General features: G+C 48.2%; 3 protein-coding genes across 3 annotated transcripts; 2 read left to right on the top strand and 1 right to left on the bottom strand.

Moving 5' to 3' along the window:
* Nucleotides 1-15,428: 15,428 nt before the first annotated feature.
* RHPN2 (rhophilin Rho GTPase binding protein 2) lies at nucleotides 15,429-70,445 on the top strand. The gene is made up of 15 exons (XM_080908936.1): nucleotides 15,429-15,503; nucleotides 34,034-34,149; nucleotides 39,264-39,392; nucleotides 42,108-42,183; nucleotides 48,731-48,808; nucleotides 49,121-49,245; nucleotides 50,107-50,273; nucleotides 53,874-54,061; nucleotides 54,502-54,658; nucleotides 57,201-57,320; nucleotides 59,517-59,711; nucleotides 61,903-61,979; nucleotides 62,925-63,071; nucleotides 63,461-63,616; nucleotides 69,040-70,445. The coding sequence occupies exons 1-15, from the start codon at nucleotides 15,435-15,437 to the stop codon at nucleotides 69,298-69,300; spliced, it is 2,061 nt and encodes a 686-aa protein (XP_080765062.1). The 5' UTR covers nucleotides 15,429-15,434; the 3' UTR covers nucleotides 69,301-70,445.
* Nucleotides 70,446-70,668: 223 nt separating this feature from the next.
* Nucleotides 70,669-74,455, bottom strand: FAAP24 (FA core complex associated protein 24). Its single transcript, XM_080908941.1, has 4 exons — nucleotides 74,067-74,455; nucleotides 73,047-73,186; nucleotides 72,787-72,939; nucleotides 70,669-71,368 (listed from the first exon to the last, which is right to left on the bottom strand). The coding sequence occupies exons 1-4, from the start codon at nucleotides 74,170-74,172 to the stop codon at nucleotides 71,102-71,104; spliced, it is 666 nt and encodes a 221-aa protein (XP_080765067.1). The 5' UTR covers nucleotides 74,173-74,455; the 3' UTR covers nucleotides 70,669-71,101.
* A 426-nt stretch (nucleotides 74,456-74,881) lies between these two features.
* On the top strand, nucleotides 74,882-118,472 carry CEP89 (centrosomal protein 89). Its single transcript, XM_080908933.1, has 19 exons — nucleotides 74,882-75,026; nucleotides 78,360-78,466; nucleotides 82,941-83,099; nucleotides 85,195-85,375; nucleotides 88,527-88,629; nucleotides 90,902-90,930; nucleotides 93,402-93,441; nucleotides 95,424-95,642; nucleotides 95,968-96,110; nucleotides 98,393-98,443; nucleotides 99,011-99,094; nucleotides 101,595-101,698; nucleotides 103,276-103,391; nucleotides 106,746-106,926; nucleotides 107,463-107,630; nucleotides 108,922-109,063; nucleotides 112,204-112,293; nucleotides 114,824-114,993; nucleotides 118,135-118,472. The coding sequence occupies exons 1-19, from the start codon at nucleotides 74,988-74,990 to the stop codon at nucleotides 118,373-118,375; spliced, it is 2,367 nt and encodes a 788-aa protein (XP_080765059.1). The 5' UTR covers nucleotides 74,882-74,987; the 3' UTR covers nucleotides 118,376-118,472.
* The last annotated feature ends 6,120 nt before the right edge of the window (nucleotides 118,473-124,592 follow it).

Below are 124,592 nucleotides of genomic sequence, written 5' to 3'. Positions count from 1 at the left end.
CTGGTGATCATAGTTTCTCCCAAAGAACCCTTTCTTGTCCCCCTTGTTGGCTTACAGACAACTCTGCTAGGTCCCTCCCGACAGAGACCTAACAATAGTTTGTGTCATCATCTGCCACCATTACTCCCTGTGCTGCAGCCAAAGTCCTACCCTACCCCAACCCCTCCCTCCCTCTCTCTTTACCCCGCCCCCTCTCCCATCCCTGTTTCTTACTCCTCCCCATCCCCCACTCTCTCTGTTCCCACGAGTTCCTGGCCGACCTCTCTGTCCTCTATCCCCGCTTTCTCTGTCCTTGTGGCTTGTCTGTCTCTACCCCTACTCCAGGTCCCTGCTCCCTTCTCTCCCCTAACAATAAGCCTTCCTTATATTATATTAGGTCTGTGATTTCTCAGGGGGAACACCTTGACCTGGGCCTGCCGGTACCTCCTTATCCCCACCACCGAATTTATTTCATAACACCCTTCCCAGTCCTGCTGACATCCTTCTGAATCAATCCCTCTCCTACTTTCACATGCATGTGTGTGTGTGTGTGTGTGTGTGTGTGTTGCACAGCCAGCCACAGCTGCTGTGTGTTCCTGTGTTTGTGACCGCAATGACCCTGTCCTAACCAGCAGACAGCGTTTCTTGACACTCCTCTCCATTTCTCAGGCTCTCCCCATCTTTCTGTCCTCTCTTCCAAAGTGTCAGCTGAAGCCTCAGAGGGGAGCAATCTAAACACCAGTTCAAGATTGAGCATTCAACAGTTGCTTTCATCACCTTGAATATGAATGAGCCAGTGATTTAACCACAGCCCACTACAAAAGAGAATTCCTCTGAACCTGGGCACAGTGGTGCACACCTTTATTCCCAGTAGTTGGAAGGCAGTAGCAGGTGGATCTCTATAAGTTCAGGGTCAGCCTGGTCTTCATAGTGAGTTCCAGGTCAGCCAAGATTTCATAGTAAGACCCTGTCTCAAAAACAAACGTCCCCCCCAACAAAGAAGACTGTTTGAACAACGTGAAGAACAATGTTGACCTGGCTATAAGCATAAATATTCAGAAGGCAGTTTGACTACATGACCGCGTAAAAATCACTAGTAGTAAATTACCCATGAGAATCTTTGACCTCCCCGATTTGAACAGATTTACAATAACAAGACATGTATTTTCTCTCATAAAGCGAACTTCAAATCCAATTAGAAAGTAAGTGGTTGGTTACCCCCAAAACTGTCACGTCACTATGACAACAGTGGGCATACCTTGCCTGGTAGGTCCCTATTATAGCACAGAGGATCATGTCTGGGTAAGATCACTGATAACTTTTCTCCTTCAGAGGCCTATATAGCACCTTCCAGCATTGTAAACTGTTCATCAGAGAGGAGGCTTCTAGCTCAATTCAGTTTAATCCCTGTGTCCCATGATATTTATCCTCAATGTATTGTATCTTCAGCAATAAGATTCATTTTCTTTCTTTCTTTCTTTCTTTTTTTCTTTCTTCTTCTTCTTCTTCTTCTTCTTCTTCTTCTTCTTCTTCTTCTTCTTCTTCTTCCTCCTCCTCCTCTCCCCTTCCTCTCCTCTTCCTCCTCCTTTTTCTGTGGGGGAAGGCTTCTTGAGGCAGGGTTTCTTTATGTATCTCTGTTTTTGTCCTAGAACTCACTCTGTAGACCAGGCTGGCCTCGAACTCACAGAAATCTGTGTGCCTGCCTCCTGAGTGTTGGGATTAAAGACATGCACCACCACTACCACCAGACTATTTTTTGTTTGCTAGTGATTTGTGTGTGTGTGTTTTGTTTCATATAGGTAGGGGGGTTGATGAAAGGGTCTCACTATATACCCCTAGTTAGCCTATAACTATGTAGACCAGGCTAGCCTAGAATTCACAAAGATCTGCCTGCAGGTAATTGTGTACACCGCCACTCTGTGATTGGGTCTACCATCTAGTTCTAGGTGAGTGAAGGAAGAGAAGGAGCAGGGGGAGGAGGAGGAGGAGGAAAGGAAAGGACATGACTGCTCCTAGGTGTGGTGGAGGAGAAAGTTTATTGTAGATAAAAGGGACAGAAGAGCCAGAGGTACATCTGGGAGAGTCCAGAGTGGATTTGCCCCTCAGACAGGTAAGGATATGGGGAAAAGAAGGAAGAAGAAAGAGAGAGAACCAGGTGCAGCATCCAAGAAAGAGAGCAACAAAGTAAAAGGGGGCAGGCTACCCAAATGGCTGGATTATACAGGGAAAGGCCTAGGTGGGCAGGCAGCCCAGCTCCTGGGCTGGAGATTTCAGGAGGAAAATGGGGGTGTGCCAGCCATCCTGTGTTGATCTGACAGATAGGAACTTGAAAGATTCTGGGAGAACTGACCAATCTGCTTTGATGTGTTAACTAGGAACCTCAGCCATTTGTCCCAGGGATGAAGAATAAACAGTGGGTAGCCACAGGCAAGACAATCTCTCTGTATTGTTTTGGAGCCGAGGCTGAGTAGTCCTGAACAAAGACCCAGAGAAGAGGCACCCATCACTAAGCCCAGGTTTTTAAAGGGACGGTTAAAAGACAGAAGACTTGCTGTGCTGGTGCTAAAAGACTCCTCCACTTTCTGCTCCTGCTCACAGGCAACCCAGCCCCTTTCTGCAATGGGGACAACTCCCTGAGCACACTTGTGGTTTTCTCTGTTGGAGGGGGTTTCTCCCCATATCATGACTCCCTGCCCCTTCCCCTTCATGTCTATGCTGTAAAGGTTACTTTGTCTGAGAAGCCTTCTTTAACCTTATCGAAAAGACAATATTCTGGGCTCGGGGTGCAGAGAGGGAGCATATACACTACCCACTCAACATAAAACTCCAGGCTTTATGTTTCCTGAAATAAAAGTAAAGCACAAAGCCATCTCTATATTCTCAGTCCCTTCTCTCACACTGACAGCATTTGTCACCATCTAACATGCTACATAATTTATTCATGTCACTCTTCTTGATTTTCCAAAAAACATATTATTTTTATTTTATCTACAGGAGTGTTGGCCTGCGTGTGTGTACCATATGTGTGTACCACGTGTGTGTCTGGTGTTCATGGAGGCAAACAGGGTCAGAGACTCTGGAGCTGAAGTCACAAGGAGCAGGGAGCTGCTGTGTGGGTTCTGGGAACAGAACCCAGGTCCTTTGCAAGAGCAGCAAATGCTCTTAACCACAGAAGCATCTCTTCAGCTTGAATCTATTTAGTATTCAGTTGTTATTTTTATTGTCAGTCTCTCTCCTATGATACGTGAGAACTCAGAACTAACAACAGTAGCCTGTTATCCTCCCTCCCTCCCTCCCCCCCTCTCTCTCTCGTGTGTGTGTGTGTGTGTGTGTGTGTGTGAGAGAGAGAGAGAGAGAGAGAGAGAGAGAGAGAGAGAGAGAGAGAGAGTGAGACATGGAGACAGAGAGAGAGCAGTGTGGTGGCACTTGTTTGTAACGCCAGAGGTAGAAGGATACAAATTTCAAGCCAACCTAGTCTTTTTCAAAAATGTGTGTGTGTCATTTCATATTATAGTGTTTTAATGGAATACATCATATTCATTTTCCCATTTATTGCTAGTTTCCCCCACTATAATAATAATGTCGTCTAAAATATTTTTATGTTTTACCCCCCAAAAAAAGTGTGTGTGTGTGTGTGTGTGTGTGTGTGTGTGTACACTGTAGCTGGCTGTCTTCAGACACACAGAAGAGGACATCAGATCTCATTACAGATGGTTGTTGTGAGCCACCATGTAGTTGCTGGGATTTGAACTCAGGACCTCTGGATCAGTACTCTTAACCACTGAGCCATCTCTCTAACCCCCAACCTAGTCTTTATAGCAAAACCTAATAAAGGATGAAACTGAGCAGCCATGGTGACTTGCACCTGTAATCCCAGCACTGGGGAGAGGGAAGGAGTAGAAGCAGAAAGATCAGGAATTCTAGGTGGCCCGTGGTTATATTACAAGTTCAACATCAGTCTAGGCTCCATGATTCCCTATCTTAAAATATATGCACAGATGGGGCTGGAGAAATAGCTCTGTTTTTAAGAGTAATTGCTGCTGCTGCTGCTGAAAACTCTGGTTTAGTTCAATACCACATGGTGACTCACACTGTCTCTAGTTCCAGAGGATCCAATAGCTTTTTTTGGCTTCCCTAGGCAACAGGCATCCCGTGGTGCACTTACATATATGCAGGCAAATGTTGATACATATAAAACAAGGGTAAACAGATGTTAAACACACACACAACTGAATGAATAAATATTTCTTTTTTAAACTGATACATAAGACCCTTAAAACACACACACACACACACACACACACACACATACACACACACAAAAATCTGGAGAGATAGCTCAGTGGTTAATAGCACTGACTGCTCTTCCAAAGGTCCTAAGTTCAATTCCCAGAAACTACATGGTGGCTCACAACCATCTGTAATGGGATCTGATGCCATCTTGTGATGTGTCTGAAGACAGTGACAGTATACTCTCCATACAATAAATAAACAAACAAAATATTTTTTAAAAACCCACAAGTTAATGTGGTACCATGAAAATTTTTATTGGATATTCTCTGTATTTACATTTCAAATGCTATCCCCCCTCCCCCTCCACTTGCTTCCATGAAGGTGCTCCCTCTCCCAATCACCCTCTCTACCTCAGTGTCTTGGCATTCCCCTACACTGGGAAAAACGCTCCTTCACTGGACCAAAGGCCTCTCCTCTCACTGATGCCAGACAATGCCATCCTCTGCTGCCTGTGCAACTGGAGCCATGGGTCTCTCCATGTGTGCTCAATGGTTGGTGTTTTAGTCCCTGGGAGCTCTGGAGGGTTTGGTTGGTTGATAATGTTGTTCTTCCCATGGAGACCCCTTTCAGCTCCTTCAGTTCTTTCTCTAGCTTTTTCATTGGGGTCCCCGTGTTCAGACCGATGGTTAGCTGCAAGCATCCTCAACTGTATCTGTATGACTCTGGCAGAGCCTCTGGTGAGGCAGGTACCATGTAATTTTTAAAGGATGTATTTATTTATTGTGTGTATCTGTATGCCTTTGTGTTTGTGAGACACCAAATGTGTGCCCTCTGGAAGAGCAACAAGCACTCTTAACTTCTGAGCCCTCTTTCCAGCTCCAGCCCAACCTCCATGCTGTAATTATACATGGGTACATTATATTTTCTGTGTCTTCAGTTTATTTAAAGCGTATCTAGTAAGCTGTATGAGCTCATGAATTCAATCCGTTGTTACATTGTATCAGTTTATTTAAAGCGCATCTAGTAAGCTGTATGAGCTCATGAATTCGGTCCGTTGTTACATTGTATCATTTATAAACCAGTACAGATGCATCTGTCTTCTCAAACATCATTCGTTGTTTGGTTGGTTTAGATTTGACACAGGGTCTTATGTAGATCAGGCTAGCCTGGAGCTTTCTATGTAGCTATGACTGACTTTGAACTTTTTGTTTTGTTTCATGTTGGTTTTGGAGACAAGGTTTTTCTCTGTGGCCCTGGCTATCCTGGAACTCTGTAGACCAGGCTGGCCTCAACCTCACAGAGCTCTGCCTGCCTCTCCACTCCCCACCCCCAGTGCTGGAGTCAAGGTGTATGCCACCACCAAACATTGTTTTGGTGTTTACTGTAATTACCTGTATGAATGTGTGTGCCCTATGTGTGTGTCTTGTATCTGTGAAGCCAGAAGAAGACGTTGAAACTAGAGTTAAGGACAGTTATGAGCACCATACAGATGCTGAGATTCAAACGTTGGTTCTCTGGAAGAGCAGCCAGTGGCTTTCAAATGTAGAGCCACCTCTCCAACCCTTGAGTCTGAACTTTTCATCTTACGTCTCCTATCACAGGCAAGTGGTATAACATTCTAATTATTCCTTTAAGGTGAAAACTTCCAAACTCTTTTTTCCCCCTAGCTCTTTGAAATGAAGTATATTATTGACGTCTTTAGCCCCCTGCAGTGCTACTGTGTGGGGTATCCAGCAGAGAAGACTGCTTCGACTTGGGCTCAAGCCAACAGAAAGTCTTTATTAGCTGGCCCTAACTACGCTGGCTGTTTGGGATCCCGGTGTAGACCTGAGTTTTTCTCAGGATGAACTGGAGCTCAAAAGTCCCGTTCTAGGTTGACATACTTCAGTTAACAAGAACAGTTAGCCAGAGGCGACACTACAAAAGCCAAAAAGCAAGTTTTGTACATTTAGACATTTTCCCAGAGGTGTAGACACGAATGGATTAGATCTTTGTTTTCCTTTTGAATGGTGGTACTGTCTACACGCTTAGTTTTACAGAGTGAATATGTGTACCTTAGTACCGACCATCCCCCATCACCTCCTGTCTTAGTCAGGGTTTCTATTCCTGCACAAAATATCATGACCAAGAAGCAAGCTGGGGAGGAAAGGGTTTATTCAGCTTACACTTCCACATTGCTGTTCATCACCAGAGGAAGTCAGGACTGGAACTCAAGCAGGTCAAGAAGCAGGAGCTGATGCAGAGGCCGTGGAGGAATGTCACTTACTGGCTTGCTTCCCCTGGCTTGCTCAACCTGCTTTCTTATAGAACCCAGGTCTACCAGCCCAGGGATGGCTCCACCACAATGGGCTGGGCCAGGGATGGCTCCACCCACAATGAGCTCAACCCTCCCCCCTTGATCACTAGTTGAGAAAGTGCCTTACAGCTGGATCTCATGGAGGCATTTCCCCAACTGAGGCTCCTTTCTCTGTGATAACTCCAGCCTGTGTCAAGTTGACACAAAACCAGCCAGTACACCTCGTCTCATCTCTTCCTTCCCCAGCCTCTAGTAACAGCTCTTTCTCTTTCGTTCTGATGAGACCAACTGTTAGGGTTCCACATGTCAGTAGATCTTGAGCTACTGTGTATGCTTGGCTTATTTTATTCAACAAAATGCTTCCTGGTTCTTCTGTCTATACCGTTGAAAATGTCAGGATTTTTCATTCGTTTGTTTGTTTTTGAGTCAAGTTCTCATATAGCCCAGGCTGTCTTTGAACTTATTATGTTGCTAAGAATGACCTTGAACTCGGGATCCCCCTGCCCCTACCTCCTAAGAGGTGCTGCAGGATTTCAGGATTTCAATATTTTTCTTTTTCTTTTCCCCTTCCTTCCTTCCTACCTTCCTTCGTATCTTTCTTTCTTCCTTCCTTCCTTTCTTCTTTCCTTCCTACCTTTTTCCTTTCTTTCTTCCTTCCTTGCTACCTTTCTCTTCCTTCCTTCCTTCCTTCCTTCCTACCTTCCTTGCTTGCTGTTTTAAGGACAAGGCCTTATGTGCGGTTTGAATGATAGTATTCTTCATAGACTCAGATGTTTGAATACTTGGTGATGCTGTTGAGGAAGGTTTAGGAGGTGTGGCCTTGCTGGAGCAAGCATGTCACCCAGAAGTATCTTACTTTTGTTTTGAAAGCCATGTGCAATCCCCAGTTTGCTCACTCTGCTTCCTGCTTCCCCTTAGCTGCTTGGGGCAGTGCACACCTGGAATCCCAGCACTTGGGAGGCAGAGGCAGGAAGGAAGACCCCCGAGTTCCAGGCCCACTTGAGGACAGCCAGAGAACTATACAGAGAAATTCCTATCTCGACAAAACATCTGAACTGCACATGTTTGTGGTCCACAAACGTGTATGCAGACAGAGCATTCATACACATAAAATAAACAAAATAAAAATCGGAAGGTGTGAACTCTTAGCTCTGCTTTATCATCATCATCATCATCAGCGACTCTTAGCGCTCTGGAACCATGAGCCACAGTAACCTTTGTTTTTAATCTCTTGGTTGCCTTGGTAACATGGAACTTTATCATAGCAACAGAGAAGTACACATCTCATTGTGTTCCTGGCTGGCCTGTAACTCACGGTGTAAAGCAAGCTGCTGGCCTCAACTGCGCAGAGATCTGACTGCCTCTTCATCCAGAGGGCTAGCCTGTGCCACCAGGGCTGGAGGGATCTCATTCTTTTCTGTGTCAGGTTGGCATCCTGCATATCTGTATCACATTCTCTTCCCCGACCCCATGAGTCTACTGACGGAAATATCAATGGCTTCCCCTTCCTGCCCAAGGTGAACAGTGCAGCCGTGAACACTGGGGTCAGGTGTTTCTGACGTCCACATCATTTCCTTTGTTTCTGGACTCGGACGTAGGATCGCCATATCATAGGTAGCTTTAAAATGTTAGTCTCTTTGTTTGCCAGAGCAGGGCATATGTCACAGATGCCACATCATCCATGTGAATAACCCTATGGAGTAAGTTCTTTCTTTGTACTTCCAAGGAGGTTCCAGGAATTGACCTCTAGTCACCAGGCTTTGTGGTAATGGCTTTTACCTACTGAAGTACCTTGGTGGCCCTCATATAGTATGTCACGTCTGGTTTCCTTTGTTCAGCGGATGCCAGTGTGAGATCCCTTGTGACTCTGTACATAAAAGCGAGGTTTGCTCCATTGTCTGTAACTTTCCATCCTGTGAGGCTCACCCATCTATTTACCACGAATGGGCTGTTAGGTCATTTGTTGTTAGAGAACCGGAGAGCATCTATCTCAGATCGTTCAGTCAGAAATAATCTTTTCTTTCTTTTTGGTGAGTGTCTATGCACATGTGGTACATGAACACGTGACTGGTGTGTGTGTGTGTGTGTGTGTGTGTGTGTGTGCATGATGTGTAGACCAGAGAGGCTAAGCTGTGTGTTGATATGTAGACCAGAAGCTAAGGCTGTGCTCCTTGTAAATTCTCATTTTGTCTTTGGAAGCCTGGGCTGACACTGAACTCACTGTCTACCTAAGAACGACACTGAACTGATTCATTTGCTTCTAATTCCCAAGTGTTAAGATTTCAGGTATGTGGGCTGGAGACATGACAGCTCTTCCAGAGGTCCTGAGTTCAATTCCCAGCAACCACATGGTGGTTCAATGGGATCTGATTCCCCTTCTGGTGCGTCAGAAGCCAGAGACAATGTACTTATATACATTAAATGCATACATACATACATACATACATCTTTTTTAAGAAAGATTTCAGGTATATACCACTGTTTTATATGCAGCTTGGGATGGGACACAGGCCTGACTGTAAGTTCTCTGCCAAATGAATACATTTTCTAGTCCCCACTTTGTTTTGTTTTTTGCTTTTAAAGATTTATTTGTTTATTTGTTTATTTATTTATTTATTTATTATAAGTACACTGTAGCTGTCTTCAGACACACCAGAAGAGGGCATCAGATCTCATTACAGATGGTCGTGAGCCACCATGTGGTTGCTGGGAATTGAACTCAGGACCTCTGGAGGAACAGTTAGTGCTTTTAACTACTGAGCCATCTCTCCAGCCCCCTACTTTAGTTTTTAAGATAGGGTTTCTCTCTACTTCCTGGGACTCACTGATAAGCCAGTGAGCCCCAGGGATCTTCCTGTCTCTGCCTCCCCTCCCTGTGCTGGGATCACAATGTGCTCCAACATTTTTTTTTTCTACAGATATAAAACAGGCCCTTGTGAATTCAGCTGTCTCTCCACATCCACCTGCCTCTACCTCCCAGCCCTGGATTTGAACTCCTGATACTCTTGCTTCAGTTCCCTTGAGTAGGGGGATCATATGTCCCACCATACACAGGTGAATGCCATTTTTTTTTTTTTTTTTTGGTTTGTCTGTTTCATAGCAGTTGAGACCAGTAAGGCTGATGATGTGTCCCTATTGGGTTAGCAGTAACAGGTCTCATTTCCTGTTATGAGATCAATGAGATCAGAGTTAACGTAGAAGGACGCACAGTGGGGAGTGAGTCATGAGGCTGTCTGAAGGTAACTGATCTTGAACACACCTAAGGAGTAAAGTTCACATAGTCCATGTATCCTGGGGATAGATGCTGGCTGGACCTCTGAAGACACATTGGAAGGAGCTAGTTTTAGATGGGCTGGTTCACCTTTAGTGACAAGCTTCCCTTTCTTTCTCTTTTTTGTCTATTCTGTGCTAGGTGTTGAACACAGAACATCATATATGTAAGCACCCTACCACTGAGCTACATCCCCACACACTCACTCTTCTGTAACAAACAAGGCAGCTAGAAGAGGCAATGATAGAGTAGATCAAATAATAGACTTTGGTTTTTATTGTATGTACTTTTTACAAGCCTCTCTCTATAGGGCAAAGTACAGTTGGGTTTTCTCTTGCGGTGATGACATATTTGCCTTTAAAAATAGACATTGAGTCAGTCACAATGGCTCATGACTATAATTCAAGCAAATGGGAGGCTGAGACAGATGGCATTGAGGCCTTACACAGTGAGTTTCAGGACAGCCTAAATCGTAGAATGAAAATTTGTCTCCAAAAATTTGTCTAAAGATCTTAAAAAAAAAAAAAAAACCTATAAATGGGGGCTGGAAAGATGGCTAATCTTCCAGACGTCATGAGTTCAATTCCCAGCAACAACTACATGGTGGCTCATAGCCATCTATAATGTGATCTGGTAGACCCTATTCTGGTCTACAGGCCTATAAGTAGGCATATATATATGTGTGTGTGTGTGTGTGTGTGTGTGTGTGTGTGTGTGTGATAAATAAATCTAAAAAAAAAAAAAACTATAAAGAGCCTAGAAAGATAGATCACTGGTTAATGTGCTTAATGCTCTTTCAGGGAAGAATTGGTTCCCGGCACCTAGGAAGGGTGGCTCACAATCACCACATTAGTTAAGCTGGTCTATATGTGTAATAAACTGTAAAGGCAATTCGAGCTAGGCTTGGTTAGGAACACCTGCCATCTTAGCACTTGGGAAGAGGAGGCAGGAGGAGCTGGGGCTGCAGACTACTGTGGGCTGTACATGATATGTCAGTATTTTGAAACACAAATGGCAACTTGAACTTCAGTGTATTAGGAGATGAGACTACACTGAAGTGGACAGGGAGAGAGGAGGCAGGGAGCCTGGGGTCAGTGAGACACTAGTGGGAGGTGTGCCCTTGGCCGCTCCTGTCTTCAGAGCCTAGGTCTTTCCCCCTCGGGAGTGAAGACCCTTTGAGTTCTTTTATAGGTGCAGGGTGCCGAAACTCATGAAACTCACGTTCTGGTTAGAGCTGAGGTCATATGATTGATACGTTGACGAGGTTTACGAGTATTAACACAGTTATATTGACCTACTTATTATTCTAAGAGCTTAAATCAAAATGGCTGTGTTTAACCCTCAGCCTCAGGCCAATACATTTCCAGGGCAATGACTTAAAGGGAGCCTGTGTCAAATTGATTTGTGATACTAGATTGACTTAGGAAGGAAGAAAAGTGTCCCCCCTCCCCCCATCGGGCTCTTTCCAAAAACACTAGTCCCAGAGTCCTGCTGGTTAGGAAAGACTCTGTAGGTTTCTTTTCTTTCTTTTCTTCCTATCTGTTTGTCTTCTTTGGGATATGAACTCAGGGTCTTTCCACTGAGCCCCATTAAGGGACTCTAATTGAGAAAATGCCTCCATAAGATTGGTCCATAGGCAAGTCTCTGGAGCATTTCTTGATTGATGATTGATGTGGGAGGGCCCAGCCCACTGTGGGTGGTCCTAACCCTCTACAGCTGTTTAGGGAAGCAGGCAGTGGGACTGGAGAAATGGCTCAGATTGAGAGCACTGACTGACAACTCTCACTATCTCCAATTCCAGGAGATCTGATGCCCTTACATGACCTCCATGGACACATGCATATGGTGCGGAGACATGCATGCAGGCAAAACAACCATACACGTAAAGTAATAATCATTAAAAAAGAAAAGCAGGTTCTGCAAGCCATGGGGAGAAAGACAGTAAGCAGTGTTCTTCCAGGTCTCTGCGTCCTTTTCTGACTCCAGGTTCTAGCCTTGAGTTCCCGAACTGGCTTCCTTCAGCGATGTGAGGTATATGTACGTAAGGCACAAATCAAATAAAGCCTTTCCTCTGCCAAGTTCCTTCTGGCTAGGCTCTTTATCACAGCAGTGTAAAGCAAACCAAGACATCAGGCTAGCGTCAAACTCAACAATAGTGCTGTTTCAGCTTCCTGTAAGGCCTGGAGATCACAGTGTGCCAGCCATCGAATCCTTTGGCAGGACCTTTCTTAGACTTAAGTCGCCCCTCCCCCTTTTTAACATTTTTTAAAATTTCTTTGTAAGTAAAGCCACTGTTATTTTATTTATTTTTTTTTTAAGATTTATTTATTATATATAAGTACACTGTTAGCTGTCTTCAGACACACCAGAGGAGGGCATCTGATCCCATAACAGATAGTTGAGAGCCACCATGTGGTTGCAGGGATTTGAACTCAGGACCTCTGGAAGATCAGTCATTGCTCTTAACCATCTCTCCAGCCCCACTGTTTTTTTTTTTTTTTTTTTTTTAAAAGATTAATGTATTTTATTTATATAAGTACACTGTCGCTGTCTTCAGATGCACCAGAAGAGGGCATCAGATCCCATTGCAGATGGTTGTGAGCCACCATGTGGATGCTGGGAATTGAACTCAGTACCTCAGGAAGAGCAGTTGGTGCTCTTACCCGCTGAGCCACCTCTCCAGCCCAAGTAGCCCTTTTTTTCTAGAACAAGTGGATTTAAATTTCTTTACTTATTAGCAAAAGTTAAGCTGTTGCATTTGTCTATCTCAAATACCTATTTTTAAAACTCTCAGAATGAACTTTAAATATCTATTTACTTTAAATACGTTTTTATATTTATGTTGTGTGTATGGTGGGGGGCATAGGGCATGCATGTGTCATAAGCCCATGTGTAAGGCCAGAGAATTTGTGTAAGTTGGGTTTTGTTCCCTTTACCTTATGGGTCCCAGGGGTGGAACTCAACTTGTCAGGCTGAGTGTCAAGCACCTCTATCTTCTGAGCCAACTCTCCAGCCATATTAACGTGCCAACAACCTTTTTGTTGTTGTTGGTTTGTTTTTCCGAGACTGGAATGCTCTGTGTAGCCATGGCTCTGAGCCCCCCGCCTGCCTCTGCCTCCTGAGACCTGGCCCTAAAACGCTTTTTAAAGCGTTTGGAAACGGTTGGTTAGTTTTAAAAGCTGGACCTAGGGTTTACACTGCAACCCACAGACTGCCAAAGGCAACAGATAAAGGTGTTCTTTGGTAATGGTGGGGGGCGGGGTTGGGGGGCAGGGAAGGAGTCTGCGGGCTGGGGGCTCTAGGCTCCTGCATCTGGATTGTTTCCAGCTTCCAACTACTATAAATAAGGCTGCTATGAACATAGTGGAGCATGTGCCCTTGTTAGATGTTGGAGCATCTTTTGGGTATATGTCCAGAAGTGGTATAGCTGGGCCCTCAGGTAGAACTATTTCCAATTTTCTCAGGAACAACCAGACTGATTTCCAAAGTGGTTTTACCAGCTTGCAGTCCCACCAGCAATGGAGGAGTGTTCCTCTTTCTCTACATCCTGGCCAACATCTGCTGTGGCTGTCGCCTGCTTTTTTGATCTTAGCCATTCTGACTGGTGTGAGATGGAATCTCAGGGTGGGTTTGATTTGCATTTCCCTGATGACTAAGGATAGTGAACAATTCTTTAGGTGTTTCTTAGCCATTTGAGATTCCTCGGTTGAGAATTCTCTATTTAGCTCTGTACCCCACTTTTAATAGGGTATTTGATTCTCTGGAGTCTACCTTCTTGAGTTCTTTGTATATTTTGGATACTAACCCTCTATCATATGTAGGGTTGGTAAATATCTTTTTCCAATCTGTGGGTTGCTGTTTTGTCCTATTGACAGTGTCCTTTGCTTTACAGAAGGTTTTCAGTTTTATAAGGTCCCATTTGCCGATTGTTGCTCTTAAATCATAAGCCATTGGTCTGTTCAGGAAGATTTTCCCTGTGCCCAAGTGTTTGAGGTTCTTCCCCCACTTTCTCTTCTATTAGATTCAGTGTATCTGGTTTTATGTGGAGGTCCTTGATCCGCTTGAGCTTTGTACAAGGAGACAAAAATGGATTAATTAACCCAGAAATATTCCTGTCCAAAGAAAGAACAGGGACAAAAAAAAAAAAAAAAAAAAGGAACAGAGACTGAAGGAAGAGCCAACCAGGGACTGCCCTGCCTGGGGAATCAGTCGCTTCTGCAGAAACCAAACCCAAAACTGTTGCTTTGGTCAAGAGGCACTTGCTGACAGGAACCTAGTGTGGCTGGTCCTGAGGAAGTCAGGCCAGCAACTAACCAATGCAGATGTGGATGCGTGAAGCCAACCTTCACACTGAGCTCAGGGAACTTGGTCGGGGAGCTGGCGGAAGGACTGGAGGAGCTGAGGGGGATTGCAACCCCATTGGCCTGACCACCCAGTTCTCCCAGAGTCTAACAGAGGATGGCCTTTTCTGACAGCAACGGGAGGGGAGCCCTTGGTCCGGGTGAGGTTTGATGCTTCAGCATAAGGGGATGCTGGAGCGGTGGGGCAGGAGATTGTTGGTGGGTGGAGCACTCTCATACAGGCAAAGGGGAGGGGGGAGGCCGGATGTGGGATTGGGGTTTCGTGGAGGGGTAACCGAGAAGTGGGGTATCATGGGAGGGGGTTTGGTAGAGGGAGTACCCGGGAAGTGGGATATCATTTGAGATGTAAACGAATGGAAAGATTAAAAAAGAAAAAAGAAAAAAGAAGCATCCTTAAAGACACCCTCAGAATTCCTGTGCTCAATGCCTGCTCAGTAGGCGGCCTCCTCTCCCGAGGACTTCGGCTACCCAAGCGCTCAGAGGCTTCCTCTCCTGCAAACAGCTTTCCTGACTTCCCTGGCCAGAGCCAAAAGCTTCTGAGCAGCGACTGAACTGGTCACGAATGTCCGCGTTCCTGGGTGGGAAAGCAACCGAATATTAAGTGCTCTCTGCATCTACGATTCCCAGGGCTCCAGAGTGAATTTGGATTTTGTCACGGTCGCTGAAACCTCTATACCTAGGTGGCTGTGCTCATGAGGTAGAGAGCTATTAACCACACGCAGATCAAGATCGGAGGCTCAACCAGAGCACCATTCTAGATTCAAGGCAGGTAGGTACTTAACACTAGCATGGGGCAGGGGCGTGGTCTATAAATTAAGGGCAGGGCTTCAGGGCTCTGGTTTCAGCCTCAGGCGGGGCTGGAGGAGGGCCGTGTGTGTTATGGGCGTGACCTGAGTTTAGCGGGGCGAGGCTACAGAGAGTTAGGTAGGACTGGAAGGTGGAGGGGGTGGGGCCTAGGCGAGATGGGGCGTGGCTCCAAAGAGCGGGGTGGGGCTCACTCGGGGATACGGGAGGACTGCAAAGGCCGGGAGCCGAACTCCAGGTCTCGGGATTCGCCTCTTGCGAGGCTGGAGGCGGGGTCTAGATGGCAGAGCCGAGTTCCAGGCTCGGGATCCGCCTATGGCCAGGTCTTGCTGGGAGGGGCGGAGCTCCAGATATCTGGCGCTCTAGGGCTCGGGCGGGGCCGCAGAGACTTCGGCCTTTCGGGGGCGGGAGCGGGGGCGGGTCCCGGCTCCTCCTGGGGCCCTTGGTAGCCACTGCACCTCAGTTCACCCTGGACTCCCGCGCTGCCAGCATGACCGACGCGCTGCTCCCCGCGGCCCCCCAGCCGCTGGAGAAAGAAAATGACGACTACTTTCGAAAGGTGAGGAGCAAGTCAGCAAACTCTCTCGGTCCCCGCAGACTGCGGAGCGCGCTGAAGGGACCTGCGGCTGGGGTCGGCCTGGACCGGAGGGGGAGGGGAAGGGAAAGGGAGAGGACCCGCAGGGTTGGTGCCGGCCGAACGGCGAAGAAGAGGGTGGAGGGGTGTCGAAAGGGGATTGCGCGGGGCTTGGAACCCGGAGCAGATGGCAGCCGGGTTGGGGCACGCAGGTGCACAGGCGAGCCACGCGCAGGTGGGAACCTGGGGAGGTGATCCGGATGGCCCTGCCAGCCTTCTCGCGCTGGTGGGGAAAGGACCAGCCCCTGGCCACGCTGGCGAGCTCGGTCGGTCCCCCTAAGCTGATACCGCAGCCCAGTTTCCACACGAGCGCGTAGCCAGGGTGCAAGTGGAGGGGGAGTTTTGCTCGTTTGCCTCCCAAATGCTATCAGCGTTCGCCCCCTTTGACTCCTAAGGGAGGGTGAATGCTTGCAAGGGGACCTCGGGCGTGCCTCCCTCGTTTGTCCTCGCGTTGTCCAAGAGAAACAGAGAACCGGAGTCTCACTCCTCCAAAGTGGGTTTATCTGTATTTGGTTGTCCGAGAGACCGGGCGAGCGAGACTGGACTCTGCGCGCTTGGCAAGTCGTGGCGCTCCTGGGCCACTTACGCGACTGCCTATCGCCCTAGAGCTCAGTTCCTCAAAAGCGACCCCATTAAGGCGCCCACAGCGGTGCTGGGTTTGCCCAGCTAGCTACTGCGTGAACTGACTTACAAAGACGCTTTGGAGGTGTGAATCACGGTGACAGACTCCTCACCTTCCACTCTGGTCCCTAGTGAGTCTAAAAATAGCCTTTGGACTTTGGCCAAGGATCACCTGGTGGGTTGAGATTGCCGTGGATATTTTTCTAACTGATACGATCGGAGGCACGCCGAATAGTCATGAATAGGGAAGTGAAACTGCTTCCCACAGAGCAATCAATTCTTAATTGTTCCAAGGCCACTTCGTAAATGGGCTTGGCAGCTTCCTTCTCCCGCGGGACACTGGCGACTTTTTAAAGAGCTTTTGCTCACGCGTGAGGTAGTAATATAAAGGAGGGGACTCTGGAGGCAAGTAGGGACAGTGGGCACTTTTTTAAACTTCCTTTTGGCATTTAAAAAAGTTTTAAAGTATATTTAAGTTGAGAGATGTCATCATGGAATTACAGGATTATAACTTCTAATTATGTGTGGCATTTGGGCCAGAGGATCCCACAGGCCAGCGTTGCAGGAGGTTTGCTTGGCCTGGGAATCTCAAGACATCCAACCTAAAGCCCTAGGGCCTGGCTGCCACCCCCACAAAATTGCTTTACAGCCTCCAGCAAGTTGCTGTCTCCTTGTGGGATCTATCAGTCCTTGCTAGACTGTTTGTCTTTTGAACAGATGGTGGACCCGTGGCAGCTTCTAGGGGGAGAAGACAGGAAGGCAGGGAGGATGAAGTATATACTCTAGAGGGTATCAAGCTTTTCAGAACAAGTTCTCCTGTGGTACCCACCCAGGGCTGTGGAACTCAGGGGAGGACGTGGGTGGGGAAGGGAAAGGATTCGCGTCTGAATGTTTTTTAAACACATGCACTCGCACTCGTGAGGTCAGAAGAGAGCAAGCACCAAATACCGCAGGACTGAAATTACAGGTAGCTGCAAACATCCACTTGACGTGAGTGCTAGGAACCAAACTAAGGTCCTCTGCAGGACCAGCAAGCAAGCCTAACCACTGAGCCATTTCTCCCGGCTTTTTGTTTGTTTTTGGTATTTCTCAGGTGTAGTCTCTGTGATGCGGGCTGAGTGCTGTAGAGGATGATGAGATTTACAGTTAGCATCTGTGCCAAAGCAAAACCTTGTCACGGGATCGGGCTGTGTCTGAGCGAATTCACGCCGGGCCTGCAGAGTGCTGTCCTTTGTGTCAGGAAAATAAACGGGTTGGGAGTCTTTTTTTTTTTTTCTTTCTCATCTGTGCCCTGAGCCAATTTGATGTAAGTCATATGATAGAGGAACCAACTGTGGAGCTTAGACAGGTGACGGAGATGGGGGAGGGGCCCTGCGTGCGGAGGGAACAGCCTGGGCAAAGGCACAGAGGTATGGGAACCCAGCAGTTTCAGATTACATATCCGAAGGAACTAGAGAACTCTGGAAATCCATGGAAACCTGGCAGGTGGGATTTGTATCAGAACTTTTTTTTTTTTTAACTGCAGTGGTGGAGAAACAGTGAAACTAGGCAGGAAGAAGTTATGTTGCTTTAGACCAGTGGTTCTCAACCTTCCTGATGCTGTGACCCTTTAATACAGCTCCTCATGGTGTGGTGACTTCCCCCCATAACCATAAAAATCATTACTGTAATTTTGCTCATACTCAAAGACCTGTCTGCCTCTGCCTCCCGGAGTGTTGGGATCAAAGGCGTGCACCACCACTGCCCAGCTTGAATGTCAATTTTCAAAAAGATCTTTATGGTGCTGGGGCTGGAATTGGGGAACCTCTAGTGTACCTCACATATACTCTACTACTGACCCCCTTTCCCAAATGCTTGTTCAAAAATGGGCAAGTCTAGAGAACTTGATTTTTGGGTTTTCTTTTTTTTTTTTTTTTTTTTCTTTTTCCTCCTTCTGGTGTTGCTATTTGAGGAGAGAGAGGAGTTTGATTTCTCTGTTCTCCTGTCTTTACCTCCCAAGTGCTTGGTTTACAAGTATAAACTGCCATACCCTGTTTGGGTCTTCCTAAAATCTTGTTTTTACGTATACAGCCCCAGGGCTAGTGCCTGCTTGGTGAGCACTCTATCTCGCACTTTAGAATGAAATCAAAGAGCGGGTAGAACACAAAGCAAATTTGCTGCCCCCAGGCTCTGCAGGCCCCGCCCCAAGGCTCTGCAGGCCCCGCCCCCAGGCTCTGCAGGCCCCTCCTTCTGGAGGGTGGACTGAGTTTTGATTTCTAAGATAAACCTGGATTAGTTGCTCACCTGACTAAACCAAAGGAAACCGCGGGGAGATTCGATCGATGGCACACACCCGAGCTTCTGGTAATCAGGACTCAGAGAGGCCGGTGGACCTGCCTGGTCTTCATGTACAGCGAGTTCCTGGCCAGCTTGGGCTAGTAAAACTCTGTTGATGGATGCCAAGTAACAGAGGAAGTCAGGTGTAGGGCTGCTTGAGACTCAGGAAAAGGTGAAGCTGGGGAGACACTCGGGGCTGATGGGAGGGAGGTGAGAATGGGCACCCCAAAACTGGAAATGTAGTCATGACCTTATTCAACAGCCTTCAGGGCAGGCTCCTCATTTGCTTGCTGAATTGGATCCTTATCTGCCCAAGACAAATTTAAATTCTTATCAGTTCTGTCTTCCCTTCCGCATGTGTTTCAAATGCCATTCTGATCCTCGGCCTGAGGAAGGCTGAGCTGGCTAGGGCTTCGGCTGACCCTAGCTCAGGGACAGATTGTTGGACACTGATTCTCCCACTCCGCTGCCCCCTGAGAAATAGAACCTAGAGTCTCGAGAGGGTTAGGCAAGTGCAGGCCCCTGGGCCCTGCTGCTTAAGGCAGATCTCATTTCCTTGGCTGCTGAGCCAAGCTGTGGTCCAAGGTTTTGTCTGCAAAGTCCAGGCCATGCTTGAAAAGGAATTGAGCCTTTTTGCTGTTGTTCAGAGAGGGTGAGGGGGTGGCTCACTGGCCAGGGTTAGCTGCGTCTTGTGTGACTTGTACACAAAACCGAAACCTAATTGCTCACAAGTCCCTATGCAAGTGGGTTGTGGATCCAAAGTGTGCAAAAATGACTGGGAAGGGACCCTGGTAAACCAGAGGCTCTTGGGCAGTGTTGGGGGAGGGGTGGTCTCGTACAGTTTGAGGACACCTAACCCCAGCCGGAACATCCTCAGGACAAACTCTGTCCTCTGGGTCAGCTTGGAGATGTCTTTAAAAAGAACAAAAGGAGAACTGGCTGGCTGTCAGGGTGCCATCTTCCTCTGGCTTCTCACTGGGCTGTCTTCTTCTTCCTAAATTTTGTGATGCCTACATCAAAACGGATTTTGTAAAATTACAATAAATTCCTTTTCTGGCATGTTTGCGTTTCTATATCTAGAAGTCTTTCTTAAAAGAGGGTTTGAGAGTAGACCCTCCCCCTTCTCTGGGGACCACCTCTTCCCTGGGGCCTCCTCCCCGCTGGGGGCGGTAATTTTAAAATCCCCCAAAAGACCTGTTTCAGCTGGGAAGAAGAGAAAAGAAAACTACAGAAAATCTTACTGTAGAACGTTAGAGAGGCTCAGAGTGGGAGGCAGTGGCCCTGTGTGGCACTGTCACTCGATGTCCACCCCCCCTTCTTCCCCAGGGAACACTGGCCATTGTTTTTATTCAAGCGCTGTAGGAGCCCTGATTGTTTGTTCTCTAAACCTGCTGGCTGGATTGGGCCCCAAGGTCCACTGTGTCCTGGTTTATGGCCCCTGTTTACTCTCTGGGCTTCCTGGAGGCTCCAACTGGGAAGGAAGAAGATCCTTACTTTTCTTACTTGATTTAGTTTTATTAGATATTTTATGTATTTACATTTCAAATGTTATCCCCTTTCCTTTCTCCCTCCCCCCTCCCCCCTCTTCTGTGAAGATGTTCCCACTCCCACCTCAACACCCTGGCATTCTCCTACACTGGGGAAACAAGCCTTCACAGGACCAAGGGCCTCTCCTCCTATTGATGGCAGACAATGCCACCCTCTGGGGGTGGGAGTCTGGTTGGTTGATGTTCTTCCTACGGGGTTGAGACAAGGTCATACTGTGTAGCTCTGACTGGCTTGGAACCCACTATATAGGCCAGGCTGGCCTTGAACTCACGGAGATCTTCTGCTTCCCTCTGCCTCCAGAATGCTGGGATCAAAGGCATGTGCCCCATCCTGGTTGGTCTCTTTTCTTTGTCCTCTGCATCCTAAGGCATATGGGGAAGTCTTGTTTCATTTATTTCTGTCGATGCTGGGCTTTGGTGTTGTAAGCAAGCGCTCACCACTGTGCTACTCTTTTGTCTTCTATTTATTCCTTTTTGTTTTTTTAAGGAAAACACTTTGCAGTCTGTGTCCTTTCTTTCCTTCCTTTTTCCTTCCTTCCTTTCTTTCTTGCTCTCTCTTAAATAAATCATTTATTTTATGTATGTGAGTACACTGTAGCTGTCTTCAGACACACCAGAAGAGGGCATCGGATCCCATTACAGATGGTTGTGAACCACCATGTGGTTGCAGGGATTTGAACTCAGGACCTCTGGAAGAGCAGCCAGCGTTCTTAAACGCTGAGCCATCTCTCCAGCCCCCTATTTCTTTTTGTACATTAGACCATGAATTCATAAGGAACGGGCTCCAGCAGCTCAGGCTCTCTCCTGTTAGTCCTCACAGAGTGCGCTTCTCTGGGTGGCGCAGGCTGGCGCTTCAGCTGAGCCAGGTGCCCTTCTCTGGTTTCCTTTTCCTTCTGGTCGTTCTTCTTCACCCACTTCAGGAAGCCGTCTCTGTTCTTCGAGTGCTTGATGTGTTCAATCCGCACATTGATCCTCTTGGCCAGAATCTTGCCCTTAACTTGCTTGTTTACGATGATGCCCACAGCATGCTGGGTAACACTGTAGATTCTTCCGGTTTTGCCGAGGTAACACTTCCGGGGCATTCCTTTTTGAACAGTGCCCATTCCTTTGATGTCTACAACATCACCCTTCTTGTCGATTAGTCTGTATGTGGCCAAAGGAACAACTCCACGTTTCCTAAAAGGCCTGGGGAACATATAGCGAGTGCCTCTCCTCTTTCCCTCTGTGTTTGGCATGTTGGCGAGTTAACAGGAAGATGGCTGCCGCCGCCAAAAGTTCTATTTACTTCTTACTTTGAAGCAAAGTCTCCCTGATTTTTCCACATTGGCTTTACAACTCTATCTCTGGTTGTCCATGAACTTTTGATCCTCCTGCCTCAGCTTGGCTTTATGGATCATAGAGAATCAAGAGCTCTAGTCCTATGGGCTAAAGATGTTCACCCTGCTGTTGGGTCCATTCCCTTTTTCCCAGATCAGGAGGGAGAAAAGGGGCTTCCACATTTGCAGATCCGTTTCTCTCACTAGCTCAGGGTTAAAGTATTTGCCCTGGGTCTGGTCCCCGGCATTGAAAAAACAAAGGACACAAAAAGATCCAAGCCCCTAGAACAACCAGTGTCTTTATATGTGTCTGAAGGCCTGACTGGATGCAGGCAGACCATGGCCTTCATGAGGGTTCAGGTTTGCAGTGGTGCACACCTTTAGCCCAGAGGGCCTGCTGGTGCGCCTCTTGCTGTGGGCTTGTGGCCAGGAGGAGTCCCCTGGCAGAAGCAGGGTTTTCAGGTGACTCAGAGGAGAGTCAATGTGATGAACTGTAACATTGTAAATGTCCCTTGTTTCCTGGGGCAGTTGGGACAGTTGCCAAGACACCACCACCTGATGCTTCCCGGCCTTGGCTTTCGCTGGATCAACGCTTCCTCCTCTGGCTCAGGTGCGTTGTCTCCTGACACAAAGGCTGCATTGGAAGTGGCCACAAGGAACAGAGGAAGCGCCGGTGCATCTCAGCCATAGGGCCGTGTAGACAGAGTGGGCAGCAAGGCTGTCTGCAAAGTGCCAGGGACAGAGCAATGGTGGTGAACCATGCAAGTTCTGGCCTTTTCAAGGGAGAGCTGGGAGTTCATGTGTCCCCCGAGGCTTTGGAAAACTCCCAGGTTTCCATTAGCTTAGAAGAGAGTAAGAGGAACCCAAACAACTTCAGAGGTGGTTTGTTTTCTATGGTACTGTTTGCATTTTACAGTGCCGTACCTTGTCATAAAGAAGGCTCTCACTGCGGTGTACAAGTTCAAGGTCATACCACACTGCTCCCCCACCCCCACCCCTGTTCTTATGATAGGTCTGTTCTTATGGTGTGACATCTTATTGGTTAGAATAAGTAGGCTACTGTGTTCTTCTGGAGACTGGATATTTTGGTGATTGTGTGATTGACGTACAGTAGATGTTGATGTGGGTTGTGGATCTTACTGGAACGAGCCTGCAGTTAATAAAGTCTTGATCCTTTTTTAAAATATAGATTTATGTATTTTATGTATGTGAATACACTGTAGCTGTCTTCAGACACACCAGAAGAGGGTATCAGATCCCATTACAGATGGTTGTGAGCCACCATGTGGTTGCTGGAATTTGAACTCAGGACCTCTGGAAGAGCAGCCCAGATCTTGATTTCTATAATGTCTGTGTCCATTCTCTTGGGAATTACTCCGACAGGAATGCGTTGGGATGCTGGGAGGAAGGCAACTGGACCTCTCTACCCGGTGGACCTCCTGGAAGGGTAGGAGGGCTGTTTGTTTTTATGTCTTTTTAACTTTTGTAACTTTTATTTTCATTTATGTGTATGAGTTGTTTAGCCTGCATATGTGTCTGTGGCAGCAGAAGTCAGAAGAGGGTGTCGGCTCCCCGGGACTGAAATTGTAGGCTGTGTGAGCCTCCATGTGGGTGCTGGGAATCAACTCCCAGTCCTCTAGAAGAGAAGCCAGTGCTCTTAACCACCGAACCATGTCTCTAGCCCCACAAGAGCTACTTATCAAATCAAATCCGCGTTTTAATTTTTCTTATGTGCTTATTGGGGTGTTGTTGCTGTTGGGTAGTTTTTTGGTTTTTGAGTTGAGGTCTTTCAGGGTAGCCTAGGCTGGCCTCAGACTCGAGATATTGTAGCCTTCATCTTCCACGTGGAGAGATCATAGGCCCAGGAGATTTGTTTGTTTGTTTATTTTAGACATGGAAATCGAGACTCCTCCATCCCGTCTCCAGCGTGGCAAGAAGTGAAACGGGCTGTGTGTGTATTGCAGGGGATGGCTGGCTATTTCTGGACTTTCTGGCAAAATCAGAAATAAACAAGTCTTGCTTTCCAGATTTTAGTGGTTAAGTGAGGGATTGTTCAAAGAAGACAGACCTGGAGCGGCAGGAAAATAATATTCTTGCTGGAGAAACACACCTGCCTTGTGTGACCCAGTCCTGGGGTCTCTGGCCTGTTGCTGTCCCAGGCTCACCCCATTTGTCACTGGAGCTTGCACTTTGCCCTGCCATTACCAGAATTTCCTTACGCACAGGCTTTATCTGGAGTCACCCATGTCTTCCAAATTAAATGCCTCCAGTTTCCCCTTAGGCACTGCTTTAAAATAGTGTTTTATAGGTAAACAGCCTGTTGGAGTCTTCAGAAAAGATGAACACGCCACGGGATAGCTCTATAAGGTGAATCCATCTATCCATCCATCCACCCATCCATCTGTCTGTCCATCCATCTATCTACGACCTATGTCTCTATAGGTAGCCCAGCTTTGAACCGCTGATCCTCCTGCCTCACCCTCCTTCGTGCTGGAACTGCTGGGGTGTAGCGCCATGCTTGGCATCCTGCGGTAGGGTTTTTTTTTACTCAGCAGCAAGAAAGGAACAGACGGTGGTGAATTCAGCATCATGGGCAAATCTCAAGATAGGTTGTCAGGCCAAATAAAGGTACATACTACTGATGTGATTTGTGTCATTTGAGAACACACAGAAATGTAAGGTGATAAAAAAAAAAAATCACAGTGTTAAGCCTACGAGATGGCTCAGCTCTCAAAGGCTTCTGAGTCTCATGACCTGTACCTAATCACCAGAAGCCACAAGATAAGGAGAAAATGACTCACAAAAGTTGGCCCTCTGACCTCCACATAAGTGCTATGTCACATATGTACCCATATATACAGACATATTCAGATGATCACGCATGTAAACAGACCTACATAAAACATAATAAGAAACAATTTAAGGGCGGAGCTGGAGAGATGGCTCAGTGGTTAAGAATGCTGGCTGTTCTCCCAGAGTACCTAGGTTCAATTCCCAGGACCCACTTACAGGCAGTTAACAACTGTCTGTAAGTCCAAGACCTGACACCCTCACACAGACATACATGCAGGCAAAACACTCATACATATAAAATAAAAATAAATAAATTTAAAAAGGAAGGGGTTGGAGAGATGGCTTAGCAGAGAAGTGCCTGCCCTTCAGAGGACCTAGATTTGATTCCCAGACAAACATGGTATGGTTTGCAACAATCTATAAGGAGATCTGATGCCTCTTCTGGCATGCAGGTATACATGCATCAGAGTAGCCATATACCTTAAGTACATAAATATTATTTTAAAAAGAAAATTTAAAAAGAAAGCCAAGTGTTGATTGCTTGGGATGATGGAAATTTTTTGGATTTTGGGGTGGAGTGGTGATAATATATTGTTATCAATATACATACATTGTTCAGGTGCATTGAACGCTGCATTTAAGATTTATATGTTTTATAATGTGAGAATTAACCCTCTATTTTTAAAAAAAAATAGCATAGCAAAGGAGATAACAAATTGGACCCCGTAACCAAGAAGTCTGGAGCAATGGCTTTCAGGTCTGGCTTGATCAAGGGTCCAAATGCTCTCACTAAAGTTTCCTTCTGGTTGTGGTGCTGTAGTGATACATGTCTTTAATCCCTGCATCTGGGAGGTAGGCAGATCTCTGAGTTTGAGCAAGGCTAGCCTGGTCTACAGAGTGAGTTTCAGGACAGCCAAGGCCCTTCTGGTCTGCTCCCTCTACGTAGACTTCATTTCTAGGGAGACACTCTCTCAATGCATCTAACTACCCATAACCCTTTTTGAGATATGGGCTCAGTATAGTGATACTCTTATCTCTGCGGTACTGAGATTAGAGGTGTGCACGCCACACCCAGCAGGGGCCCCTTGGTGATAAGCTCAGTGGACATTCCCTAGCCCCGTACTTTTCCCTGATCCAGTCTTAGCTCCAGGGACTTGCTTTTCCAACTGTTCAGGCACGAGTCACACATTCTCTTGGGAAGCGGGTGAGAGACCAGGGCTGTATCTCTGTGACCATCCCAGGCTTTGTGATGGGAAGGGCTCACCCAAAGAGTATGAGATGAAGGAAGCCCATGGCCCTCTCAGCCAAGAATCTCATGGTTGGCAGATGGGCTGCCTGAGCCCCTTCACTGCTCAGCTGTGGCGCTCACCATCCAGCTTAAAGGAGCAGGAGGGGCAGGGCTGAAGTTCTCCTCCAGCCCGCACTGCTGCCAGGGGCTCCAGCTGCTGAGAAAAGGGCCTTTGGTCCCATCACAGATGGTCGTGAGCCACCATGTGGTTGCTGGGATTTGAACTCAGGACCTCTGGAAGAGCAGTCAGTGCTCTTAACCGCCGAGCCATCTCTCCAGCCCCAGATCTAGGCTTTTGAAGGAACCAAATGGACCTGTGTAGGGCACTCACTTCTTTGAAGGTGTGTTTGTGGTTTATTTGATTTTATTTTAGGTTTTTAAGGAAAGTTCTATTATGTAGCTCAGGCTGGCCTTGAACACATCCTCTTTCCTGGGCGTTTCAAGGGCCTGAGATGACAGGCTTGCAGCTGCTGTCCGCATGCATGCATTGTATGTAGGACTCTGTCAGTGGTGACTCTTGAAGTGTGACAAACGTTTGTGCCTGAGTTCTAGTCCAAGCTGGTGTGATAGCTGGTCTGTCTGCTATGTGCCAGGCCCTAGGGTCAAATCCCATCACTGCCACCAACACACGAGTGTCTGCACCCATGTACATATGCGCACACCATGCACATACCCACATATGTATATATGCACACACAAAGGCATGCAGGCATGTATACAGGAACATGCACGTAGGCGCGCATACAATAAGACCAGAGATGAGACATGTGGTGTCACCAACACTCAGCAGGGGTTTCTGGGTGGCTTAGTCCCTTCTGGTTCCATTGCTTCTTTCAGGGGTGTTTTGCCTATATTCACCTCTCTGGGAACTTTGCAAGCAGCCGTGTGAGTTTTTTGTCAGCCCCAGCAGCACCCAACATTCCTACCTGTCAGTAAGAAGTAATGTGGTTTTGAGTCCAGTGACTCAGTCCCGGATAATCCCCTACATTCCTATGCCTTATCTAGAAACTGGACCCCACGCTTGTTGGCTGCTTAGCGCAGAGGTTTCCAGAAGTTGGGTGAGGCGAGGAATAGGATCAGGAGAAAAGTTCTTTTAAGAATGGGATGGATGCTTATCTGAGCTTCAAGAAGGATGCCATTATTAAAGTGTCTGTAAAGTATCATTGGTGGGCTGTAGCATTCTGAGGCAAGTTGGACCACCAGCCTCCCACAGGGATTTTCAGCCCTTTCCTATTCAACCAGTTTAGCAGTAAAAGCATTGTTTCATGGCTGGGGAAATGACGTAAGGGTTAGGAGCACTCGCTGCTCCTGTGGCCGACTCAGGCTCGGGTTCCAACACTCACAGGGCAGCTCACGTCTATGTGTCACTTCAGTTCTAGCTGGCACCCTCTTCTGTCCTTCACAGGCATGACACACTTGTGCACATACACATATGCGGACACACACTTGGGCTCATGAGAGCGAAACAAGTAAAATCTGAAGAAAGTTTAGTAGTTTCTGGGGAAGTTGAAAGGCATCCTGTGCTCCTTGAAAGGGTCTCCTGTAGCCTAGGCTGGCCCAGAAGTTCTGATCATCCTGCGCTCTCCTTCAGAGTGTTGGGATTGTAGGTATGCACACACAAGACTTCATGCATGCTAGGCTAGGGAAACACAATTAAGATCTGTCCCACACCCCATCCCCGTCTCTTAAGATTTAAAAGTTGTGTGTATGTGTGTGTGTGTGTGTGTGTGTGTGTCTGTACAAGTAAGCACAGTGCCCACAGAGGCCAGAGGTGCTGGATTCCCCTGGGGCAGTTGTGAGCTGTCTGATGTTGGGTGCCGGTCCTCTTCAAAAGCAGTACAAAATTTGAATTGTGCGAGCCATCTGTCTAGCGTCTACCCCGCCTTTTTAGCACGGTCTCTCTCTCTAGTAAAGAGTGGCTCCAAACTCACTATGTAGTCCAAGCTGGCCTTGAACCCCTAATCTTTTGTCTCAGACTCTTAAGTGCTCGGAAGCAGCTTCCTCACTTTCAGGTTAAAAAGAAAAAAAATCAGGGATTAGTGGTCTAAATTAGACACTTGCTTGAAGATCTATTCCAACTCATTCTAATTATCTGTGCAATTTAGAAGGCCACCAATGTTGCCACTAGTGCAAATGGGATAAGAGCAATTTGACTTTTAAATGTATTTATTTTCACTGTGTGTGCATTGGTGTTTTGCCTGCACGTATATCTGTGTGAGGCTGTTGGATTCTCTAGAACTGATGTCACAGACAGCTGTGAGTTGCCAAGGGAATTGAACCCAGGTCCTTTGGGAAAACAGCCAAGGCTCGTACCAGCTGAGCCACCTTCTTCCAGTCCCTGGCCCCAGAAATTTGAATATAGAGAAAAGTGTTCTTATGGGACCGAGAACCAGCTGGGGTGGGAGGGTGGAATCGTGGCTGGAGGGATGCTAATTCCCTTCTGGAAAGGAGGAATGAGAGAATCCTGAGGAAGGATGGTAACTCACCGCTCTCTAGTCCAAAGGCCACATTTTGGGGCCCCTGAGCAGGCTGGGTTATAGATGGCCTACCTCTCCTCCTGGGGTTCAGGCTGTTGCTGTGAGTATATGGTTATGGCTGGGGACTGGGGGTGGTGGGAAGGAGTTGGCTGAGGTTGTTAAGGTTCCAGAGTTGTCAGATCTGAGAACACTGCCTACCGGGACACTCCCAGGGAGTAGCCACTGGCCCTGAAGATAAGCCGTACCCAGGAATGTGGTCCTCATTCGGAACCACCTGTCTGAGCTAAGGAGCGCGCCATTAGGTTTAAAGGGAATTGTTTGCTGCTCTGAAACTTGGTAAAGCATAGTCCGAAGACCCCAGGAGGGGCTGGGGATGTACCCCAGTGGCAGAGCACTTCCTCGTGGGTTCAGTTGCCAGCACTACAAAGAGAATAAGGAAACAAATACCTCAGGGAATCATAGGCAGAGAACACAGGCAGATACAGCTAAAGATCTAAGGATCAGCATATAAACAATGTTTCTCTACAAAAGTTCCCTCCCTCCTTCCCTCCCTCCCTCCCTCCCTCCCTCCCTCCTTTCTTTCTTTCTTTCTTTCTTTCTTTCTTTCTTTCTTTCTTTCTTTCTTTCCTTTTCATTCAGTTTTTGAGGCAGGGTTTCTCTGTGTAGCCATGGCTGTCCAAAAAGAACTCTTTCTGTAGACCAGGGCTGGCCTTGAACTCAGATTCTCCTGCTTCTGCCTCTGAGTGCTAACACTTAGAACCTCCCTGCTTAGGAGGCTGAGGCCATTTTCAAAATGGACAGAGGTTTTGAGTCAGTAATTTCCCAAAAAAGATATACAAATGCTGCAAGCCCATGAAAAAGACTATTTTCTGGGCTTGATTTCCACACCCAAGGAGATGACATGGGGCAAGAAGTCCTTCCTACTGACTTAGGGCCTAAGGGCTCTAGCAATAGTCTCCATAGTGACCAGAGTGGTTTTATTTCACTTTTTGTAGGAGAGTTGGGCAGTACTAGGGATGAAACCCAAGGCCTGGCTCATGTCAGGCAAGCCCTGTGTGTTGAGTCACATTCCTAACCCAAGCCAATGAAAGAGTTGACTCTTTCACACACCAGGATGGCATGCTGGCTGTCAGATGTCAGGTTGGCACAAACCTAGACATATCTGGGAAGAGCAAATGCCACCATTAGGACACTGACTTGTAGCTGTATTCAGTGTCTGTATTTAGACACAGGAGAAGAGGGCATCAGATCCCATTACAGATGGTTGTGAGCCACCATGTGGGATTTGAACTCAGGACCTCTGTAGGATCAGTCAGTGTTCTTAACCACTGAGCCATCTCTCCAGCCTTATTTTAGCTGTTCTTAAATGCATGCATGTGTATACACACACATACACACACACACACACACACACACACACACACACACATTTTCCTTTCTTTGTCCTGAGCCATACTTACTATGTGAACCACAGGGAAAGATAGGTTCTCTACAGTCTAGCCTGCTCAGTGGCCCCCCAATAAGCAGGATTTGAACTAAAGATTCAGAAATTAGTTACTTTCTTTCCTCCAGGTTTTCTTGAAACTCTTCCTCTTTTTCCTCCTTCTTTTTAAAGCTCTTTTTTTTTCTTAAGTTTTTTTTTTGGTGTAGGGTCTCTTGCAGCCCAGGCTGGTCTTGAACTTATGATGTTGCTAAGACTGGCCTTGAATTCCCGATCCTCCTGTTCTCATGTTCCATGTACTGGGATTTTAGGCATGGCCACCATACTGTGCCTCCAGGCGTATTCCTGACAGAAGTGAGAACACTTCAAACGTCCAGCAACTGGTAAATGGTTAAAACAGAGCAAATGTTGTCTGCTTACCTAATGATGAAAGAGTGAACTGGGCGCAGGCAGGCTGTGATCTGGGTGAACTTTGAAAACAATGTGCTCCCCAGGTGTGGGGCACTGGGCCATAAGCCCAGAATGTAGGAAGGAACACAGATTAAGGCCAGCCTGGGCTATGCAATAATACCCTTTCAAACAGTGAAACACAATGCTAATCAGGTAGGGGAGAGGGGAAAGTTAGTTGGTAAAGTGCTTGGGGGACTGGAGTTCCATCCCCAGTGGCATGCTTGTGACCATTGATGGGGTAAAGATGGTGGAGCCTGGGGCCTTGCTGAGCAGCTGCTCTAGCCTACTTGGTGAGCTCCAGGCCAGTGAGAGACTGTACCAATACAAAGATGGATGGTATTTGAGGAATGACACCTGGGGTTGTCTACTGGCACTTTGTGTGTGTGTGTGTGTAAGAACAACTAAAATCTGCTGGGTAGTGATTTATGCTTTTTATCCCAGTATTCGGGTGGCAGAGACTCTCTCTCTCTCTCTCTCTCTCTCTCTCTCTCTCTCTCACACACACACACACACACACACACACACACCTGCACATGCACACACATACACAGAAGGAAACAATGCTTTGTGTGAAAGAAGACAGACACAGAAGGTATATTGAATGTCCTATTTATGTGAAGTACCCACAATGAGCCAAAACACGGGGGCCAAAACAACAAACAAAAAAACATCAAGACAAAACAACACCCCCCCCCCCCGAAAACCAGCTAGCAGAACTGAGGGATAAGGAATGGATGCTCAGTTTCTTTTTGAGATGCTAAACTGCTCGAAAATCTGAAATAGGTGATGGTCATGTGTTGTGTTGAAGGTGTTAAGACAAAGAACCCTGACGTGGGTGTTCTTTCCTTTCAGTTGGGGATTGAACCGGGACCTTGAACAGAGTAAGCCTGTGTTCCACTCCATGTCTGAGGGTTGCTTCTGGGTCCCGGATGCCTTAGACGGTTGGGTGGGTGGCATTTTTGTTTTGTTTTGCTGACAGGTCTTTGCTATGACACCAGGTTCTGGAACTCATGACCCTCCTGCCTCAGCTGTGCTGAGGTCACAGGCATGTCCAGCCATCACTGGTCAGATGGTTAAGGGCAGACTTCTAGAGCAATTACATTGTGTGCCGTTCCTTTCCATAACTTGATGCTGTCAGGGAAATATTTACACAAATGTAACTATGTCCAGTGACCTTTTTTTATGTTCTAAGAGCAACTGAAATCTCATTTCTGGGGAATCTCAGCTGCAGTGTGATCTTTTTTTTCTCTTTGCTATGCCTTAGCATCATCAGACTACTTTTTAAAAATTTTGTGTTAGATTTTCAAGACAGGGCATCACTATGTATCCCTGGCTGTCCTGGAACTCACTGTGTAGACCAGGCTGGCCTCGAACTCAGAGATCCACCAGCCTCTGCCTCCTGAGTGTTGGGATTAAAGGTGTGCGCCACTGTGTCCAGTACATTGTTAGACTCTTAAGACATGATCATCTCACGTATTACCTTGTTCAGTGTTTTTCACCTCTACCATTGTTTAATTCTTTTATCTCTGTTTGTGGGTATGTGCATACATGCATGAGCTCGAATGTGTGTGTGTGTGTGTGTGTGTGTGTGTGTGTGTGTGTGTGTGTGTATGTGTGTGGCTGTGGGTATATGTGCACACGTGTGGCTGTGTGGGGGAGAGATTCTGGGGTATTCTTCATACCCATGAGATCTTACAATGCTTTTCTTACAGCGTTTGACTTAATCAGTAACGTGACCTTCATGTTACCTTAAGCAGTTGCTAGTAGCAGCTCTTTTTTGACCGCCCAACCTCAATATCCCATCTATTTCTTAATCCTAAAGGGTGAATACCGTGGTTCGTAAGTTTCTCCATGAAGCCGTTACTGGAAAGAAAATGGCGATTTAGTCCAATGTCGGTGAGCAGAAGGGATGTCCATAGGGTCAGTTTATATGCTTTTCTTTCCTGGGGGCTCATCGGCTGGCTCTTGGGTAGCTCTAAATAGTTCTGGGTTGACTGCCATAGGAACATGTGTTCATAAATGTGTACCAATACAGACATGGGCAAGCACCTCAGGAGTAGGGCAGCGGCCCTGCACACGAGCAGACCCTGCCTAGCTTGAGTTCCCAGCACGGTTAAACTATCTCGTTTGTTTTTGAAACAGTGTCTCATTATGTAGACCAGGTTGGCTTCCAACTCATGGAGATCTGCCCGCTTCCCTGCCTGGCATGCTGGGATTAAAGGTGTGCCCAGCCGTATCCAAACCAGTTCTTTTGAAAAAAAAAAATTAGGAGTGTGAGAAATAATCCAGTATTTCAACTATAAGGACATTATAGGTCTTTTAGGGGAAAAAAGGCAAAGTTACGCAACATTTTTGTTTTGAACTTTCATATAATTTTACTTGTTATTGTTATTTTGGGGGTCTATGTATACTATATGGCATGCCCATGGAGATCAGAGGTGTTGTGTGTACTATTCTGGTGTTGTGTATGCTATAGTGTGTGCTTGTGGAGGTCAGAGGTCAATCTGCAGAGGCTTTTTAACCTACCCTGTGGACCCAGGGCTTGAACTAAGGTCCTCAGGCCTGGCAGGGGGTGGCTTTGCACACTGAGCTATCTCAACCATCCTCTTTTGCTGATTTTTTCTTTCTTTCTTTCTTTCTTTCTTTCTTTCTTTCTTAATTTCTTTCTTTTTTATTTATTTATTTTTTGAGACAGGGTTTTGCTCTGTAGCTCAGGCTGGCCTGGGACTTGCAGCAATCCCCCTGTCTGAGTTTCTGGAGATTGGAGATGTGGGTCACTACACCTCGCTCCTGTCTTTAAGGAGGACTGTATTCTAAGGGGGGATTACTGTTTACCTACTTTAATTATCTCTAAGTCTGTGTATGGGCGTGGCCTATGCCGAGGTTTGTGCACACGGGTGCAGATGTCCCGAGGAGCCAGTAGAGGGCGTTGAATCCCCCTGGCGCTGGAGTTAAGAGATGGTGGTAATATGGGTGCCGGGACTTGAATTCTGGTTCTCCTATAATAACAGCTCCCCTTAACCACCGTCTCTCAGCCCCCTCGGGAAATTCTTGAGAGCGCAATGAGAAAGGCAGCAAATACAGCGAGCCGTGACTACCACAGTGCTGGAGAGGGCTATGTGGTGGGCCTCAGGCTGCTTTTCGTGTGGCTGTGGGCAGGGCTGGCCCTGGCTAGTGCCCGGGAGCCCAGCTCTTCCAGGTTTCCCACCGCCTCTTGACCGATAAGGTTGGAGCTCAGAGAGAGCACGCAGTGCTTCCTCCCTCCTGGATTCTGGAGGTCCGGCCTGCGCAGGGCTTGGGTACCTTTGTAACAAGCACTCAGTGGGCTAGTTTGAGCAGAGATGCTACATACACATGGGTGCGTTTTTAATACTGGGGAAGAGGGTCTTGAGCGTCACTGTCATGGTGGGAGGAAACAGTCTGGGGCACAAGATGCTAGCTCACGGTGTCTGTTTCCGGGATGTGTTATTATGATTTTTATGGTTTTTTTAAAGATTTATTTATTTATTATATATAAGTGCACTGTAGCTGACTTCAGACACACCAGAAGAGGGCATCAGATCCCATTACAGATGGTTGTGAGCCACCATGTGGTTGCTGGGATTTGAACTCAGGACCTCTGGAAGAGCAGTCAGCGCTGAGCCATCTCTCCAGCCCTGTTTTTTTTTTTTTTTTAAATAGGTTTTCTTACTTCATTTTCTACAGTGTCATTATAAAAAAAATTTTTTTAGAATACAATTGCCACATATTTCTCTTCCTTTTCCTCCAAACTATAGGCCCCTCCCCATCTTCTTGAAATTCATGGCTACTTTTCCACTAATTGCCATTGCCTGCATATATGTATATGTCTACACACATATATTGCAAAATATAACCTCTTCAGTTGGTACAATGTTACCGGTATGTATGTATGTTTTCAGTGCTGAGCCTCTGCTGCTGTAAACACCAGTTGGTGCGCTCTTCCTGGGGAGAAGCACCCCTCTCACTGGGGCTGGGGCTTTTCCTCAGTTGCCTGTTGTTTGTTGTTGAGGCTTCATGAGCTCTCCCCTGTCCACTTCACCATGTCCATTGGGGTCTTCTTTGGTCAGCTCGTGTTTGGACTGTAAGACTTAATGGGTTAGTTAAGCACTCCCCCTCCCCCCCACAGAGTGTCATCATTTTGGGTGTAACTGATCTTTGATTGGGTGTCTCTTCTTTTCTGCTCAGGGTTGTAACCCCCTTGCGCAAACTGGCCGGAGCAAGCTGCAGAATCAAAGGGCTGCCTTGAACCAACAGATCCTGAAGGCTGTGCGGATGCGGACAGGAGCCGAGAACCTTCTGAAGTGAGTACCTCTGTTTCTGCTACCCCGGCCAGGAGCTCCGGTTCTCCTGAGGGACTGACTGTCTGATGGACAAAGTCCACACCCTTGGCTGGGATCTTGCTTTTCAGCTTTGAGTTTTCCTTCTCTTCTGGGGTATCTGGACAGGTCCTTTTCTTGCCTTTCTTTCTAGCTTGGTCATGTTAAAGACAAAGATGGTTTGTCCACCCTGTGTTTGTGGAGAATTGTGATAGACAGTGAATTCACAGCTGTGATATATATATATATATATATATATACACACACACACACACACACACACACACACACACACATATATTAATTTCATGTCTACAAGTGTTTGCCTGCATGCATGTGTGTGTACATGTGGTACCTGGTGCCCATGGAGGCCAGAAGAGGGCCTTGCAGATCCCCTGGAATTGGAATTGCAAATGGTTATGAGCCACCGTGCCAGTGCTGGGAACCGAACTCAGGCCCTCTGCGAGAGCAGCCAGTGCTCTTAACTGCTGAGCATCTGTCTCTCAAGCCCCCCCCCCCCCCCCCCCCCCCGTTTGCAGCCCTGTTGTTTACAGGTCCAGTTACTGCCTTAGCATCTGCTTCTGGGCATGACTCCTTTCTCCGATGCCCAGAGTTGCACCTAGTAGGGTCAGTGCTTGGTAAATGTGTGTCGCTGGATAAGGGAGGGGCCAGCAGAAAAGAAAGAATGGGACATTTCTATTACTAGTGTCTTACCTTTCTAGTGAGAAGAGTCATAAGATGGACACGGTGGCACGTATCTGTGGTTTCAACTACTTGAGGGGCTGAGGCAGGAGGATTGCTTGAACCCCAGGGTTTGAGACACCTGGGCAAAGTAGCAACTTCACCCTCCCCCGCCCCCCCCCAGTCTGGGAAAGCATGAGAGTTAATGAGAGAGGCGGGGCAGGTTGTGCCAGGCACTCAGTGCTGTGCCGCGGAGATAAAATAGTTATTTATCAAGCAGAGCTCAGGAAAGCTGTACCTGCGTCTAGACAGCCGTAAATCCGCCCCACACCCTTAAGTGCAGTGTGCCAGCTTGTTAAGCGTGCAGACTCTTCCCTCGGAGGACGGCCCTTGGCTATTGGCTCTCCCACCTTCCATCTTAGTGAGGCAGGGTCTCATTTCCGGCTCTTGGAGCACACGGCAAACCCCAAAACCCAAGTCATTAGTATGGAGTGGCGGCGGTGGGTGCTTTTACTTGCCAGCCTATCTCCCCCAGCCCCCCTCCCCACTTCAAAGGCCCACAGGGAAGTTCTTTGCTTTCATGAGGCAGGATCTCATGTAGCCCAGGCTGGCTTAAAACTTGCGATGACCTTAAGCTCGCGATTCTCCTGTTTTCGCCTCTTCTGCCTGTATGTGCGCATGCGTGCATCCACAGGCCGAGCGTAACTTTGGGTGGTCAGTTCCCTCCTACCGTGTACAATTCTGGGGATCAAACTCAAGTTGTCGGGCTTGGCAGCAAGTACCTTGATCTGATGAGATACCTGTCCAGCCTGTTTTAGAGTGTTTTTTTGGTTTGTTTGGTTTTTTTTTTTTTTTTTTTTAAATAGTAGATATTAGAGCTGTTCAGTGTACCTTGCTCTGTTAACAGCACCAACAGACAACCTCTTCGGGGGCCCAGGCCAGAGTCAATCACACAGCTGTTTAGGTTGTGATAGGGTGGGGCAGGGTTAGGTTGTAAATGATTCTCCTAGAGACTGATAAACTTACAGTGTCCCGTGTAGGGACTGTTAGAGGAAATCTGAGGTATTTATTAATCTGACTCAACGCACCTACGTTCAGATACTGCTGTTAGAGGAAACCTGGAGGTATTTATTAATCTGACTCAACTGACACCAAAGCTTCCTGAAATCAGGCCAAGCCTCACTCTGGCCCCTCAGTGTCCCTGGCTGCCGCTACTAGCTCAGGTAGTTATTGTCATACGTTGGGCATGGCCATCCTGTCCTCAAAGATCCTGTGATGAGGACAGAACAATTACAATATAGGTGAGAGGGCGTTTGGGAAATTATCCTCAGAAATGCAGGCTTGCCCCTCCCCCCCATTAACTACACAGACTGTGACTGGGCAGAAGCTGTGAATGGGAACCCCGCCATTAACTACACAGACTATGACTGGGCAGAAGCTGTGAATGGGGAGGTTTCGGGTCCCTTGAAGGTCCTCCCCTTCACTGATTTACGGCAGCCCAAGTCAGTGAGCTTCCTAGAGCTTACTGGGAGCTAGCAGGTACTTTGAAGTGTTCCAGGCTGGGTGCTGGTGGGAATCTGCTGCCCAGGTTCCTTTTCCTCCCTTGAGAAAGGCGGGGCAGAAACCAGACAATATTTCTGAGGCAGAGAGATTAAAAGCAAGTTACCAGGTCATTCAAAAAAGTTTTTTTACTATCTATCTATTTATTTATTTATTTGATGTATGTATGTGAGTACCCTGTAGCTGTCAGACACACCAGAATAGAACATCAGATCCCATTACAGATGGTTGTGAGCCATCATGTGGTTGCTGGGAATTGAACTCAGGACCTCTGGAAGAGCAGTCCACGCTCTTAACTGCTGAGCCATCAGCCCAGTCATTCAAATGTTGACTAACTAGTTCTTTAGTCAAAGACCAGGCTGCTTAACCATTCTGGTTCAAGCTTCCGATTGCCTTCCACCGTGAGTTAGACCGGATCAGGAGAGCTTCACTCTGAGGCTTGAGCAGGTCTGTATACCTTCTGGTGAGTGAGTGGGCCAGGGCCAGGCTCCATGCAGGGAGCTGTGGGGGATGGTGGGGCTGGAGGCGTGTGCAGCATAAAGCTCAGGCTGGCCTGGAACTGGGGAGACCTTCCTGTCTCAGCCTCCTTAGTGCTGTCATTACAGACATGTAACACAGCAACTTCAGGCTTTCTCTTCCTTCCTTTCATCCCTCCTCCTCCCTCCCTTCCCCCTCTCTTTCCTTCTTTTCTCTCTTTCCTTCCTTCCTTCTTTTCTTTTTCTTTTTTCCTTCCTCTTCTTTCTTTTTCTTTTCTTCTTTCTTTCTCTTCTTTCTTTTCTCTTTCTTTCTTTCTTTCTTTCTTTCTTTCTTTCTTTCTTTCTTTCTTTCTTTCTTTCTTTCAGCAACCAGAGAAACCCTGTCTGGAAAAACCAAAAAAAAAAAAAAAAAAAAAAAAAAGAGGCTGCATTTGCTTATCTCATTAGCATTCCTGTCCTGGGTGAGCTGGATGCCTTGATCCTGGGCCTAAGGAAAGGAAGAATTATCCTGTCAGGTGCCTGTACCCCGAGGCACCTGGACAATAGGGAGGGTGACTGACAGGACAGGGACGGGGACAAGATAACACCTTTCAAATTCGTGCACCCAGTGACCTTCTTTCTCTAACCAGGCCCCAGCTCCTAATGTTCCCACCAGTGCCCCATTTTGCCATCCTGCTAGGAATCCATTGGTGGGTTAACGCTGATGAACTCATAGACCCTCGTGATCTGGCAACTTCTTCCTGTCCACGTATCTGGGTACTGCTTGGAGACCTTCACCATACCAACTTTTAGGGAATACTGCCCCTCCAAACCAAAGTGATCCCTTTGAACTTGAGGTAGAGGAGCCGTTGCGAACAGGCCCAGATAGGTCTAGATTTGTCCAGCCTCCAGCCTGGCCCAGAGGCAGCTGGGACCATTTACCATCTTGCCTAGGCATACCATACTTCACTTCCACCAATGAGTCAGTGAAAAACATCAAACGTTGGGACTGATTTCTGCGTAATCTTTGTGCCCAAAGGTCAAAGAGTCCTGGAAACACCATCTGCCCCGCCCTGCCCCGCCCCGCTCCCCATGCCAGCATCTATGGCAGTCTAATAGCTTCAGCATGGTTTACTAAATGCTTGTTCCCACTTCCACCCCATCTGTCCTTTATCAAAATCAATTGACCATGAATGTACCGATTTATCTCTGCATTGTCTGTTCTTCTCTGGTCTCTGGCTTCATGCTAATCAGTTCCACCCTGTGCCAACTGCTCTAGGTTTTTAGTGACCTGGTTGGTTTTGTTTTGTTTGTTTGTTTGTTTGTTTTTCCTGAGATAGGGTTTCTCTGTGTAGCCCTGGTGATTCTAGAACTGCAGACCAGGCTGGACTCAAACTTAGATCCACTTGCCTCAGCTTCCTGAGTGCTGGAATCAAAGGTGTGAGCCCCCCCCCCCCCCACCTGCCTGACTGTAGTGGTGGTTTTTAGTCAGATAGCACATGCCCTCCAACTTCATTTTTTCTTTCTCAAAGTCATTTTGGTTCTTCCTGGTTCTCTGCAGCTCTCCATGCATTTTAGGATCCACTTCTCCCTCCCTTCCCCCCTCCCCCTCCCCCTTTCTCCTCCTCCTCCTAATCCCTTTCTTTAGGTATCAGTGTCTTGGCTTGTCATCTTGGCACTTTGGATGCTGAGGAAGGAAGGAAAAAAAGGGAGGGAGGGAGGGAAAGAAGTTTGGGTTAGGAGTAAACCTCAGAGATACAGACCTTTCCCCAGCATGTACAAAATCCCAAGGCCATCCCTAGCGCTTCAAAAAGGAAGAAAAAAATAAGTGAATACTTAAAAGTGGCTTTGTTGGTTTTGTTGAGAAGAGGGAAGCAATGGGTCTTTCACCAGTAAACTTGTGTTGGCCATAAGCTTTTAGAGACTGGCACTCTGTGTGACAGACAGCCGTGTGCCACCTGACCTGAGTGCTGGAACCCAACCTGGGTCCTCCTCAGGAGCAGAGCATACTCTCCAGCCTTGTACGTGATCTCCTTCACGGTCTAAGCTTGGTTTTTGGAGAGACAGCCACACTCCGTAGCCCAGGCTGGCCTGAAACGTTTTTCTGTCTCTGCCTCCCAAGCGTTTAGGAGATAATTTATGACCTGTTTAGTGGGCAACAGAGAGCAGGGTTGGTTTGTTTTTTTGGTTTGGGTTTGGGTCTTCTCAAGGCTAATTCCTCTAAGGATTCCTGCCCAGCAGTTTGCCGGTGTTACCAGCCACATCTTAGGTCCATTTGCTGGCTGTTGTGGTCAGGATGGCGCTGGTACCCAGGGTCTCTGAGATAGTCATCCCCTAAGATACCTTGTAAAGATTGCTCAGCAAGGACACTGGCTGAAATCTGTCCCCCCCCTCTCTTCCCAGAGTCGCCACGAACCAGAAGGTACGGGAACAGGTTCGCCTGGAGTTGAGCTTTGTCAACTCAGACCTGCAGATGCTAAAGGAAGAGCTGGAGGGGCTCAACATCTCCGTGGGAGTGTACCAGGGCACCGAGTGAGTCAGCAAGTGCCTTCCCAATGTGTGTGTCTGCATCCAGGATGCCACACTGACCTGGGGTAAAAGGGGTGGACATGTAAGATGTGTAGGGAAAGAACTGGAATGTGAATTAAATGCCAAAGAAGGATAAACTGATTTCATATACATATTGTACCATGAAAAGTGAGGGACCCATCCGAATTCCCATAGAAGATGGTGCAATGGGGAATTCTTCAGAAATGGACCCTGCTAAATATTTGGGAAATGAATGCTGAGATTCAAAACTGTTCTTTGGGGGCAGTATTTGAGGTAAAGTACTCAGGAAAACCCAGAGATTCTTCTGCTCACTGTCGTGAACCATGGGTTTGGGAGCTAGTAGAGAAATACTCATATTTAAGAAGAAATAACCAATAGGGTCTTGATAGCTTGGAGCCAAGATTCAGTAACTTGAGACAAGGGGATCATGCATTTGAGGCTAACCTGGGGTATATAACAAGATACTGTGACAAAGTAAAATTTAAAATGGGCAGGTGGTGTAGTTCAGTGGTAGAGCCCCTGCCTAGAATCCTCCAATGAGGGGCTGGGGGCGTGGCTCAGTGGTAGAGCATCTGCTTAGGAGGGGTCCTGAATGGTAGAGTTTTTGTGTAGTTTGCACAAGGCCTATTCCTGAGTGTCACAACAAAACCAAACCAAAAGAAAAAGAAAATACTTCAAAGGCGTGGTGTCCATGCTTTCTGCATGGGGAGGCTGTGGGTGATCCGTGAGTAGAAATAAGAAACAGTTTTCTAGAATTTTTGAATCACCTTAGAATGTGCATTTGCTAAAACTAATCCTCTGTATGTCACCTGGGGTCTTTCTCAAAGGGACACAAGCATGCATGCCTGGAACCCTGCTAGATCTTTGGCCAGTGACATCTGTGCTTGTCTGGCTGTCTTAGGGTTTACATTCCTGGATAAACATCACAACCAAGAAGCAAGTTGGGGATGAAAGGGTTTATTCAGCTTACACTTCCACATTGCTGTTCATCACCAAAGGAAGTCAGGACTGGAACTCAAGCAGGTCAGGAAGCAGGAGCTGAAGCAGAAGCCATGGAGGGATGTTACTTAATTACTTACTGACTTGCTCCCCCTGGCTTGCTCAGCCTGCTTTCTTATAGAACCCAGGTCTACCAGCCCAGGGATGGCTCCACCCACAATGGGCTGGGCCAGGGATGGCTCCACCCACAATGGGCTGGGCCCTCCCCCTTGATCACTAGTTGAGAAAATGCCTTACAGCTGAATCTCATGGAGGTGTTTCCCCAACGGAGTCTCCTTTCTCTGTGATGACTCCAGCTTGTGTCACGTTGACAGAAAGCCAGCCAGTATGCTGGCTTACCTGTGGGCTCCTGATGCAGTTTCAAAAACCCAGTGGGAACAAACAACGAAGGACCCCACCCCCTCCACAAAGCTCTCTCAGCCTGTGCTCTGCTCTTAGATACCAGTGTTTTGTCTATAAGGGCTAAGAGGCTCAACCATCCCAGGCAGGGTAGTGTGCACAGGCACTATGCACAGTCTGGTCCCCTGCTAGCTGTGTTGGCCAGGTGGGGTTGGGGAATGTACTTCCTACAAAGTGGGGGGGGGGCTTTTGGCCCCGTGTGACCACTCCTAGCGGTGGCTTTTGTTAGTCTCCCGTGTTGCAGGGAAAAGTGGAGCCACGTGAGGATTCCAAATGTCACCTTGTAGGTTTTCCAGAAGAATCGTCTCTTTCTTAGTACCTTAGATCTGGGCACTTCTGTGAGGTGGGCACTGAAGGTGGCATCTCTGTATACAAATGGGAAAACTCGGAAAGGCCCAGGCCCCAGAAGGCATGTTAGTGCTAGCCTGGGGTTGGAAGTACCCTGGTGTCTTGAGTCTTCAGCAACTCTGGTTCCTCTTCTCACTGAGCATAGGAGGACTCTGGAGCCTGGAGGAGTAAGACCGGAACTTAGCAGCTTCCCCCAGGGTCCATTCTTCCGGGCAGCCTTTGGGGAGGCCACATACCTGGGTTGGGTCTCACCTGCCTTTCGCACCAGTGTGCCACAGAGGCCGTTTCAGCTTTCAGTTATGGTCCACTCAACCCTGCCCCGCATTCCTGGCCTTCTCTCTGGGGCTGGGCTCAGCAGCCCATGGAGGTCTCTTGTTACAGGTCAGAGAGCTAAATCCCTATTTGCAAAACGCAACACTTCCTTCTGGCCCTACCCTTAGGAATGTAGGTCCAGGGAGCATTTGCAGGTCAACCTGTGGGGTGACTCAGTGGCCTCTGGGAGGGGGGTATGTGCAACAAGATACATGGCATGATGTGCCCCTAAAAGGAGGGAGCCTTGAGAACCCCAGGTTCTATCATGGGAGATGTTGGGGGCAGGGAAGGGTGCCATGGTTGTAGTCTAGAGGGAGGCCCAGTGCAGCAAAGGTGCATGCACCCAGGGACAGAGCAGCAGACACAGGTCTTGTGCACATGGGCAGCCCTAATAGTAACCCCAGTACAGTTGCCCAAAGATGGCAACTGAGAGATGAATTAGACCAACACAGTAGGGCTCTGTTGAGTTAGGATATCATCATATCCAGCATCTTAAGATGCTGGGAGTCATATTCAAAGAGAAGGAAGGGGTGCTGGGTTGACCTAGAAGATGAGAGTTGGGCTATTAGAAGCCAAGCCTCGGGTGCAAAGAGGCTCATACAGTGCAGGCTGTTCATGAACCCTGTGTGTTCCTTGTAGGGAAGCCTTCACCATTCCTCTGATTCCTCTCGGCCTGAAGGAAACCAAAGAAGTTGACTTTTCCATTGTCTTCAAGGTAAATCTCAAAACAATGGGCACTGGGCCACTGGGCCAGGGATGGGAATGAAGTGACATATTCTTTTCAGTGTGGCTTTAGGCACCATGACTCAGATGTCAATTGACGTCTGCAAGGTGACCCTGAGACCTCACTTGGCCACTCACAAGGAGAATTTTGTGTATTTGCTCCTCTGAAATTTTTGCTGTCGTCTCTGGTAGCTTCTGACACCCTGTCTGTCCCTTTTATTGTGCTGGGGGTGGAACCCAGGACCTTGTGCATGCAGGGCAAGTGCTCTCCAGTGACCTATGTTCTTAATCTGTCTTTGGTCACTTTGTCACTCCTTTTGTGTGCCTGACAGGCAGATTATACTCTGTGTTGGTGTCTTTATTCAAAAAGATTTTAATTTACGTTTTGTGTGTGTGTGTGTGTGTGTGTGTGTGTGTGTACTTGCAGACAGGTGGGCATGCAAGCCTGTATGGGTGTGTGGAATTCAGAAAACTTGCAATTGGTTCTCCCCTGCCTTGCATCATTTGGGTCCCAGGACTAGAACTCAGATCATCAGGCTTGGCAGCAAGCGCCTTTGCCCTCTATACTACCTTACTGTTTTTTTTCTTTGAGCCAGTCTCACTATGTAGCCCAAGCTGGAACTATCATATGCAGTCTTTAGAGGCCAGAGGGGATGGGGTCCCCTGGAGCTGGGGTGCCAGGCACAGCTGTAGGCTGGCCAATGTGTGTGCTGACCTCCTACCCAGATCCTCTGCAAGAGCAGTAAATGGTATGAACCTTGCTTGGGTCATCACTAGCTGCTCAAAGTTTATCTTTTAGAGAAAAGTTTAATACTTTGAAAACTTATGTCTTTGACCTCTGTTCTTAAGCAGAGACTGCCATCTCTTGGTATAAATAAGCCTTTACCAGGGACATTTAAATCATTTATTGTTTATTAATATTTATTAGTGTTGTTTTTATGTGTATGGATGTCTGCATGTGTGTATGTGTACCGTGTGCATACAGTACCAGTCGGGGCCAGGAGAGGGTGGTAGATCCCCTGGAGTTAGAGTTAGAGATGGTTGTAAGCCACTGCTGTGTGGGTGCTGGAAAATGAACCCAGGTCCTCTGCAAGAGCAACTCTTAGCCACCAAGTCATGTCTCCAGCCCCCAAACACACCAAGACAGGGATTCTCTGTGTAGCATTTGGCTGCCTTGGAACAACTCACTCTGTAAGACCAGGCTAGCCCTAAACTCAAAGATTGGCCTGGCGTTGCCTTCCCAGTGCTGGGACTAAAGGCGTGTGCCACACCCAGGCCCTAGCAGACCCCAGTTTTTTTTTAAACTTCTGCTCTGCTCCGTTTAAATCCAGGCCGCCTCTCTGTGAGAGGGGTGTGCTCCAGGTGGAGAAGGGCAGGTAGGAGCGAGCGTGGCTTAGCTCCAAAGTTAAAAACACAGGCATTTTTAAAGGAGCCTCATGTCACAGAAACCTGGGGGTTTTATGGCATCATTGGAGATCCAAATAGGTCACATGCCAAATTCCACATTAAAGCGAGTAAAAAACAAAAAAACAAAAAACCCCCCAAATCCCGTGTTGTGTACATGGCCAACCACTGCTCATCTGAGGTTTCCAACCATGTCATTTTAGCCTAAAAGAGAGCCTGCAGATGCCAGTCAGGCAAACACGAGACCAGTTAGCAGACTTTTAATTTTCTCCATTCCACATTTATGCCCGAGAGAAACACAGGGGAGTGGCCGAGCGAACTTGATCCGGGCAGTTCCATTTCAGGCCTGACCTGTGTTTCCTTGGAATGTTAGGTCAGGCAAGCTTGGTGGTGTGATTCGCTCTATTTAAAGACTGACACTTTAGAGTAACCATATTCCTTAGCACACACCACCAGGCCTGGAGAGGGTACCTCAGTGAATTGGGCTGGCCTGGGTAAGACCCTGGACCCTGTTCTCATATCCGGCATTAGGAGATGTGTGGGGTGGGTGGGTGGGTGGGGTGCCATTAAAATAAATTTCTTTTCTGAGCAGTTCAAGGATATTTTGGTTTGATTTGGCTTTTTTTGATGTAGGGTCATGTGTGGCCAGGTTGGCCTTGAACTCCTGGTTCTCTTGCCTCTACTTCTCAAGTGTGCCACCACTTCTAACCTTTTTAACTTTATGTGTTAGCAGTGTTAGAGATTGGACTCAAGGCTTCACAGTAGCTACAAGGCCAGTGGACTACATTTCTAGCACCTAGTTATGATTTTATTTTCTTTTGAGACAGTATCTGTGTAGCTGTTCCATCTTCCTCCCTCAGCCTCTGAACTAGGATTGCAGGTGCATGCTACCACACCTGTCTGCTGAGATTACAGATGCATGCTACCACACACCTGGCTGCTAACATTGCAGGTGCACACTACCACACACCTGGCTGCTAGCATTGCAGGTGCACACTATCACACCTGGCTACTAAAATTGCAGGCGCACACTATCACACCTGGCTGCTAGCATTGCAGGTGCACACTATCACACCTGGCTACTAAAATTGCAGGTGCACACTATCACACCTGGCTGCTAGCGTTATTAACTCTTGGAGTATTTCATATATTCATGCATTGTATTTCGACTATATTCACCCTTCTATGCCTCTCAACTCCTCCTAGACACTCTCCCTCTCCTCCCACTTCCTAAGTTTATGCCTTTCTTTTTATAACCCACCAAATCCTCTCTGAGCTGTCCACCCACAGGATCATGGTGGTTCTACTAAGACCTACACCCTTAAAGAAAATCAACCTCCCCTGCACTGTGCTGCATTGGTGACTGTCTTGACCTTGTGCAGGTCTATGCAGGCAACCACAGCTTCCCAGGTTGGGTTCGTGAGTGCACTTGGGCCTGTCCAGTCCTTACTTTGGTCTTCTTCAAACCACCTCATTGTTTTGAAACAGGGTCTCTCTTTGAACCCGGAGCTCATTCAACCTGTTTTTGTTTGTTGTTTTTCCAGAGTAGTAGGTCAGTGAATCCCAGTATGTGGTTATCCAGACCTCTCCCCCAGGCCGTTGGGGTCCCAGGCATTCACCACCGCCCCAACTTTTCTGTGGGTGCTGGGCATGCAAAGTCAAGTATTTTGTCCACTAAGCCACTCCCCAACTTTTGACTCCTTTTCTTAAGAGTTAGTTATTTTGATCTCTTACATGGCTGTTTTGTCCACATCTCTGCCTGTGTCCCGTGTGCATGCCTGCTGCCCATGAAGGTCAGAAGAGGGCATCGGATCCTCTAGAACTGGACTTACAGATGGTTGAGAGCCACCATGTGGGTGCTGGGAATCGAACCCAGGTCCTCTTAAAAGAACAGCCATGTTTCTTAACTGCTGAGCCATCTCTCGGGCCTCAACCCCCAACTTTGATATATTAACTTTTAGGTTACTTCAGTAAATTCTTACTAATTCGGCTATTTTCTAGTTAGTGTTCTTGGGCTTTATTAAATACCTTTTTTTTTCCCAAAAGAATCTTATAACTTCCTTTATATATTCATGTCATATTCCTTAATTTCTTGGCTACAGAATGCTCAGGCAAAGGTGAAGACCATTCTCAATGGCAGCTGCCTTTGCTTTGTCCCTTAGATTATCGGGCCCTTGCACCCTGATATCTGGCTAACCCTGCCTCTTCATCAAGCATTGCGGTTCCAGGCATCCATCATGGCCCGGACATGTACATGGGTGCTTGGGATGCTTACTGAAATCTTCACACGTCATCAGCTCGAATTGATTTAATCTTCGAGGTTAGAAATAGCTGGTGTGGTGATATGTCCCAGCACTCAGGGTTCAAGCAAGAGGATCCTGGGTTCTAGGCCAGCTTTGGGCCACCTAGTGAATAAGAAGGCAGGACAACATTTAGAATTCTATCAGGAATCCTGTTTTATTTTTATGAGAAAAACACGAACTTTCTCTTAATCTTTTATTTTAAGTGTAATCTGTCTGTCTGTCGGTCGGTCTCTCAGCCGGGTTTTATGCTAACTTTGAACTTACTGTGTCGTTGATGACCTTAACTTCGGAAGCTGTGCTTTCCTTTTTTTGCTCCCATGAGGCCAACAAGATGGCTCAGTGGTTAAGATCTAGTATCCCTTTTGCAGAGGACACAGTTTGGTTCCCAGCACCCAAACTGAGCAGTATCCAACACCCAGTAACTCCAGCTCCTGGGAACCCAATGCCTCTAGCCTCTGAGGTTACCTATACTCATAGGGAGCACACCCACACAGCACACACCTGCATATAATTTTTTTAAAAAGTGAATTATTAAAAAAAAAAAAAAAACCAAACTAGGGATGGGCATGGTGTCACAGGCCTTTAATCCTAGCTCTCAGGAGGCAGAAGCAGGTGGAACTCTGTGAGTTCAAGGCCAGGCTGGACTACAGAGTTCCAGGACAGCCATAGCTACATAGAAAGACCTGTTTTAAAAAACAAAAGCAGGGGCTGGAGAGATGGCTCAGCTGTTAAGAGCACTGGCTGTTCTTCCAGAGGTCCCGAGTTCAATTCCCAGCAACCACATGGTGGCTCACAACCATATGTAATAGGATCTGATGCTCTCTTCTGGTGTGTCTGAAGACAGCTACAGTATACTTATAATAAATACACCTTTAAAAAAAAAGATGAACACAAACCTTGGAATTAGGTAGAAGTCTTGGCTTGCATTGGCGAGGAACTGTGCAGTTTACTTGTTGAGTATTTGAATAATGTTTGGCGTTGGAGGATTATAGACCCATTAGAAGTCTTGCTGAAGATGTTTAATGGCCCGTGAAAATGGTTGCTGTATTGCTAACTTGAAAAGATGATCAGACCTAAGTTATTCAGTACCCATCTGCAGAGTAGGTGTAGGTGTATTGTATGTTTGTCCAAGGGTGTGTGTGTGTGACACACACAAAAGGCTGAGGGGGTTTTCAAGAGCCACCTGTATAAAGACAGGCCTGGGGGGGGGGGCATATGTGTGTAGTCTCAGCACTCAGGAGGGAGAGGCGGGAGGATCATGAACTGGAGGCCAGCATGGGCTACATAGCAAGACTGGATCACACACACACACACACACACACACACACACACATACACACACACACATAAATAATAAATGATATAAATAAATAAACAGGTAGGTAGATAAATAGATAAAATACCTCACAAATATTTCAGAAACCATGGTTCTTGATCTGTCATGTTGATTTTCATGCAGCCCTTATGGAAAATTACCCAGGAATATTTATCTATCCTGTATGTGACTTGTCTTAGGTTTTTTTTTCCTCTGTAATCCTTAACATCTTCAAATTCAGGGTGTGTGTCTCCCTGTCTGAAAACCCCAAATACTGAAGATTTTTTGAACAGTGATACGGCAAGTGGAAAATTCCACATCACAAATACCTTGTACTAAATTTCTTAAAAAGTATTGTATAAGATAGACCACCCTTGGACTACGTGTACGAAGTGTGTATATAAAATAGGACCAGAAGCTGGAGGGATGTCTCAGGGCTGACTGTTCTTGTGGAGAACCCTGGTCCAGTTCTCAGCACTTAAATTGTGGCTCAGAACTATTTGTAACTGTAATTCCAGGGGGGATACAGCGCCCTCTACAGGCCTCCTTGCGCACTAGCATGCATGCATATAAACATGTAGACAAAATCCTCATACCCATCAAACACAAATCTTTTTTTTTTCTTTTTCTTTTTTTTTCTCTTTTTCAAGACAGGGTTTCTCTGTATAGCCCTAGCTGTCCCGAACTCACTCTGTAAAACGGGCTGGCCTCAGACACAGAGATCCACTATAAGAATCTTTAAAGAAGGAAAAAAACATCCATAAATAAATTTCAGGCTTAGATTCGAGTTCCAAATATAGTATGTGTGTACAAATAGTGTGAGATCTGGAAAGTCTGAAGTCGGAGGCATTAACCATCCCAAGCATTTTGGATAAGGGATATTCATCCAACTCGTTTATACCATACTGTTAAGCCTGTTGTAGTTGCTCATTTTCTTTGTGTCAGTATAAGCCCAGTGAAGGGGAAGGATCTTCAAACAGCACCTGGCAGATAGCGCGTATGAATCAGTGTTAACATATTGTCACTTAACTATTACATAGTCATTTCCCCCCTTTCCCTTTGCATTTAAAATATTATTTTTAAGGGGAGGGGCTTGTGAATTTGAGGGCACTAGAGGCCTCTGAACCTGTGGAGGTGGACAAGAATCTTTTGGTTCACCTGACATGGGTTCTGAGAAGTGAACGTGTGTCCTCTGCAAGAGCAGTACACACACTTAACCACTGAACCGCCTCTCCAGCCCGCTTCGTTCTAATTTCTTTAAGGCAGACTTTCATACTGCATATAGCCCAGACTATCCCAATAGTCAACATGTAGCTTGGTATAGCTCACATTTATCAATCCTCTTGTCTCGGCTTCCCAAGCGCCAGGATTACAGATGTGTGTGCACCAGGACACTAGGCTAGATCTGTGGTTTGACTGACTTTCTCTTGTGCTGGAACCTTCCTCCCTTCCTCCCCCTCCTCATGTTGCAGACCCAGCTATTGACTGGCACTTCGGCTGTTTCTTTTTCCTTCCAGGATTTTATTTTGGAACATTACAGTGAAGATGCTTATTTGTATGAGGATGACATTGCAGACCTTATGGACCTGCGACAGGTAAGGACAGCAGTCTGGGAGTCAGCTTCGCTTGCTGAGGCTTTGAGACCTCACATGACTGACACCAAGTAGCCCTGGAGAATCCGGGATCCTGGGCGTGGAGAGGGGCTGTCAGGGTTACCCACTGCACTTGGCACTTGCTGTACTTAAGAGAACTGAAGCAGGAGTGAGGCCCGCCCATGGAGCTGGGTTCCAGGATTCCCGACTTTGTCTCTTCCCCCTAAGCTTCCTCTGCTAGGGTTCGTGTTCAAGTGTTCAGGGAGGGGTTCTGGGGATACTCACCTTGCGCATGTCTCCTTGCTTTCCTTTCAGGCCTGTCGAACACCCAGCAGGGATGAGGCGGGGGTTGAACTGCTCATGTCTTACTTCATCCAGCTGGGCTTTGTGGAGAGTAGGTTTTTCCCGCCCACCCGCCACATGGGACTCCTGTTTACCTGGTAGGTGCTCTCTGCTGTGCACGCCCTCATCCTGACTGGCACTTGCCCAGTGGGTCCCAGGGGTGGGGATGGTCTGTAAGTTGGTGTTTGGGTAAAGGCCTAAAGACGGGAGGCTGCGACTGACCATGGTTTCACAGAACAAATGATCCGTAGAAAAGAGGCCTTTTGTGTGTGAGCTCACTTGGTCGCTGGGAGAAACCGGGGCTCTCTGGTGGAACGAAAGAGAAGAAGCAGGACAAGTTTTTCTCTTGAGAAGAATCTTTTCTTAACGAGGGGCATGGCTGTGGCGTGAGCTCGAATTGAGTTTGATCCCAGTGACAAGGGGCCACCAAAAGAAATAGAATTTTTGTTTCGTTAAAACAGGATTTCACTATGTAATCCCAAGATCAAACTGACCTCTGACTGGCAGTGAGCCTCCTGTCTTTGCAACGATGTGTACCGTTTTGTAAACTCCAAAACGCAATATTTGGTTTGGCTTCTTGAGACAGGTTCTTGCTGGGTGGCCCAGACTGTCAAATTCATAATCCTCCTGCCTCGGCCTTCAGAGAGTGCCAGGATGTTAGGCGTGTGCCACCAGCTCTGGCTGTAGGGATTTTTTTTTTTTTTTTTTTTTTGAGATAGGGTCTATCTGTGTACCCCAGGCTGACTTTATATTCATGATCCTCCTGCCTCAGCCTCTGAGTGCTGGGTTGATAGCCGTGAATCCTATATATTCAGACTTGTCTTGCTTGGAACCAAAAGCCTGATCGCCCGTGCACCTTTGAATCTCATGTGAGACGAGAGCTTTTGTTCTTGCGTGCCCCGCACTGGCATTAAGTAGCCAGCTGAGCTGTGCAATCAGAACGTATTTGTTTTACATAGGTATGACTCCTTCACTGGGGTTCCGGTCAGCCAGCAGAGTTTGCTCTTGGAGAAAGCCAGCATTCTCTTCAACATCGGGGCACTGTACACCCAGATTGGGACCCGCTGTAACCGGCAGACACAAGCTGGCTTGGAGAGTGCCGTGGATGCCTTTCAGCGAGCTGCAGGTGCGTGTCCTCCAAGTGCCTTACAGTCTGGTACCCACCAGGTGGCATCGATGGTGCTGGCTCTGTCCTCAGCTTAAAACAATTTTGCTCCGGTCTTCTGCAGACCCACCTAGTACCAATGGCTCACAAGGGCTGGGGGCGTGGCTCAGTGGTAGAGCCCCTGCCTAGAATCTTCCAGTGAGAGGCTGGGGGCGTGGCTCAGTGGTGGAACCCCTGCCTAGAATCCTCCAGTGAGAGGCTGGGGGCGTGGCTCAGTGGTAGAGCCCCTGCCTAGAATCCCCAGTGAGGGGCTGGAGGCGTGGCTTAGAGGTAGAAGGCTTGTCTGGCCAGCTTGATTTATAATCTCGTAACCATAAAGAGGAAAGAATGGCTGTGCAACTTCTTGGTCAGGCTATTTACTCAAAGTTGGCATCATGTGATCCCAATCCAATAGGGCTCATGTACATAGTGAGGCTTGTAGTTAATGGTTAATCTTCTCCAGGTGTGTGGCTCCAGTGCGTGGCTGTGAATATTTCTTAATGATAGGAATACAGGAACTTCTAGTGGAGATGAAGCCTTTACTGTATTAGATCAGCTAATACAGTAATCTCTCCATAAGGGTGCATGTTCCTAAGCATGTATGTATGAAACTGTAAATAGTCCTGAAGTCTGTATGAGGTCAGAGGATGTGTGAGGCTCTAGGTTTGACCCGTAGAACTACAGACAAATGGAGGGAAAAGGAGAAGGAAGGAAAGATATAAAGAATTCCCATCTCTGACCCTGTGTATGTACCTTAGATTGGCCATAGTCAAAGATTAACAAGGAACAATAAAACAGAACAGTAGTAGCAATCCCAGGTGATAAATGTTATGAATTGCTTGTTTCTGGAATTTTCCATGCAATGTTATCATATTACAGTTGGCTGAAGGTAACTGAGCCGGAACAGAGCTGAACCTCAGATAAAGGGAATTACTGTTATTATCCACACTTTTGTATTATGCCTAATCTGCCAAGTTTGCAGAGCCTGCGCTTGCTGATTTCAGCGCTGTCAGGTGACACGGGCCAGGAGCCTGCTGGTTTTCACTGGTTCCGTCGCTTTCAGAGAAGGCTGAGCACTCCCATTGGCCCTCTTCCACAGGGCTGGGGGTGAAGCTTGTTCAGTAGGCCCGGTTGGCCTGGAACTTGGGATCCTTTTACCTCAGCCCCAGTGCTGAGACAACAGATGTATTAAACAGTTAACTTGTTTTTTCCTCGTTTTCACTTCATCACCATACAAGCTCATCCTGGTATGAACCAGAATCAGCGGCAAAGAAGAAAATTCGCTTAGCGCCAAGCAGTAGGGGACTGGGGTCATTAGAGTTGGACCAGAGGATCTGTGCTGCCCCCTTCAAGCAGAGCCTGTCTCTGCAGGAGACTGAGCTTGAGAACAGACTCTGATAGCTTTTTTTTTTTTTTTTTTTTTTTTTAATCCTTTGGGACAGGTTGTTACTATGTAGACCAAGATGGCCTTTTAACTCCTGCTGTCAGCAAGGCTAAGAGCTGTTCATGCCTCGGCCTCCTGAGAGCCAGCTTAGCTTCCTTTTGCCCAGTGTGATCATTTCTTCTCCCAGCATCAACCTGCCTGGAGAGACATCGCTCTAGAACCCATGAAGTCATTTTGACTCGTGGAGGCACGGTCTGGTTGTTATTTACCTCAGGCTGGCCTTGAACTCTCCATGTCTGGCATGTTGGGACCGTGGGTTTGTTCAGTGGTGCTAGCTTCTGAGGAATCTTTGGGCAGTCACGCTTGGCGACCTGCCTCCAAGGCTTCAGAAATACAAACAAAGAAACTTAGGAACCGGACAGTCGGGGGCGGAAGAAGGAAGGGGGTGGGGGAGGGGAACAGCCTAGAGTGGACACATCCTTCTCCGGGGCAGCAAAACCCGTAGGGCCAGTTGGATGGGATGCATGTGTCCAGTCCACGTCACCTCCAGGCTAACTGTCTGTCAGGGCTCACCACAGAGGTAGCTGAGGGTAGCAGCACGGGTCCAACGTCCCTCACTCACTCCACAGCCTTTCTGTTTTCTCCTCGCACACCCAGCCATGGGTGGAGTTTCCCAAGTGGGAAGGAACGGGCAAACAAGCCGGTTGCCTTGCTTCATGCATGTGTAAATGCCTTCAAAGAGAGCCTGATTGAAAAACAAAACTGTGCCGAGGTATAGCTACCGTCAGATATACATTTTCAGCTATTTCTTACCGTTGGTAAATGTGTGTGCGATACAGTTATCTAAGTGTGTGGCTTAGCTGTATCAAGAGTCTCAGCTCCAGCGTGCTCCCATGATACACGCTCCCCTGGGCCCTATTTGTTCATGCTTTTATCCTCTTATCAAGACAGGGTCATGTGACCATCCCCTGCTTCACCCTCCCAAGTGCTGGTCCTGGTGGGGGGCTGCCACCACACCCAGTCTCTCTTTCCTTTAGAGGGTAACGTCCCTTTCTTTGTTCCTGTGGCTCCTGGTGACTTCTGTTCTTTGTGCCTCTCAGTTGGAACCTCACCAAATGGAATCCTGGACAGCCTGTCATCCAGTGGCTGGCTTACTGTACCTGGCATAAAGTCTTCATTCATACACATCACAGTTTCATGAGACAGGGCCTCACTATAGAACCCCAGCAGGCCTGAAATTCACTCTGTAGACCAGAGACCAGCCTGGAACTCAGAGAGGATCCCCCTCCCTCTGTTTCCCAAGTACTAGTATTCAAGCTTACCAGAGCCTCATCCTACTTGTGGTACTGGGAATCGAACCTAGGGCCTCTTACAGGGTAAGCACACACTCTACCTCTGTGCTGTACCTCCAGCCCCTCAGTCCTTATGAGTCCACCGACAATGTCTTCAGACACACCAGAAGAGGGCATCAGATCCCATTACAGATGGTTGTGAGCCATCATGTGGTTGATGGGAATCGAACTCAGGACCCCTGGAAGAGCAGTCAGTGCTCTTAACCACTGAGCCATCACACACACAGAGTCCTTTTAAGGCTGATGAATACTCCACTGTGCGTGTGTAGAGATTGTGATCACCTGCTAATCCATCAGCGTGCATTTGGAGTGGCTGTTGTGACTAGGGCAGCAGAGAGCGTGGGTGTCCAAGGAGTACTCAGACCTTTCATTTCGTTACCGAAGTCTACACGAGGGAGAGAGAGGATGGCTAGATAACATGGCAACCGAGAGTCAGTCCCAGAAGGTCTTGGACCTCTCCCTCCTCCTACTTCAGCTTCCCAATGCTGGGATTAAAGGCAGATATACCATGCTGGCAAATAGAGTTTTTTTTTTTTTCCTCCAGATGCTTTAGGATTATAGGTGTCTGCCCTGTGTGTGTGTGTATGTATATAATATAAATATGTATATATTATAAATTATATATGCGCATTAGATAGATAGTAAGTAGACAGGCAGACAGACAGACAGACACATAGAGCTTTCTTTGCATAGCTATGGGCTCCTACTCAGGGCTTCCTGTACGCCAGCATTCATTTGTGAGGGACATCCCGCTCCGGGCTGTATTTTCTGTCTTCTTTCTCTACAGCAGCATGATTAAAAAAATAGTGTAATTTCCTCCTAACCAGCAACGAATTGTGATCCTAGGGGTTTTGAACTACCTGAAAGAGACCTTCACTCACACTCCCAGTTACGACATGAGCCCCGCCATGCTCACCGTGTTGGTCAAAATGATGCTCGCCCAAGCTCAGGAAAGTGTGTTTGAGAAACTCTGCCTCCCGGGGATCCAGAATGAGTTCTTCGGGCTGGTAAAGGTGGCTCAGGAGGCTGCCAAGGTAAAGGCTTCTTCCTTCCTGTGACTCCTAGCTGGGCAGGATCTGCTGGTACAGGTGCTGGGAGCAGTTGGGGTGGGGGGAAGATGGAGAAAGGGGTAAGAGGGCGAGGATGAGGGGTGTCATAGCAACCCCCCCAACCTAAGCAATGTACTAGTGCCACAGGAGTGGCCAGCGTAAGGTTATTTGGCAGGTTGCTGGTATTTCAGGTACGGATCATGGAATCCATCTGCAGCTGAGCCAAAAAAGCAGCCTAATGACAGTTGCTTGATCCTCTGTTAATCACCATGCTCACAGCAGGAGGACTTGCTTGGCTTTATGTCCACATTCTGGAACATTCTCCAGCAGGGGATTTGGCTTAGAAGAAAGGATTCTTTCCCTGCATCCAGGTTTGGGAGGGCTCCTGTGCCAGGCCCTCCTTTCCCGTCTCCTTTCTATCTCAGGTGGCAGAGGCCTACCGGCAGCTGCATGCAGCCATGATTCAGGAACCAGTGAAAGAGAACATCCCATATTCGTGGGCCAGCGTGGCTTACGTGAAGGCCTACCACTACGGGGCCCTGACTCACTACTTCACGGCCACCCTCCTCATCGACCACCAACGTAAGGCTCCGTCTCGGGATTGTGGGCTTGCTACCACTGGGGGATGCTGAGCTGCTAGGGAACTGCCTTCCTGCCTTGGGCATGTGTGCACCACAAAGGCACAAGGTAGAAAGGACACATTGACCCAAGTGGCTGTCACAGAGGCCTGTGGAATTCAGGGCTAACTCTTAAGGCAACTAAACAGAGAGAGAGAGAGAGACATTGGGATTTTTTAAGACCACATCTGGTGACGTTTCTTCTAATCCTTTCCAAAGAGTTCATCGACTGGGGACTAACCATGCAAATGTATGAGTCATTGGAGGCCATTTTCATTCAAAGCACCGCATATAGCTATGCGAGGCTGTAACATGGGTTCGTGCATAAGTGTGCAGTGCCCACAGAGGCCGGAAGAGGGCGGTGCATGCCCTACAACCGGAGTGTGAGCAGTTGTGAACTGCTTGATGTGGGAACTAGTGTCTTTTGTACAAGCAGTATACACTCAACCACTGTGCCAGCTCTCCAGTTATTATCATCATTATCATCATCATCATCATCATTATTATTGTTGTTGTTGAGACAGGATTTCTCTGTATAACACTCTTGCCCATCCTGGAACTTACTCTGTAGACCACGCTGGCCTCAAACTCAGAGATCTGCCTGCCTCTGCCTCCCGAGTGTTGGGATTACAGGCGCACACCACCAGCACCCTGCTTATGCTTTGTTTTGGCAGTGTTGGGGGATGGAACAACAGGTTCTTACTCAGAGGTGCTTATTTTAGTTTTTTTAATTGCATACCTCCTTAGAGATGAGGTCTCCCTATCTATATAGGCTGGTCTTGAACTCAAGATCCTCTTGCATCAAATGCCTTCCCAATGCTACGATTTTAAGTTTGTGCTACCACATCCATCCTCAGAGAGTAATTTTGCTTTGCTTCATTTTGGTGGGACTGGATGTCATGTGGCCCAAGCTGGCCTTAAACCCCCGTTCTGTCTGATTCTGAAGTGCTAGGATTGTAGGTGTGTGCCAGCTAAGGCAATGTATTTGTTATTTTAATTAATTAATTTGTGTGTGTGTGTGTGTGTGTGTGTGTGTGTATGTGCCATTGAGTATCTTATGAGGTTATAGATAATATATATGTATTTTTAAAAATTTTATCTTTATTAGTATACCATAGCTGTCTTCAGACACACCAAACGAGGGTATCCAATCCCATTGCAGATGGTTGTGAGCCATCATGTGGTTGTGAGATTTGAACTCAGGACCTCTCATAGAGCAGACAGTACTCTTAATAGCTGAGTCATCTCACCAGCCCATATATATATATTTTTTTAAAGATTTATTTAATGTTTGTGAGTACATTGTGGCTTTCTTCGGACACACCAGAAGAGGGCATTGGATCTCATTACAGATGGTTGTGAGCCACCATGTGGCTGCTGGGAATTGAACTCAGAACCTCTGGAAGAGCAGTCAGTGTTCTTAACTGCTGAGTCATATAGATGATATTTTAAATGAATCAAAGTTAAAACAAAAAAATTGTTGATTAAAATTTTAAGCCAGAAATAGGACATGGTGGTGCATGCCTTAAATCCTGGCATTCCAGAGGCAGGTGGATCTCTGTGAGTATGAGGGGAGTCAGGTCTTAGAGTGAGTTCCAGGACAGCCAGGGCTATGTAGAGAGACCCTGTCTCCAAAAAAAAAAAAAAAAAAAAAAAAAATATATATATATATATATATATATATATATATAAGTTATCAAAACAGGGATTGCACAAAAAGTCTGTATTGAGTCTGAGAATAGCAGGTACCTTACAGAATGTGGGTCTGTCTTGTTTTTGGATGGTGTCCTGCCACATGGCCTAGGCTGTCTACAGGTTCACAGTCCCTACCTTAGCCTCTCAGTGCTGTGTATAAGGCACCTACTCAACTTAGTTCCTTCACTTTTGGCATTTTAAACATCTTGGCTCGGGGTATATTCCCATCCTAAGCACCACATACACACAGTGGACACTGATGATCACAGGGGCTGGGCATGTGGCTCAGTGGTTAGGCTGCTTGCCTAGTGTGCAGAAGTTCTTCTGGGTTTCATTCCATACTGCTGAAAAAGCTGGGCATGGTAGTATATGCCTTTAACCCTCACCTTAGAAGGTAGAGGCAGGAGGATCAGAAGTTTAGGGTTATCCTCAACTACATAGTAAGTGTCAGGCCAGCCTGAGCTATTAGAGACCCTATATCCCAAATTCTTCCAGGGGGTCAGAAGTAAAGGAGACTTATCAATAGGTCTGAAGCCCCTGACAGGATGGCAGATGGGGCAGCCCCTGGCCCAGAGTGGAGCAAGCATGTTCCATATAATGTTCAACCCAGAGGGGGAGTTAGAGGAGGTCGGTCCAGGGTCAAATCCCGAACCCCTAGTATGTGTCTGGCTGTCCCCTTGGGAACAAATGCTTAGGACCCGGTAGCCTAGCTTAGTCCTGGGGCCAAAAATAGCTTTTTGACATTGTTCAAATAGAGCTCAGGTCGCACCGTGTCCACCACGAGGGAATGTAACCCGCTGCTGTCTCTGCAGTGAAGCCAGGAGCAGATGAGGACCACCAAGAGAAATGCCTGTCCCAGCTCTATGACCGCATGCCGGAAGGGATGACGCCTCTGGCCACACTGAAAAATGAAGGGCAGCGAGTGCTGTTGGGTGCGTAGTCCTGTCCGGGCCCGGGCTCTGCTTCCTTCCCAGCTGCTCCTGCTCACAACAGCCCCAAGGTGGGGCTCCAAGAGAGGACTTGGGAAAACAGACCACCTAGCTTTGAGAAATTCTGTGGGCCAGCTCTAGCTGCAGAAGTCTTTCCAGAGCTGTGTTCTCACGGCTTCCTACCACAGCCCGGCCCGTAACTGCCTCCTGACACGGTAGCTGTCCATAGTTGACACTTGACGGTACTGCTGTGGAAAATCGTTGGTTCCCTTCTCTCCCCTCCCCTGCCCTTTTCTTCTTTAAGACAGGTTACACTATGTAGCCCTGACTGGCCTAACTCTTTGTGTGGACCAAGCTGGCTTTGAACTTGCAGAGATCTGCCTGTCTCTAATTTTCTTTCTCTTCAACCCATTCACTCGGTCATTCATTCCTCTTCGAGAAAGCTCAGGTTTTGAGTGCAGCACAGGGCGCTGAGGCTTGTGGTGGACGCCTACCTCGGTTTCCTTTGTCCACCTTACCCCTCCCCCCCCCACTCCTTTCTCAGAATTGGGGATTGAATAAAAAACCTCATGTATGCTGGGCAAACACATCACCACTAAACCAAACCCCTGCCTTTTTAAAATTTCTTTTCATTTGGGGGCAGGAGCCTGGTAAGCTGTCCGGACCTGTAGTCCGGGCCAACCTTGAACTTGTCATCCCCCTGCCTCAGCTTCCCAAGTGCTGGTGTGCCCTGCCTCCCATTGTTGTTTTTATGCTTCACCAGTAGTGAGCGGCAGCTAGAAATTCGGAATCCTGGTCTAGTTCTCTTCTGTGCGTGTGTCGGCATGACCATCTCCCCGTCTTGATGAGAGAGGCTCTCCCTCTGGCGTGCGTTGGCCATGTCTGGCATTCCTGTCTTTCTTGTCAGCCAATCACACGGCTCAGCTCTCACTCCGACCTCACAACCCTAGCTGGAGTCACATCAACAGAGCTTACCAAACTCACCATGGCTCCCTTAAACCCCACCCCACCCGGCCCTGTGAGATAGGCCTAGCAGAACCCCTGTTTATGTAGCTGCTCCTCTCCAGTCCTGCAGACCCTGGCCACCTTAGTCTCCTGCTCACATCCTGAGAGGCTCCTCCCTGGCCTTCCCAGCACGTGTTGGGATTCTGTAAACCCCACCCCTCAGTTACCTGGCAACTGCCAGGTATGCTCCGCCCCAATTACCTGACCATATAAAAGGGGCTACTTGCCCCCTCCCCTCTCTTACTCTCTTGCTCTATTGGCCTTTTTAGTCTCTTGCTCTCCCCATCTTACCCCTCCTTTCCCCCCCCATCTCTTTCCAAGTGCTCATGGCCAGCCTCTACTAGAGAAGTAGTACTCCTTTATTCCTCTCTCTCTCTCTCTCTCTCTCTCTCTCTCTCTCTCTCTCTCTTTCTGCCCCTACTACCCTCTTAACTCCCCATGACCTGAATAACTCTATTCTGTACTATACCGTCATGTCGCTGGTCCATCAGGGGGAAGGGATTTCCAACATGGGTCCCTCAGATGCATCCCCCTTACCCCCAGGCCTCGCTGCACCTCCATGGGCCACATCACCCCATTCTCTTCATCTCTTTTAACTAACATCGGTGCCAAAACCCAAGACGTCATCTTTCCTTTTTTATATACACATCACTGGTGCACTTTTTCCTTTCAGTATGTGTGTCAGCAGTGATCTGGTCCTTGCCCTGATCTGGCTAATCTTTCTGTCAACCCTCTGACCACTCAGAACCCACTTTCCTTGAAGACCTGGTTACACTCCTGCCTCGGGGCCTTTGCACTTTTTTTTTTTTTTTTTTTCAGGAACTTTCTCCCATCATATATGCCCTAAGGTTTCTGCTTTACTTTGGAGCTCTGCTCAATAGTTTACCTAGCTATTCGGTTGGGAGGTGCATGCAGCCCTGGGTGGGGATCCCTGACATCACATAAGCCAGGTATGGTAGAGTATGCCTGTGTCCTCAGAAGTATGGAGATAAAGGCAGGAGGATCAACAGTTCAAGGTCAGCTTTGGCTACATAATAAGTTCGAGGCCAGCCTGGGATATTTGAAAAATAACACTTCCCCTTTACCCCCTCTCAAAAAAGAAAAGTTACCTCATCAAATAAAACAAAGGATTTTTTTTTAAAGTTACTCAATCAGAAGGGCCTTTCTTGGTCTGAGAGATGTTTCTATCTGCAGGTAAGGGACATCTGCACCGGGCCATTGGCTACCACGAGGAGTCCCTGAGAGAGGCCAACCTGTGCAAGAAGCTGCGTGACATTCAGGTGCTCCGCGATGTGCTGTCTGCGGCCCATCAGCGCACTCGGCTCAAGTACACCCAGCACCAAGAGGATGACGACCTTCTGAATTTGATTGACGCTCCGGATGTCCTCCGTGAGTGGTGGGAACTGCCAGATGGCTGTCTGGCCACTGGGACCAATTGTATTTAGTTGGCTGTCTGGCAGGGTTCATTCAAGGCCTGGCCGCCAGGGGCCTGGTTTTGTCAGGACTGGATGTAGTAGTAGTTCTAGTATTGAGGAGGTGAGACAGGAGGATTGCCATAAACTCAAGGCCAGCCTTGGCTAGCCTGGGCCTAATGAGGAGGTGAGGCTCTTTTCTACCTTTTTTTCCCACCTTCACCTCAGAGTATATTAACCTTAGTCTCCGCCCCCTCTCAGTCCCCGCCCATTCCCCCTTCCTTTCAGTCCCCCACTCTCCTCAGTCCCTGCCCAGTCCCCGCCCCTTTCAGTCCTCGCCTTCTCTCAGTCCCCGCCTCCTCTCAGTCTCCACCCCCTCGGTCCCCGCCCCACCTTAGTCCCCGCCCCCTCTTCTGCATATTATGATTCCTTCTTTCCTGGTCTTGTTCTGTGTTCCTAAGTTTGCTGCGCTCTGCCATCTGCTTACCAGCTTTCTCCTGGGTTCTGCTTTCTCTGGTTTAGTTTGGGTGTACCCCTCCTCATGGGTCTCAGGCCTACTCTGGGCTTTAGTGATCTCACTCGCGCAGGCTGCCTGTAGCCTTACCTGTTGGTCTAAGGCCTGCAGATTCTACCGAGACTACAGTGTCTTCTTTCTCTTCCGCCTCCTTAACTTGGAAGCCAGATGTGTACCTGTTTCTACGTCTGGCTTTGCTCTCTCCCTTTTTGTGTGGCCCCAACATTTCTAAACATCTCCCAGGTGTCACTGTAGTGTTGAGGTGGCCTAGACAGTCACTGCTGTGCTGGGAAGTATCTCTGCAGGGCTTCACTAGCTAGGTTGATTTACAATGGGCAATCCAACTGAGTTGGGTTCCTCCTGAGGATATAGAGGAAAACCAGTACTGCAGTTCAAGCTGATCATGTTGGAGCCTCCAAACCATCCACCACTCCGAGGGATGGGGCAGGTCCCTTTGGAATGGACTGCTCTCATGACCTGCTATCACACAAGCATCTGTGGGAGTTCCGGTGGCCAGATCCTGGACAGAAAGATTAGGGCTCGTAGGATTGCCTGGGAGGGCAGACGTTTTAGTTTCTACAGCCTGCTGTTGGGAGAGAGTTCTGAACTAGAAACTGTGGGTGAGAGCCGCAAAAAAAAATGTATCATAATATCTCACCCTCCCTATTTTTGACACCTCTGATCTTGGTCTCCTAGAGAGACCTTTCCCTGGGCTCTTCTTATATCAGCATGAGCATCTGAGGTCGCCAGCCTCAGTTCTGCCATCTGTATTAGCACTGAAGACAATGTGATGCTAATATTACCTGTAGGAGAGAGAAGGAAGTACTTGGGGGTGTGTGTAGCTCCGTGGCAAGATGCTTGGGAATCCTACAGGAGCAGCTCAGTCTTAAAAAGCGCCTGCCTAGAATCCTCCAATGAGAGCTTGGGGGCGTGGCTCTGCGCATTTCCTGGTTTGTGCGCGGTCTCCCCCACCCCCCTGCATTTGATCTCTAGTAGGATAAAATACAGGCAAGGTGGGAAATGCTTAGGGATTCAGGTTCTTGTCCCAAGCGACCCCACGTCTGGTGGAAGTGTAAATGTCTCTCAAGGAGTCCTCTCAGATGTCCTTTGTTCCCCTCTGTCCGTGAGGTAGAGACGTAAACTCCCTGGCAGAATGAAGATGCTGTGCTCTACCAGGCTAGCAGCATCCTGTTGGTATCCTTAAGAACCTGAGGGGTTATTGTGTGAATGAAGAGAGTCTGCCTTGGTGACTATGGCTTCCTGCTTAGGACGGCAGGCAGTTCTCAGTCTGTGTTGGTCATGACCACTCTGGGGTCAAATCGTCCTTTCACAGGGGTTGCCTAAGGTCATTGGGAAACAGATGTTTGCTTTACAATTGATTCATAGCAGTAACCAAATTAGATATGTAAAGTAGGTACAAAAATAATTTATTGGTTGGGGGTCACCACAGCGTATTAAAGGGTAAGGCTTGTAGGAATGTCCCGGCAAAAAGCGTGGTCTCCCTGGGCCAGGCCTGAGGAATTTGCTATCTACACTATGTGTTGAAGCCAAGGGGACTCGGTTAGTGTCTTTGGAGGGAGGCCTGACACCTGAGTTTTCAGGAAAGGTTTTCTGTGGCACACATACTTACCCTAATTCCAATCTTCTTTTCCAGCAAAAACGGAGCGAGAGGCGAAAATAACCTTCCCCGACTTCTCCAGAGTGACAGTGACAGACTTCTTCCAGAAGTTGGTATGTCGGCCGTGATGTGTTTATAAAAAGATAAAGAGAGTGGGGAATAAGTTTTATGGCTGTGTGGTGAGGTATGGGGGAAGGGGGTGCCTCGGTGGGCCTATGCTGAGGAATCCCTTCCCCTTGAGGGACCAGCCACACGATGGTATAGTACAGAATAGAGTTTATCCAGGGCATGGGGAGGGGAGTTAAGAGGGTAGTAGAGGTAGAGAGAGGGGGAGAGAGAGAGACGTAGAGAAGTAGAAGCTGGCCATGAACATGTGGAGAGAGAGAGGGGAAAGGAATGGGGATAGATAGGGAGCAAGCAGTCCCTTTTATAATGAGTCAGGAACCCTTGGCTGTTGCCTGGTAACTGTGGGACAGAACTTAGACAAAATGCTAACAGACTATTTTGCATGACATGAAGGCTTTTGAACCCTTTTACTGTATTTATTTCTTTTGTCTCGTTTTGGGAGTTTGTGCGTTTGTTTGTTTGAGACCATGTTTCTCTGTGTGTAGCCCTGACTATCTTCAACTCACTGTGTGGACCAGGCAGGCCTTGAATTCATAAAGATCCTCTTTCCTCTGCCTCCTGAGTGCTGGGACTAAAGGCCTGTGTCAACATGCCTGGCCCTATTAAGCTGATTAATAGGCTTAGGGACACAATTTAGTGACAATGTTCTTGCCTATCATCTGCAAAGCCTCAGTAGAGTGAGAGAGAATATGAATGAATTTCAATAACGTGATCTTATTTCAAATGTACTGGGTATGTTAGAAACAGTGTAAATACTGTCCTTAGATGATTGCACCTGCACACACTGCCCCCGTGTGACACTTGGCACAATGGAGCTGGTTGAAGAACAGAGAGGGGCTGGAGCATTCCTTGAATCCATGTGTTTGAGACCAGCCTAGGCTGCACAGCAATTCAGCCTCCAAAGTTTTACCTCATCACCCTCTCTTCCCAAGGGTCCCCTGTCTGTGTTTTCGGCCAACAAGAGATGGTCGCCTCCTCGAAGCATTCACTTCACAGTGGAGGAAGGGGACTTGGGGTTCACCTTACGAGGGAACACCCCAGTCCAGGTGCACTTTCTGGATCCTCACTGTTCGGCTTCGGTAAGTGGGAGGACCAGTGGGGTGCAGGGAGGAGTCAGAGCCAGCAGCCCGGGCACAAGTAGCGAGGTGGCTGATGGGGTTTGGGGTTTGGCCATGTCTAAGGTCTGACTCTAAGCGATAGGACTTCTGGGTGCTTCACACCCAGCGCCCCTCGATGAATTTTTGTTTCTTGTAAGTAAACTTTATGCAAATGTGGGGCTCAGTGCTGGAGCAGTCATTTAGCATATGGGTGCACTACCCCAAAAAAAACAAAACAAAACAAAAAAACAAAAGCAAAAGCAAAAGACAGACTTATACCAGTGGTGGCTGCTTGCACCATGAGTTGTCTGGGGACACATTCTGGAGTGTAATGACTAATCTCTGACATTTACTCAAACGTTTCTTTTTAGCTTGCAGGGGCCAAGGAAGGAGATTATATAGTTTCCATTCAAGGCATGGATTGCAAGTGGCTCACCGTGAGTGAGGTTATGAAGTTGCTGAAGAGCTTCGGGGGAGAAGAGATTGAGATGAAGGTCGTGAGTCTCCTGGACGCCACGTCATCCATGGTGAGCACAGACACCCCCAGTGGGGAATAATGGATTGGGGGACGTTATTGAATGGCCCTTGGAGTTGTCAGGCCCCCTGTCTCCTGCCTGTACAATATGGCAGAGGCATCTGAAGCCATCCTACGGTCCCTTCTGCTCCTAGGGGGCACTTTCCCTGAGTCAGAGGGAGGGATACTCCGAGAACTAAATTTTTCTTTTTTTTTTTTTTTTTTTGCCCTGTGTAGTATGATACAGTTCTTTTTTGGTTTTTTTTTGTTTTTTGTTTTTAAAGATTTTATTTAATTTGTTTCATACATATGAGTACACTGTTGCTGTCTCCAGATACACCAGAAGAGGGCATCAGATCTCATTACAGATGGTTGTGAGCCACCATGTGGTTGCTGGGAATTGAACTCAGGACCTCTGCAAGAGCAGTCAGTGCTCTAACCACTGAGCCATCTCTCCAGCCCTAGAACTGAATTGTTTAATCTCAGACTAATTAGCTGACTGGTTTTTCTGATGAAATTCTGTGTAATCACAGGAGTGATGTAGTAAAAATGATCAGGTAAAGTGTAGTGAACCTCGAGTCCTATCACCAAGGACAGTGAGAAGCAGGCCAGCCTGGGATACACTGTGAGACCCTGTGCCAGACTGATGGGGATGGGGAAGAAGGGAGACAGACAGACAGACAGACAGACAGACAGACAAATGGCTAGTTTATACAGAAGGGCTAAGAGACCATGGGAGTCATTTCCAGTGAGATCTTGGGAAGTGTTTGGTGCTTCTGTAAGTTCATGCGTGAAGTTAGAGCCTGTGAGTGTTTGCCCAGGGAAAGGAGGTGACACCAAAGTGTGTACTTTGCCACACTTGACAATGTACTTTAGACTGTTCACACCGTAACAGCTTTCATTCACAGTACTTTCAGCCTAAGCTTAGGTCTGTATTAGTTAGTTCTTCATTACTATAACAAGAGACCTGAGGCAAACAGCTTATGAAACAAAGAGATCTATTAAGCTCACAACGTAGGAGGTTGAGCATCTATATCTATTGCTCTGGCTATGTGGTGAGGAAGATGGCATCATGGTAGGAGAGACCGTGGTGTAGAACAGGAAGCCAAAGCTCCCAGGGTCCCGGGGTTTCTCCCCAGTTGACTCAAGGTCCTCTGTGGGACTTGCACACAAAAAGCAAAGCATAGGTGTGATTTAAAAAAAAAAAAAAAAAAAAAAGACTAACATTGTTCAGTGTCCAGCAGTGGGTCCAAGGCTGACGGAGCTTGAACTCAGGTGGGCGTGGCAAGAAGGAAGAAGCATCAGAAGAGTGTACTGCAGGGTGGGATGGCTCAGGAGCTAAGCTCTCTTGCTGTTCTTGCAGAAGAGCAGGGTTCAGGCTCCAGCACCCACACAGCAGCTCAACGCTGCATGTGGCGCCCTCTCCTGGCCTCTTTTGGGCTTGTACACATTCGTACACATAAAATAACAAATAACTGTTAAAAAGAAACTAAGGGTATGCTGAGGAAGGGTATGCTGAGGGAAACAGAGGAAGACCTTTAAGTAGGCATGCTGTGGATGAAGGTGATTACAGGAAGTGGGCGGGGCTTTTCAGGGGGCGGAGGTTGGAAGCCATTCAGTCGTCCCAGAAGGGTGCTGACATAGTTCAGTATTTGTTTTAGAAGGATATCTGTGCCTGGATGTGGATATCTGGCCAAGCAGTGTAGACTGCCTCATGTGCTCATGCATGGGGTGTACATGTGCACATATGGGTGTGCATACTCGTGCACGTTTGTGTGTGTGTGTGTGTGTGTGTGTGTGTGTGTGTGCGCGCGCGCGCGCGCGCGCATGTGGGTGTGTGATCATATGCAGCACCTGGGAGCTGTATTAGTTAACTTTATGTTGCTGTGGGGAAGGCGTGGTCTCTGGAACTGGCCCGTTTGTCCCCACATCTTGGTAGATCAGCAGATAACCACCTTCAAGGCTGGGAGCATCCATTTCTGCCGGCTGGGCAGCAGTAACAAAGTTTCCAGAGCCTTCCAAAGCAAGGGCAACCTTGTAAGAACCAAAAATAAATAAAGACAAGAAGCTGAGGACCTTTAGACTCACTAGAAGGAAACAGTAGAGAAGGTTGTGGGCCCGGTACACAATCACAAAGTCCGTGGCGTTTCTGGATAGGCAACCAAGTAACACTGAAGCACAGAAGTCTGTCTGGAAGAGTTTAAGCAGACAGCTGTGCCTGGTCTTGAACATCGTCAGGAGTCTGGACTCCACAGAGCTTGCTGTGCCCTGTGACTGATTAAAAGGGTAATTTGTCACTGTTCCTGCCCTGCCTTTGAGCCAGGCAGACAGGACGTGGTTTTAGAAGTGGTCGCTCGGCACACAGTCTGCCTGGATTTGAATTCTGGTCCTAACCCGTTGTGGACCTTGGGTGAGTCCAAGAACAGCTCTGAAGATCAAGCTAGTGGGGAGAAACTGTATCCTAGGGTGTTAGTGGGCCACAGTGAGTTAGTGTAGGTAAAACCCATACAACAAGACACAAGAGCTATTTGTTTATGTGATAATGATACTGTGGTTGTTTTTAATATCTATTTATGTAGTTTTTAAATATAGGAGTGCTCAGTCTGTAGGCACACCTACGTGCCAGAAGGCATCAGATCCTTTACAGATGGTTGTGAGCCACCATGTAGTTGCTGGGAATTGAACTCAGGACCTCTGGAAGCGGAGCCAGTGCTCTTAACCACTGAGCCATCTCTCCAGCCTGATGATAACCAATGCCCGTGATTGTTATGGTCATTCTTTGTAGCCAAGGAAGACCAGATAATGACACTCAGTCACTGTTTGCTTTTTAAGAGGTTTCTGTTTGTTGATTCTAATTACAAGTAGGTGTGTGTCCATGTGTGGGTCTGTATGCACACGTGAGTGAGCACAGGTGCTAGGTGCCAGACGTGGCAGGTCCCTGAGAGCTAGGGTTACAGCTGGTTGTGTGCCTTCTGACACGGGTGCCGGGATTTGAACTCAGGACCTCCGGGAGAGCTGCAGGTGCTCTTGGCCACTGAGCCATCTCTCTCCAGCCCCTTTTGTTTTTTAACAAAGACATTGTTTTTAACAGACTCTCCCGCAAAACAAGATTAAATGGAGAGTGCTGAGCCTGTGGCTCAGAATATAACGCTTGCTTAACTCGTCCTGAGTTCCTTCCCAGTGATGGGAAAACATCAAAATGGTGAGAACAAGGGAAGGGCTGTTTCCACCCGGATCATTTACCTGCTAGTCGGTTTGGAACGATGGGACTCCTCCTACCTTGCCCTCCCCCCCAGCACGTTTGGAAACTACTCAACACCGTGGAAAGAATCCACACTTTGGAATGGAGAGCTGGAATCAGGCCTTGTGAACAAGCTGTGCAACTTCAGCTACTTCATACCCTCTCTGGGCCTAGGTTTTCAGAGTTAGACCATGCAGTGATTGCCACAAGTGCCCTGAAAGTCTCAGGACAGTGGGCAGGAAGGCTTGGGGACTCCAGGCAAGGGAGCACAGCGTGTACAAACAACAGAAGAAGGGAAGACCTGAGAAAGGGGGCGGACCCTGGAGTGATGCCGGGAGGGGGAATTGTCAGCAAAGCTTCTCATAGAATGTGGGGGGGGGTGTGTATGTGGACATGCATGGATAGCAGAGGGAGCCCCTGTCTGCTGGGAATGGCCAGCAGGAATGTGAGGCAGGAATGCGGGGTGTGGGCTGGTACCTGGAGGAGGGAGAGTGGAATCCAGGCAGCGTGGGGCCTGCTTGTAGGGCAGGGCTGTCTGGAGGATCTTTGTGTTGAGTGGTTGGAGCTGAGCAGAGGTGATTAGAAGAGCCATGTAGGAGCAAAGGGCTGCTGGGACCAGGGGAAGACAGGCATGCCAGGTCAAAGGTCATTCAGAGCCATGGAGTCAGGGAAGCCAGTCCGTTTGGGTTCTAGACAAGCTGTTTGGAGGATGGTGGTGGAGAAGGCAGAGGGGCATGTGGTGCAGCTTAACTGGAGCTGACATTCCTGCCAGAGGAGTGAAGGAAAGAATTGACGATGTTTGTGAAGCCATTGTCATGGTGGAAGGCAGACCCGAAGCAGGTGAAGGGTGAGGAGGTGCTCAGGGCCCTGGAATCTGGCTCAAGAATTTGGTTTCATTGTTTGAAATGATTGTATGTCCCGCTGGAGTCTTTGAAAGGGAGTCTTGACCCAGAATTATCAGATTCTAAGGTGTCCTGGTTAGGGTTACTGTGGCTGAAATAAAACACTAGGACCAAAGAGAAATTTGGGGAGGAAAGGGTTTATTTGGCTCACACTTCCACAGCACTGTTCCTCACCAAAGGAAGTCAGGACAGGATCTTAAACAGGGCAGGAACCTAGAGGCAGGAGCTGATGCAGAGGCCATGGAGGGATGTCACTTACTGGCTTGCTCCCGCTGGCCTTCTCAGCCTGCTTTCTTATAGAACCCAGGTCTACCAGCCCAGGGATGGCACCACCCACAGCGGGCTGGGCCAGGGATGGCTCCACCCACAATGGGCTGTGCCAGGGATGGCTCCACCCACAATGGGCTGGGCCCTCCCCCATCAATCACTAATTAAGAGAAAGACCTACAGGCTTGCCTGCAGCCTGATCTTATGGAGGCCTTTTTTCAAACTGAGGTTCCCTCTTCTCCAATGACTCTAGCCGAGGTCAGGTTGACCTAAAACTAGCCAGCACACGAGAGGAATCACAGTAAATATCCTTCCTTTATTGTTTCCTGTATTAAAAATCAGACCGTTCCCGATCCCCCTCCCTCAGCATCCTTGGTGCTAAGATGTGTAGCACACACTACCCCTGTCTGTGCAATACAGAGTGTTAGGTTTGACTTATTTGTTGGGTGTGTGTTCTGTGGAGCACATGCGGAGGTCAGGGGACAACTTGTAGGAGTCGTTTCTCTCCTTCCACACATGGATGCCTTTACCTATGGGGCCATCTTCCCTCTGACCTGGCTTTTCGGGTCATAATTCTGTAAGAGTATGTCAGTCTCTCAAGTTTTAGATTTTATCAACCTGGTTTTTGTTTGTTTGTTTTAACATCTGTGTGAGCATACCCTAGTGTGCATGCAGAGGTCACAGGATGACTTGTGGGTGTCACTGTTTTCTTTTCATTAGATGGGTTCAGAGGGTGGGACTCCGGTCACCAGGCTTTGTAGCAAGCACCTTTACTCCCTGGGCCATCTCGCCGGCCCTTCATCACCCCTGGGAAGTGCAGTCAGCGTACAGTGCGAGCCTCAAACTTTGGGGTTCTTAGTACACCATCCACTGTGACTCAGGCTGGCCTCCAACTCCCTGAGTAGCCAAGACTGGTCTTGGGGTTCTGTCTAATCCTCCTGCCTTCTTCCTCCCGCGTCTCAGTTGTGCCCATCATTACTGCCTAGAAACGCCTCACGGCTCTCCTTCTTCCTTCCCCTCGAACAGCTTAGTAAGTGTGCCACCTACTCTGTGGGGATGCAGAAGACCTACTCCATGATATGCCTGTCCATGGGCGACGATGACAAAGCCGACAAGACCAAGAAGATCTCCAAAAAGCTCTCCTTTTTGAGTTGGGGCACCAGCAAAAACAGACAGAAGTCGGCCAGCACGCTGTACCTCCCCGACGTCGGCCTGGCAAGGCCTCAGAGCAAGAAGAAGCTCCCGACTCCTTTCAGCCTGCTCAACTCCGACAGCTCTCTGTACTGAACGGAGGGGGAGCTGGAACAGGTCACGCCGCGGCTGCCACGGCTGTCTAGCTGCCCACGCGGTGATGGGAATGTCCCCCGACACCATGTTCTCAAGAGTTAACTTCATTTGATGGGCTTGCGGTGAATGTAAAGAGACCTCTGGACGTTGGTGGGAAGCCCGGCCGCACGGGGATTTTCACATTGCTACGGTTATTTATTGTATAAAGTAGGGCATAGAAGAGCCTGGGTGTTTTTAGCTGGTTAATTTTTTTCCCAAAGCGGCTCTCTGTGTAGCCCTGCCTGTCCTAGAAGTTGTCCTGCAGACCAGGCTGGTCTCGAACTCACAGACATACAGTTGCCTCTGCCTCCCGAGTGCTGGGATCAAAGGTGTGTGCCACCCCCCACCCAGCTGCTGCTATGGCTGTTTCTAATGGCTGTGACTGTGATGTTTAGGCACTGTGAGAGATGAATTGGGACCACCTCCTTTGGTATCTGTATCTGAGTGTTCAGATTTGGATAACAGTGAATCCCCAACCCCAAGTTCAAGTGACTCTTAGACTAGAGGCAGGCTAGAGGTGTTACTAAAAACCAGGCTGCTTAGAAGATTTCTGTGAGTTTGAGGCCAGCCTGGTCTACATCGTGAGTTCCAGGACAGCCGGGGCTATACAGAGACCCTGTCTCAAGCAAACAAAACCAAAACAGGCTGCTTTAAGTACTTGGGAACATCTTCTGTCATCCCTGCATCATTTGAGGGCACTTCCCAGATGGAGTCTAGTGCCAACGTTGCCTTTCCTTACTCCAGGACCAACTTCCCTCAGGAAGTCACATGTCACACTGACCAGTAGCTAACACACGGGCAGTGTTAGGAGATGCTGTCTACAGGGTAGATAATATGCTGTTTGATACTCAAAACGTCGCTCTTTTTGTTTAAAGTAGGAGGCGTGTAACTATGTATTCTAAGTGTCTCAGATCAAATCGTAGTCTCGAAGTTTACAAGGAAAAGACGCAAACTTGCTCAAGTTGAAACCTCTACTTGCCTTTGTAGGATGTATCTACGAATTTGACTTTGGGGCTATAGGTTGGATGACACTGTGACCTTTTTCAGAATCACGGTTGACACAGTTTAAGTGATGTGCTTAAAGATATAGCCTGCAGATCTTAGAGAAGTAACAAAGATTTAAATATTTTTCTATTGTGCAATATCTCGAGAACGCAGATGCCTTAAGGAAAAGTGTGCCCGCTATCCCTGGGGCTGTGTTTGTATAAATATTTAAATAAAGTCATGTTCACTGTTTGAGATGATTTTCTTTTTCTTTTATTTCATCCTAATTGCGTCTTCCACATCATCCAAAGCACAAAATAGTTCTCTTGTGTTGAGAAGGGGGGAAGGGACGTTTGTTGACGCTGGCAGAAACTCCAGGTACCTGACTGTGGAGAAGACCGAGCTGTGGCCCTGACACTGGGAAGAGGGACATTCCCTAGTCAGCGCCAGACCCTCACATCTGCCACCTGGCCCTTCACAGGACCTCTCAGTGACAGAAGCAGGGCAAAGTGCTTTGTACAAATCCGTTCCAGCTGGCTGCTGCTGAGTCTCTGGATGGTCCCTGCAGGACCCTCTTCATCTTAGCAGAAACTAGGCACTGCTATCCGCGACCCCCGAGCCCCACCAGGTCGCCGCCCGGACAGACAACGAGGCAGGGTGATTCCGTGACACTCATCGGTCCTCTCTTTGTCTTTAGCCTGCTGCCACTGAGAATTTTTTCTTCTTCCTTTCTAAATATGAAGACCAGATGCTGTAGTTTCTAGTCTTGACAGCAGAGTCAGCTGCGGGGCTGCTGTCGGCTAGGCTGGGTGAAGAACGTGTGGATTTGTTGTGCTACCGAGCGCCCCACCACCTCTTCCAGTTCTTGGGGGGAAGCGTTACTCAGTTGATAGATGCTTGGAAACTTCTGGAGCAGAAGGGGGGCCTTAACCTTCCCAACCCCTGGGATCTGCTGCACAGTTTGAACAAGGGAGAACTCAGAGAGCATGGAGCGCTTTCTCTTGAGGAAAGGGTTCTTGCTGGGCTCTCTGGTCTGCTCTTGAACCTGAATGGGAAAAATTAAAGGGAAAGGATGTGAGCGCCCTCTGGTGGACAGGTCGCTTTTGTAAAAGTGTGTGTGTGTGAGATTTATATATGTACACACGCATGCTGCAGTGCACAGAGGTTGACACTGGGTGTCTTCCTCTATTATTCCCCAGCTTATGGGGGGGTGGGGGGGTCTTCCTAAACCCAGAGCTCAGCAAGGTGGCCACAAAGACCAGTGAGCTCCGAGGATCTTGCTGCCTTCACCTCCCCAGCGGGCTTTCTCTGTAAGCTCTAGAGCCCATGTCTGTGTGGCCGGAGCTCCTCATCACGTCCAGCATTTCCAGACGGGGTGGGGGTGGGGCGTCCAACTCAGGTCCTCATTCTTGTGTAGCAAGTGTTTTAACCAGTGGGCCATCCTCCAGCTTCAGCTTTTCCGTTTGTGTGTGTGTATGTGTTTTTTTAAAAGATTTATTTATTATATATGAGTACACTGTAGCTGTCCTCAGACACACCAGAAGAGGGCATCAGATCTCATTACAGATGGTTGTGAGCCACCATGTGGTTGCTGGGATTTGAACTCAGGACCTCTGGAAGAGCAGTCAGTGCTCTAACCACTGAGCCATCTCTCCAGCCCTCGTTTGTGCTTTTGCTTTTAGTTGTTTATTTGTTGCAAAGAGATAGATGCACTAAGCCTACACACAAGAAGTTCTGACGCTTAGGCGTGGCGTCGGAAATGCTTGGAATCCCAAGGACTCGGAGAAGCAGGAGGATCAGAAGTTCAAGGACAGTGTGGGCTACATGGGCCCTATGGGTCGAGGCGGGGGTTGAGGGGTGAACACACACACAAACGATGCTACTACTTAAACAATGGTATGTGCAAATAGGGCCAAGGGGCTGTGGGGTGTCACCTTGCCCAGTACAAAGGCAGGATCATGGTGACGGCCTCAGGGCAGCCTGGAGGCCAAAATCAAAGCTCTGACTTACATCTTCTGTTACACACCTGTAAGTCAAGAGTGCAAATGTTTCAATAAGCCACAGGGAGATGTCAGTGGTTGGCAGAGTGTTGGCCTTGCTTACGCCCTGGGTTCAAACCCCGGCACCACCTAAAGCCCGGCGTGGTGACACATGTCTGCCATCTCAGCTACAGGAGACCCTGTGTCAGAATTTACTTTGAAGTCAGGTGTGGTGTTGCACACCTTTAATCCCAGCACTTGGGAATCAAGGGTAGGAGAATCTGAGTTGGAGGCCAGCCTCGTCTACATAGGTTAAAAAAAAAAAAAAAAACTTTCACAGAAAACAACCAAAACAAAATTTTAAAAAAAAATTGTTTTGAGAAACCAACACCATGATAACAAAGGCAGCTTTGGTAAGTCAGGATCTGAGGCACACTGCGCATCTTCTGGGCGGGCTACTATAAAGGAGAAGTGTGGTTCTTACCAACTGGATAATAAGGGAGGACGCTTCCGACTGGCTGGCCACTGGAAGCAACACCATCCCAAGGTCTAGCACGGTGAACTTCTGGACAGCCCGGAAGTACTGCTCACTCACGGGGGTCTTCTCAGCTATTACAATCCCTTGGAGATGTGCAGACTGCAAAAGAAAGGATTACGATCTGGCAACACAGCTCCTCGGGAGGTTCAGTTGATGGGGATATACGAGAAGATGCTAGGTTTCAGCACCTCTAATTCGGAACTTACGTTTCTGAAGCGAGCAAGTCTCTTTCTGTAGCTGTGCCCAGCCACCAGATCTGCTTCAGTGATATAGAGGATGCAAGATTTGCTAGACAGGTAAAAGTCTGCTGATGCCAGACCCTCCTCAAAAATGAGTCTAACTTTTCCTAAAAAAAAAAAAAAAAAAAGCACACAAGAAAATGAGTTTTTCAGAAATCAATCTAAATTAGTAACTTAGATAACAAGGCAGCAACAGTTAAAATGTATTTGTGTGTGAAGACTTATTTTAAAAGTGTGTGTGTGTGTGTGTGTGCGCGCGCGCGTGCGCGCACGCCCTGAGAGGCCATAAGAGAGCACCAAATCCTCTAATTGTTATTGCAGGCAGTAATGAGCAGCCCAATGGAATGGTGGAGATCTAGCCACCTCTAGCCCCCACCCCACTTTTTGTTGGTTTGAGACAGGGTGTCTCTGTGTAGCCCTGGTCATTCTGAGTAGATCAAGGCCGGCCATGAGCTCAGAGATCCTCCTGCCTCTGCCTCCCAAGTGCTTCGTTTAAAGGTATGACTTACCACCACCTGGCCAAAGGCTTCTTTGTAATAAAATAAAACCCAAAGATTTATATGTGTGTTTTGCTTACATAGAAATATGTCTGTGCACATGTTCGAGTCTAGGGTCCCCGAGGCCAGTCCCCGAGGCCAGAAGAGGGAGGGGTCTGATCCCCTGAGCCACCATATGGGTGCTAGGAATCAAACCAGTATCCTCCGCAAGACCAGCCAGTCCTCTTAACCACTGAGCTATCTCCCTATCTCCCCAGTCTCCTTCTTAAAAAGTATATGTAATTATTTTGAGACAAGGCTCTCTCATAGCCCAAGCGGGCCTTGAACTTGCTATGTAGCCTAGGCTGGCCTCCCAACTCAGTGATTCTCCTGCTTCAGTCTCAGGTGTGGTGTGCTGGGATTGCAAAAGGAACATCACCACATTCAGCATTTCTCTCCCTCTTTTAACGTGCTGGGAAGAAAGGAGTGTGACAGAAGATAGCCCACTGACCTTGCATCTCCTGAGCCAGTTGGGACCCACGCCATTTTTCATTAGCCACAATATGCCCCAGTGGCACGTGCACTGGACCCGTACCATCGGGGGGTTTTCTTTCCATCCGTGGTTTTGGTCTAATGAGGAAGAGGCAAGACCTCACTAGAACAGGCGTTGTGGCACACAGTTCTATACGAAGTCCAGACCCCTTGGGCAGGATTTGTAGAGTGGCTTTTCAGGCATTGGACTACTTCAAACGAAGTCCGGATTAAAGAAATGTATTTCCTTCCAAGATATGACTGGGTCTTCTTATCAGGCTTAGCTCTGTACTGTTGACGACTAGCTCAAGCTGGACTTGAATTCAGCAGCCCAAGTGCTAGAATGACAGCCGGGCGCCACCACCCAAGGCCAAAACCAGATTTCTGTTTTGGTGACTCCGTCCCTCTTTGTAAGCGCCTCCCTTAGCTCTGGTGTCCTAATAGAACGTTTACGGTGGCTCCTCTATTTGGTCCCTGGCAGGGGCCACAAAGGCAGGGAGGCTCACTGCGCCGGGGTCTGGAATCTCAGTAGATGGCACCTGAGGCTCTGCCACTTCCAGGCTCCCACAGCTCCGGAGCCCACTTTAAAAGTCTGACCGCCCTATCCTGCGTTTGATTGGGCGATATGTAAAAGATTGGCGTCTACTATAGCCAATAATGGAACGGAAAGGTTAGCCTGCCTTCTCACTGGCTGGAATTTGAATGACGCCTTGCTGGGTTGTCAAGAGCAACGGGTGGCAGTAAGGTTGACTCTGATTGGCTGAGACCCAAAACAGAGCCAATGTGAGACACTTTTGATGTAAAGCCGGGGGTCCGCGGGAGTTAGGCTGTGGGGAGTTGTGCGGGCTGCGGGGCTATCTTTCAGCCGCTGGGAGCCTCAGCCTGCAAGCCCTCAGCCAGGATGCTCCTCAGCTTTCGCAGGAACCGCCGGAGCCAGTTCGTGAGTAATTCCAGGCCTTCATGTGCCGTTTTTGTTTTTTAATTTACTTATATGAGTGCTTTATCTGGATGCATGCCTGCGTAGCGTCAGATCCCATTACAGATGGTTGTGAGATATCATGTGGTTGCTGGGATTTGAACGCAGGACCTCTAGGAAGAGCAGACAATGCTCTTAACCACTGAGCCAAGTCTCCAGTCCTCATATGCAGTTTTTAAGGCCTGTGGTAGTAGCGACGCGGCAACGCTATCAGGGAACACTAAGTTCCAGAAGCCCAGACTTCGTGTTCCGAAGTGTCTAAGAGTCCGCCACAGACAGGAATCTTGGCCTCTCTCTCAGGATTCTCCCCATGGCCGGGAGTTCACTCCTGTCTTGCTGAAAACTGCTCCATGGCCAGATAAGTCATACGTGGGTCCTCCCCGCACCCTGCACTCCCAGCCGACTTTAGCATGTCCATTGCATCCGCCCACCACATTCTACCTTACCCACCTCGACCTAGCCTCTATCTACCTGGACTGCTTCCTAATCAAATATTTTCCAGGTTCTCTGTTTTCACCTCTGAGGTCCCCGGGATTTGCTGTCTCTGCACAGTAACTGAAACTTTGAAAACCACAGATCTGATCACGCCCCTGCGCTTAGTAGAACCCTCTGCCCTCCAGCCCACCACACACTCACTAGCCAGACACACTGACATTTTCTGTTCTTTCTGCCTGGGGTGTGTCTGTCCTTCCAGATCTTCTTAAAGTCACGGTGTCGCTGTGTACCTCGAAGTGTCTTCCTAGTCGCATTCTCTCATGTCTTGCTGGTTTATATTTCTCCTTCTGTTTGGTTTTGGTTAGGAAACAGGTCTTACGATGGAGCCCAGGTAACTCCCCACAACCCTCTTGCCTCTGCCTCCTGAATGCTGAAGTCGCAGGCTTACTCCATCACATTTGGCTTCTTACTCGTTCTTCTAGGACTGTGGTTCCAACAATCTGTGGACAACCCCCCCCCCCCATTCCTCTCACAATCTCTTAATCATACCAAGTATATTTTGTGGTACTGGGGATCCAGTTCAGGGCCTTTAGGCCAGGACTTGTATAGCTACACCTTTAATCCTAGCATTCTGGAGGCAGAGGTAGGCAGACTTCTAAAGAGTCCGAGGACAGCAATGACTACTTTAATGAGTTCCAAACTAGTCAGGGCTACACAGTGAAACCCTGACTCAAGGTTGGGAGAAAGTAACTATTTCAGGCCCCTTTGGACACCAGGCAAACAGTTTGTCACTGAGTTTTGTCGTCAATGTAATAACTTTTAAAAAAAAGGTTTATCTTAATTACGTGTAAGTGTGTCAAGTGTGAGTTTGTGCACTTGCCTATGGAAACCAAAGGTACTGGGTTCTCCAGAGATGCAGTTGTGAGTCACCCGATGTTGGTGTTGGGAACTGGACTTAGTACATGTTCTTTAACCACTGGGTCATTTCTCCAGCCCCCCGCCCCCCGGGAATTATCTGAAAAGATCCACAGATCCCTTGGGTCCTCTTTTCCTGGTCTAAGTCACCTGCCACTGGTGTTTTATCAGTTCCTGTGTTGATCCTGCTCCTTTCCACCTTTGAAGATCTGTTCTTACTGCCTCTGTGCCGTCTTCCTAGGGGAAAAACCTGACGTTTCCTTGCCAGAGGGATGGCTCAGCGGTTAAGGGCGCTTGTTGCTTTTGCAGAGGACTTGGGTTCAGCTGCCAGCACCTACATGCTGGCTCATAACCATCTGAGACACCATTTCTAGGCAATCTGATGTCCTCTTCTGACCTCTACAGACGCAGGCACGCATGTGGTATGCATACATATATGCAGACAAAACATTCATACACATAAGTAAATATTTTTTTTTTTATTTTAAAAGAAAGCAAAACAAAAAACCCTGAAGGAACTCTTTGTGGGACAGTAATGGCCTAGGGTTATGAAGGAAGGGTTGAAGGAGCGTCAGCTTGGATACTTCCCAGGAGTTGGCTAGCTGCCCGCTCCCAACCTGGTGCCATAAAGCCGGCTGGCTCTCCAACCCGAAATCTTAATAAGACTTTATTACCCTGACAATGACCAGGCTTGACTCCTTGTTTGACTGTATAAGGTCTCCCATCCCTCTTCCCCACTACAGCCCCTGAGTATATAAATGAAGCATCTTTCAACACCCCTGCCCTGGCCAATGGTACACAGCCACATAATGCTTGTTCTAGAGATCCTGGCCATCTATCTCTCCAGGGGCATAAATCCCACCCCCACTCCAATAAATGAACCAGTTCTCCAAAGCTGTTCCTGGGTGTGTCCATTGCCAACCATGATCCTGCCCCGAACTCACTGTGCCCCGCTAGGCTTCCCTCCCTCCAGTCCAGCTCACTGCACAATGGGCCTGGCAACCCCAAGGGAGAAGTGGGCATGGGGTGGCAACCCTTCTTTCCTTGGGCTATTTTGGTTCTTCCTGTCTTCTATAACAACTGTGTAGGTTTTTCCCCCACTCTCCGTCTGCTCCTGAGGGTGAAGACAGCACGTCTTCGTCATCATTCATGCAATCCTGACTCTAGTGGGTGTGAGTGGCTGGTGCCCAGGAAACATTGGACAGGGTTCAGAAACTTGAGAGACCCCTCCGCCAAGTTAATCAAAGTGGGGTGGCATCCCCCATGACTTTCATCACATGTAGGAGCTCGTTTTCCTTACTGCCACCAGGTGTCAGACTCCTCCTTGTGAGACAAGTCAGTATACTCTGTTAGAGCTCCGGGGTTGATAAAGAAAGGCTTAGGAGCTGGAAGACCTGAGTGACGTCACTGGGGACAGTGCTGTGTGTTGGAAGCCGGGGAAAGGTCACAGTCAGTGTATTAATTACCTTTCTGGCTGGGATCTGACAAGGAACAGCGAATGGGAGGAGAGCTTTATTTTGGCTCATGGTCTTAAGGGAACACAGTCCATCACAGTGGGGGAAGGTGTGGCAGCGGGTGGCTCCACGGTGGCAGACCAGGAAGCTAAGACAGAAGAAAGATGGCGTCCAGCTCATCTTTCCCTCCTCTTTCCCTTTCCTTCAATCTGAGTCTCCTGCCCCAGGAGTTGGTTCTCTTTGCATTTAGGGTACATTGGCCCAGCTCAGTTAGGTGGGGACTAATCCAGTTCAGTTGGTCGTTGAAATCAAGTTAGGGAAGCTGCCATGGGCAGCCACGCGCTGGGAACAGGGTTAGGAACAGCGGCAGGGTAAAGGGACTCTCCTGGGACTGGATCCCTGGTGTAGCCTCAGCTTGGGAGGTGACGGCGGCGGCACAGGACCCAGGTGATTTCCTCCTCCCAGTGACCTGCCTTGGGTTTCATTTGTGCAGAACCACATCATCCATGGCTTCCTGCCCGCAGCCAGCATTGCTCCGAAGCCAGCCGTGCCACGCACGCCCCCTCCCCGAACCCCCAACCCTTCTCCAGAGAGGCCCAGGTAAGTCTCAAGATGAGCATCACAGAGGGTCCTATGCTTGATCATCAAGTCCCGACCCCTGGAACCGATCACACTGGCCAAGAGGCCCCAAGTAGAGGGCTCTGCTGTGTTTACCTCTGTTCCGCAATGCGCTCAATATGGCTTCTGTGAGCATCAGTGGACTTGCTGGGGTCTGACACCTTCAGTAGAAGAGCTTGGATTTCAGGATTGGATTCAGTTGGTGCCTATTAAATATAAAGCACCAAGTTTAAGGCAATCCTTCCGTCTTTCCTTCCTCCATCCCTCCCTCCCTTTCTTCCTTCCTTCCCTTTCCTTCCTCTTTTCTTCTGGAAGTGGAAGCCAGGGCCTATGCATGCTAAATATGCGTTCTACATCCCAGTTAAGTGTCCGTGCAGGTTAACAGTACTTTTAGGAGAACTGCACAGAAATTTCATTCTAGATACAATTCTGCCTTAAAAACAAAACAAAGCAAAACCAGAACCTCCTTTGTGTTAAAGGAAGGACTGTATTCCCTGCTAGGAACTGGCGTTTCTAACCACCCGTTGTTCCGTGTAGCACACAGCACACTCTCTTTTCATTCTTGGGAACACTGTCTCTACCTGCTAAGATTTTAGACACTCGAAAACTTTAGACTTGTTCTGTTTGTTTTGTGGCTCAGGCTGACCTTGCATTCAAAGCAGTCCTCCTGCCTCAGCCTCCCAAGAGTATGAGCCAGCATGGCTAGCTAGTCTGACTTTGTTGTTGTTATCCTTTAAGTATTTATTTATAGCCGGGCGGTGGTGTGTGGCACACTCCTGTAACCCAAGCACTCAGGAGACAGAGGCAGGGGGATGAGGTCGGAGCCAGCCTGGAGTACAGAGCAAACTCCAGAACAGCTTGGACTACAGGGAAGAAAAACAAAACAAAAATTATAAACGACGTGTATATGCCTTTGTATGTACATGTATATGAGCATTAGTGTGTGTGTGTGTGTGTGTGTGTGTGTGTGTGTGTGTGTGTGTGTGTGTGTGTGTATATGAGACAGAGAGAGAGCTGAGGTTATAGGTTGTTGTGAGCCACTCAGTGTTGGTGCTGGCAACCAAATCAGATTCTCTGCAACATCAGTGTGGGTCCTCAATCCCACTGAGCTGCCTCTTCACCGCTACTCTGGTTTGAATCTATAAATTGATTTGGTCATTAGCTATCAATAAGAGCTAATTCCACCTCAGAGGGTCACTTTCTCTGTGATCTTCTTTGGTATTGGTATCTTCTGTGCGTTTGATTAGAACAGAAACTCTGAAGGGCTGGGAATAGGGCTTGGCGATCCAGCATTTGCCCAGCGTGCAGGAAAGCGTCTGGAGTCCATCCTAAACTCCAGAGGAGGAAAACTGTGGTGTTTTAGTGTTTGATTTTTGCCTGCAGCCCAGAGCCCGTAACACAGTCAGCCGTTTATTAGTAATCGCTCTGTGTCAAGTAGCCTAGCAGATACCAGACAAGCAATGTGTCTTCTACCTTCTCAGTAACACCATGAGAGGACCTCGTGGTCATCTCTAGTTTGGGTCACCTGTGAGGTTCATTTATTGATCACTGCTTAAAATGTCCTGGCAGTAGCCCCACTGGCAGGATGGTGGTCTGTCCAGCTCATCAATATTGGTCTCGTATCAGTGAGACTTAAGTTTATACAGCCTGGGCACCCAGAGGGTTAGCTTTCCTTCCCTTGTCAGCAAAGCAAATGAGACAGCTTCATGGTTAGCATGCTGTGGACTCTGGAGAAAGCCTTTTCCCATCAGGGCCTGGTGGGCCTGTAGAGATGGCTCATCTGATAAGAGCATTCACTACTCTTGACAGAGGACCTGGGTTCAGTTCCCCGAAACTACATGGGGCCCCTGACAATTGATTGTAACTCTGGCTCCAACCTTTCTGGTCTTCTTGGGCACCTGTACTCACTGCGCATACCCACACACAGGCAAACATTATGTCCACATCATTAAAAGTAATAGAAGAAAACTTTAAGAGCCTGATCGCATACACTTGTAATTCCAGCACTTGGGAAACATGCAGGAGGATTGATTGTCCTAGGCTAGCCTGAGCTACATAGGGAGATCTCGACTTTAAAAAAAAAAAAGTCATCATTTAAAAAACTTTGTAAGGGTTTGCTTTATGAGTGTTTTGTTTGCATGTGTGTCTGTGTTCCACGTGCCTGCTTATGCTCTGAGAGGTGAGAAGAGGGTGTTCAGTCCCCTGGGACTGGAGTTCCAGGTCCTTGTGAGCTACCAAGTGGGTACTAAGAACCAAACTGGTCCCCTGGAAGAGCTTCCTGTGCTTTGAACCACAGAGCCATCTCCAGCCTCTTAAAAACAAACCAAAACGCCTTTCATTTCTGAAGCCTTTGGGGAGCTAATTCCCACTGTTGTGTTCGTGTTCCGACCAGAGGGTGGACAGCAGTTGCCTCCCACGCTCACCAGCATTTGGCTGTCCGTCTGTGTAGTTTATTCTGAGCTAGAAACGAGTGGCCCCAGCCTGGGAACAGGGTCCTGGCTCTGAGCTGACTGTCAGTTTCTTGGTTCGTTTTCATCCACACTGACTCTGTGGGGTTTTGACGTAGGTTAGCGAGAACAAGTAGCTGACTTCCAGGGTTTGTGGAAGCCACTACTCTCTCAAGTTCAATAATATGTCCCAAGAGTTTCCCGAAGGCACAGGGAGATTAGGCCAGATGAGAGCCTGGTTATAACTGGCTGTGAAGTCTTGTCAGCTTTTGATCTTGAAGCATTCCATCTCTCTAGCCACACAGCCCCTAGCAGGGTCTTCTACACAGATGTGGCTTCTTTGAAGGACTTGCATTTGCGTGTTTTGTTGGTTGATTATGGTGGCTCTTTCACTCTTTGCTTTGGTTTTCTTTGAGGTAGGGTAGCCTAGGCTGGCTCCAGACTTGTGATCCCCCACCCCCCTTCAGTCTCCTAAGCGTGTTCCCATGCCTTGCTTTACAAAGGATAGACAGATAAAACGAAGCACAGGTGTTTCTGTTTCCATGGAGTTGGCTGTCCAAGCACTTGAAAGGGTCATTTCCCTTTCCGGAAGTTTCCACATGTTCAATCATCTGCAGCCCCTCCCCCCCATCTGCAGGCTTCCACACGGCTGGTTCCTCTGACAACCAACTCCTCATCCCATGGTTATGGAAGGATTTACCAAAAGTCACCTCATTGGTGTGTTTGAAAGGGCTGGCTGTAAATGATAAAAGCCCACCTTTTACCCTGTCTCTCTGGAGCTGCTACAAGAACCAAGGGCAGAGGGTTGGACTTAAGATGATCTTAGCAAAGAGCAAAAGGTGTTGGGTCTGTGGACGGGGGTGGGGGGCAAACAAAAAAATGGGGATCAGTAACATAGCAGTGCTCAGTGGGTGGTGGGGCTCCATGTTTTGTTTTGGATTTGGGGGGTTAGTGTGTGAATGTGCTGGTGGTTTATATGCATGTGAGCGTGCATTTTGTTGGGTGGTATCTTCCTTGGTTCTTAGTGTTGTCGATCTGAGACAGATCTCTCACTGAATCAGGAGCTTGCCTTTTGGGCTAGGCTGGCCGGCCGGCCAGCTAATACTGGAGATACAGACATGTGTTTATGTGTCTTTTCATCCTTACAAGTGTGTGTGTGTGTGTGTGTGTGTGTGTGTGTGTGTGTGTACATGTGTGTACATGTGTGTACATGTGTGTATGCATGCACTTTTCTGAGACAGGGTTTCTCTGTGTAGTCCTGGCTGTCCTAGAATTCTGTAGACCAGGCTAGCCTGGAACTCAGAGATCCAGCCTCTGCCTCTTGGGATTATTGGGATTAAGGCCATTTGCCACCACCTTCTGGCTATTTATGTTTTTTGTTTGTTTGTCTTGTTTTTTAAAGTCTAGGTCTCACTATCTGCCCAGGTTGTGTAGAACTCCCTTTGTAGACCAGCCTGGCCTCCCACTCCTGATGATCCGCCTGCCTTGCCTCCTAAGTGCTGGGATCGAAGATGTGTGCTCCCACACCTGGCCTAAGTCTTCCTGTACTCCGTTCTTTTATTTCATTCTGATCTCTTGTTTTAATAAGAAAACAATCTGAATGTAGGCTTTGCATGTCTGACTACGTAGTTTTATAACCGGGTGTGACATCCTATTGGCAGAGTCGGCAGTTCTCAACCTGTGGCTCGTGACTGTGACTTCATTGGGGGATCCCGTATCAGACACCCTACGTATCTAATTTACATTATAACTCGTGACAGTGGCAAAACTAAAGTTAGGAAGTAGCAACAAGATACTTTACGGTTGTGGGGGGGGGGTCACCACAGCATGAGGAGCTGTTTTATAGGGTCGCAGCATTAGGAAGATTGAGAAGCAAATCATTCAATTGCTATAAAAATGGACTCCATACTTGATCCATACAGTAAGCGTGAGAACTGGGCGTGCATTCTGATGGGCCATCATGGTCGCTTGTCAGCCTCAGGGCCTCTGTGGCGTGTTTCTCTTCGTAGGTCTGCTCTGGCTGCGGCCATCCTGGCAACCACGCTGACGGGACAGACCGTTGCCATTCCCCAGCCTCGCCAGAGATCCCAGTCTGAGAGTGATACCTCCCATGTGGAAAAGGACAGCTTCATCGAGCCGTACGCCACCACCTCGGAGCTGAGGTTTCGGTAGGGACCGTGTCCGAGGCTCTGCACCCTCTCATCTCGGTAGAGGGCAGCTCAGCATGGCTGAATCCACCGTGTATGGGGCCATGTGGGGTATGGTCACCAGGTGTCTTAGTTAGGGTTTCACTGCTGTGGACAGACACCATGACCAAGGTAAGTTCTTAGAAACTTCAACATTAACTGGGGCTGCCTCACAGGTTCAGTCCAGTATCTTCAAGGCAGGAGCACGGCAGCATCCAGGCAGGCGTGGTGCAGGAGGAGCTGAGAGTTCTACATCTTCATCCAAAGGAAGCCAGGAGCAGACAGTCCTCAGGCAGCTAGGAGGAGGATCTCCAAGCCCACCCCCATAGTGACACACTTCCTCCAACAAGACCACACCTTCTGATAGTGCCACTCCCTGGGACAAACATGCAAACCATCACTTGTGTCCTGGAGGCTCTGATTGTTCCTTTAGTTCTGAGACAAGGTCTCTCTGTAGAGAGCAGGATGGTCTCGGACCAAACTTCTCACGCTTCAGGTTCCCAGGCAGCCAGGATTTTAGCAGTGCGCTGTGGGATCTCCATCTTGCCTCCAGCCATTTTGAATAGTGCTAGTTTTTCTTCTAGGAATTACCTTTTTTGCTGAATTGAACTAAAAATAAGGATCTGAAAAAGGATCTGAAATCCAGTCCAGGTGAGGGCCGGGCCAACCCTGCCACACTTGAAAGCACAGTGCTAAGTAGTGACAGGAATACCTGGTCCACAGCCATGCACTTCTAAGCTTGGGCTATGTGAGATACTGTCTTAAAGCAAAAACAAAACAAATGTTTTTTGGTTCTGGGGGTGGGGTCAGTCCTAGGTCCTCTACATGCGAGCCAAAAGCTATACCACTAGGTTATGCCCCCAGCCAAACATTTTTCTTTTAATCATATGTTTAAAAAAAAAAACATACATAGTGGCTGGAGAGATGGCTCAGTGGTTAAGAGCACTGACTGCTCTTCCAGAGGTCATGAGTTCAAATCCCAGCAACCACATGGTGGCTCACAACCATCTGTAATGAGATCTGATGCCTCTTCTGGTGCGTCTGAAGACAGCTACAGTGTACTCGCATATAATAAATAAATCTTTTTAAAAAACCCCATAATCTACCATTCAAAATGTCGACTGTAAGATCTTATTAGTTGCTGGGTGTGATGGTGCATGCCTTTAATCACAACACTGGGGAGGCAGAGGCAGGCCAGACTGATGTACCTAACAAGTTCCAGTCCAGCCAAGACAACTTAGTGAGATCATCTTGAAAGAACAAAAGACAAGGGCAGGGGAAGATGGCCCAGCAGTGAAGCGTACGGCACGCAGCATATACTGTTCCTGTAGAAGGTTCCCAGCGCCCACATGAGGCAGTTCACAACCACCTCTAACCCCTGTTCCAGAGGAGCCTGCTCTGGCCTCCTTGGGCACCTGCACTCACACGCATTTACCTTCTCAGAGGCACATACCTGTGTCTTTCTAATAAGTGTATTACGGTTTTCCTCCTACCCAGCTAGCTCCCAAATAATTAAGACTTGGAGATTATATGTATTTATCAAGCTTTAAGGGCACAACAACTGAGCAGCACCACTATTTTAATCCTCCAAACTAATCTGGCTGCCTCCCTGCCCAGATCCCCGAGATACCTGCATTTTATGGCTTTCTCTGTTCTACATCTTTTCCTCATGGTGTCCCCTAGACTCTCTCTTCATTGCTAATCTCCACTTCCTCTCTCACTCACTTCCCGTGGCTGGCAGGAAGTCCAGCCCTATTCTCTCCCCGCTCAGTCATTGGCTGTTAAGCTCCCTTTATTGACACATCAGGGAACGATTGGGGAGCGGGTGTTTACACAAGATTGAGACAGGAGATTTTCTAAATAAGGATCACTACCAGATTGGGGGGGTTAGCTTGGTGGTGTGGTATGGGCCAGTAATTTCAGCACTTGGGAGACTGAGGCAGGAGGACTATAGTTTTGGGCCAGCCTGGGCCCAAAGTGAGATCTTGTCTCAAAAACAAAAACAATGTGTTCCAATATCAGCGTCAAGTGCTAAGTCACCCGTTTGCTAATTCTGTTCGTCAACGACCTCACACAGGCACAGCTGGCAGAATGAGCCGAGAAGGACGTCATTACCATCCTTTGAGACGGTGGGCTTTGGGGAGGATGCAGATGCTGAGACACAGGTGTCAACCAGCTGCAGGGAGTCAGCGTCCACCACCTGGAAGGATGTGGGAGACGGCAGGGATGCTGCTTACGCTCTGCCTCACAAGGATCAGGTAACCTCCACGTTTCAGGCTTCTGTGTGGATGTGTATGGTGTGCTTGTGTGTATATTATGTGTGTGTGTGGTGTATGTGTGAGTGCGTGTGCATGTGTTATGCTGCTTGCTTGTGTGTATAGTATGTATAAGTGTGTGTGAGTTTGTATGTGTTAAGCTTGCTTGTATATGTGTGTATGTGAGTGTGTATGCATTATGCTTGCTTGCATGTATGTGTGTATGAGTGTGTGTGTTATGCTTGCTTTTGTGTGTGAGCATGTGTTATGCTTGCTTATGTGTGTATGTATTACACTTGCTTGTGTGAGTGTGTGTGAGTATATGTGTATCTGTGTGTGAGTGTGTATATATGTGGGATATGCTTACTTGTGTTACACTTGATTGTGTGAGTGTGTTTGTATGTATCTGTGAGTGTGTATGCGTTGTACATGCTTGTGTGTATATGTTTGTATGTATATATTATGCTTTCCTGTGAGTGTGAATGTGTATGTGTTATTCTTGCTTGTGTGTGTGAGTGTGTATGTGTGTGGGTTATGCTTGCCTGTGTGTGTTACACTTGATTGTGTGAGTGTGAGTGTGTGTATATGTATGTATGAGTATATGTGTGTATGTGTGAGTGTGTGTATGTGTGAGTGTGTATGTTGTGCTTGCTTGTGTGAGTATGTGTGAGTGTGTGTTTATGAGAGTATATGTATGTATGTTTGAATGTGTGAGTGTGTATGTGTTATGCTTGCTTGTGTATGTTGTTTTGTTGTTGTTGTTGTTATTTGTTTAATGGGGTTCATTTGAGACAGGATCTAACTATGTAGCCTGGATCTGGTTAGTTTGAAACTCACTAAGTAGACCAGGCTATCCTCAAACTCACAGACATCCACCTGCCTCTGCCTCCTGAGTGCTGGGAGTAAAGGCTTGTGCCACCTCAACTGGCCCCTTACATTTTCTTGTCCAGGTTTTCCCCTTTATCATGGCATTGCACCTCATGCCTGCATGTTGCATGTGCGTGTTCGCATGACTGACATGATGAGGGCTGTCAGGAGACTTGCATGTACTTCTGTGCTAGACTCAGTCACATGCTAACGCTATGGCTTGCTCCGCTTTCATCCCTTGCTTCCATTCCTCGTTACAGGACGTCTGACATTCTGCATCCGCTTCTAAGCTTTTTGACTTACTGTACGTGGAGACGTGGGATGTATATTAGCACATATATATTTGAATGACTGTCGTTAGGTGTATATGATTTTGAAATCATATCTAAATATGCATGTCCCCTAATAACGAACTGCTTTTCTAGATTTATTTGTTTTATGTGCGTGAGTGTTTTGCCTGTATGTTCACCACATGCATGCCTGGTGGCCAAGGAGGTCAGAGGAGGGTCAAATCCTCAGGAACCAGAGTCACAGATGGTTGCGGGACACTGTGTGGGTGCTGGGAACTGAACCCACGTCCTCTGCAAGAGCAACCAGTGCTCTTAACCATCTCTCCAGCCCCCCCAATACCTACTTCATCTTCCCTTCTTTTAGGTATCTTCCTTACATTAAAAATTCAGAAGCTTGTTACTATATGCATGTGTGTGCCTGTGTGATATGCACACCCATGTGCATGTGTGTGGAGGCCATTCTTCCACCTTTAAGAGGGCTTCAGGGGTTGAACTTGGGTCCCTGAGCTTGCACAGCAAACACCTTTTCCCAAACCATGCCATCTTTTCCATTTTTATCTCTCTCTCTTTTTTTTTAAAGAGGTTCATACTATTTTTCAGAAAACAACCATTATATACTCTAATAATGTCTTTTTAAATGCTTTGACTTTTGTGTGTGTGGTGTTTGGCCTGTATGTATGTCTGCACACCACATACAGGCAGTGCCTGCACAGTAAGAGCTCTTTGGATTCCCCTCGATCTGGAGTTACAGATGTCCCTGAGCCACAGTCTGGGTGCCGAGAAGCAAATCTGGGGCCTGAGGGAGAGCAGCCAACTCAGCCAGCTCAGCTGCGGGGCCATCTTTTCAGCTCCTCTTTCCTTGTTCAGTCTCAGCCTGAAGGTGTCTGATGTGCATGCGCACGTACACATGGGTGTGTGCTTTGTCATGCTGTGTGTGTACCATTAGAAGTGTGTGTGTGTGTGTGTGTGTGTGTGTGTGTGTGTGTGTGTGTGTGATCTACTGGAGAACTAATAATCTGCCAGATAGTCTCCCAAGGATGCCATTGGCATTTTCTTATCAATTTCACACTTCGGTGACCGTGACTAGTTTATTCTCAGGAGATAAAAAACCAGAGGTCACTTTGTTTTTCCTTCTCTGAAATAACAAGTACATTAGGAACTCTGTCGACCGCTCATCCCAAACCAGGACACCTCAGAGCCATGTATGCGCACAGAGCCCGTAGCTGTAGTGACCTTAGCTCTCGGCTCTGAGATTTCTTTCCTATGATCGTCTTGTGATGGCTCCTTCCAACTTCCTGCCAGCCACAGCCGTAGCCTTCCCGTGACCCCAGCACACCACTGCTAAGCCATGCCGATCCCAAGCACGTTTGTGCTGAAGAATCAGTCGAGCTAGTGCACCTGAAGCCTAGGTGCTAGTGTGCCCACGGGACGTGTTTCACGGCTCTTCCTCTTGACCAAGTTGCCCTGTGGCAGTGGAAGTGCCTCGAGGGGACAGACAACTTTGTAGCCCTGCCACTGTGCATGGTGACAGTGAGGAGGTAATCCGACTGCATCAGTAAACAGTGCCAGCAGTGGAGTCACATAATGACCAGCATGGGCCTCAGCCCCAGACAGTTGCCCAGATGAAAGTCCTCCCAGGGCGGACAGCGTTTCTTGTCACATAACGCACTTTCGTAATGGAACACCAGAGCTGGGTGTGATGGCATTCTGAGTGAGCCATCAACAGTCCCCCCCTTTCCTGAGCAGGTCCCCGTAGGTGTGTGGAGAGTAAGCCATCCAGACACTGTGGGATATGAAGGTCCCCATAGCCTAAATACTGTAGCCACGCTATTGACTGTCTGCCCGGGCTTTCTCAGGGCCCTGTGGTTTCTTCCTGCCACAGCATCTGCAGCCCCCTTTCAGTGTGGCAGCTGTGGGCGATAGATGAAGTACGGCAGTTAGGACGATACGTACAGCTCACAGGTCCCACATACTTCTTCCTCTCTCATAACCAAAAGGTCCCGTCGTCGCACAAGCTGGTGAGAAAAGACGATGCTTCTGAGCAAGCCTGGCTTTCAGACTCCTCCTCCTCCTCTACACCACCGTACCCGCAACAGAAAGGTAAGGAAAGAGTGAACGGTGGGGGCATTTCCGGTTACCAGTCCTGGGGCCAGCACACCTCTGCACTGCGGCTCTGAGATTCTGACCAGAAAGCACTTGCTGTTCATTCTCACCACAAGTGATGGATGGCCCGGAGGTGAGGTTGCCCTGACCATATAAGATGCTCGCTTAGAGCCCTTGATGCCTGTTCTGTTTGTTGGCAGAGGACTCCAGCTCAGGCCGTGTCTGTGTTCCCTGTGCCCCTGTCTGCATGATGGCTGTGGGGCCTGGCCACAGCGGACCATCAGTGAGGGACTTCTTGGATGACTCATGGATATATATAAGACGTTCCTGGGATGCACGTTGACCTTTTTGTGATATATCTTATTTGGCACAGTGAGAATTCGGCCCACAGTGGCAAAGATAGGAAACAGTTTGGAGATCTCTAAGGAGAAAGGGAGGCCAAGCAGTGGGTGGCCAGCGGCTGCTTCATCAGGGCCCTTGGGATGCTTGTGCTTGGTATACGCTTGGGGTATGTGTTCATGTGGATTCGTGTGTGTGTGTGTGTGTGTGTGTGTGTGTGAAGGTGTGCCGTGTGAAGGGGCCAGAGACCAACTTTAGAGCTGTGCTTCAGAAGCTGTCCACCTTGTTTTCGAGACAAGGTCTTGTATTGGCTAGGGGCTCGCTGATTAGGCAAAGCTGGCTGGGCGATTCCCTAGGGACCTGCCCGTCTCACCTCCCCAGTACTGGGATCACGAGCATGTACCATGATACTGCATGTCTATGTATGTTCTAGGGGGTTAAAATCAGGTCCTGATGCTTGCAACTGACATATCTCCATAGCTCCCTGGGACACTTCCCACGTGACTCGGTCTGCCTGGTGCCTGACTGGAAACAGAATCCTTACTCTTGAGCTGTTCCTGCCTCAGCCTCTCAGTGGCTGGCATGATGGTTACACACCACCATGCCCAGCTTTCTGACATCTCCCTCCTTCTAAACTCTGTGTTGTGTGGTCTCATGGATCACACATCAGCCAGGAGTCAACCAAGGGACAGAACCACACAGTGGTTTGCACAGGGAAAGACTCAAGAATGGGGAAAAGAGACTGTTCTGGATGTGGGAATCATCAATATCTTGTAGCCAGTCAACACAGCAAACCTGGATTTCCCTCACTCAGAGCTGAGGCCCCAGGCCTCACTGCAGGAGGTGTGGTTACGGCCTTCTGGAAGCCAGGTTTGCTAAAGTCTAGCTCTCTGGGATAAGGTACCAGAAAAACTACCCATGGAGAGGTGGTTTTTGTTGATTGCCACCAATAAATAATAAAAGAAAAATAAAATGGAGGCAGGAAGCAAAGATTAAAAACAGCTAACTTATGGTTTGTCTGTGGTGGTACACATCATTAATCCCAGCACTCTGGAGGCAGATCTCTGTGAGTTCAAAGCCAGCCTGGTCTACAGAGTGAGTTCCAGGACATCTGGGGTTATACAGAAAAACTGTCTTTTTAAAAAGTCCTTATGGAGAAAGAGTTTATTGGTCTCATGGTTTGAAGGCACACTCCATCATGGGGTAGCCATGGCAGCAGGGGTGGGGCCCTGTGTCAGGAAGCAGAGACAGAGTGTGGGTACTTGGAGAGCTTTCTCCTCCATTCAGCCTATGTCTCAGTCAGGGTTTCTATTCCTGCACAAACATCATGACCAAGAAGCAAGTTGGGGAGGAAAGGGTTTATTCAGCTCACACTAAAACAAGCCGGTCAGGGATGATGGTTCAGCTACTGGGAATTTTACTGAGTTGGGAAGTAGATTTAGTAGATTTAGAATTCTGTGTGCATTAAGCTTCTTAGTTGGTTTTCTGAGTCCTGTAGAACTATTTTGTTTTCCGTTTTTCAGTGTCTGCCGTTACATTCTGCAGATCATTAGTGGGGAGTTAGAAAGAGCCTAGGCTTCCTTAGAAAACTGCACTAGAGAAAACTCAGGGGGTGGAAGGTGTCCGCTTTGGTACCACCTCAGAGGACTTGAGAGCCCTGCCAGATGTTGCCTTTTGTATCACTGAGCAGTTTGTTATTGTTATGACTTGATTTGTGACATGGGGGCAGAGTGGAGTCATTAGCTGTGACTGGGAGGCAGGGAGGGGCAGCGTGGGAGCTCAGGCCCAGTAAGGTCAGGCCACTGCCTTGTCCTGGGGCCTTGCTCTATGCTTGGGACAAGGTGAGTCTCTGAGTTTATGAGTACACGCTTCTCGTGTGTCTAATTTCCTATGCTTTTTAAAGCTTTCTATTTTCTCTTTTCTAAACCAGATGTGAAACACTCTTTTCTGAATCTAGAGGTAAGCTTGTTTTCAAGAATTCCTGTTTTTAACAGTAGAGCTTTCACTATAATTTCTTTGATTTTTTTTTCTTTTTTATTTCTTTTTATTTTTTTGAACCATGTGACTTCTGTTCCCAACTCTATATACTGTGTTTCCATTATCTGAGTAATTCATGTTCAATTCCCTTTGCTTCTTTGGATGGAAACCAACTTAATCCTGATTTATAATCGTTTATTTAATCATAATAACACACTGTATTAAAAGATCTTCTCATAAGAGCTCTTTCTGCTGCATGCTTCACTGAATAACCAGGCACTAAAGGGTTTGTTTGACTTGTTTATACCTCAGGCAGACAGACGGACAGAGATAACAGAACTCCAATGAGAGCTCAAGCCTAAGCACCAGAGACACATAGATAGCAGTCCAGGGTCTCCAGAGTACAGGATCTGAGGAATTGGAGCCCACATAGCAAAAGCAGGGTCTCCCTTTTATACCTTTCTAAGGATGGGGGAGGTGCCAACGCACAAGCCTCGGACAGTGTTGGTAAAAGTCACGGGGCACCAATGTTAGGAAGAGGATGAAGAGGGTGAGGAAGATATGGCCCATGGAGATTTGGGTGAGGCCTGGAGGCAAGGGAGATACCTCTGGGGGTCCCATGTTGGGAATCCCTTCCCCCTGAGGGACCAGCCACACGAGGGTACATAGTACGGAATAGCGTTTATTCAAGTCATGGTTAAGAGGGTAATAGAGGCAGAGAGAGAGAGAAGAGAGGAGTAGAGGCCGGCCATGAGCATGTGGAGGGAGGGGGGGAAGGTAAGGGGAAGAGGAGGGATAAGGGCAGGAGAGCAAGAGAGAGCAACAGAACTAGAGAGAAGGAGGCAAGCAGCCCCTTTTATAGTGTCAGGTCACTGGGGCAGAGCATACCTGGCTATTGCCAGGTAACTGAGGGATGGGGTTTACCTGGTTGTTGCTAGGTAACTGGGGTGGGGTTTACAGAATCCCAACTGGCAGGGATGGGGGCGGGTAGCAAGATTTGTGGGCATACCCACTTTGTTGTAAACTCACTTCCCAGGAGAGGATCCTGCCTCCAGGCTGCTTGTCAATAGACGGTGTCTCAGCTGGGCTCCTGTTAGTATGCTAGGGGGAGCTGCTCCGGAAGCTGGGGTCGGCCATTGCATTTGCGCACGCACAGGCACACACCGATATTTTGAGACACCGGGTCTTGAACTGAGCGTCCTGTGCTTTGCTAGGCCAGTGCACTGTGGGTGAATGCCATTCCTAATGTATGAACTGAAGACATGATTACCCCATGCTATGGTTAAAGGGAAGGCTTTTATTGTAGTCAGAAAGGAGAGGACAGCCAGGGGTACCTGGGAGAGTTCAGAGCAGAGAGAGAAAGGAGTAGACTGAGCAAGGCCAACAGCCTGGACCTGGCCATGGGGAGAGAGACCAAGAGTATCCGAATTAGCAGGTCTATAGGGAGCATGAGTAGGTGGGGGAGGGGAGCTCCCGAGCTGGAGGAAGTTTGGGGGAGGGGAAGGCTAGAAGAAGAGGTACTCTTGGCATGCTAATAGGCACCTCGGACAGCCATTTGTTTCTTCTGCCCCTGGTAAGGAAATGGCTTCTTTGCTAGAGGGGAACCGACTTCACAAGTTCCTGAGGAATGCTAGCTTTTGTTTAATCACCAGAATTTGGGGAATTTCCAGAGTTTCCATTGCTCCCGACACCTAGCTTCACTTCATACTCAGGAACCTGGAGGATGCTCTAGCTTCCAAGGTTTAGTGACGGAGATGACTAATGAAAAGTAAGAAATAACTTCTGGAATTCCTGGCACGAAAGGCAGTTGTAATAACCAAGGTGCAAGCACTGAAAGAAGTCCTCCCTGAAGTTTCCCCTTGTAGGAATCTAATAGTTAAACACGTTCCAGATGTGGTGGTTCACACCTGGGTTCTCAGCATCTGGGTGGGATCACGAGGTCATGGGTCAAGGGCTGCAGATCCTGTCTCAGACAAGAAAACAAAAGCTCACTGCGGTTCTCAGAAGAGTTACAACCTTACCTGCTTTTCCAGCAGGACCTAACATTGCAACCACACACAGTGGGAATGCTAAGGCAGCTCCCGGCCTTCCTGCAACCATGATCTGCTTTCTCAGCAGTTAGAGCCCTGCCTTTGCTGCTAGTGGGCCATCAGTGTCCCACACTCACAGCCTGTCATGTGCTTTATTTCCAAAGTGAAGAGACCTTTAGTGAAGATGCTGTCATTGAAGACTTAGGCAAAAACGGGACGGCCGGGAGAAGGGAATGCCCTGAGCGTATGCTGTTCAGGTGTAAGAGAACAGTGAGGATTAAAGTCCAGGGGCTAAAGAAAGACTCTCAGGAGCAAGTGAAGAGGAAATTCCATCCTGCAGCCTTCCTCTGTGCCAGTCTGTGTCAGTCCCCTGTGGGAGGTGCTCACACATTCTCACAACTCTCTCTGCCTTTTCCTCCCTAGGATGAGAAAGCGCCATTGTGTAAAAAGTCTCCCTCTCCAGGTACCGCACTTTTGGGGTTCACTATAGTGGGCGCGCTTAGTGTTTACAGAAGACCTAGAATAGCCTCATCTGAAGGAAAGTTTGCAGCCCCCCTGTGAAGGCTCTGGGGGTCTGCTGCTGTAATTAGTTTTGGGAAGGTATTAAATCACTGACTGTTAGTGGGGTGAAGGGTGGGCCTGTGAGGGGAGCTCAGGACCTGGGGCGAGGGTTGGTCTTGTGGGGTTAGCTCAAAAGTCGGTGAGGGTACCCCTATGGGATGTGCTCCTGTATGGGGTGGGGGTGGCCCCGTGGGATGTGCTCAAGGCTTGGGTGTTAGTGTTCAAACAAGGGCTGTGAGCTGTGCTATACAGCTGGGAGGAGGCTGGCTTCAGAGTGGATTTGAAAGTTGGAGCTGGCTCATTTTTCCTTACCCTGGCTTTGGAATACTTGCCTACATACGGAAGGATGGGAGTAAGCATTTATCTCAGAGTGTGTTCAGCCCCAAAGACGCTTTGGAGCCAGGCCTGTGCAATTTTACAAATGACACATTTTGCTTGTAGTAAGGGTACTGTGACAACCTGAAGAATTCAGACTTCCTCCCAGGATGATGGCAGGTTTTCCTGGTGATTTCTTCAAGGTTCTGTTACCAGTGTCATACTTGTTGGTTCAGAGATACAGTGGCTGACAGCAAAGAGTTCATGCTAGGCAAATGAAAAGCATATCTCCATTCAAGTCCAGGCTAACTAAGGTCTGAGGAAAAGAATGAACTGCAAGAGGGGGAAGGAACTAAGGTTACCCAGGCCACTGACAGAAGCATGACCAACATTAGAACTCATGGGCCACAGCCTGTTTACGTCAGTAGCACTTCGGGTGGAATGAATAATCTTTAGCAGTCTTTACTGCTGAAGTACATTGATCGATTTACTACAAAACACCACTCTTAACACCATGAAATCTTTGCGATTTCAAATTGACTTCCTTTCTTGCCACATTAATCTGTAGGGGCTAATGTATAATCCTACTGAGTGCTTTCTGTTCCTAGCAATAAACTGTTCTTTAAACTAAAAAAAAAAAAAAAAGAAAGTTGGAGCTGTGTTGTCTCCCATTACTCATCTGGAAATGTTGTTTTGTTTTTCCCTTGGATTAATTGTATCTTTGCTCTTTCTCGGGGATTTTCGCTGTGTGCTGAGAGAGCCCTGGTGCTCTAACTTCTGGCTGTCAGGCCTTTTCCCCATTGAGAGCAGTCCCTTGTATGGCCTGCAGTCAGGTTGTTCATCAGTGATTTGTTCAGAGTAGGGTCCTCAGATGTATGTGTGACCCGGGCTTGGGAGCATGGGTTCAGGTCACCCCAGGTGACATTTTCCAGTATGGAAGCAGTTATATGGACTGTTATGGTCACTGAGCACAGCTGTAAATCAAGGCCTTTACCAGATGCACTATTCAGGTTATTGGCAAAGCCAGGAAACCGCTACTGTCTCAGACCCTCTCTGAAAGGGTCACTAGCGTTAGCACTGTGGGCTTGATAGGTTACTAAGTCACTCCACCCCAGAGGGATTTACCTGATAGTTAAAAAGGATGCTAAGCAGGCTAGAGAGACGGCTCAGGGGTTAAGAGCACTGACTACAATTCTAGAGGTCCTGAGTTCAATTCCCAGCAACCACATGGTGACTCACAACCATCTGTAATGGGATCTGGTGCCCTCTTCTGGTGTGTCTGAAGAGAGTGACAGTGTACTTACATACATAAAGTAAATAAATATTAAAAAAAAAAAAAAACAAGGATGCCAAGCATGTAGCATGAAGGCTCCTCTGCCTCCGCTGGCCCTGCCACCACTCCATGCTGCCATTGTACCTTCCCCTGGGCACCCAGGCTCTTCAGACACCAGGGGCACAGCCCCAAGCCTGATGGGAACTAGTCGCTCACGTGACTTTTGAAATCAAGTGTCAAATGTTTTTGCTGTGAGCTGGTTACCTAACTGTGTGGACCTCCTCTGTACCCTTTAGATGTAGCCAGCAGAGTACATCAAAGATACACAGAAATAACCAAAGAAAAGTTTGAGGAGTTAAAAGAAGAAACTGTGCATCTATATGCTGCAAACCAAGCCCTCAGCCTTGAGCTGAGCACGCTGAGACAGGCAATGAAGGACTTACAGCTGAAGCTGAAGACGGTGGAAAAAGACAACAGGAAGCTGAAGGAGACAGAAAAGGCCTCCTCTCAGGAAGGTGCGGCCCCCATGGCGCCATTACTAAGGGATAGCCAGGGCCCTTTTTTTTTATTTTGATAACTGATGTGTATGTGAATATTTATGTTGTAATATCTAAGACTACATTAGTACCTTCATGCTTTTTGAATTCTGATTTTTATCTGCCATAATGTTTTGGCTAAATGTTTTAACTTATTTCTATAAGTCACTATACATGCACGTATTATATATATTTATCTACAGCTCACTACTAGGGAACAAAAGCCTGACTAGTCGTCTACATAAAGCCTTGGTGACTGTGATGTGATTGGCTGCAGTGTTAACATTACGTGGATGTTTTTCAGTGGTCACTCCCGAATTGCTTTGCCTAAGGAAGCAAAGCCAAGACCTGGTGGATGAGAACAAGGAACTGAAGACAATTGTCCACCGACTGAATGTGGAACTCAGTCGCTACCAAACAAAATTCAGGCCTTTGTCCAAGGAAGAGGTAGTGTTTACAGCTCCAGAAAACCAGTTTGTGTCTTTAGTTTTTACTGTTGAACTCATTTCTGGTTCTTGAGAGGTTCTTGGTAGTTCACATCTTTAATCCTTGTACTTGGGTAACAGAGGTAGATCTATTTCTATGGGTTTCACACACACACACACACACACACACACACACACACACACCGTCAGCCCGGTACTTAGTAGGATACAGAGTCTTGAAGTCTTGAGCTTGAGGCCAGCTCAGGCGACATAGTAATCTCAAGAGGGCTGAACTATTGAGGTTTTGGCTTTAAGAAAAAGAAAGAGGGCTGGAGAGAGCTCACAATACTGACTTGCTGGTATTCCAGAGTTCACTTCCCAGCACCCACATCAGATAACTCACAACCACCTGAAAATCCAGCTCAGAGATTTCTGACACCCTCTCTGGGCTTCTTGAGAGCACTGTACTTTCATGCACAGATACACAGACACACATAATTTAAAATAAAGGTAAGTCTTTAAAGAGAAACCTTTTCGTTTGGTTGGTTTTTGTTTTTTCAAGACAGGGTTTCCTCTGTCTAGCTCTGGCTCTCCTGAAACTCCCTCCGTAGACCAGGTCTAACTCAGATCCGCCTGCCTCTGCCTTCTGAGTGCTGGGACTAAAGATGTATCAGCTAAAAACATTTTTTTTAAAAAAAAAAAAAAAGGCATAATTAACTATTCCATCCAAAAAAACCATTGTTGTCTCCTCTCCTGACTATGACAGCGGACCTGACAGGGAGCAGAGGTTTACTTTAGCCCACGGTTCAGGGACTGCCGCCCACTGTGGCAAGGAAGCATGCCACAAGTACAGCAGGACTTGTTTTATCTCTGTAAATCGGGAAGCCAAGAGCCTAGCCTGCCACGTCCCTGGCCGTGTCTTGTCAGCTGACAGGGACCGCACCCCACCTCCTGTGGCTCTGAGCCTCTGCAGAGAGCTCCTGCAGCCAGTAATGAGTGCTCACTGGAGAGCCTTGGCAGCATCCCAGACTCAGCCACAGCACGGGACCATCCCGCCTCCTCCGAAGGCAGTGAAGACCCTGGAAAACACTGGGCCAGTGAAGAAGCGTAAAGTAAAAGATGAACGGTTGCCGGGTGCTGCTCCATCCTCAGCCTGGTCTTTAGAGTTACAGCTGTTATAGGGATTCGGTGGATTGTGACTCAAGGGTTCACACGGCCCGGGTCCATAGACTTAGTCTAAGTAAGGTAACAGGTGCCTCTGCCTCCCAAGTTCTGGGACTAAAGGTGTGCACCCCCTGTCCTGATTTACATTCTGATTCTAGGACTTGCCTATTTCGAACAGTTGATAGAAATGCACTTATGTTGTAAGTGGCCTCTTGTGACCGATTTCTTCCGTTTGTCTGATAATAATCTTTCGCTTCAGGTGGTGCTGGTAAATGAACCCAGGCCTTAGGCGGGCTCTCTACCAGCTGCAGAATTACTGGTTTTTTTCCTAAGGAAGAGTCTCAGACTATAGCCCAATCAGGGGCTCCCTGCGTAGCTCAGGGAGGCCTCGGCTTGCAGCAAGAGCCTTTTCCCCTAACTGCTCCCTAACTGCTGGGGCTGTAGGCACAGGCCACCAGAGCAGCTCCCGGTGTTAAACTTCTCAATAACAAAATTAAGCTGGGGGAGTTCACACGATCCGGAACACGTTGCCTGGACCACGTGCTTCTGTAGGGCTGTGGGCCCGGGGACAAGGCTGTTGCCACCTGTCGTTGTCCCATGCATCCCCACTCCATACCTGTGCCTTTTGACCTGTGTAATACCTCATCTCGATGGCATTTCCCAATCACTCTATCCAGATGGGATTCCTCTTATTTATGGAAGGGGAGCATGTGCACGCTTGTGTGTATGTGTGTGTGTGTGTGTGTGTGTGTGTGTGTAGGTGTGCATGCATAGGTATATACCTCCCCTTCCCACTCTCCTCTCTTCCTCTCTCCCTTCACCTTTCTTTCCTCTCCTCCTTCCTTTCTCCTCACGTGGAAACATGAAACTTGGAGACAGTATGAATGTTTAAAAATGGTGTTAGACGGCAGTGTCGTATTTTACTTCTTATCAAGTCCAGTGTCAGCTCAGTGAATGTCCTGTAGGAACCATGTCGCAGTCCTCAGAGGAAGACAGTGTCCCTCTCGAGCGCTTTCAAGGTCGTTTCTCATGCTTCTGCACACATGGCTGCAGACGGAAGGGTGACACCTCTTAGGATGTCTACCGCACAGGACTCCAGAGACTGCAGCTGACCGTCTTCAATGTGTGCTCTATTCTCAGAGTTCCCATATCGAAGGCCTCCCGTCAAAGGGCCCCATACCCCCCTGGTTGGTAAGTGAAACTTATTCTATTCTATTTATTTATTTTATTTGTTTATTTTTAAAGAATTATTTTATATGAGTACACTGTCGCTGTCTTCAGACACACCAGAAGAGGGCATCAGATCCCATTACAGATGGTTGTGAGCCACCATGTGGTTGCTGGGATTTGGACTCAGGACCTCTGGAAGAACAGCCAGTACTCTTAACCCCTAAGCTATCTCTCCAGCCCCCTGTTTGGTTTTTTTGAGACAGGGTTTCTTTATGCAGTGCTGGCCGTTCTAGAATTCACTCCGTACACCAGGCTGGCCTTGATCTGCCTACCTCTGCTGTGATCAGGGATGTGCACCACCACTGCCCGGCTAAGTGAAAGTCATTTAACCCATATTCTCTGGCTCTGTCAAACTACTAAGAACCTGCCAGAATAAGAGTGTTATCTTGCCCTTTAAAAAAACAGATGAGCCAGGTGATAATGGTGCACATCTACACAGAGAAACTCTGTCTCAAAAAAGCAATAAATAAATACATGAAGAAGAAGAGAACTATGTTGATCATCCTTTATTCCGTTCTTCCACCCTAGGTGGACATAAAGTACCTCTCACCACTGTTGCTGGCTTATGAAGACAGAATGAAAGAGAAGGACAAACTCAGCACCACCCTGGAGGTAGGTTGGCAGGTGACTCAGAGACAGGCTGTTTCAAGTGAGGCCATTCAGAGGACAGAAAGAGCCCAAAGGTAAATGTGCCTAATGCAGGGATGCAGAGGGGTCTCCAGGGAAGAGGAGGGGTCTGCAGAGATTCTGAGGGATCTGCAGGGATGTAGAGAGGTCTGCAGGGATTCTGAAGGATCTGCAGGGATTCTGAAGGATCTGCAGGGATGTAGAGAGGTCTGCAGGGATGTGGAGAGGTCTGCAGGGATGTGGAGGGGTCTGCAGGGATTCTGAGGGATCTGCAGGGATGTAGAGAGGTCTGCAGGGATTCTGAAGGATCTGCAGGGGTGTGGAGAGGTCTGCAGGGATTCTGAAGGGTCTGCAGGAATGTAGAGAGGTCTGCAGGGATGTGGAGGGGTCTGCAGGGATTCTGAAGGGTCTGCAGGGATTCTGAAGGGTCTGCAGGGATGTGGAGGGGTCTGCAGGGATTCTGAAGGGTCTGCAGGGATTCTGAAGGGTCTGCAGGGATTCTGAAGGGTCTGCAGGGATGTGGAGGGGTCTGCAGGGATGTGGAGGGGTCTGCAGGGATGTGGAGGGGTCTGCAGGGATGTGGAGGGGTCTGCAGGGATTCTGAAGGGTCTATAGGGATGCAAAGGGGTCTGCAGGGCTACGGTTGCTTTGTGAGGCAGTGGTTTGGGAGAGGTAGCCCCATGCTAGTGCAGCTCTTGGGATGCAAAGGAAGAACAGTGGGTGGAGCATCATCCCAACTCTGCAGCTGTGGACACCACAAGGGCAAGGAGATCTCACTCAGGGCATTTTAGGGAAACTTAAGACTCCTGGGTCCCAGGAAGCCCCAGTGATGTATCATGATCAGGTTGGTGGCAGTATTAGAAACAAGGATTTGTGCATTTCTGTGTGTTCAACTATTTCATGCGAATGGCAACATTCCAACTGTAAATGGACCGAGCTTGGGCACTATCTGTACCCAGGGCCCCCCTATGCCTCACACACACTTCTGAGGTCTTTCCTGTAGGGCCAAGTAGGTCTCTGTATTGGAAGGATCAGGGAGAGAAGATTGGTCTTTAAGGGACAGGTCCTTTAAAAAGTCCAGCAAGCTCACCTCCATTCCCTGCCCATGCCATCCATCAACCTTAAGATGCATTATTAGACAGTGGGTGTTTTAGACATCTATTTATTATGCATGCAGTGTTCTGCCTGCACGTGTGCCTGCACACCAGAAGAAGGCACTAGATCTCATCACAGATGGTTGTGAGCCACCATGTGGTTGCTGGGAATTGAACTCAGAACCTCTGGAAGAGCAGCCAGTGCTCTTAACCTCTGAGCCATCTCTCCAGTCCCCTGGACTTTGGGTTTTTAAGAGCATGAATTATCTTGAATTCACTAATCAAAAAATCACCAATAAAATCTCCATTTGGGTGCTCTTTTAAAATCAGGGTCATCTCACCTTTTCCATAAGGACCCGTTAGTAAACATTTCAGGCTCTGTGGGCCATGTAGTTTCTGTCCATCTGCTGTTACAGCAGGTCAGCAGCCCTAGATGGCACGCCAGTGATGGGTGAGACCGTGTCTAGTAAAGGTCAATAAAAAACAAACAGCTGTCCCTATGGCTTCAGCTCGAAAAGATAGTTAAACAAACAAACAGCCATGTAGACTCTGGCAGCAAATGTGTCCTGGAGTGAGCCGAGAGGAGGGAAAGGCGCAGGCGTGCAGCTGTAAGAGATAGATGCCTGGGATGGGGGAGGGGGTAGTGGGGGGTTGCTCCTGCCCAGCATGAACAGCCCTAGGTTCATCCCAGCACTGTGAATGAGTGAACAGGAGAGCATTTCAGCGCCTTCTTCAAGAAGTGTGGACACCCAAAGTCTACACAAGACACCAAGTGCCAGCTAGGACACCACAGTGAGCCCCAGGTCGGGAGCCCATATCTGCCAAGCTGCACACATCAGGGTGTCTGGCTGACCACTGAGATGCCCCTGAGCAGAAGTGGGGGTGGGTGGGTGGAGTTCTGGGCACAGCACAGACAAGGTTAGGCAACTCCTGCACTGACACCCTTACCCACTCACAGAAGCTTGTCTAGGACCAAAGGACTTAAAATACGTTTTAATAAAAAAAAAAAAACAAACTCCAATTTACTTATGGAGCAAGTTACAAGACAGCCAGGATTACACAGAGAAACCAAAAACAAATAAACAACAAAACCTTTTCAATTTGCCCTCTGAAGTCTAAACAAAGAAAACTCTCCAGTCTCTGGTCTTCCATTTATTTATCTTTCCTTTAAAAATTTCAAGTATTTGCCACTTACAGCAAAGTGACATCATTAGTAGTTGACTACTTCAAACCCAAGGTTCTTTGTCCCAGTGCACAGCGACACTGGGGTGACTTGGATGTTCTCTCGGGGAAAATGGTACTCCTAAGGACATGGGGGAGGGGCTCTGCCCGCTGAGCAGTACATCCCCGCCGATGCTGTGTGTGTGTGACAATCTCCCTGCCTATTTCAGGAGGAAATGAAAACCTTTAGGCTGCGAGTCCAAGAAGTCGTGAAGGAAAATGAAGGCTTGCACCAAGAGTTAACTAAGAGAAGCCCTGTCACCATCGAGGAATGGCAAGTGGCGTTTGCTAACTTACAACGTGACAGGAAGAGGCTTCATGACATCACCAGACAGAAAGGCGATTTGTATTTTAAAAAGAACTACTTTCCCCAAACTCCACACAACTCAGTGAACCTTGGAGCTGTGAGAATAGGCCTTTGGGATAGAAGCTTGGAACATCATCTTGAAATTGACATTTCCGATATTCAGTGTATTTTAGGCAGTTACCCACGAACCAAAACCAAAACACCAGGACAGAATCAGAACAAAGAAAACCACCCTGAGCATTCACGTGTTAATTTTGGCATGTCGTGCTTTTATTCGCTTTTGCAAAGTCTTCAAATAGTAATGTGTATAGATTTGTTTTGCTTTTGCTTTTCAAGACAGGGTTTCTCTGTGTAGCCCCGGCTGTCCTAGAACTCTGTACACCAGGCTAGCCTTGAACTCAGAGATCCCTCTGCCTCTGTTCTTGAGTGCTGGGGTTAAAGACACCACCGCCCCGCAGTTTATAAAAACTTTAAAAAGGGAGGGTCTCTAAAACATGAAAAATATACAACCTTAGTAAACGCTTCTAAATTGGATCTTAGATTTTTTTATTTCTGTTGTTTGAAGTACCGAGGAAGGAACCCAGGGACTCAGGATGTGCTGGGCAGCCGCCCCGCCACCCTAACCCCGGCCTCTGAAGACAGGTCATAGTGGCGCTAGCTCTAGACTAACCTTGAACTCTGAAGTCCGCCATGTTTCCAAGTGCTTGGCTTACACTGCACCTATCTTCAAACAGATATTTTAATGATGATGAATTTCGGCTAAGCCGCACTGTACCTGGTGTTTTGTTGTTGGTGGTTTTTAAAGGCTATTTATTTATTTATTGTAAAAAGCTTTTTAAATGTGCGTGGTTCTTTTGTCTGCATACCATGTGAGTGCCTGGTGTCCTTTGGGACCAGAAGAGAGCATCAGATCCCCTGGTACTAGAGTTACAGAGGTCTGTGAGCTGCCGTGTGGGTGCTGGGAATCGAACCCAAGTTTTCTAAAAGAGCAGTCAGTGCTCCCGACCATGGATACACCTCTCTAGCCCTTTATTTTTACTTCTTTGGAGAGCTGAGTCTCATCATGTTGTCTAGACTTGACCTCAAGTCCTGGGCTCAAGCAGTCGGCCTGCCTCAGCCTCAGGGATGCTGGAACTTGTAAGTGTGGCTACCATGAGCAGCTGCTACCAGTTATGAATGAATGGATTCAGAGTCAAAGCGGGACCTTCCAGCATCCAAAAATGTCTGGTGGACTGTAGAGCAGTTATTTGGGTGCAGGGCACGGGCACCTCAGTGTAGGAGCGAAACTGGCCATTTTGAGACCATCTCACGTGAGTGTCATACACAAGGCAGTCCCCTCCGCCTTTGTACAGTTGTCACTGCATGCAGTGGCTGGTGTGTTCATCACTTGGGTATCACTGCTGCTCTGTCCCCCGTCCCATGACAGCATTTGCTGTGTCACTGGGACACACCCAGGCGTTCACTTGGACCGTGGCACATTTCCGTGATCTCTCAAACCTGAGGACGGTCTGAGGACGGTGTTTAATCTTCTGGCTCAATTGCAGGAGGCAGCTCCAGACTCAGGCAGAGCTGGTTCTAGATGAGAACAAGCTGCTGATCGAGCAGTTGGAGATCCAGCAAGCAAAAGCCAGGGACACCCACCAGGCGCACCTCCAGGATGGTGAGTGACCGGGGAAGGGCCGCGTATTCCAGAGTTGTAAGTTAGCGCAGCCACCGAATTCTCGCCTTCGGTCTGCAGTCAGCCCATTTGTTCCCAGACCCCTTGTCGGGTCAGCTGCAGTGGCTTTAGGGTAGGCGAGCTCCTGAGAAGTTAGAGGTTACAGAATGAAGCATTTGAAACGACCCAACATTCTTGCTTTCCCAGATGTTTATTGACTGCGCAAGAAAGTAGAACTTTTGTGTTTCCCATTCCCCAGCGTCTCCCACCCCCTGAGTACAAAGAAGCACTTTTGCGTTGAGTTGCAGCCAATCCTAGTCACGTAGTTGGAGGCTGGCTTCCAGTTTCCGAGGCTGGTCAGTTATCATCCTGGCAGGAAGCATGGTGGCATATGCACATGGTACTAGAATGGTCGCTGAGTGCTTTATGACCTGATTCACAGGCAGAGAGACAGACAGACAGACAGACTGGGTCTGGCATGGACTTTTGAAACCTCAGAGCCCAACCCCAGCAACACACTTCTTCCAACAAGGCCACACCTCCTAATCCTTCCAATCCTTTCAGATAGTGCGACTCCCTGGTGACTAAACCCTCAAATATATGAGCCTGAGGGGGCCATTCGTGCTCGGATCACCAGCTATCTCTAACCCTAGGGTCCCGAGACAGGATCTGCTCTGTAGCCCAGGTTGGTTCAGAACGTGCCATGAAGCCTACAGTTCCTTTAAAATCACAGCCCTCCCATCTGTACCTCCCCAGTGTGAGGACAACAGGTGTGTGCCACCACTCCCAGGGCTAAGGGCATCAGAGGTTAGATCTCTGTGGTTCACCAGGACTTCCTATGAGTATCCCTTCTCCCAGTGTGTCCCTCCCTATAGCCACCGTAGCAATGACAGTGGTCTTCAAAGTGAGCCAAGTTAGGGTTTTTTTTTTTCTTGCTTTGGCTAATCCCCCTCCCCCCAAATAGTGGCACAGTTGTCACAGGACAGGAGTCTTAAGCAGGCTGTCCTCCTCCATCCCTATTTCTTCTGCCATGCATTCACCGAAGAGGTCACCAGTGGCCTCTGTTCCAGCTGAAGCTACTGAGCCTGGGTTCCAGGTGCCTGACAACCAGGCTGTGTTCACAGAGTTCCGAGGGAAGTCCCTCCATGAACTTGCTCCAGGGGCCCTGGAGGCCCAGGCCTCTGACCTGTGACTGAGCCCGCTCAGCACGTTCTTTTGTTTCCCCGGACTAGCTGCTAACTCTGTTCTACTCCAAGCTGTCAGAGAGTGGAGGGTCTAAGGCTTTACCCAATTGTGTTTCTCAGTGGCAGTGTATGCTCAGAAAATAGCTCATCAGTGTGGTGCGCATGCTCACGCTGAAATTCTCTCAGGTACATATACATCATGACACATGCTTGCACATCTATGTGCAATTTGACACTGAAGTCTTTGGGAAGTGAGTTCCTTGAGGGTTAGATTCATGTCTCACTAAATATTGCACAGGAAAGTAGAATTTTTGTGTTTCCCATTCCCCAGCGTCTGCCACCCCCATAGTAAAGTTTTAAAAAACTCAAAAGGAATGATGGGCACCCAAAGACTTGAGCTTACACGGCCTTATATACAATGCTGTGGGATCCACAAAAAAACCTACGCAGATCCGTCCGCACACCAAAATCAGCTCTAGATTAATTGTAAAGCTTGACGTGATATGAATGCTATGTAAGTAATCAGGACAAGTTGTCTACTTTAGCACAATAAAGAAGAGTCTGTATATGTTTCGTATAGATGCATTCTCTCTCTCATTGTGTGTGTGTGTGTGTGTGTGTGTGTAATCTGGAGGATAGCCTCGGGTGTCACTGCTTACAAGCTTGTTTCTTGAGACCGTGTCTCTCACTGGCTTGGAGCTTGCCAAGTAGGCTAGGCCATCTGTCTGCTGAGCCCTCAGAGATCCCCCTGCCTCAGTGCTGGGATTATAAGTATGCACCCTCATGCCTGGCTTTCTTTCCATGGGTTCTGGGGCTAGAACTCTGGTCTTCATACATGTAAGGCACTTTACCTACTGGGCTATGTCATCATCCCCAGATGCAAACGTTCTCCCAGTTACTTCCAGTCCGTAAGTGATGGAGTCGGTGTAGACTCTGCAGATGCGGAGAGTCAGTGCCATATGTCTGAATGTTAATGTCAACAGCATGTTAACTGAATGCTTGACACAGGGAAAATAATTTCTGTGTATAAGGCCTTTGGTGTTAACTTAAAATCCTCCAGAGAATTTTTTTTTAAGTTTTTTTCTTTTATTGTTTTTTTTTTTTTAAAGATTTATTTATTTATCATATATAAGTATACTGTCGCTATCTTCACACACACCAGAAGAGGGCATCAGATCCCATTACAGATGGTTGTGAGCCTCCATGTGGTTGCTGGGATTTGAACTCAGGACCTCTGGAAGAGCAGTCAGTGCTCTAACCACTGAGCCATCCCTCCAGCCCTCTTTTATTGTTTTTGAAACAAGGTCCATGTGGCCCAGGCTGGCCTCAGAAGTCACTGTTCAGCTGAGGATGAGCTTGAACCTCTTTCCTTCCTGCCTCTGCCTCCCAAATACGGTATGTCAGCCACGTTCCACCGACTTGTCCCCTTATTCTGCTTGTTCTGCAGTTGAACCCAGCACTCCATGTGGTCGGTTGAGCTACATCCCCAGCTTTGAGCGATCATTTTTGTAAGCTGACTGATTTTTGTTTTGATTTTTAGTAATTAATCTAGGGCCTTATGCAAGCTAGGCAAACACCTATCATTGAGCTAGATTCCTACCTCCTTTTGTGTTGTTGGTTTTGGTTTTGTTTTCTGGGCTTTTTTTGTTTGTTTGTTTGTTTGTTTGTTTGTTTTTTGTTTTTGTTTTTGTTTGTTTGAGACAGAATTTTTCTGTGTAGCTCTGGCTGTCCTTAAACTCAGTTTATAGACCAAGCTGGCCTTGAACTTAGAGATATCACCCACCACAGCTTAGCTTCTCCCTTCTCCCCACTACCCCCCCTTTTTTAAAGATTTATTTATTTTACGTATACATGTACACTGTCGCTGTCTTCAGGCACACAACAGTAGGGCATCGGATCCCATTACAGATGGTTGTGAGCCACCATGTAGTTGCTGGGAATTGAATTTAGGACCCCTGGAAGAGCAGTCAGTGCTCTTAACTGCTGAGCCATCTCTCCAGCCCATCCCTTTTTTTTAAAAGACAGGTTTTTGAGAGAGGATCTGACCATGTGGCCTAGCCTAGCCAGAGCTTGTGATCCTCCTGCCTCAGACCCGGAGTGCACTACCACACCTGGCGAATACTCATATTTTAATCAGCCTTCTGTGCAAAGTCTTTATCTTTTTCCTTTCCAGTTTCTAAGCTGACTAAACAACTTGTGCTCCTGGAGGCAAAGACTCAGGGCCAGGAAAAGCAGCTCCTGGAAAGCAAAGAGCAGCTGGAGAGCTTGCAGGCCAGATGCCGAGAGCTCAAGTCACAGCTGGATAGCAAGATCGCGGTGGACGTCCACACATCAATCGTCAATGAGCTCAAAAGGTGAGGGGGTCACAGCTCTCCATGCTCGAGCCCTGGCATGGTTTGTGCAGAGTTGACAGAAGCTGCTTGAGCTGCGTGGTCCACGCAAAGTGGACAGAGGTTGCACAGCTTCTGTCTTATCTCTGTTTTGTTGATGCTGCGGTTTGTTTTTGGGTATCCGCCATTAGTCACACTTCATTTTACATGAGTACACTGCACCCACGGTGCACTGCGCCCACAACACTGCACCCACGGTGCACTGCGCCCACAACACTGCACCCACGGTGCACTGCGCCCACAACACTGCACCCACGGTGCACTGCGCCCACAACACTGTACCCACGGTGCACTGTGCCCACAACACTGTACCCACGGTGCACTGTACCCACGGTGCACTGCGCCCACAACACTGTACCCATGGTGCATTGTGCCCACAACACTGTACCCACGGTGCACTGTGCCTGTAACACTGTACACGGGGGTCCCTTGAACCTATGGTGCACTGTACACATCCGTGTGTCACTGTTCTTACGTGTCTGCCATCTCTCGTTCTTCAGCCAGTTGCAAAAGGAAGAAGAGAAGGACAGTGCTGAGATGGAGGAGCTGATGGGGAAGCTGACAGCCCTCCAGGTGCAGAAGAAGAGCCTGCTTCTGGAGAAGAGCAGCTGGGCCACCAAGAACAGAGCGCTAGAGGCTGAGCTGGAGCACACGCGCAAGGCCAACAGGTGCCTATGTGTGTGAGTGTGTGCATGTGCACATGTGTGTGCCCGCACATGTGTGTACACGTGTGTGCATGTGTTGTGTATGTGTGTACGCGCGAGTGTGTGTGCTTGAGCTCACATCTTATTTCCTTTTTATCTCCATTTTATTTTCTTTATCTTTTCTTTCTCTGATGGGGCAATAAAATGGGAAATAGTAACCAAAGGGACAGATATCAGAATCTCAGCATAACAAAAGCTTTTCTGTGAACCCGAGGTTCTCACGCCTGTGGTTCAGATATTGATAACCAGGGCTCTAGATGTCTCTTAACCTCACCCCAAGGCCTGTTTCCTGTTACTGAATCCCAGTTTCCTTTCTTTTCACCTTTTAATTTTTGTCTTTAAATACATGAACACTGTGGCTCGTAACCATCTGTAATGAGATCTGACGCCCTCTTCTGGTGTGTCTGAAGACAGCTACCATGTACTCATATACATTAAATAAATTTTTAAAAAAATACATATATACACTTTGTATTTATTATTTTTGAGGTATTTCTTATTCTTTGATAATGCCATACATACATATGTACATTTGCTCTGGGTCCTCTCTACCCCAATTCCTCCCTTCCCCAGAACATCCCCTCCCACCTTTATATCTGGATTCCATTTTCAAAAATATCTTTTAGAACGTGAGTCAAAATCTAGGAGAATAATATTAGCTGACTTATTGTTAGGCATTTTGTAAGTATATGTGTGTGTATGTATGTATGTGTGTATGTATGTGTATATATGTGCATATGTATATGTATGTGTGTATGTATATGTGTATGTATGTGTGTATGCATGTGTATACATGTGCATATGTGTATGTATGTGTGTATGTATATGTGTATGTATGTGTGTATGCATGTGTATATATGTGCATATGTGTATGTATGTGTGTGTATGTGTGTATGCATGTGTATATGTGTGTGTATGTATGTGTATATATGTGTGTATGTATGTGTATATATGTGCGTATGTGTATATGTGTGTATGTGTATGCATGTGTGTATGCATGTGTGTATGCATGTGTGTATGCATGTGTGTATGCATGTGCATACATGTGCGTATGTGTGTGTATGTATATGTGTATGTATGTCTGTATGTATATGCGTATGTATGTGTTTGTATGTATATGTGTATGTATGTGTGTGTATGCATGTATACATGTATATATGTGTGTATGTGTACATTCTGGTTTTGTATACATGTATTTACTCTTCCCGAGCCTGTGCTCACAGCTATTGTTTTCCACCACCGGGAACCTCTGCAGGCGATACCAAAAGAAAATTGATGTCCTCAGAAAGCAAGTAGAAAAAGCCATGGGGAAGGAGATGTCTGCTCACCAGTACCTGGCAAACTTGGTGGGCTTGGCGGAGAACGTCACCAAGGAACGAGACAGTCTTAAGTATTTGGTGAGTTTCTTCAAAGTCATGTAAACTTGAACCTCATATGCAAATGTGACCTTCAGACTACTTTTTTAGCAAATCTATATATAAAAAATACTTAATGTTTTAGTATATCAACCACACTTCCAAATTCTCCAAAATCTTATCTTTTAACCACGGGCAAGAATGTATTTATTTATTTATTTATTCATTTTGAGACGAGGTGTTACCCCCTAGCCTAGGCTGGCCTTAGAGACTTTTGATACTCCTGCCTCCCAAATGCTGAGTTTCTAACACAAACAAGAACTTCTAAATAATAGCGCCGTTATTCTAGAAAGCGACCTACGCGGTGGTGTTCATGTCCATTGCAGGCAGCGGGGTGAGGCATCTGTGCACCCCCTTTCAGTCACTACCCGAACAGTTCCTACCTAAACACAGTTCCCACCTACACACAAGAGTCACAGGAAGCGCTGTGTGTGCAGGGCCCTGGGTTTGGTTCCCAGCACCGAGGGCGGGCTGGAGCAAGCCTCCCCAGCGCTAGGTAGAGATCACCCCAGGTGCGGCAGCAGGGAAGGGAATTAAGTTGATTATCGGTGTCCTAGATGCTGGAGAAGCGCACAGCCAGCAAGAACCTGGCACGGTTCTAGACACTTCCACACTGATTCAAAAAGATGTCCGCAACAGATTGTGTGGTCAGAGAAGACAGCTGCTCCCAGTGTCAAGCCATGTGCGTTCAGAAAGGTCTGGTAGATTCCCCCAAGCTGTGACAGTGAGTTGCCTCCGAGGGGCGGACTTCCAGGTGACGTTTCTTACAAGCCTTCTTACTTATTTGAGTTTTTCTCTCCCATGTGTGTGGGACACATAATACTCCCCTGCGTCTAAGCATGTGTGGGTTTTCTTCGTCTCAGCTGCTGGCATGTCATCTTAGAAGGCGGAAGTTAATGAGTGTCTCAGCAGAGACTCGGGGGGCATCGTGAAAGGCGGAGATGGGGGAGGAGGGGCTGTCGGGAGTGGGCAGAGGTCTCAGCCCTTGCTGATAGAAGAAGTAGTGGAGGGGAGTTGAGGGAGGCGTTGCTACTTATTTTGCAAACAATAAACAATAAAAGACGTGTCTTGATATGGTGTGTACTCAGTGTTACAAAGCATTTTCTCACACGGTGCCAGTAGCTGGCAGAGCTCCAGCCAAGTCTCATTACTTCACAGTACTGGCAGTTTGTTTTTTTTTTTTAAATGTAATTGATTATGATTGTGGTTGTGCAGGAGTGAGTGAGTATCCATGTGTGTCAGTGACATGAGTGGCTGTCAGGTGACAGTCTCTTTGTTCCACTGAGTACCCACTGAGCCGTCTCACGGGCCCCATCACGGGCAGTTTCTAAGTCCTTCCTGACTCTGACCCAGCGTGGTAGAACCTTAAAGCCATGCAGATCTGATTCAGACGTCGCCTAAAAAGTTGCTGTCCCGGCCACGGTGCCAAATGTGTTTGGTGTCTTGTCGCCACACCAAGTGGTCCTTGCTTCCCTGTGCCCACTTGGCTGCTGAGTTGGCAAAAAGCCTGTTGGAAGGTGTGGAGCAAAACCGCTCACCTGGAGTGCCTTCCCAGCCAGCACCCACCCTCCACACAAGGTCACAGAACTCTAAGTCCCTATCTCCAGGGCAGGACACGTGGGGACCCCCTTTCTGAGATGCTGTCCCCCGTCTTTTGTGGTACAGTGGAGATTCTTTCCAACTTCAAATGGCCCCCTCAGACCCACACCCCAGCTTTGCAGACCAAGCACGGGACTACAATGGAAGCCACATACTCTGTATAAATATTTAAAAGTCGTCCATTTAACCAGTTTGGTCTTTGCAATGACCATGAGTCAGCACTGGATGTAGGCAGAGGTGCTGTCACGTGCCTGGCGCCACCCATCGGCAGGACCTCTGATATCCTAAGACCTGTGGCCACGCTGGGGAGGAGTGGGACATGGAATCTGGCAGAGACACAGGGTGTTGTACACGGTGAAACTCTTCTCTGCTAGTCACATTGCTCCTGGCCTCCTGGGTTTCATGGCCCTCCCAGCCTCAGGGAAGGCCTCCACTCTGATCTGGGAAGTGACTGTTGATGCCCAGGGTCACAGTCACTCTGCAGCTCCACAATGGCTTTCATCTACTCCCATTTACACCTTTGTGAGAGAGGCACAGATAGTCTGAGGGATGGGCGTGGCAATCGCCAATCGGATGCTTCTTCCTGTGTCTGGGGAAAGTTGTTGAACTTTCTCTGTCAGATCTTTCCTTTTTAGAAAATCGAACTGCTACTCCTAGGCTGCCTTAGGAGGAAGGCGTCCCATAGCATAGCAGCTGAAACGCTTAGTGGTGGGTGGGAACTTGTTTCCCTTCTGGGTGTCAATACAGACCGCTTGGTTTTCGATGACATCCTCTTGGAATGTCTGCCATGTTGGTCTGAGAAGAACATTGTGTGTTTACATCATTCCCTTATGTTTTGCTGTGATCAAATTAGCCAGGATACAAGTTTGCTTTCATCCCAGCACTTGCTCCTTGGGTGCCATTGCAGGAGCCTGATCAAAGCTAGCTATGGACTGAAGACTTTGGTTTGTTTATGGGATTAGAGCAAGGGCCTATAATGGCAGCAGGCATCCAGAGCGGGAAGCTGGGAACCGCATCTCAGCCACACATGGGAAGCAGAGTGAGGGAAGCGGGGTGAGGGTATAAACGCTCAGCGCTCACACCCACTGACAGACTTCCTGCAGTAAGGTTCCGTAACTTCCCCAACTAGGGACCAAGTCCAAATGCCCGAACCTGTGGGGGAGTCGTTTCTCATTCAGACATTCACAGGGATGATGTGTCCACTAGGAGAGAGCAATGTTTTAAGCTCCAAACAGCCAGGTCTGAGGGGCCCTAGATCCTCCCTTTCTACCCAGGAGAGATGCCCGGTGTGGTCATCTTGTCCAAGCTCTGCCCACAGCCCCTCAGGGAGGGAGGGGGCCAAAAGCAGAATTAAGAGAGATCGGTGCGTGCGTGCCTGTGTGTGTGCACATGCGCACGTGTGTGTATGTAAAGAGATCGAACCCAGGGCCTGCCTCACAAATGTAGGCAAGTGACATTGGGTTCCATGCAGAGCAATTCCTAGGCCTTTCTGTGTTAGCTCACATGTCTGCCCCTCTCCTCAGGCTCAGTGTTTAGAGAACGAGAAACACGGGGTCCTCAACAAAATCCTGAAGGGCAACATTCGCCTCGGCAAGCTGGAGGAGAGGGTGAAGGTAAGGGCTTCCGGAGGGCAAGTCTGTGGGTGGCATGTGGGTGGCATGTCTCTCGCAGGGAGAAAAGCTGGCAGGCAGCACCTCGTTCCCCCCTTAAATCACCTGTGGCTTGCTGCACAGGAAAGCACCGCGCAATTAGAAAATTCAGAGACGTCTACAGACTCTGTGGTTCAGTCGTGTCGCTGCGAAGAATAATTGCTTTTTAAAGTTTTGTTTTTTTTTTAAACCTGGAAACACAAAAGCTGTCCACAGTTTTTTAAAACAGAGAGAGAGAGAGAGAGACGTGTTCTTTATTTTGTGTGAACGAGTGTTCACCTGCATGTCTGTATGTGTCCCATATGCATGCCTGGTACTGTAGAGGACAGCAGATCCCATACAACTCTGGAGTTACACATGATTGTGAGCCACATGGGTTCTACGAACCAAAGCTGGGTCCTCAGAAGGAGCAGCCTGTGCTCATAAGTACCAAACTGTTTCTTTAGTCTACCAGATGTATTTGTTATCATTTTTATTTTATGTTATTATTATTATTATTACTATTATTTTGGTTTTTCAGATAGACTCTCTGCATAGCCCTGGCTGACCTGTAACTCTCTCTGTAGACCAGGCTGGCCTTGAACTCAGAGTTCCTCCTGCCTCTGCCTCCCCAGTACTGGGACTAAAGGTGTGCACCAGCACCACCCGGCCACTTTTTAGATTTTTTATCTTAATGTATATAAGTATCTTGTTTGTATATATGTTTTTCCATCATGTGAGGGTCTGAGCCTCTGAAACCGGGCCTAAGGATGGTCGTTAGTCACCGTGTGGATGCTAGGAATCAAACTCGGGTCCTTTGCAAGAGCAGTATGTCCTCTTAGCTGCCAAGCCACTTCTCTAGTCCCCAGACTTAGTTTTACAACTTTATTTCATTATTATTATTTCATTACAACTTTATTTCATACATGTATGATATGTGTATGCCTTGGTTGCATGCAGTATGCATGGGTGTCATATGAAGACTTTGTGTTCTCCCTCATAGTTTTATGCAGGTCTCCTAGGATCAAACTCAGCCTCCAGGTGTCAGGCAAAGATTTTAACAGCCACCTCATCTTTAGAAGCTGGTCACTTCTAAAACTGACATCAAAGAATTAGATATATAACTTCCATAGAATTGATACCCTAAAGTATCCCTAATGACCAGTTTTCGTTTCATATCCCCTCTGCCCCAAGAGTTGGCTGAAGGGACTGGAGAAATGACTCAGTGCTTAAGAGCCTAAACTGTTACATGAAAGGCCTAGGGGATGCTTGAGTCCCATCGGATGGGAGGCGACGAGCCAAGCTTTTACCTTTTTGTGGTTCTTATCGCCAGGGATCATACCCAGAACCTTTTGTGTGCAGACAGGAACCGTGCCACTGAGCTACGTCCCGGCCCACGGCTGAGTTGGGATGTGACACAGCTTGAGAGTGTGGAACAGTATCGACAGCTCAGTGCATCCTTGCTTAAGTTACCAGTTGATGAAAAATGCAGACATGGGGGCTGGGCATGTGGCCCCCTGGGTAGAGCTTGCCTAGTGTGCATGAGGCCCTGAGTTTGATCTTCATCTGGTATCGAGCTGGATGTGATGGTGTGCACACCTGCAATCCCAGCACAGGGGTGGGGGGATGGTGGGGGGGGTTGGAGGGGGGGGGCAAGTGCAACATCACCTTCACCTACATATGGAATGTGAAGCCAACCTGGCTGTGCCTCAAAAACCAAATCAAACAAAAACTGGAGAAGTAGATTAATTTGCCACAACATCCCATTGGTTCTCTGATGCAGGTATTTTGTGTTAAATTTGCATTTTTAGCATACTGCCCCCACCCCAAAAAAAATCAAACATAATACAGATTAGACATTTCCTTTTCAAGTTTTATTTTGTTTTTAATTATGAGCGTGCGTCTGTCTGCGGCAATGTGCATGTGGGTGCCGGTGCCCTTGGAAATCAGAAGAGGGCGTCAGAGCCCCTGGAGCTGGAGTTACAGGTGGTTGTGAGCTGCCTTCATGGGTGCTGGGGGTTGAACTTGGGTCCTCTGTATGTACTTGTTCTTAACCACTGAGCTACCACTCAGGGTATATATATATATATATATATATATACCTTGATATATATATATATGTGTGTGTATATGTATATGTATATGTATATGTATATGTATATGTATATGTATGTATATATATCCCAAATTCTATTGTATCACTTTTTAACTTTGTTGTCCTGAGTCGGAGTCTCACTGTAGCCCAAGTGGCCCCAAAGTCATTTTACCTCTGTCTCCCGAGTGCTGGGATTACCGGCACACAGCACACCCAGCTGTACGCATCGCTAGAGATCAAATCCAGGGCTTTGTGTGAGCGCCTTGGAAGCTCTGCCCAAGCTGCAGCTGTACCTGCTCCTTCTGTCTTTCTAAGAACCAGACCTGCCTTCCGGGTCAGTGCTGGCTGAGGCACACCCAGTTCATGGGCTCTGACGTCCAAGAGGCAACACCCCTTGTTCACCGAGTCCCTCCCCTGCAGGGGTACAAGAAGCAGGCGGCACTGAAGCTGGGGGACATCCATCACCGCCTGCAGGAACAGCAGGAGGACTTTGCTGGCCAAGCGGCTCAGTACCAGAAGGAGGTGAGGCACCTGCACCGCCTGCTGCAGGAAAAACAGGAGGTCCTGGAGGAGGCGCTGCAGCAGAAAAGGTAAGTGTGGGAGCACTATGCGGGAGCACCATGTGGGAGCACCATGCGGGAGCACTTCCAGAAGAGTGCCTCGGTGGCCTTCTCTGTCAGCCCACACCTCTTCCTTTGAGCAGGGTCTCTCCCTGATCCTGGGGCTTGCATGTTCTCCCTAGAACTAGGCTAGAAGACAGCCAGTCCCACAGTCCCATCTTTTGCCATCCTAGGAGTCGGAGTTAGAAGTGTGTTTTGGGTGCCTGGCTTTTTACTTGGGCTGGGATCTATAAACTCCAGCCCTTATGACTGCACAGCCAGTGCTTTTAGTCACTGAGACATCTCTTCAGTGTGCATGTGTCTCTGTGTGTGTGCGTGTGTGTGTGTGTGTGTGTGTGTGTGTGTGTCTTACTGCTTCCTGGCATCCCAGTGGAACTCAGGTTTGGTGTGGGTTAGGACCTCTTAGTGAGTACCTGTGGCACTTGGTTCCTTTTAAAGTTTTTATCTGTTCGCTTTCCTGGTTGATGTTTTCAGTGTTTTGTTTATCTTGTGCTCAGGATTTGTATTGGATTCTCTCTTCAGTGCTCAGTGTTGGGTTTCCCCAGCCCTGAGGCCTCAGCAACATGAGCTTCATTTGCAGTTGTTCTGTCTGAGTCTTTGGTGAATCTGTCTTGTCATTTTTTTTTTCCCCAAGTAAGTTCTTGGCATTTGCAAATTTATAGAATGAAAAACAAAGAAATATAAAAGGGACATGCCTGTGCCTAGGTGTGGTGGAGGAGAAAGTTTGTTGTAGATAAAAGGGACAGCAGAGCCAGAGGCAGGGACATCTGGGAGAGTCCAGAGTGGTTGTGACCCTGAGCCAGGTGAGGAGAGAGGGAGGGCAAGGGAGGGAGGGAGGACCAGGTACAGCAGCCAAGAGGGAGAAGGTACAAAAAGGGGTGGGTAACCAAAGTGGCTGGATTATACAGGGAAGAGAAGCTGAGGAGAGGGAACTTGGGAAGTTTAGGGTAGGGGGGCAGAGAGTGCGAGCCATGCCCTGTAACAGGCAGGAATTGAGGGATGCTGAGAGAACCCAGTGGGCCGGTCTGCACTGATGTTAAGTCAGCACCCGAGCCATTTGTCTCGGGATTTGAGACTGAACATTTTTACATCCGTGTTTTAGTTTTCTTAATATTCAATTTATTGTTTTATGACCTATGTGTAATAGTTATGTTTTAAAATATGCATAAGATCTCATTTTAGTCTCTTTCCTTTTGGTCATTGTTTTTAAGTGATTTAATAGTTGGTTCTGTGTGGCCCAGGGAATGCTCTCCCATAGCCAGACTCAGTCCGGAATGGATGAATTCATTAAGCATATAGAGAGCCACAGTAAAGGAGTTAATAGCAGTAGGTAGGTATGTATTAGGGAGGCAAATAGATAGGCAGACAGACAGACACACATCATAATGGTTGTCTTATCAGGGTTTCTGTTCCTGCACAAACATCATAACCAAGAAGCAAGCTGGGGAGGAAAGGGTTTATTCAGCTCACACTTCCACATTGCTGTTCATCACCAGAGGAAGTCAGGACTGGAACCCAAGCAGGTCAGGAAGCAGGAGCTGATGCAGAGGCCATGGAGGGATGTCACTTACTAGCTTGCTTCCCCTGGCTTGCTCAGCCTGCTTTCCTATAGAACTCAGGTCTCCCAGCCCAGGGATGGCTCCACCCACAATGGGCTGGGCCAGGGATGGCACCACCCACAATGGGCTGGGCCCTCCCCCCTTGATCACTAGTTGAGAAAATGCCTTATAGCTGGATCTCATGGAGGCATTTTTCCAACTGAGGTTCCTTTCTCTGTGATAACTCCAGCTTGTGTCAAGTTGACACAAAACCAGCCAGTACAATGGTTGTTCCAAATGTGCCGCAGAAACTGAGTGAGGTGGCCAGTGGAGTCCTGTGCAGGGCAGAGTCCCCACGAGGGAAGCTTCCAAATAAAAGAAAATGCAGCAGCAACAGAGATGACATCATCAGATGCATATTCATAGCATCCTGCAGGGACCGGCTGGGGAAGCCAAGGCAGCCAGCTGAAGTTCATGACCTTTCTCCCCATGGCTTGTCTTCCCCAGGGCTAGCACTTGTGTATCATGGGGGGGATGTGGCCATGTCTGTTAGAAATGGCTCCCCTTCCAAGGACACAGCGTTTTCACCCTGGGTCCTTCCTTCCTGGTTACATAGTCAAATGCCAGCCCAGCCCAGACACAGGCCTTTGGAGGCCACCTTGAGAGTGGTGAGGATGGGTCTGCAGTGGGAGCCACTTCTCCGCGGGGTCTCACAGCACGTGGTAACTCACCAGCCTAGTGTGTATCACCTAACTGTATGGATCGCCCAGCGCAGTGCGATGCTTGGTGCCGGTACACACCGTGAGTTGGACCCAGCATGGCTCCACCGGTCACCTCCAATCTTGGGAATCTTTCTGAATAAGCATTTTACACTAGGGGGATGTCAACCGGGGATCGGAGCCAAGTCAACCCTCCCCGAGGCCTCCATCCTGGGTTCAGTTTGCATTTCTGTGTATATTCTAAAGCCACACAGTGGAGTGGGCAAGCACGGTCTTACTGAGGCCTCCAGGGAGGCAGTTGGCAGCCGGCAGGTTGGGCAGGTTGATAAGGACAACGGCCCATTAAAGAGAATGGTCCAGGTCATTCCGCTCCCGGTCACAGGTGAAGTCAGGCAGTGCCTTCAGTGAATCACTGAATAAGTCAGTGTTGGGTTTTTAGACCTTATTCTCCTTCACTGTGATTCTTTGGGGTGCAGCCTTCAAAATCCTCTTCCCTGGCCCTTGGACCTTAGGCACCTGTCACTGAAGGTCTTACTGCTTCAGGACTCATACAGACTATTGACATTTCTTCTCTAAGGGGTGTGTGTGTGTGTGTGTGTGTGTGTGTCTTTACACACACGTGTGCTGGTACATGTGCACACAGGAGACCAGAAGTTGACATCAGGATCCTCCACAATCGCTCTCCCCCGTTTTCTCAGACACAGAGTCTCACTGGGTCCAGAGCCCTCCAGCTGGCTAGGCTAGAGGGTCAGCAATCCAAGGGTCCAAACTCAGGTCCTTGCCTGACCGAGTCACCCCCAGCCCCGCCTGGTTCAGCTGGTGTTTTCAGTCCCGCCCCCTCCCTTTCTTTTCAGAAATATGGAAGGGGAGCTTGAACTGGTCCTGGAGTCCACTGCCAAGGAGAACAGAAGGATGCGGGGCCTTCTCCAGGCCACCCTGGAGAGGAGAGGCACACAGCACGCCGCACCCCCTCAGGACACTTGTTTGAGCCGCCTCTCTCAGGGAGACCAGCTGATTGGCCACGATTTCAGCTACGGTGACATGCAGCTTCCTGCTACCACCAACCACCAGAGTCTGGGGGAGTCTGTGGCGTAAGACCTCCTGTCTGAGGTGTCTGCTTCCTGCAGGCTGCTGGGTGGCTGCTCTCCCCAGGAGGGCCAGTGTGACAAGGAGGCCTGTGGAAGCCACCGAGTGTCACAGGAAGGAAGAAATAAACCTGGCCAGGCATCAAACACGTTTTCATGTTTCTTTTGGCTTTGGTTTTTCTCCTCCTCTCCCCTTCCCCTCTCTCTCTCTCTCTCTCTCTCTCTCTCTCTCTCTCTCTCTCTCTCCCTCTCTCTCTCTCTCCTGCACACGTGGGGCACGCAGGGTACTGAGCTGCTCTACTTTTCTGAGACAGGGTCTCCCTCAGCAGCCCAGGCCAGCCTTGAATGTTTGATCTTCATGCCTTTCGTGACGGCATTACCGGAGTGACCCACCACACGCCTCTCCCTATTTCCTTTTAACGATATGCTGCATGTTTAGTGAGATACAGCCTCTGGTGACATTGCCCTGAGGCTGGCTCTTGACGTCCATTGAGCATCGGCTAGCTGGGTGGCCGAGAAAGGCCCAGAAGGAACGGAGATGCTGTGCAGTTCCTGAGCAGTGAGCTGCAGGCACAGGAGAAAGACCCAGCAGGAGTTTGAGTTATGTGACATCTCCCTAGGAGGTGACCTAGCAAACAACTCTGATGTCCCAAAATCTGAGGACTGTAGGGCAAGTGTCCTGTCACCTGAACACTGAAACATGGCTGCTGTCCCCACCTAGAGAATGCCATTCTCCACTACCCTGTGTTGCTAAGACATTCAAGTAGGGTATCCTCAGGGTCATGCTGTATGACCAGGGAAGGGCCACAGGGCTTACAGTCCCTATGTGCTGCCCCACTTCCTGCTGGGTCTTACAGGAAACAAGTTATGGGCTGAGCTCACAGCACATAGGTGGGCAAACAAAGCAGAGAAAGCAGGGCTGTAGAGGGGCAGACACCCTGCGGGACTGGAGAGACCATGGGCACTTCATGGAGGGGCCGGTATGTTCTGGCTCTACAGGAGGGATGGGCGGCTGCAGAAGGAGCAGACAGAAGCACCCAGGATCAGCACCGGGGTCAGCTGCTCTGTGGGGATGAGCCCTGGCTCTGGCAAGACCTTGTTCATTTCATCCTAATGATCTCCAAAACAGGAAGTGCTTCTGGGTCCTGATGCACCACTGTAAGACACAGAAGGTGACCTCAGTTTTCATGTTGACCCACGCAGAAGAGTGTGAGGATCAGAAGTGACATCTCAGCAATACAGCCGAAGAAGTGACAAGCCCGTTTCCTGTTTGTGCTGATTACTGTCAGCAAGAGCTGCATGGCTGAAAACTGGGGTTCTCTGGCTGTCCCGATTTGGGTCGTAAAATGTCTTTCGAAGGCTCGTGCACACAAAAGACACGTGTTCCCTGGAACACGGTGACAGGCATGGCCCGGGCATAGCTCAGTGGCAGAGCACGCCTTTGTATGCACAGGTCTCTGAGCTCATTCTGCTTACCTCTCCTGTGCCGCCCCCCCCCCCCCGGCAAATTATCTTCTAGCGACAGTGGGAAGGATTTGAGACCCATTGAACTACATGAACAGAGGCCTGAACTTGGAAGACACGTTTGCTGTGTTTGGATGGCCTGCATGCTTCTCCATGACTTTATGTGTTTAAGGCATGACATCCTGAAGTGGCTGTACTGGGAGGCAGTGGGGCCTTCAAGAGGTCTTTGCGGTCGGGTAGAGTTATGAGGCTGGAGGAGACCATCGGACCCTGGCTCCTTCCTGGCTCTCTGAGCAGGAATGTGGTTCGTTACTCCCCACCCCTTAGAGAGTTCATTCAGAACTGATTCTTGTTCTGATGTCTTTCTTGATGCTATTAAATGGCAGAATGATCCCTGGGCATTCGTCCATCCTGTTGAGCGGATTTTCTGCAGGTAAATGAAGCTGTACTCTCTTGTAATAATGCTAAATAGACAAATAGATGATTTCTTAATCCCTAGTAATGATTCTATAGCATTCCTACATTTATACAGGTAATTTAGAGACCTCCGTGTGAAGGCTGCAGTTAGGGCTCTGTGAACCTTCAAGTGTCATGGGTCAATTGCACTAAGATAGAAAGCAGGCTCGAAACAGATTTATGATCAAGGAAAACATTCCTTTTAGACTGGCTGTAAAATCATCATAACTAAAGATCATAAACTGGGTAAGGACAACTTATTATCGGTGCAAGGACATAAGATAAAACAGTGACTAGACTTATCTATATAGAACCTCAAAACTAATGAGATACTGGGCAGATGACTTGCCTCTTGGTAAAACCAGGCTAACCTGCAGGGTTGTGGGTCACCCCACCACTGGGCACAACTGCTTGGGGAGGCAGGAAGCAGGGAGTTTGACTGCACTTATCCCACACTACCTCCACCGCTAGGGCTGGAGGGGAGTGCCGAGAAAACCAGAGCTAATTTGGGGGGGGCCCCGGGTTGGTGACAAGGCTGGGGGGATTCTCAGGCTCTTGGACACCCAGGCACTGCTGGGAGAAGCAGAGACAGATGCAAGGGAGGAAGGTTTTTGCCATGCTTTGAAGAGAGCAGACCCAAACACTGATGTGGGGTCTCGGAAGGAGCACGGAAGTTAGGGGGCTGTGGCCGCTCCTATAGGCTGGTGGTCAGGGGTGCCTAGCTGGGACTAGATGTATCTTAGCAACTAAAGATTGGAGCAGATGGGAGGTGCAGAGATAAGAATATTGTTAAGGGCATGGTTTTCCAGGTCGGAGATAGTAGTGCCCAGCAATTGAGTCAGAAGGCAAAGTTGAAATTGAGCCACCTGTGTGTGTGTGTGTGTGTGTGTGTGTGTGTGTGTGTGTGTGTATGTGTGTGTGTGCGCGCATGTGTGTGCGCATGCTCCCGAGTGCGTATGTGCGTCTGCTATGCTATGCTCAGGCCCCGCCCAGTGCATAGACCCTTCTCCTGGATGCCCGAGGAGGAATGTCTCTTGCTGGCTGGCTAAGGATTAAAATGCAGAACTCTCAGCTCCTCCAGGACCATGCCTGCCTACCCACTGCCATGCTTCCCGTCACGATGATAGTGGACTAGACCTCGGAAACTGGAAGCCAGCCCCAATCAAACGTTGTCCTTTTTAACAGTTACCTTGGTCATGGTGTCTCTTCCTCGCCATGAAAGGAGCAAGGAAGGAAATTTTGAACTGCACAGGGAATGTAAGCTACTGGGATAGGAAGGTGGTGGGATTGTTAGATTAAAAGGCTTGCTGGCAGAAAAGAGAACGGTAGGACACATGTAGCGCAGAACCGGTTCAGCGGCATTTGCCTGTATTCCCAGAGATGAGCAGACAGAAGCCAGAGTCATCCCAGGCTACATCAGGACCCCTTTTCACACCGAGAGTGGTAGAGACCGGGAGCAGAGTCTCATTTAGCAGAAACCTAAGAAATGGTGGACTTGAAGCGCCTGTTCCAGGCTGGCCAACCCATGGCAGCCAGAAGAAAGACGCCACTATGATGTAGGAACTGCTGGAGAGATGGAAGAGAAAGGGAAGCAAGGAGTTTATAGACTGGGAAAGGGTGAAACTGGAGACTCTGTTGAGGAAATGCCTCCATGAGATCCAGCTGTAAGACATTTTCTCAACTAGTGATTAAGGGGAAGGGCCCAGCCCACTGTGGGTGGGGCTGGAGAGGAGGCCTTGCTGGCTCCTATTTTTCTGACAATGTCTCAGTTACAACTTCAGCTCCAATTCCTCATTTCTTAAAGTGAAAGGAAAAAGAAAGTATTTAGACCATTGGCAGGCAGCAGGGTTGACCTGGGCGTTATTCTGTTGTACTTAGTAGATACAAGTAGGTGAGCACTAGGCAGTGTGGTGCTCAGGGATGCTTAGTAACAGGCTGTACTGGCTGGTTTTGTGTCAACCACACACAGGCTGGAGTTATCACAGAGAAAGGAGCCTCAGTTGAGGAAATGCCTCCATGAGACCCAGCTGTAAGGCATTTTCTCAACTAGTGATCAAGGAGGGAGGGCCCAGCCCATTGTGGGTGGAGCCATCCCTGGCCCAGCCCATTGTGGGTGGAGCCATCCCTGGCCCAGCCCATTGTGGGTGGTGCCATCCCTGGACTGGTAGACCTGGGTTCTATAAGAAAGCAGGCTGAGCAAGCCAGGGGAAGCAAGCCAGTAAGTGAGCATCCCTCCATGGCCTCTGCATCAGCTCCTGCTTCCTGACCTGCTTGGGTTCCAGTCCTGACTTCCTCTGGTGATGAACAGCAATGTGGAAGTGTGAGCTGAATAAACCCTTTCCTCCCCAACTTGCTTCTTGGTCATGATGTTTGTGCAGGAATAGAAACCCTGACTAAGACACAGGCCCCTGCTGGCCTCCAGCTTACCCACCCAGGGACCCAGTGCCCAAGAACAGCATTCTGCACAGAGCAATGGTCAGCCAAGAGAGGAGGGAACAGTACTTTTATTTTTCTTTCTCCTTCCTCTCTGACCTCCTCTTATTCTTTTCCTTCTTCTTTCTTCTTCTTCCTTCTCCTCCTCCTTCTTCCGTCTCAAAAAGCCAACAACAACAACAACAAAAGTGGGGGCCCAGGGATCAAACTCAGGTTGTCAGGCTTGGTGCCAAGAGCTATTTCCCTGCTGAGCCAAAAGTTGTCCTCTGACCTCTACACTTGTGCCTAGCACGCGACCACACAAATGCCCTCAGGGTTGAGGTTGACCTCTGGCCTCACACTCACTAGCGAGCACGTCCAAGTTTATATACAAAAGAAAAGGGTAAGTAGGTGGACTCGGAGGCATAAAGGTCTAAGATTCACTGCATTGAGGGAGGGCAGGACAATGGGGGGGTAGGACAATGGGGGGCAGGACAGTGGGGGGGCAGGACAATGGCAAGTAAGTAGTGTCTCTAGAAAACAGACAGATTTCAGAGGGTGTCCAGAGACGTTCAACTGTTAAACTCTGAGAGCTAAGAGCTGGCTAATAGGCAGAGTTCAGAGAACCACATCAGGGGGCATTTAAATCCCCAGCTTTTAAGACTAAAACAAAAACTAAACGCTAACAAAACAACACTTCTCAGTCAGTGCCTAGGCTCTGGGACAATTAGCATCCCTTGTCCTGAAGGCTATAAAAGAGGACTCTGAAAAATAAATTCCCCCACTCTCAACCCTACAACTCCTGCCCCAACATTCAGTTCCATCCCACTCTTGAGGATGTCAGTAGATCTTACCCTGGGGGAGTTGGTGCTGTTATTTTTAAGGGAGGAGCTTTGGGGCTGGCTCCTGCCATCTGACAGTGTCTCAGTTCCAGCTTCAGTTCCAGTGTTGCTGTGAGAGAAGTGGGTGGTTGAGGCCCGTGGGACCAGTAGCCAAGACACGCCCCCCCCATTGAGCCCAGCCAGGGAACTTCTGGCTCCTCCCACTCAGATCGGAGCCTCCTGTTGCTGGCTCCTTCTGGGCCTCAGTTTCCTCATGGGGGAAGCGAAGATCAAACGACAACTCTTTGCGTTTCTTTCCCCCTGTATGGTCCAGTGATCAGGTGCTGGGTTTCTTGAACAGCATGTGATAGGGATCTGAGGGCACTTGGCTGGAGTCCTGGCGAAACAGAGCACCCTGTGTGAGCCCTCCTTCCTTTGATGGGAAGGGCTCACCCAGCCTCCTGCCTGCTCCCTCTTGGGGACCAGGACACCCTGAAGGAAATTCCTGGGAGGCAGCAAAACAACTGGGAAAGGAAGTTACGGATTCAACACTTTCTGCTAGGGATCAGTCTCCTGAGAGATAGTAAAAGACTGGTTCCAAAGTTTATCGATTCGATTCCCAGTTCTATGAGCAGTCTCCATTCCTGCTCTGTGCAGTGATTTCTCCTCACAGGAAGTAACTGATCTGAAGGAATCCGTTTTTTTTTTGTTTGTTTGTTTGTTTTTTGTTTTTATACAAAAGTGATCTAGGTACAGATAAACAAAGCCAAAATGTTCCTGGGGGAAGCTGGACTTGTCTGACCTTCCTATTTTGTGTCTGGTGCTGTCTATCTGGGCTTTGTTGCTTAGAAGGAAAAACAGGGGGGAGGTGGGTGTTTAATAATTACCTCTGTTGACCTCTGTACCTTCTGGCTTCCTCCACGCCTAGGCACAAGACATGGCCCTTCCCGGGGCTCAGCGCTACAGTTGCAGGCTAGGTGGTGGTCAGCTGAACCAGCATCATCTGCAAAGGTAAGGCCTGGGGCCTAGACAGAGAAGGGATTCAGACACAGGGTACCACCATCACCTCTCTGT

The sequence above is a fragment of the Micromys minutus genome, assembly GCF_963924665.1.
Source record: "Micromys minutus genome assembly, chromosome: 32".
Taxonomy (NCBI): Eukaryota; Metazoa; Chordata; class Mammalia; order Rodentia; family Muridae; genus Micromys; species Micromys minutus.
Note: the sequence above shows the minus strand (reverse complement) of the source record. Positions and strands in the feature narration are given on the sequence as shown.

Excerpts from the sequence above, each read along its gene's own strand:
- RHPN2 (XM_080908936.1), top strand. The coding sequence starts at position 15,435 with ATGACCGACGCGCTGCTCCCCGCGGCCCCCCAGCCGCTGGAGAAAGAA. Across the intron at positions 49,246-50,106 it reads ATGGGACTCCTGTTTACCTG|GTATGACTCCTTCACTGGGG; the intron begins GTAGGTGCTCTC and ends TGTTTTACATAG. Across the intron at positions 59,712-61,902 it reads TGACGCTCCGGATGTCCTCC|CAAAAACGGAGCGAGAGGCG; the intron begins GTGAGTGGTGGG and ends CTTCTTTTCCAG.
- CEP89 (XM_080908933.1), top strand. The coding sequence starts at position 74,988 with ATGCTCCTCAGCTTTCGCAGGAACCGCCGGAGCCAGTTC. Across the intron at positions 75,027-78,359 it reads GGAACCGCCGGAGCCAGTTC|AACCACATCATCCATGGCTT; the intron begins GTGAGTAATTCC and ends TCATTTGTGCAG. Across the intron at positions 88,630-90,901 it reads ACCGTACCCGCAACAGAAAG|ATGTGAAACACTCTTTTCTG; the intron begins GTAAGGAAAGAG and ends TTTCTAAACCAG.
- FAAP24 (XM_080908941.1), bottom strand. The coding sequence starts at position 74,172 with ATGGAAAGAAAACCCCCCGATGGTACGGGTCCAGTGCACGTGCCACTG. Across the intron at positions 72,940-73,046 it reads GACTTGCTCGCTTCAGAAAC|TCTGCACATCTCCAAGGGAT; the intron begins GTAAGTTCCGAA and ends TTTCTTTTGCAG. Across the intron at positions 71,369-72,786 it reads CCTCCCTTATTATCCAGTTG|GTTCAAGAGCAGACCAGAGA; the intron begins GTAAGAACCACA and ends TTTCCCATTCAG.